The sequence below is a fragment of the Amblyomma maculatum genome, chromosome 9, assembly GCF_055883805.1.
Source record: "Amblyomma maculatum isolate TAMU_Amacu chromosome 9, ASM5588380v1, whole genome shotgun sequence".
NCBI classification, from domain to species: domain Eukaryota; kingdom Metazoa; phylum Arthropoda; class Arachnida; order Ixodida; family Ixodidae; genus Amblyomma; species Amblyomma maculatum.
The window spans coordinates 98,457,217-98,601,395 of NC_139352.1; the positions used below are offsets into that span (position 1 = coordinate 98,457,217).

Below are 144,179 nucleotides of genomic sequence, written 5' to 3' on the forward strand. Positions count from 1 at the left end.
AATCCCCTATGCTTTCATTTGCGTGAGTGGCTGTTCGCTCCTTTCTTATGTATATCAAGCTAACCATCAATTTTTTTTTGCATTTGTTTGCTGATTAGGATTCTGAAGCCTTGTTCTAAAGCAGACACTTTCCTGTGGCAACTTTTTGCTTTCCCCCCGGTGCTTCTGGTGCTCACTAGATTAGTTGCTACGCCTTTCATGCGTTTCTTTCCTGCATTTTGTGTAAAGTACAAGGAACGACGGAGCGAAACTTTCCAGGGCATATGCAATAAATAAAATCCTATTTTGCGCAAAAAATATATGTCATGATTCTTCATGACAACCTAATCTGTCAGAAATGTAGAAGAGGAACAGCCTCGGAAAGCGCAAAGATTGGGAGGAAATATTTCGGTCATCTACTTAGGGCTGGTACCGAGCTGCCTACAGTCGCAGGGAAAGTTTGCGGATCTCCAGCGCGTGGCAAAGCAACGATGGATCGATGGATGGATGGAACATAGGAGCGCCCTCTTTGAAACGGGGTGGTAGCAGTTTCTACCATGCTCATTTTTCTCCCACCATCTTAATTATTGCTTTAGCTTGGTTACCTATACCATCATTCGATTTATTGAATTTTTGTTTCTACATTACTAACATTAGGTCGCTTTTCTGCTTTTAAGCCACCAATCTTCCAGTCGTTTTTTGCTAGCTTCCAGCGACGGTTTATTCACCCGGCCACTGGTATGTCTAAACCCGAGCTTCAGGAAGAGTGACTGCGCCTGCATCGACTTCCGGATGGATACCATTACATTCGAGTATAACATGGCCAATTGTTTCACTGGAATTACCACACACAGCACATGCGTCATCTTCATTGTTAAATTTCTTTTTGTTTGCTGCGTGTTCTAATGCACCCTGATCTAGCTTCAAAGAGTAGGGCACTGCCTCTCGAGTTATCAAAGAAATCTTCCTTCCTGATCTGCATTTTCAACTTACGGTATAATTCCACACTCTGTTTCTTTTCCATCGAATTTATCCAATTTATACCTTCTGTGTTTTTCGCCTGTTGCCTAATGCTCTTTATTTCTTCAGCCTTGTGACCAGCAGCATCCTTACTGGTTAGTTTCCTGGTTCTTTTCCTCCATTGTGAGTCAACGCTTTTTAGGCATAGGCATTTAAATACTTCAGCTGCCTATCTGTTCCTGTCCAACTTCCTCAGGCGTTCTTCATAATATTGTACTCTGAGCTTCTCGTACTTCAAAAGATGCCCAGCCCATATCTCCCTGTGCTGCCTCATATGCGGATTTGCCGTGGGCACCTAGTGCTAATTGTCCGACGGCTCTCTGATTTATTTCTAATGTGGACTGTACCTCTGATTTTAGGCACAAAACCACATTTCCGAAAGTAAGCCCGGACACCATACTTCCTTTCCGAATATCTCTTAAAACCTCACACTTCTTGTATCCCCACAATGCCCTATGCTTCATTATCCTGGAATTTCATCGCCCTTTGGCCTTAAATGATTGCTCATGCTTTCCAATGTATGCCAATCCTTCGTTTACCCATACCCCCAGATATTTATATTCTGCTACTCTGGGTATCGCATGGCCTTGTATTTTAAGACCCTGATCAGTTGAGCCTTTGAAAATCATCAGACCCGACTTAACTGCGTTAAAGCTGAAGCCTAGAGCATCCCCTTCGTCTCCGCAATATTTAACTAGAGTTTGCAATTCTTCCTGACTCTCAGCTAGCAGCACAATATCGTCTGCATACATCAAACCGGGAAGGCGCTGCTCTACCGCCTTTCAACCTAATCCATATGACAGGTTAAAACCTAGATTACTTCCTTGTATCCTCCGTTCCAGGTTTATCTTATAAAGCATGAACAGCAGCGGTGATAGATGACAACCTTGTCTTAATCCTTTGCATACCTTGGCAGCTTCTGTTCTTCTTATCTCTTCCCATGCAATTTATACTTTGTTATCCCGGTACATTTCCTGTAGGAACTCTGTTATCTCATAACCGATACCTTCTTCTTTTAATATGTTCCACAGGAGTTCCCTATTTACGTTGTCGTTCATGTCCAGGAAGGCCAAATACAAAGGTCTGTTTTCTACTCTAGATATTTCGATGTATTGGGTAAGCACGAACAGGCTATCATCTATGCGCCTACCATTTCTAAAGCTGTTCGAAAGTTCTCCGAGTATCTTGTTACTTTCTACTCATGCTTGCATCTTTAATTTCACCACCTACATGGCCAACCTGTACATCACAGATGTTATGGTGATCGGCCTGTTCGATTTTATGTGCATTCTTTCTCATTTCCCTTTATTACTTCTTGCACCAAGTTCAGCAATCCGCATGATCGGAATGTCACATATTCCTGTAGATGTTCTTTTATGATTATTTTTTTTCTGCATTTTTCAAGTTTAGATTGGTGATTTCTAAGCTGCTTTGTATTCTTCTATCTTGTGCTGCTTCCTGATTTGTGGAGATTACCCTATCGTCGCTCTTAAATGACTCGGCTATACCTGATCTAATGTACTTCAATTCGTTGTCTCCCTTTTAAAAAATTATCTCGTTATCTTGAATTCGGTCCTGCTTTCTTTGATTCTTTTTATCTAGCCAGCTTATATGGTTCCAGAATTTTCTTGATCCGCCTCTAGAGGTATCGTGTATGTAAGCCATCCAGCGATCGGTGTACTGCCTTATTTTACTTTGGACGAGGGCCTGTACATCGTTTCTTTTGTCGATATGATTCCCATTTTTGGTCAATTTCCTCCTGAAATACCTGTGCTTTCTTTACCTCTCGGTGTACCCTTGAAGCGGCCCGTCGTTGTCCAATGGCTTCCCTGATTTCCTTATTCCACCAGCTCTGTGGCTTCCTCTTTCCATTCCAGTGGTTTGCGACTTTAACCTCCTCAATGCTCAGTAGTTCTACCTGTTCATAATCCCAGTCTTCCATGGGGCTTTTCTCTATTGCTTCCTCTAAGTCTGCTGCTTCTACGTCTTTTTGTCTTAGTTCCATTTCTCTTTTCATCAAGGGTCCCATCTGCAGACTAATACGTTTATGATCACTTCCCAGACTACACTCCCCTTCCTCGTCTATTTCCATCTTTGCAACCTTGCTATAAATTTCCTATGCCATTAGACAGTAGTTAATGGTCATCTGCTTGTTACGGAAATCCACCGTTATTTGTCCTTCACATTTTGTTTCTCTATTTACTATAACTAGATCGTGTCGCTCGCAGAAATCTAGCATTATCTTGCCGTTACAATCTGTGTATCCATCCAGATCGTCGATGTGGCCGTTCATGTCCCCCAGTAGAATAATATTGGCCCCGTCTCCATTCTGGCTTATATCGTCACTGAGATATTCAACAAGATCCCTGTTTTCTTGCCTGCATTGATGTCCTGTTCCTAAATAAACTACCCCTAGCCGTGTCCTATATGCCAGCAATTGTTCCTGATACCCAGATATGTTCTTTACAAGATGACTTTATTATTTGCCAATTTCTTCCCTGGTGTATTAACATACCTACCCCTCCACCCTTTTTTTTTCGTTCTCGTTCTGTTGCCCCCTTCCCAGACGTAGCCTTCTATAAACGACGGATCTTCTAGATCCCTGAGATGAGTCTCGCAAAGAGCGTACACACCTATTTTGTCATCCTTCAACCGCTGTTCTATCTCTAGCCATTTCGCTCTTTTTCTACCTCCTTGCATGTTTATGTAGCTGATCCTAGTGTTAAATATATTTTGTGTACTTTTCTTTCTCGACCTCCTCCTCGCCATTTTTTTGGTGCTCAGCCTCCGTCATTACGCTTTCTTCTGCTTCACTTCTAACTACCCCTGTGCACGGAACCCTCACGGACCCCCTAAAAAAGCTGCAGCCCTGCCTGCCAGTCGCCAGCCGATCTCTGCTCCCACGCTTCTGTTAAAATGAACGCCATCTCGCTGAAAAGCCCTGCCAAAACCTGCTTTATGCACTTCCCTGTTTATCTCAACTACCTCAACCACTTCGAAACGCCTCTCCAGGCTTAACTTTCTTATGTCCTGATTAACTGTCACCACGCCCTTTTACAGCTATCCGTTCAACCCTAGCACCTCCTATACTGTGCATACAACGTCTGCGCTTGCTGTGTTATCTCTCTGATATCGTCAACTCCATTAGTGAACTTTCCACCACTCCTGCAGCGTCACCATTTAAGACATCTTTAGTTTAGCCCCGCGGCTACTATCAACATAAAGCGCTCTGCGAAATTTTTCAGCAGGCTATTTTTACTCTCTTTCAGCAGGGCCCTCATTGTCATCCCTGCGAAGGTTCCGACTAACACTCGCTTATCACCCTTTACACGTTCCGTAATATCTCGCTTGCACCAGCTCATGTTAGAATCCCCGGCGATAAGCACCTGGGCATTATCTCTCCCTCTCCCAACTGTTGGCTCCTGCTTTCGGTTATCTCTGTTCTTTTCTCTAGGATTTTCATTCTTCCTTACGTCTTCATTTTTTGCCGACTTCATAGTAGCTGCTTCTAAAAAACTCTCTCGGTTCGGATCCGCCTGAACTATTTTGCTTATGCCTTCCATGCCAGTGCTGGTTCCAGCCACGTGGCCCGCACTGGAATGTCCGTGCTCGTTGTTTCCAAGGGCAAAGTTGACTATTCTTTTTTTCCATTTGAGGAAGCTGTCCTAGCAAATTCTGAATTTCTGCCCTCAATAAACGTACTTCATTTTCTAAATTATCCACACGAGGCACTAAACCGCCCTTTTCTCGTTCAAGTCTATCTAGGCGCGCACTGAGCACGCAACACCGACACAAAAAGCCACTGCCTTCCGCTTCATCTACAGAGTCAAAACGCGTTTCCTTGAGATTAACCTGCGCCTCACACTGAGTACACTTTACCTTCTTTTGATTGTACCTCTTAAACATGCATCAACTGAACTATTTCTACTACGAATTCTCAGAACATACCAACTGCAAAAGGAAGACACAAATGTGACTAGCAAACACGCGTTACAATAAATTCTGCGAATGACAATAGCCTAGAAAAAGAAATATTCATCTAATCAAAATAATTAAAAGAAATAATGCCGAGAAAACCTAGCTGCTGGCACGAAAGACCAGGCCGCTAACACAAAGAGCTAAAATTTATTTTTTAGGCTGCACCTAACCTAACTAGCTAAAGTTAATAAAAGAAAGAACTCGTCTATTTGACGCTTTCAGGAGCTCCCGCTGACGCCAGTCCGTCCGTTTCCGGTAGCCACGTGCAATCGGAGGAGCGATGGAACACGCGTCCGCACCACACGGCTGTCAACTGTAAAACTGCATTTCTGCGCATCTGCCGCAATTCGCCCGATGGAGAAGCTCAGGGAAAGTTCGTCTGAAGCACGAATTGCACTCGCCTGTCCTATACGTATTCGCTATCAAGCATGTCTCGTCGCTTGTTTTCCAGTGACGCGCTTATCAGACTTACGGAAGCCGCTGAGGTTCTGTACGACATTCCCCGCCAGTCTACGCAGGCAGGCGCATTGGAGTTCACCGGCGCTTTTTGCACCGCGCCCTATCAAAGATTGTGACATAGCGATTCAAAGGCAGCAATGAGCGTCGCAAACCGATCCTACCAAAGCAAGCGACGAGGCATGCTCGATAGCGGAGGAAGGACAGGCGTGCGCAAAATGTGCTTCAGACGCAATTTTCATTAGCCTCGTCATCGGGAGCAATCGCAGGCTGATGGAGCAGCAGTACCCTTTTCCGTCGCTCCGCCACGCGCTGGAGGTCCCGCGAAATATTGCTGCTGACAGTACCTTAGAATATAAGGGGCGCCGAGTGCCGTCAGTGGCACTCAGACAGAAAATAACAGCGATATTAAAAAATTTCATATGTTCTAATTTTACCACGTTCGCATAACGCTTTAAAGCAATAGCGCACGACAGCATCAATAATGGCTCACACTTGAGTAATGTGGCTCCAGCCATATATAAGCAATTCCTGCTGTTCGTGTGAATGTCTAATTATATTGGCGGAAGGTTTACGTGCACCCGAAGCCCGAAAATAGCCATATAGTGGCACACCCTGTGGCCTTAAAGCGCCCATTACCGCTTTACGTTTGTCCTACTTTCCTCGCTAATTTGTCAATTCTAAGTAGCCTAGGTACACTATCAGAGCTCATGTTCGGTCTCTTATACCACTATTTGTTCTAAACCTTTTCTTTCCTCATTCCTAATTCCAGTATAACCCATGTCACAGGAGCCAAAATCGCTGTCTTGATGTGTGATCGAATGCTGCGGGCGACTTTTAGTGTACCTGGTTCTCAGATGTCTTTACATGCCGGCCACTTCTGTCCTACTCCAAAGCGGTCCACAATCAAGAGCAAGACACCGAGGCAGTGCAACTGCCTCATATTTACACAGAAAGACCTTGATTCAAAGCTCTAATGCGGTATCCATAAAAATCACCCTTGTGTATTCAAGCGCATCACTTGGTTTCTCAATCACAACAGTCTCACCTGGCCATAGGCAGCCTTAGATGCACATTTATATTGAGTACATAATGACACATCCGCGCAAGACTAGGTCTCGGTTTATTGTGTCTCAGCTGATCCAATTGTTAACCAGCAAACTAGGGTCAAATAGGACACTCTAGAGGCAGGCGTGAAACATGGAAAAGAGGCAGTGGGCGTCTCCAAGAATATACTGTGTCTGAAAAAGTGAGTTCAATCGTTCGAATCCGATGTGCGCTTTCAACGCTGGTCATGTTCTTCGCCATGACAACGGATAGTAACGTGGCAACACTGGAGAGTAAACACACTGGGAGAAGCGTTGTTCGGGTCCCTTCTTCATCCTGGAGAAAGATGCAAGTCCACCAGATGGCGATGAGTCCTTTAGTCTCCTCTAAATAACGATCAGGTCTTATGATTCCATGTATCACGATCACACTCAGCTCATCTCCGTAGAAACGAAGAAGAGCTTGCGGTCCCGCTCATCGTCGGACTTCTCGTCTAGACACGATGCAACGGTGGCAATGGGCTCGTCAGGCGGCCGTCGCGGTTTTCTGCTCCACCTCTTGCGGGCGCATGCGCAGTAGACGCCGACGAGTACTGCCAGTGTTGCAGCCAGGCAGCAAGCTACCAAGACAATGCTCACGGTCAATGTCCAGCTTCCACGCTGCGTGGTCTGTGTTAACTCTGCAAACAATAGAAAGCAGTGAGAGAATAATTTATTTTGTGGCAGCTCAATAAATTCCTTGAAGAATGGTGTTCATGATTGGTCTAGAACTTGGACAGAAAATTAGCAACATAGCTAAAAATCAGCAGCTAAAGTGTCTGGAATATCAGGAGCAAAAGCTATAAGTCTCTGTTTGGTAACAAAACGAGACATTGCAAGGTTCGTTGGAGATAGATATTAGTCATGATTTGCAGAGACCAGTAAAGAAATCACCGATGCTTTCTTGAGAATGTGATCAAAGAAAAAAAATAACAATCGTATGGTGTATACACACAGAATTAGAAATGTTGAGCGGGGAATGCTTCAAGAGAAAATTCACATAAAGGAGCTGAGAAGAGACTCCCATCACGAGGACCCAAAATCCCAGTCACTACTAGACCACCCTTCCTTCATCAGGCGCATATGTTATGTAGCACTTTCGTTCCCTAGCTTTCCTTGCATTCCCCATGTCGAGGTCAGATTGTGCTCGTGCTGAATTCATGTCACAAGGCAGCTGCGGCACGATGTAGGCGACGCGATTTAATACAAGAAAGCAATTAACAGCTACATGTTCACCTTTCTTTGCCTGTCCGTGCGCCCATACCGCTAAGAAGTTACTGTGTCTCCTGGACCACGTAGGCTTATTCAGGAACAGTACAAAAGCATTAGAATTGAAGCTAAATTTCTCAAGAAGCCTCCTATAACCGAAAGAAACTCAGCTTTATAAGATAGGGTGGTACATATGAATTGAGCCCGAGCCTTCGAAATAGGGAATTAGTTTGGTTTGGTTTGGTTTTTGGGGTTTAACGTCCCAGGGGGACTAAGGCTATGAGAGACGACGAAATGGACGACTCCGGAAATTTCGACCACCTCAGGTTCTTTAACGTACACTGACATCGCACAGCACACGGGCAGCTTTTTTCTCAAGGGAATTTGTGTGTGTGTGTTCGTTCGTGCGTGCGTGCGCGTGCGTGTGTGTGTGTGTGTGTGTGTGTGTGTGTGTGTGTGTGTGTGTGTGCCTGCGTGCGTGCGCGCGCGCTTGGTGGGGAGAGGGGTTGGAATTGAACACAGGCCTGCGAATCGCAAGACGAGGATGCAATGTGAAGGTACCCATTACAATAACGTCTTTTCTATTTATGCAAAACGGCAATAAAGGTTGCAACACCATACATATATTTATCATTTTATGAGTGCTCAATAAGACGATAGTTGAAAAAGAAAACGTTATAAACAGTGCCGGGGCCGGCCACCGCGTCAATCGACTGTTTCTCCCCGCGGCGTCAATCTCCTCTCCCTTCGCCTCACCACCGCGGGCATCAGCTTCACGATGGGAGGGGCATCATTGAGAGAGAGATAGGGCAGAGACAATTAGCAGCGAGCCTCAAACGTCCTCACTGCCACGGACTTTAACAAGATGTATATTGTATAGTGAGAGACCGGAAAGCGTGGCGTAACATGGTCCATAGGGTCACGAAGAGTCGGACACGACTGAACGACTGAACTGAACTGATATTGGTTTTATATTTTATTTTATTCTACCCTATCATTCCTCCCTCTCGCTCACCTCTTTGATTTCCGCTTCCTTTCTCTTCTAATACCTTTATTCCCCCCCCCCCCCCCCCCCGTTTTGGTGCTCCAGGAGTTGAGATAGCTGATACCGGGGTGGCAAAAAATCTCTTTAATTATTTCCGTTATTATTTTACCAATTAGCACTACTACTTCTACTTCAAAAAAATTGAAACCTGAACCTCGCAGGAAACTGAGCGTACTCGTCCACGCACACACGTGCATTCAGCAGTCCCGATTGTTTTCTTGGTGGGTGTTTTTGCGTGTCCGGTTGGCTCGCTGTGTGCGTAATATGCCTGTAAGTGTGAGTCCTGGTTGATTGCATCCGCCGGACTATACCACACCTTGAACACAAGAGTAAACCAAATACAAAACAAATGCTTCCACACAGACACCAATAAAAGGAAAGAATTTTTACGTTACGTTTCTTTTTTCTTTATGCTGTGAACCGCTGTTACTGCCTGGCTAGTTACGAGTGGCGTGATGAAAGAGCGCGAAAAGGTTTCTTTGGTGACAGCAGTGTTCGTGCTTTTCCTTGCGCATATGCATGAGATAGGAAAATATAACAAGAAAACATTTCCTCATGTGGGCCCATCTAGGTTTAGGACGAATTGAACCATCATTATTGCTTTTTTATTGTGTGCGTTTTGCACAGCACGACATGACACTGCATTAATAATAAAAACAAAGAAGCAGGCACGGCGCAATCCCCAAACTGGAACCTAGTCATTTATTTCACCTATCCAGGCATTTACTTGGGCTTTTATTTCACAACCAACCTTTAAAACATCTAGCTTCCAAAAATCAAAACTCGCGCAGCCCACACAGACCCTATTCTTGCATGTTAGTATACTGAATTGCAAAGCCGCTTTCTGGATTGCGACAAGCTATTCCATATTTTTGTCTAAAATTTTGAGCAAGCCAACAGTGTATCAGTAGTGTCCTGCCATTCTGGAGCGCGCCAAATACAGGTACGCTGTCTGCATTATCTCGACATAAGTATTTAAAACAACGTATGTATACTTAATTTTCTCAACACAATTTCAAATTATATCCATTCCCAAAAAGGCGAAAGGAAGTGTCATGGTCTGTTGGTTCCGGCCGCTTTAAAGCGCACCCCAATGTGAAAGCCTTCTTGTAAAAAAAACTTATTAACCGGAAATGTTCCGACACATAACTTTAAAAAGCTCATTCCTCTTAGCTGCTCCTTTTTAAGCAGCCTTGTGCGCCTCGCCACCGGCGCGGGCCCTGCTCATGTTTTTGGCCCTGCTATGGCTTTTGGCATATCCTATTTCGAGCATGCTGTTGGGCATTCATTAAGTGAAGCTTTCGCGAATGCGCTTCGCGTTCGGTACTGGCCCCTTCCCGGGTTTTTTTTTTTTCATGCTTGGTCATAGCCATGTTTTCAGATGACTGGAAGAGAAAGAAACCTCACATTCTTTTTATTTGTTACGAAGTTAAAGCAAATGACAACACAAAAGTCAGAGCTGGTATTGTGCGAAAAAGTTATGCTCTTTATTGCCTATTGCGAAACGCGGAACGTGATGTAGCAAGCTTATATTGTATTAGTAATCTTCATGAGGTAACATAGAGCAAAAATGAAAACACTCACCGCGTCGTCCCTTCAGGGTATTTGCCGGCCCGACGGTTCGGACATGTGTGCGGTAGGTCGCATTTGGAGGCATTCGAACCTCGACCAAGTAGTCGGTGGAAGGGCGAAGCCTAGTGACAAACATGGGACCCCTGTTGAGGCTCCAGAAGCTTCTTTCGGAGCGGTTGCCTCTTCCTGTGTCGAACACTTCTACCCGTAGCCGCTGCTCCTGCCATGACGCTCTCGTCCTTGTGTCGTTGACTGACGATGACCAGCAGGTCAGAGAGAACGACGTGTCCGTGTTGTTGCTCACACTGCATGCCAGCCCGGGGAAGTCATATTCTGCGAGAAAACCATGACGAATTCTTGTTTGTTTTTTTGCTACAGCCTAGCAAAATGCCAGTGCCTTAGCGTTCTAGGACGCCATCTTCGGTTGTCCATAGTTTACCTATAGCGCGCGAGTCAAATTTTTAAACAAGCCCATTGAAACCTTTGAAGCCCTTTGTAGTACGGAAATCTTCTGGAGGCGAACATCTAGAACACATTAACTTGTCGAAGAATCAGCTTAATGTATAACGATACTGACATAATCATGTTATAAAATTTAATGTTATGGCTCTCAGCTGTTTAAATGCTGTATTAATTTGCAGCTGACGTATATAATCTTATTCGTTTTGTTAGTGTTCAAATACGTATTGAGGCTCTTCAAGTCCCTCAACACTACAACTCACATTATGTCCAGCACTGTTTATAATGTATGAATTCGTCTTTATTCTAGTAAGAATTAAGAGATGTAACTAGGGTTTCATTGAAGGCTTCAAATATAGAAATAATAAGAGGCTAATAAAGACATGTCTTTTTTTTTCAAAAACAGAAATATGTTTCTCAATTAGCTGTACTTTTTTTTTTTCAATCCGTGTTCGGTCTTCTTTTTGCTCATGCAAAGAAGATGACGGCCTCACGGTCGAGCCGCATGGCCATCGCCTAGATCCCGCGTCTGGCTGGTCTAGCTGACGAAGAGAGCTGGCATAAATGACGGCCGAGTCCTCTTCTATGGCTTGGTGATTGGCGTCTTCAGCTTTCGCAGGAGGCGGTAACGTGCGGCTGCGGAGTTCCAGGCCGAGAGGATCGATCGTACTCGGCACCGGGACCAAGTGTAAGCGGGAGGGAGAGCGGTTACTTATATAAGCTCGGGAAGTCAAGTAGACACAACAGCAGTCCGAGATCGGCGAGACGAGCCAGACGCGGGGACTAGGCGATTGCCACATGGCTCGAACGTAAGCCCACCTTCTTCTTTACACTAAAATATTATCATCGTCTCGCAGGAGTGAAAGAGAAGCAACTTTACTGAAACACCAGGAAAGAAATCCTCCTCCTCCGTCACGCCTAGCCATCTCCAGGGATCAATTGGGACAAATCCACAGCAAGAGTTTGACGAATGTTGTCCTGCTGGACGTTAGAGTCTGACCTGACGCGGGAAACCTTCCAGGATTCTAGAGTGCGCGAGCTCTCGTACTGAAATTTAACAGAGTATAGTGTGGGGTCAGTTGATTAGACAGTTCAGCGAGAAACGTAGCGTTCCTGTCTTAACGCTATGTTTTTCGCTGAAGTGTCGTACCGAGTCGGATATATCCACACCATGTAGACGAAGGTTGCTGCCTGGACGAAACATGTGCACTTTGGCCTGAAGACTTAGGATGCCATCTGCTGTAGAGCACTGGATTGGAAAAAAACCGCATCAGTAATTTCCTCCACATAATCTCCTCTTTGTTATTTAGCATTCTGTGCGGTGGCGGACAGAAAGTACAGAGTATTTTCTATCTCCCAGCAAACTTTGCCTTTATTGTTTTTTTCAGGAAGACATCAACACTGAAAAACCAACTGTGCAGCTTCTATTGTTTGAAGTGCGGTTAATTTAGTTTTCTTTGGGATAAAGCTTTAAAAAAAAATTTGCCTATTACTGCTGACTCTCGTTTGACGGGACTTCAAGGAACTGTTAAAAAATGTCTCGGTCATCAGGAGTTTCGTTTACGGAAAGAATAGGTTCAGCATTGCGCGAGCCGCTTCCCCGCCGCGACAGGCGGCCGAGGAAGTGCCAGTCTTTACAAAACACATGCGAAATCTGGGTATTAAGAAGAATGGAACACACTCGGCAAAAGTATTGTTATAGAAACGTAAACGGTCATGATTTTTTTTTTTCAAAGTACGAGCGGAATTTAGGAACGGTCAGTAGAACACTTATTCCTTCTGCCTAAAAAATACAGAGGGAACTGAGATTTCAAGGCTACTGAAGAAAGACTTTATTTTAGCTTGTTCTAGTTCTCTCGGCCATTTTTATTTATTTGCGTGATCCATAGACAACAGCCTGCGGGGAAACAATTCGGACCATTCTGCTCTCTGAAACAAACTGTTCAGCACATAGATGTCCGATTCTGTCGGAGCAGATGATACCACAAGATCAGACTAACTGGTCTCGTTCGCTGATCCTAAGCAGATTCACGACGAAATGCGCCCACAACACAATACAAAGCTACCGAAGTTCATAGCGCAAAATCGTAACAGGAACGCAATACAATCGGGCGACACAAAAGCGCTCGTTGTGTGGTCCTCTTATATTGTGTTCCCGTTACGTTTTTTTTTTCTTTATGCTGTGAACATAGGATGGCTTAGAAGGGTAGTTTTGTAGGCCACTTGGTGATCCATGCTTCAAGACATGCTTGTCTTCGGTGCCGAAGCATTCTTGAAACATAGGCGGAATCACCAATGAGCCCAATCTTCTCTTCTCACGGAACAAAGCCTCCGAAAATTCAGCCCATCTGAACACAACAGCAAGCACACAGCTGCTGCAAGCAAAATGCGATCAGGGTTTAGTGCCCAGAGAGTGTGATAAATCCAGAAACCACCGGAGGTGAAAATCGAGGAGGGGTTAGCGATTCGTACCGCGATGTCACATCGCTTGCCCAAGTATATGCGGTGCCGAGATCATACGCTGTGCCGTTTTCGCGGTGGTCAAAAAATACGACTTTCGATTAACAAATTTTTTTTTACATTATCTTAATACAAAAGAAAACAATTACAAGGCATTTCTTCTGTTTAAGTGGTAGCTCCACTTAACCGATTTCAATTTATCAAACTTTTTACTGCATATACTTTTGCTTTTTTTACATTGGGTTAGTGTAACATAGCGTAGAACTTATTCAAGGCGTAATATAACAAGGAATGTGATAGGAGCTTTTCTGTTCAGAGAATGCGATTTGCATTTTAATTGGCTAGCCACTCGCGACATAATAGCAACCGGTGTAACGGTTGCAGTTTCTGCTCATGATTTCGTGTGTGCACGTGCATGTACTACGTCTATATACACCTGTTAGTGCGCGCGCTTGTGTGTGTGTGTGTGTGTGTGTGTGTGTTTATTAGTGTGTGTGCGTGTGCGTGCGTGTGTGTGTGTGTGTGTGTGTGTGTGTGTGTGTGTGTGTGTGTGTGTGTGTGTGTGTGTGTGTGTGTGTGTGTGTGTGTGTGTGTGTGTGTGTGTGTGTGTGTGTGTGTGTGTGTGTGTGTGTGTGTGTGTGTGTGTGTGTGTGTGTGTGTGTGTGTGTGTGTGTGTGTGTGTGTGTGTGTGTGTGTGTGTGTGTGTGTGTGTGTGTGTGTGTGTTTATTAGTGTATGTTGAATATTCCGGATGCCGGCTCCGCGGTCTTCACGGCACGACATCTGGGCCATACCACTGACTCCGGGGGATGGACGTACACGGACGGGAATCGTCCATTCTTCCTCGCAGGGTACGGCTGTGTGCGCGTGTGTTGTGTTGTGTGCTCGGTGGGTGGCGCGAGAGGGAGATGCTCGTGCGCGTGTTCCCTTGAAGAGACACTCAGCGTTTACGGGGGAGTGCGGTTGTGCATTGAGACGCTCTCCGAACAGTGTCTATAGTGAGTGCAGTTTGGATGTTGTTGTTTAAAAGTTTCTCCCTAACGTATTTGAATATCGAATATATTTTTGGTGCCGAAACCCGGGATATTTCGCGAAAAACAACGGCAACTTGAAACCAGCGTTCCAACTGCAACGGACGACAGCGATGGAGCGTCTCCAAACGAAGAGAGAAGTTACGCGAGCCGAACTGAACCGACTCAACGAGGAGCTTGAGCGACTAACAACGACGGATGACTTCGGCCCCCAGCAACGAGACCTCCTCGCGGAAATATCAGATGAGTTGGACATTGTTTCGAGAGATTTAAAACAGTTAGATGCCTTGATTGAGCCGCATGTTTGTGACGAAGGCCTCGCGGAAGAATACAAAGGCGTTCGTCAGTGTCAAGCTCTCATGACACGAATGCGGACAAAGCTTCGGCGTTGCAGTGAAACAAATTCTAACGGTGCAACAAGCACACTGAATGCAGAAGAAACTGCGTCCAGATTACCTGCTGCCCATTCGGGACAACTGAGGTTGCCTAAGCTGGAGCTTCAGAAATTCAGCGGCAACATGCTTGACTGGCAACTGTTCTGGCAACAATTCCGGCAAGCAGACCACGAGAATAACGGCTTGACCACCATAGAAAAGTTCTTGTACCTGCGGACAGCGTTGACAGGAAAGGCGGCGGCCGCTTTGACCGGCGTTCAAGCGACGAAGAATTACGACTACGCTGTAAAGACACTCAAAGAGCGCTTCGGGCGTCAGGACGTGCTCGCGCAAGAACACCTTACGCAGCTGTTAAACCTTCCCCAGGTTAGAGCTCTCAGTGACGTGAACACGCTGCGACGCCTCCACGATCATGTTCAGCGAAACATCGCCGGACTTGAAACTTTAGGTGTCAAATCGGACAGCTATGGTGCGATGCTGTGCGCAGCTTTGTTTCGGGTATTGCCGGCCGAATGGGCTGTTGAGTACCATAAGGCCCACAGTGCAGACAAGGACGTGCTCGACAGTTCGAGTCTCCAAGCCATTCTGCAATCAGTTCGCCTGGAAGTGGAGAACAGTGAAAAGGCGCACGGAGAAAGCACGAACGCTCCTCAGCAAACGCGACCTGAACGCGCCAGTGAACGGCGTCCCAACAGCGTCTACGGCAAAGGCTCAGCGGCCAGCCTCCAGGTGGGTGCCAAATTGAGCAAGGAAAGATGCCCTTTCTGCGCTTCAGAGAGGCATGAGGTTGCAGATTGCAATGCTCCGATATCAGTTGATGAGAAGAAAAGAAAACTGCGAAAGGAAGGAAGGTGCTACCGATGCGCGAAGAAGGGGCACATGACGAAAGGGTGTAAGAATTGGACACTACCTTGCGCGAAGTGTGGCCGACGACACATCACCTCGCTTTGTGATCCACCGGCACCGAACGCTGAGGGCGAGACCGCTATTGGGTTGCACTCAACAGCGTCTCTTAGCAACAGCAATAAAAACGCCGTGCTGCTGCAGACGGCGCAGGTGTGGGTCAATGGACCGAAAAGAAAACGCCTCGCTCGCTGTCTGTTTGACGGAGGCAGTCGACGATCGTTTATAACAGAGAGCTCTCGCGAATACTAGATCTTGAGGTGACCGGTGAAGAGGAAGTGACCATTTACCCTTTCGGCGGCTCGACCAACGTTATAAAGAAAAAACGACGCCGAGTGAAGCTCCGGCTACGAAGCCAGTACGACCGCAAGGAGCACAGCATCGAAGCCCTCGAAATTGAAGAAGTCTGCTCCGACGAACTGCTGCTTCCAGAAAACGCTGTTGAGATGAGTTAGGTGGCTGATTTGAAATTATCGGATGTCACCATCTCACCAACTCGCCTCTTCAAACAAGGCATCGAAATTTTAATAGGCGCTGATTATTATTGGACTATTGTGCACGCAGAGGTAAGGAGAGTGCAAGGGGCATTGGTTGCGCTCAAGACTGACTTCGGCTGGACCTTGCAAGGACCAATAGCGCTGTCCGCTTCAAGTGTGTCGTGTTCCGCCGTTGCCGTTCTGCGCACCAGCGTCTGTGACATGGACGCCAACCTGTCAGACGAACTTCGAGCGTTCTGGGAGCTGGAGAGCCTCGGTATCTCATCCAGCAGCTGCCTACTTGGAAGCGAGGAGCAGCAGGTGAGAGAAGACTTTACTCGTTCTCTGACTTTGACCGATGGGCGATACGAAGCGAGCCTCCCGTGGAAGGCACTTGACCAAAGGCTAGACAGCAACGAAGTTGTAGCAAGAGAACGCCTGGCCAGGTTGATGCGGCGTCTTAGACCCAACAAGAGCAGGCTAATGGTCTATGATGCAGCCATCCGTGACTACCTAGATAAAGGTTTTGCTGAAAAGGTTCCAGCCGACGAAATCGACAGCACCTTGTCTCGAGTGTATTATATGCCTCATTGTGCTGTTTTCCGTTCCGAGAGCTCTACCACCAAAGTTCGCATAGTGTTCGATGCATCTTCGAAAGCACAAGGCTGCTTGTCACTCAACGATGCCCTCAGCACCGGCCCGAACCTAAACCCCGACCTTCTGCGGCTTATTCTGAATTTTAGATGCCACAAAATTGCATTGACCGCCGACATTGAGAAGGCCTTTCTTCAGATTGGCATCAAAAGTGAGGACCGCGACGCACTGCGATTCCTCTGGTATTCATCTGCGTCATCTGAGGGCTCATCAGAGGGTGATATAGAGGTCTGGCGCATGACAAGAGTGCATTTTGGCGCCACAAGTAGTCCCTTTATATTGGCTGCCACCATACGACATCATCTGGCTAACGTCTGTGAGGACCTCTCTCACTCCGCACAAATCTTAGGTAGCTGCCTGTACGTCGATGATTTCACAACTGGAGTCAGCAACGCGGAAGAGGCGACGAAACTTTATGAGGAGGCAAAGCAAATAATGAGCTCAGCAGGAATGAAACTGCGAAAGTGGAGTTCTAACAACGAACTCCTACAACAACGGTTCGATGCTGACGGCATTGGAAATGACTGCGCTGACACTGCGACGACGACTACAGCCATAGCAAGAGTGTTGGGGCTTGAGTGGGACAGAGGAAACGATGAGTTGAAGTATTCCCTGAAAACGGCGCTGGAGCTTCTTACTGTCAACAGGAACACTAAACGCTTCGTGCTCCAAGCCTCAGCGAGAATCTTCGATCCACTCGGTCTCCTGAGCCCAGTGACGATAACAGCGAAAATGCTGTTTCAAGAGCTTTGGGTACTTGGTTTAGACTGGGATGAGTCACTACCGCAAAGTGTGAGTGATAAATGGGGAAACTGGATCGATTCAATGCATCACCTTAGTGATATTTCCATCCGTCGTCGGTATGATAACCAACCAAACAGCAAAACCGAACTACACATATTCACGGACTCAAGCCCCCAAGCCTATGGAGCAGTTGCATACCTGAGATGGGAGAGCTACAAGAAAACAAAGGTTTCCATTGTCATGGCCAAAACTCGTGTGGCACCGCTCAAGACACTATCCCTACCACGACTAGAGCTTCTCGGTGCCTTGATAGGCGCTCGAATGGTAACATACCTCAAGGAATCATTAGCACTGAATATCGACAAGGTCACACTGTGGACAGATTCAATGATTGCTCTATATTGGGTGAAGGGATCAGCTGTTCAGTGGAAACCTTTTGTAGCCAACAGAGTCGAAGAGATCCAAGAGAAAACAAACCCAAGCGACTGGAGACACTGCCCAGGGATCAGCAACCCAGCAGACATCCTAACTCGGGGAATTTCTGCAGACGCGCTCAAGAGGTGTGAAAAATGGTGGAAAGGGCCCAAATGGCTTGAAGGGTCCCCAACAACCTGGCCTAACCCGCCGGCTGATATTTCGACCGAGAGAGCCGACGAAGAAAGGAAGAGTAAAAAACTAGCGGTCAGCCATGTTTCAGTACAAGCACCTCTGCCGGTGATGGAAATTAAGCGTTTCAGCAATCTGAATCGCCTACAACGAGTCACAGCTTGGGTGCGGCGCTTTGTTCACAACTGTGATCGAAAAAAAGATCGACTTGAGGGCCCGCTCAGCGCACTCGAAATCCAACAGGCGCAGAAATGTTTGCTCCAGGAGGTTCAGCGAGAAGCTTTTGGCGACATAAACAGCATATTATATGAAGACGGTCACTTTCAAGGACCCTTAGAACTTAGAGGTTTAAACGTGTTTCTGGATGACACCGGACTGTTGCGACTGAAAGGGCGTCTACAGCACTCAAACCTGAGCTATGAGACTGCTCATCCAGTCGTTCTGCCTGCGTCTCACCCTTTCGTCAAACTCTTGATCCGGAGCACTCACAAACGACTGCTACAAGCGGGATGCCTGGACACACTGACCCAGCTGCGCGAAAGGTTTTGGATCATACGAGGCCTTCAGATCGTGAAGAAAGTTTTGGGCCGTTGTGTGGTATGCAGAAAAATTAACAGCAAGAGTGCCACAGAGCCCGTAGCGCCACTGCCAAGCGACAGGGTGTCAGAATCAGTTCCCTTTTCAGTTACAGGTCTCGACTTTGCGGGGCCCGTTTTGACGAAGACAGAAGGTAAGATAAAAAAGTCTTATATCTTGCTCCTGACCTGCGCAGTGACCAGAGCAATACACCTAGAGATTGTGAGCGACCTCTCAACGAATAGCTTCCTCTTGGCGTTTCGCCGCTTCATAGCGCGACGCGGTATATCTGCGGCACGGTGTACTCTGACAATGCAAATACCTTTTATCGGGCTACAGTGGAACTGAAGAAGCTATGGAATGTGTCACGCAATTCAGATATTCAAGACTATTTGTCTCATCAAGGGATTGAATGGAAATTCATCGTGGAAAAGGCAGCTTGATGGGGAGGCTTTTGGGAGCGGATGGTGCGATCCGCAAAGACCACACTAAAGAAAGTGCTTGGATGCAGCTACGTGAACTTTGAAGAGCTCTGCACCATTCTGGCGGATATAGAAGCCATGATTAACTCGCGACCCCTAACCGCGGTTCTCTCTGATGCAGGAGAACCAGAGCCAGTGACGCCGGCACACTTTCTAGTTGGTAGGCGCCTGACCGCCTTACCAACCTGCAGTGGAGGGCATCCCACAGCTGCCAACACTAGCGAGCTCACTCGTCGTTGGAAATACCGACAGCGCCTCACTGAAAATCTGTGGAAACGATGGAGAGCCGAATACCTGTGTTTACTGAGGTCCTACCATCATTCCATACCTACAGCCTCAAGTAACCTACAAGTTAATGACCTGGTGCTGCTTCATGACAATTTTAACCCTAGACAGACTTGGAAAACTGGTCTCATTACGGAGGTGTTTCCTGGGCGAGATGGAAGAACGCGTTCCTGCATGATCCGTTTGCCGGGTGGCACTACAGTAAGACGCCCAATTCAACTTTTGTACCCGTTGGAAGCCAGAAATTAATGAGCTAGCGCTCATTCGGCGAGGAGGATGTTGAATATTCGGGATGCCGGCTCCGCGGTCTTCACGGCACGACATCTGGGCCATACCACTGACTCCGGGGGATGGACGTACACGGACGGGAATCGCCCATTCTTCCTCGCAGGGTACGGCTGTGTGCGCGTGTGTTGTGTTGTGTGCTCGGTGGGTGGCGCGAGAGAGAGAGATGCTCGTGCGCGTGTTCCCTTGAAGAGACACTCAGCGTTTACGGGGGAGTGCGGTTGTGCATTGAGACGCTCTCCGAACAGTGTCCGTAGTGAGTGCAGTTTGGAGAATTAAAATTCATGTTGTTGTTGTTTAAAAGTTTCTCCCTAACGCATTTGAATATCGAATAGTGTATGTGAGTGTGTGAGTGTGCGCATGTATGTGTGTGTATGTGTGTGCGTGCGTGTGTGTGTGTGTGTGTGTGTGTGTGTGCGTGTGTGCGTGTGTGTGTGTGTGTGTGAGGCTCCACCATTCGGAAAATTCCTTGGTCAAGTGCACTGCCGGGCATTCAACATTAAAAATGCATCTCCTGCTTCCTAGTTTCCGTCCAGAGCCGACCCCTCACCCTCGAGCCAACATATGCTCAAGGCGAAATCAAATTAGTAGAAGCAATGCAAAAGGCGATCATTAAAAAAGCTTTCGACAGTCTCATGCAACATGCATAACAAAGCAGCCTTACTAATGTGAGCGAACGTGAACCGACAGCGTTTTCTCTGTGTCCCCACGGCGTTCGCAGCCCAGCATGACAGGATAGCGTTGAAGAAAGAAGCATTGACGATGATCTCCATGCGGTTGGAGTCGGTGACGAGGGGTCCCACAGCTTGTATCGCACGGAACGCTTGGTTTCTGTCGTTTGGTATTGTGATGTTCTGCGTATCGTTCCGTAGTAGCCAAAAGTAGCTTAGGCCTTCCATGGGGTCCGCTCTGACGTTGCAGGTTACATTGACTGCTGCATTTTTGTCTACTCGTATTGTCTTCTCCTCAGGCCTCTCGCACTGGGGCGAATCTGCGCGTTCAAAAAAAAGTTTCTTCTAACATATTAATAACAAATTTGCTCCACTCAGCTAAATTGTCAATTTTTCGAAGTTTAAATCAGTCCTTAGAGGAAATACGGTGGCAGCCTTCATTCACATTTGCATAGGACCTGTTCACTTCATCACAACGAATACCTAAGTACAAAGTATTTACATCAAAAGCTAAGAAAAGGGGCTGTATACTCGTATATTACTCTAAACACAAAATCTGTAAAGATCCAGTTTCGCACAACAAAACAACGAAGGAATCGTACAAGGACAATGTGAGACAACTGCGCATGATATTACGTACGACCATTGTCCTACTACTTACATCTAACGCGGAGGTAGAGTGGTAGGCTTTCGGCTGTTGTGCCATCTGTGCTCGTTGCGATGCACGTGTAGTTTCCACGGTGCCTGGCAGCGACCCGGCGGATTACCAGGTAGCGCGAGGTCACCACGATGCCTTCTGCTGGTTTGACGTCGAGCTCACGCCCGTCGTAGCTCCAGCTGACGTCCGTTACCCCGGACGTCGCGATGCCTGAGCACTCCATGTAAACATCGACGCCTTCGGTTATGTGGTTGGCGTTCAAGCCAGTGCCAAGCTCGATTCTCACTTCCGCCTTATCTGCGCATCACAGAACGGCATGAGAAATACACTTACAGAAGTCTCCGAACTTATATTATGCCATTAACGCATACATATGATCAAATTTAATAAGGCAAACAACACACCTAAAGATTCTAGTAGATTTTCTTTTCTCTTCAGGATTCCATCTCAGCGGTTTGTGGCTTTTAAGTAGAAATGACTTCTTTCTGTATACGGCCGCATTTCTTCCCATCACCCAGAAGCCCAGCTGTCTAGATACGGTTTTTTTCTCTTTGTTGAAAGCCCAAACCCTCAGGATGCAGTTTCTGCTTGTATGTAAAATAGCGTCATTCACGCATGGTGTAGTGTCTGCTTGACATGTACAGTTCCCACTTTTTGTTTTTTTTTTACTCCTTCCCTCACGGCAGCGCTAAGCTATCGATTAAAACAATCCATTAAAGTCGTTGCTGTTTTCATAACTCCCTTCATTTGCTTTGCCTTTTTTTTTTCATCCCAGCTGGGCATTTAAAAACGCAGTAGTAAAAGGCGGAGCGCTTACCTGGCTTTTCTACTGCTAAGTAGCGGCTGACCACGCCCCTGCCTTGTGGCAGGTAGCCATTGACAGCACGACACTCAAGCTCCTTTCCAGCATGATCCGAAGCCGGGAGAAGAAGCGCGCTGGTGGTGACGTTGCCTTCAGTGTGCGTGTGGCAAAGGTTATCGTCCAATGGCCGCCCGTCTAACAACCATGTGACATTGGCAGGAGGCCGACTTCCGATGACCTCACATTCGAAACCTCGGGGAGTAGAGAAGCCATTGGTCCATGTAGCACTAGAATCCACGATGCCTGCAGAGGAAGCTGCCGAAGAATCATGTAATGCCAGTGCTGATACGAGTGTCGAAGCCGTGGCGTGAGCGGTAGCTCCATTCGCAGAAACAGGGAGCATCACCCAGCCAGAAGTGTCGTTGTTGTCACGAGGCCAGCTTTTGAGTGTTACATCCTCAGGCGCCACTGAGAAGCACGGGTCACAACAACAAAAAAAAAAGGTTTACGTGTTAACGCTTTCCAGATTTGGTTCGATGAAAGAATCGTGAACGTTTTATGATTTTCGTCTTCTACTTTCTCGTAGTGGTAGAATTATAGAAAAACAGTGTGCCCGTTATCTAATCTAGCATCTCGGCAAGTGGCCTTCTTATCTATTGTGCAACATGCGAAACTATGCCCATCTCTTTCGTAGAATTTGAAATAGCGCAATCTGTTTGCCGCTTGTAGCAAACACCACGTAACTAACGGAGATATCTTAGAAAACCCCAGTGGTGGTGGTAAACTTTTATTATCCAACAGAGCATATATAGCAGAACCCATTAAATTTTTTCTACAGATTTCGCACAGAGTGCACATTCTTCAGCTTTCTGTTAAATTGTGTTGCAGTTTCACTTGTTCGCCTTACGTATATTCTTTTGAGTAGAGCGCTGTCTTTGGAGTTATCAAAGATCCAGTCCAAATATTCGAGATATGTATTTTACATTTTCTATATCATTATAGCTTCTGCATTTTCTCCTCTTAATTAGGCCAGTGGCTACACTCTGCTTTTTTTACTTGTCTCTCAAAGCCCTGTATTTTTCTACCTTGGTTGCATGCATAACTAATGCGAGTTCAAAGCCACATGGCAAATGATTGCATGCCTGCATATTGGAGTCCTGCGGCCATAGTTCCTGCCCTTGAGCGTTACTGGTAAAATGTTCAGGCGAAGAAACCACGCTCTGATGCCATATTATAATGAGAGGCAGGTTTTGAAATTTTCAAGCAACTGTATTGAAGGACATGCATTTGTTGGCTCTATTTAGGAAGACTATGCCAAAAATTTTAAATGCATTGGACGCTGGCCTTTTTTCCGTGAGTGGCGCTCGATCTGCGTTTTGGATGAGAGCGGCAGGCCGCGGACGACGGTTGCACGTACTTACGAAACATGTCAAGGAGCACCGAGCTCTCCACAGGACGCGAGGCATCACTGGAAGCTACGCAGCTGATGTTGGAAAGGAAATGTTCTCTGCGAAGAGGGCCGATCTCTAGGATGCTTTCTAAGCCACCGCCAGACGTCTCCACGATGGCTGTGGACAGGCTAAGCCATTCGCCGTTCCATCGCCACGCCAGCGTCAACTTGTGATCTGCTGTTGAAGAAAACGTGAAGATATTCAGTTTATTTACGTTTCCAGGAAACTAGAGATAAAGGATAAAGCAATTCATTTTCTTTCTGCAAGACAAGTTACAGAACCGTGTGACACGGCCAGAGCCGAATACATTTCAGATTGTTATTATTCAATACTCTGACAGGGTGCTTACAAAGCCTGTGTGAGAAAGTACTTGTCGAAACAGAGTAGTTCTAAATCGTAGCATAATAGGCGACATTAGTTATCTTTTATATCTGATGCGGTAACAAAGGAGTTGTACAGCTAAATATTGCGTCCGGTTGAAAGCATAGTGCACAATAAAATAAATTTTGAAATACTCTATAAGCAAAAATACTGTATACTTGACAAAAAATGAACAGCATAGACCAAATTTAATAAAAAAGGACGTTTTGGCTTCCACATGACAGCCTTATTCTCAATATACTATGCATGAAGGAGTTTAGGGAGTAAGTGCCAAAAATAAATTCTATAATATATGTACGAATCATTTTACGCCTCTTTTAGCGCATAGAGTGTCTCATATAAACATTCCCCTGAATTTGTTTTAGGAGTACTACCCACTCAGAAAAAGCTGCATTCATCCTTCTAATTTCTCAACCTTGATAAGAGGCATCGTAAGGAAACACATATTTTAACTTTAATCACAGAAAGTAAACCATGGAAGCAGAGATGTAGTACTGATATCGTACTGGACGGAGAATTCTTCCTACGTCGCAATGCAGCGGCCCTATTAACTGCTTCCATTCGATGAGCACAACGTTTAGTTTTCTGTTCGAAAAAACTGACAACGGGTTGAACGGTGGGGTGGTTATAAATCTAAAGTGAGTGAGCGAAATCTAAAACGGCTTGAATTAGTCAGGTCCAAGTACAATGGGCCCCGAAATGCTGTAGGCAGCAAGTGACTGTCGTACCCGAGCGATACAACTTTCATCAACAAGCAAGGTTTCCATGGAGACTAATCGAGAAAACCTATTCTGCTTACATGTAGGTAGCATGCACTTCAACATCAAAGTGTCGCCCTCAGCATAGGGTCCGGCCGTTCGGTTTAATACAGTGTCCTTGTTGTCCATGATCAGGGGGGGGTGGCAATGGAACTGCAAAAAAGGATGAAAAACACGGAATGTTTTCCCCCATAGTAAAAAAAGCAATATTTGTATTATATCTCACCTCCGTGGATACACCATCTGCCAGGCTCACCTTGACATAACTCGTGTTCCACACTACGCAACACCAGCTTTCAAAAATTGGTCTGCACATGGAATGGCATAAAATTTATGGTCAGGAATGCACTACCATTTCATTTGAAAGATGGAAAGGCGATTTCTACAAATTATGCCGAAAGACCAGCGGCGGTGTGAATGCCGCAATAGACGTTGCAGAGAAATCTGTCATTGTTTTCAGCTTCCTTGCACCGTTCATTTCTGATTAGTTAACATTGGTTCTGCCCTCTGATAGGTATTATTGCAAATGATTGAATATTTCTCTTGCATTTGCTGAATCAGCCTGCGTGTGCGAAACTTTAAAGGAAATAATAAGCATGTTTTCTAGCAGGTACAGCTCAACAGTGTTGTCGACGATCAATTGAACTCATGCTTCGGCGTCTGCGGTGACAATATGGTCCGCCTCAAGCTTGAATCAACTGTGCATTGTTTTAGCTCCCATATTAACAATTATTATAATGCTTTCATGATGGATTAGTAGCTTAGGGCTCAGAAAAAAGTTTTTTTTTCTGGTTTTTACCCGAGGCACGAATTCAAGAAAAACTCACACAGTATGTACCCTTAAAAATATGAAAATTTGCTCTAATGTTTAACATTGTCAGATTTCAGTTTATAAATATTAATTAGCATTTACAAAAATAAAGAAATCGTGTCCCGAATGGGTGCCAACGAAACGTTACCGTGCTAAATAATACAGCGGAATCAGCTCTGGCATGGAATCAATCTTCGATATGTAAGCGAATGCTGTTGTGAAAGCTAGGAGTGGCTGCTTTGTAGTGCTTGTAATTCTGAGCACATGTATATGCACATAACCTAAATGATAAAAATAAAGTAATAAACAATAAATAAGCGCATGGATTAGTGTAGGTGTATACGCCAGAGCTTGCATAGTCAGAATGGTCACGATTGCTCTAAAAAGACGAAGAGCCTTATCGTCAGCGTCCAGCAACTAGAAAATGGATTTTTATGAGTTCTAGAAGTGAATCAATAGAATTTAATATAACGCATGGCTTTCCTTTTGGCAATACAATGCTCACTCACCCATCGCAAACTGCTTGTTTAACATCTAGAAGAAAACAAAAACTGTTTTCAACGAAAATTAGTTCCGGTGGACTATACAGCGGGTGCGGACATTGGTCCGGAAATTACGGTAGATTGAACTGCACACGATTGAAGTAAAACTTAACTGGAGAAGAATAAATTATAAATAAAAATTATAAGAGTCGGATAAGAAAACGCGCTGGGGATAAGGAGACATGGAAACAAAGCCAAGATGTTCGCTCGCACTTGTAGGAATCGCGTTTGCTGCAATTTGTGGCTCTGCTCATCAAACTCAAGACTTTAGAGTTTAAGTAAAAACTAAACCTAGCTTCTTTGCTCTATTCGAGCCAATACGTGCTTTTCGTGTGTACGCAGCCGAACTCTGATATCTTCTCACATGCGGTAATGAAGGCCGCAACCTCACAGAACCATGAAAAGGGAAATGTATTCCTTTTTATAACGGTGTAAAAGTAGAGCAACATATGCATGAGCTGCACACAGCAAGGATGAAAGGCTGTTTGCTGCTTCAAATCTTCTGTGCATGTAGTTAATCTAAATAATTGATATTTTTCAGAATTTTATAATACTTCCGAAAAGAAAAACACTTTTTTCCTCGCGTTTTTCCGATCTTCAAAATTTCCGGATATTTTACGTCACTAAAATCTGTAGGCATCTGAAGTTGTATCGATAGGAGTTTGATGCAGCCTTTAGGAGACTGGATGCAGGGCTGTTGAGGACATTAGAAAGAAAATGTTGGTATGTGGTTTGTGGGTGAACGCCTGTGCGCGGCTGCTGCATTTCACAGCTTAGAGGCTGCTCGGAAGGTTGTGGGTTCACAATCCAGCGTCAGGCATTCTTTCACATCATGTAATTTTTATTTCCACTTCTGCCATGCAAATTACGAAACATTATTTGAACCGTAGCCGGGGCTAGTATTGGGTTCGAAAACATTCATATAGGCAAAGACAGTTTTTGTTTGAAATGAAAGTGATGCCGGTGAAAGGCCAAAACACGTTCCGCAAAGATGAAATGCATTACATGAAATGCATTAAAGGCGAAGTATCACAGTCTGTACGTCACTGATCACTCAACAAAATAGTATAACAAGCAACACTGTCCAACAGATCCCAAAACAAAACCAGCATCACATTTATCAAACCAGTTTCATAAAATAAGTATTGTCATAAGTGTTTCGCAAGTTCCATTGAAATGTTTTATCTGTTTTGCGGCAAACTATTCCAAACCTTGGTAGCTGCAAATTGTACCAGCCGTTCATTGCAAATGTTATAACTGCGCCGAATAAAAGGTTTCATACGTGAAGCGTGGTCAACTTCAGTGCCACGGTAACGACAGTCCGGAGGAGGGTAAACAGGGGAGACGCGATAGTTGACCGGGGAGGTTTTTGCAAGAACTGTGCAAGGACCAATGTAATGGTGTTGTAACTTGTCACAGAGGCCAGGAGTGCGTATTGGGGTCCAAAGTAACACCTCGTCGCCGGGACGGAACGAAACTTGGCGATGGGTTGCATTATAGCGGCACTGGCGGTCTTCCTGGCTAGCTTCCGTGTTGACGCGAGCAAGCCGGTGAGATTTGGCCACTCGGGAAAGGAACTGGTCAGGAAGAGAGGATGAGGAACTGGCATGTGTAGAAAGGAAAGAGGCGTCAAGAAAGGTAGCGGGAGTACGGCCGTAAACGAGGAAAAACGGGGTGTAACCCCGTTTTTCCTCGTTTACCCTGTGGTCCGTTGTACAGCCGTATCGTAGACGAACGTAACAAAAGGAAGTATTACGTCCCAGTTTCAGTGGTCCTGATCGACGTACATAGATAACATGTCAGAAAGCGTGCGGTGGAACCGCTCAGTCAACCCATTGGTCTGCGGGTGATAGCTGGAGGTCAATTTGTGATGTGTGGTTGAGGCCTCAATAACTTCGGCTACAATATTCGACAGAAATGTCCGACCACGATCGCTGAGAAGCACTTGAGGGGCCCCATGGCGCAGTGCGAGCGATTCCAAAAAGGAGGTCGCGACCTCATGTGCTGAGCCATTAGGCAGGGCAACGGTCTCAGCGTAGCGTGTTAGGTGGTCGACGGGGGTGACGATCCAGCGATTACCTCGTGCGGACAATGGAAGTGGCCCGTATAAGTCTATGCCAACAACGGCAAAAGGAGTAGCAGGGCAAGGTAGCGGCTGTAGTAGGCCAGCAGGAGGAGAAGTGGGCAGTTTGCGGCGCTGACATGGCAGACAAGAGGCGACGTATTTTGCCACACTTGAGGCTAGGCCTGGCCAGAAGAAACGGGTTTTCACGCGGTGGTAAGTTTTATGAAAGCCTAGGTGACCGGCTGTAGCATCATCGTGGAAAGCCGCCAGGATACGGGTGCGAAGCGCTCTCGGAATAACGGGGACCCAACGGGTGCCTTCAGAGCAATAAATATAACGGGAGAGCACGCCGTTGTCAAGTTTGAACTTTTGGAGTTGCCTGCGCATCCTAGCGGTAGGAGGGTGAGAAGCACCGGTGAGAAGGTTGATTAGGGAAAGACAGTAGGGATCTGCTCGCTGGTGTGAAATAATGGCGTAGCGATCTGGAGCAGCGGTAGGAGTAGCACAGGTGATGTTTGGAGCTCTTGACGAAATTGGGACGTCGAGGGTGCACGCAGGAAGGCGTGAAGAAGCACTAGGTGGTGATTCTGGGAGCGGGTAGCGGGAAAGAGCATCGGCATCTCTATGCCTGCGACCCTATTTGAATATTACATCGAAGTGGTATTCCTGTAAACGCAGAATCCAACGGCCCAGGCGTCCAGTCAAATTTTTGAGGGTTGATAACCAGCACAGAGCGTGGTGATCGGTAACGATCATGAAATGGCGACCGTAGAGGTAGGGGCGGAATTTCTGAACTACCCGAACGACGGCGAGACACTCTTGCTCAGTGATGGTGCAGGTGCGTTCCGCTGTTAGAGTTCGACTGGCAACGCAATTACTTTTTCCCGAGAAGCGGTGTCACGTTGCAGAAGTACGGCGCCGATACCGAGGCTGCTGGCATCGGTGTGGAGAATGGTGGCCGCAGTGTCGTCGAAGTCGGGGATAATCAGGGAATGAACGGTGGTTAGAGCCGGAAAAGCGAGGAGGGTAGTCTGCTTCAAATGAGTCGTAGCCGCGGCGTTCATTCTGGAGCCTGTGACGACAGAAGCGGGAAATATGGCCTCGGTACCTGCAGTAATAACAAACAGGGCGGGCTGGGTGCCAGTTGGGGTAGTATGTCGGCGCTGCGGCAGGTGGTGCCAATGCAGCGACATGAGCAGTGGTAGGCGCCGGTGGCGTAGGCGCTCCAACTGCAGGCGGCAAGGACGTGACCTGGGCGTACGTTGGCACCTGACAGATGGTAGGAGCGACCAATGTTGGGGGGCATAGGTCATTGAGGCCAGCTCTTCTTTGGCAATGCTACGCAGGCCGGCACTTGAAGGATGTGGCTCAGATGCAGGGCGGCACAAATTACCTTGAGCCGAGAGCTCTTCACGAATTAATCAGCGAATAAGCGTACGGAGGTCAGCGTCGGCAGTGAAACCAAATGAAGTGGGATCAGGCTGCAGGCGTATTGACTGTAGTTCGTCAAGCCGTTGACAAGTCGATATTGTGGTAGGGTTCTGCACGGCCAGGGCGTTATAGGCGAGTGGCCCGATACCTTTAAGGTCGTGCCGAATCCGCTCGGCCTCTGGCATGGTGCCATTTATGCGCCGACAAAGTGCAAGAACATCTTCTATATAAGAGGTATAGGTCTCATTGGACCGCTGAAGTCGGGCTTCTAGCTTCTTCTTGGCGGATTCCGTGCGAACAGTAGGAGCGCAGAAAATCTGGCGTAACGTTTGTTTAAAGGTAGCTCAGTCCGGAATCGTCGATTCATGATTTAGGAACCACGTTTTGGCCACATCCGTCAAATAAAAGGACACAATAATTAGTTCAAGAGAATCGTCCCACCGGTTAAAAGCACTGACCCGGTCGTAGCTGTCGAGCCAGTCATCAGCGTCGTCGCCGCGGAGACCGGCGAACATCTGCGGGTCGCGCTGACGGCTACTGACAGTCAAAGTGGCAAGGGGAGCTGGAGTCGAGTTGGTAGAAGCCGGAATAGCGGAGTGGCCCTCTTGAGTCATGACGATAGTGGTCGGGGTCAAACGGTGGCCAGAACGAAGCTCTAGGTGGATGCAGGTGACGAAGCAGCGGGGAAATCAAGGCGCACCTCCACCACGTGTAAGGTAACGCGAATGTCGGATTTGGGGGATCAGGCTTCATTGCAGACCTGAAGCGTTGGTCGCACACTGCAGCCAAACACACTCTGCGATGACGATGGGTATCTACAAGAGGGAGCAGGATGAAGATGAAGCAGCACTTCAGCCGTGTGGAAGATGAAGCGCCACACAGTGCTCACAATATATATATATTGTTCCCACCATCGGCACGTTATTTTTTCTTCTACTTTGCGCTTAATTATCCCTCCCCTAAACAGATTACATTAATAATTTCTGTGATTATCAAAGTAAACATTAAAAAAAAATACATAAAGTGCCATCCCCAACGTTTTCCTTGGCCTCGCCGACTGTTGGCTTCTTTCATTCATGTATTATAACGAGCACCCTCATTTCCCCTTAATTGATCTGCTTGTAGCTTACAGGGGTCTCGGTTCTGGCAGTCTTGAAGCCATAGGTAGCGTAAGAGGGTTCTAGAACAGCTTTCGCCCTCGCTCTTGATCACGTTCTACGTGACGCTGGCAGTAACAAAAAGGACGTTCCACGTCCGCCGCTGAGGATGAGGGTGGCGCTGGTGAACACTCTCAAGGTTCGTATACAGATAAACATAAATACCCAAGCAAGTAGCAGGGGGGACAGCGGCCGATGTAGCTCAGTTGGAAGAGCACCGGACGCGATATTCGGAGGTCGTGGGTTCGGTTCCTACCATCGGCACGTTGTTTTTTCTTCTACTTTGTGTTTAATTATCTTTCCCCTCAACAGATTACATTAATAATTTCTGTGATTATCCAAGTAAACATTAAAAAAAATACATAAAGTGCCATCCCCAACGCTTTCCTTGGCCTCGCCGACTGTTGGCTTCTTTCATTCATGTATTATAACTTGCACCCTCATTTCCCCTTAATTGATCTGCTTGTAGCTTACGCGGGTCTCGGTTCTGGCAGTCTTGAAGCCATAGGTAGCGTAAGAGGGTTCTAGCACAGCTTTCGCCCTCGCTCTTGATCACGTTCTACGTGACGCTGGGGGTAACAAAAAGGACGTTCCACGTCCGCCGCTGAGGATGAGGGTGGCGCTGGTGAACACTCTCAAGGTTCGTATACAGATAAACATAAATACCCAAGCAAGTAGCAGGGGGGACAGCGGCCGATGTAGCTCAGTTGGAAGAGCACCGGACGCGATACTCGGAGGTCGTGGGTTCGGTTCCCACCATCGGCACGTTGTTTTTTCTTCTACTTTGTGTTTAATTATCTTTCCCCTAAACAGATTACATTAATAATTTCTGTGATTATCCAAGAAAACATTAAAAAAAAATACATAAAGTGCCATCCCCAACGCTTTCCTTGGCCTCGCCGACTGTTGGCTTCTTTCATTCATGTATTATAACGAGCACCCTCATTTCCCCTTAATTGATCTGCTTGTAGCTTACGGGGGTCTCGGTTCTGGCAGTCTTGAAGCCATAGGTAGCGTGAGAGGGTTCTAGCACAGCTTTCGCCCTCGCTCTTGATCACGTTCTACGTGACGCTGGCGGTAACAAGAAGGACGTTCCACGTCCGCCGCTGAGGATGAGGGTGGCGCTGGTGAACACTCTCAAGGTTCGTATACAGATAAACATAAATACCCAAGCAAGTAGCAGGGGGGACAGCGGCCGATGTAGCTCAATTGGAAGAGCACCGGACGCGATATTCGGAGGCCGTGGGTTCGGTTCCCACCATCGGCACGTTGTTTTTTCTTCTACTTTGTGTTTAATTATCTTTCCCCTAAACAGATTACATTAATAATTTCTGTGATTATCCAAGTAAACATTAAAAAAAAAATACATAAAGTGCCATCCCCAACGCTTTCCTTGGGCTCGCCGACTGTTGGCTTCTTTCATTCATGTATTATAACTTGCACCCTCATTTCCCCTTAATTGATCTGCTTGTAGCTTACGGGGGTCTCGGTTCTGGCAGTCTTGAAGCCATAGGTAGCGTGAGAGGGTTCTAGCACAGCTTTCGCCCTCGCTCTTGATCACGTTCTACGTGACGCTGGCGGTAACAAAAAGGACGTTCCACGTCCGCCGCTGAGGATGAGGGTGGCGCTGGTGAACACTCTCAAGGTTCGTATACAGATAAACATAAATACCCAAGCAAGTAGCAGGGGGGACAGCGGCCGATGTAGCTCAATTGGAAGAGCACCGGACGCGATATTCGGAGGTCGTGGGTTCGGTTCCCACCATCGGCACGTTGTTTTTTCTTCTTTAACAGGAGCTGTTGGCGGGCTAGTTGGAGAATGTCAACTGTAGTCATGGTGAAATGCGCAACAAAAACACGACACAAAAGTAAGAGGAACACGTATCACGGGACGTGTTCCGTGATACGTCCCGTGATACGTGTTCCTCTTACTTTTGTGTCGTGTTTGTTGCGCATTTCACCATGACTACAGTAGTTTTTTCTTCTACTTTGTGTTTAATTATCTTTCCCCTAAACAGATTACATTAATAATTTCTGTGATTATCCAAGTAAACATTAAAAAAAATACATAAAGTGCCATCCCCAACGCTTTCCTTGGCCTCGCCGACTGTTGGCTTCTTTCATTCATGTATTATAACTTGCACCCTCATTTCCCCGTAATTGATCTGCTTGTAGCTTACGGGGGTCTCGGTTCTGGCAGTCTTGAAGCCATAGGTAGCGTAAGAGGGTTCTAGCACAGCTTTCGCCCTCGCTCTTGATCACGTTCTACGTGACGCTGGCGGTAACAAAAAGGACGTTCCACGTCCGCCGCTGAGGATGAGGGTGGCGCTGGTGAACACTCTCAAGGTTCGTATACAGATAAACATAAATACCCAAGCAAGTAGCAGGGGGGACAGCGGCCGATGTAGCTCAGTTGGAAGAGCACCGGACGCGATATTCGGAGGTCGTGGGTTCGGTTCCCACCATCGGCACGTTGTTTTTTCTTCTACTTTGTGTTTAATTATCTTTCCCCTAAACAGATTACATTAATAATTTCTGTGATTATCCAAGTAAACATTAAAAAAATACATAAAGTGCCATCCCCAACGCTTTCCTTGGCCTCGCCGACTGTTGGCTTCTTTCATTCATGTATTATAACTTGCACCCTCATTTCCCCTTAATTGATCTGCTTGTAGCTTACGGGGGTCTCGGTTCTGGCAGTCTTGAAGCCATAGGTAGCGTAAGAGGGTTCTAGCACAGCTTTCGCCCTCGCTCTTGATCACGTTCTACGTGACGCTGGCGGTAACAAAATGGACGTTCCACGTCCGCCGCTGAGGATGAGGGTGGCGCTGGTGAACATTCTCAAGGTTCGTATACAGATAAACATAAATACCCAAGCAAGTAGCAGGAGGGACAGCGGCCGATGTAGCTCAGTTGGAAGAGCACCGGACGCGATATTCGGAAGTCGTGGGTTCGGTTCCCACCATCGGCACGTTGTTTTTTCTTCTACTTTGTGTTTAATTATCTTTCCCCTAAACAGATTACATTAATAATTTCTGTGATTATCCAAGTAAACATTAAAAAAAAATACATAAAGTGCCATCCCCAACGCTTTCCTTGGCCTCGCCGACTGTTGGCTTCTTTCATTCATGTATTATAACGAGCACCCTCATTTCCCCTTAATTGATCTGCTTGTAGCTTACGGGGGTCTCGGTTCTGGCTGTCTTGAAGCCATAGGTAGCGTAAGAGGGTTCTAGCACAGCTTTCGCCCTCGCTCTTGATCACGTTCTACGTGACGCTGGCGGTAACAAAAAGGACGTTCCACGTCCGCCGCTGAGGATGAGGGAGGCGCTGGTGAACACTCTCAAGGTTCGTATACAGATAAACATAAATACCCAAGCAAGTAGCAGGGGGGACAGCGGCCGATGTAGCTCAGTTGGAAGAGCACCGGACGCGATATTCGGAGGTCGTGGGTTCGGTTCCCACCATCGGCAGGTTGTTTTTTCTTCTTCTTTGTGTTTAATTATCTTTCCCCTAAACAGATTACATTAATAATTTCTGTGATTATCCAAGTAAACATTAAAAAAAAATACATAAAGTGCCATCCCCAACGCTTTCCTTGGCCTCGCCGACTGTTGGCTTCTTTCATTCATGTATTATAACGAGCACCCTCATTTCCCCTTAATTGATCTGCTTGTAGCTTACGGGGGTCTCGGTTCTGGCAGTCTTGAAGCCATAGGTAGCGTAAGAGGGTTCTAGCACAGCTTTCGCCCTCGCTCTTGATCACGTTCTACGTGACGCTGGCGGTAACAAAAAGGACGTTCCACGTCCGCCGCTGAGGATGAGGGTGGCGCTGGTGAACACTCTCAAGGTTCGTATACAGATAAACATAAATACCCAAGCAAGTAGCAGGGGGGACAGCGGCCGATGTAGCTCAGTTGGAAGAGCACCGGACGCGATATTCGGAGGTCGTGGGTTCGGTTCCCACTATCGGCACGTTGTTTTTTCTTCTACTTTGTGTTTAATTATCTTTCCCCTAAACAGATTACATTAATAATTTCTGTGATTATCCAAGTAAACATTAAAAAAAATACATAAAGTGCCATCCCCAACGCTTTCCTTGGCATCGCCGACTGTTGGCTTCTTTCATTCATCTATTATAACGAGCACCCTCATTTCCCCTTAATTGATCTGCTTGTAGCTTACGGGGGTCTCGGTTCTGGCAGTCTTGAAGCCATAAGTAGCGTAAGAGGGTTCTAGCACAGCTTTCGCCCTCGCTCTTGATCACGTTCTACGTGACGCTGGCGGTAACAAAAAGGACGTTCCACGTCCGCCGCTGAGGATGAGGGTGGCGCTGGTGAACACTCTCAAGGTTCGTATACAAATAAACATAAATACCCAAGCAAGTAGCAGGGGGGACAGCGGCCGATGTAGCTCAGTTGGAAGAGCACCGGACGCGATATTCGGAGGTCGTGGATTCGGTTCCCACCATCGGCACGTTGTTTTTTCTTCTACTTTGTGTTTAATTATCTTTCCCCTAAACAGATTACATTATAATTTCTGTGATTATCCAAGTAAACATTAAAAAAAATACATAAAGTGCCATCCCCAACGCTTTCCTTGGCCTCGCCGATTGTTGGCTTCTTTCATTCATGTATTATAACTTGCACCCTCATTTCCCCTTAATTGATCTGCTTGTAGCTTACGGGGGTCTCGGTTCTGGCAGTCTTGAAGCCATAGGTAGCGTAAGAGGGTTCTAGCACAGCTTTCGCCCTCGCTCTTGATCACGTTCTACGTGACGCTGGCGGTAACAAAATGGACGTTCCACGTCCGCCGCTGAGGATGAGGGTGGCGCTGGTGAACACTCTCAAGGTTCGTATACAGATAAACATAAATACCCAAGCAAGTAGCAGGAGGGACAGCGGCCGATGTAGCTCAGTTGGAAGAGCACCGGACGCGTATTCGGAAGTCGTGGGTTCGGTTCCCACCATCGGCACGTTGTTTTTTCTTCTACTTTGTGTTTAATTATCTTTCCCCTAAACAGATTACATTAATAATTTCTGTGATTATCCAAGTAAACATTAAAAAAAAATACATAAAGTGCCATCCCCAATGCTTTCCTTGGCCTCGCCGATTGTTGGCTTCTTTCATTCATGTATTATAACGAGCACCCTCATTTCCCCTTAATTGATCTGCTTGTAGCTTACGGGGGTCTCGGTTCTGGCAGTCTTGAAGCCATAGGTAGCGTAAGAGGGTTCTAGCACAGCTTTCGCCCTCGCTCTTGATCACGTTCTACGTGACGCTGGCGGTAACAAAAAGAACGTTCCACGTCCGCCGCTGAGGATGAGGGTGGCGCTGGTGAACACTCTCAAGGTTCGTATACAGATAAACATAAATACCCAAGCAAGTAGCAGGAGAGACAGCGGCCGATGTAGCTCAGTTGGAAGAGCACCGGACGCGATATTCGGAGGTCGTGGGTTCGGTTCCCACCATTGGCACGTTGTTTTTTCTTCTACTTTGTGTTTAATTATCTTTCCCCTAAACAGATTACATTAATAATTTCTTTGATTATCCAAGTAAACATTAAAAAAAATACATAAAGTGCCATCCCCAACGCTTTCCTTGGCCTCGCCGACTGTTGGCTTCTTTCATTCATGTATTATAACGAGCACCCTCATTTCCCCTTAATTAATCTGCTTGTAGCTTACGGGGGTCTCGGTTCTGGCAGTCTTGAAGCCATAGGTAGCGTAAGAGGGTTCTAGCACAGCTTTCGCCCTCGCTCTTGATCACGTTCTACGTGACGCTGGCGGTAACAAAATGGACGTTCCACGTCCGCCGCTGAGGATGAGGGTGGCGCTGGTGAACACTCTCAAGGTTCGTATACAGATAAACATAAATACCCAAGCAAGTAGCAGGAGGGACAGCGGCCGATGTAGCTCAGTTGGAAGAGCACCGGATGCGATATTCGGAAGTCGTGGGTTCGGTTCCCACCATCGGCACGTTGTTTTTTCTTCTACTTTGTGTTTAATTATCTTTCCCCTAAACAGATTACATTATAATTTCTGTGATTATCCAAGTAAACATTAAAAAAAAATACATAAAGTGCCATCCCCAATGCTTTCCTTGGCCTCGCCGATTGTTGGCTTCTTTCATTCATGTATTATAACTTGCACCCTCATTTCCCCTTAATTGATCTGCTTGTAGCTTACGGGGGTCTCGGTTCTGGCAGTCTTGAAGCCATAGGTAGCGTAAGAGGGTTCTAGCACAGCTTTCGCCCTCGCTCTTGATCACGTTCTACGTGACGCTGGCGGTAACAAAATGGACGTTCCACGTCCGCCGCTGAGGATGAGGGTGGCGCTGGTGAACACTCTCAAGGTTCGTATACAGATAAACATAAATACCCAAGCAAGTAGCAGGAGGGACAGCGGCCGATGTAGCTCAGTTGGAAGAGCACCGGACGCGATATTCGGAAGTCGTGGGTTCGGTTCCCACCATCGGCACGTTGTTTTTTCTTCTACTTTGTGTTTAATTATCTTTCCCCTAAACAGATTACATTAATAATTTCTGTGATTATCCAAGTAAACATTAAAAAAAAATACATAAAGTGCCATCCCCAACGCTTTCCTTGGCCTCGCCGATTGTTGGCTTCTTTCATTCATGTATTATAACGAGCACCCTCATTTCCCCTTAATTGATCTGCTTGTAGCTTACGGGGGTCTCGGTTCTGGCAGTCTTGAAGCCATAGGTAGCGTAAGAGGGTTCTAGCACAGCTTTCGCCCTCGCTCTTGATCACGTTCTACGTGACGCTGGCGGTAACAAAAAGAACGTTCCACGTCCGCCGCTGAGGATGAGGGTGGCGCTGGTGAACACTCTCAAGGTTCGTATACAGATAAACATAAATACCCAAGCAAGTAGCAGGAGAGACAGCGGCCGATGTAGCTCAGTTGGAAGAGCACCGGACGCGATATTCGGAGGTCGTGGGTTCGGTTCCCACCATTGGCACGTTGTTTTTTCTTCTACTTTGTGTTTAATTATCTTTCCCCTAAACAGATTACATTAATAATTTCTTTGATTATCCAAGTAAACATTAAAAAAAATACATAAAGTGCCATCCCCAACGCTTTCCTTGGCCTCGCCGACTGTTGGCTTCTTTCATTCATGTATTATAACGAGCACCCTCATTTCCCCTTAATTAATCTGCTTGTAGCTTACGGGGGTCTCGGTTCTGGCAGTCTTGAAGCCATAGGTAGCGTAAGAGGGTTCTAGCACAGCTTTCGCCCTCGCTCTTGATCACGTTCTACGTGACGCTGGCGGTAACAAAATGGACGTTCCACGTCCGCCGCTGAGGATGAGGGTGGCGCTGGTGAACACTCTCAAGGTTCGTATACAGATAAACATAAATACCCAAGCAAGTAGCAGGAGGGACAGCGGCCGATGTAGCTCAGTTGGAAGAGCACCGGATGCGATATTCGGAAGTCGTGGGTTCGGTTCCCACCATCGGCACGTTGTTTTTTCTTCTACTTTGTGTTTAATTATCTTTCCCCTAAACAGATTACATTAATAATTTCTGTGATTATCCAAGTAAACATTAAAAAAAAATACATAAAGTGCCATCCCCAACGCTTTCCTTGGCCTCGCCGACTGTTGGCTTCTTTCATTCATGTATTATAACGAGCACCCTCATTTCCCCTTAATTGATCTGCTTGTAGCTTACGGGGGTCTCGGTTCTGGCTGTCTTGAAGCCATAGGTAGCGTAAGAGGGTTCTAGCACAGCTTTCGCCCTCGCTCTTGATCACGTTCTACGTGACGCTGGCGGTAACAAAAAGGACGTTCCACGTCCGCCGCTGAGGATGAGGGTGGCGCTGGTGAACACTCTCAAGGTTCGTATACAGATAAACATAAATACCCAAGCAAGTAGCAGGAGGGACAGCGGCCGATGTAGCTCAGTTGGAAGAGCACCGGACGCGATATTCGGAAGTCGTGGGTTCGGTTCCCACCATCGGCACGTTGTTTTTTCTTCTACTTTGTGTTTAATTATCTTTCCCCTAAACAGATTACATTAATAATTTCTGTGATTATCCAAGTAAACATTAAAAAAAAAATACATAAAGTGCCATCCCCAACGCTTTCCTTGGCCTCGCCGATTGTTGGCTTCTTTCATTCATGTATTATAACGAGCACCCTCATTTCCCCTTAATTGATCTGCTTGTAGCTTACGGGGGTCTCGGTTCTGGCAGTCTTGAAGCCATAGGTAGCGTAAGAGGGTTCTAGCACAGCTTTCGCCCTCGCTCTTGATCACGTTCTACGTGACGCTGGCGGTAACAAAAAGAACGTTCCACGTCCGCCGCTGAGGATGAGGGTGGCGCTGGTGAACACTCTCAAGGTTCGTATACAGATAAACATAAATACCCAAGCAAGTAGCAGGAGAGACAGCGGCCGATGTAGCTCAGTTGGAAGAGCACCGGACGCGATATTCGGAGGTCGTGGGTTCGGTTCCCACCATTGGCACGTTGTTTTTTCTTCTACTTTGTGTTTAATTATCTTTCCCCTAAACAGATTACATTAATAATTTCTTTGATTATCCAAGTAAACATTAAAAAAAATACATAAAGTGCCATCCCCAACGCTTTCCTTGGCCTCGCCGACTGTTGGCTTCTTTCATTCATGTCTTATAACGAGCACCCTCATTTCCCCTTAATTGATCTGCTTGTAGCTTACGGGGGTCTCGGTTCTGGCAGTCTTGAAGCCATAGGTAGCGTAAGAGGGTTCTAGCACAGCTTTCGCCCTCGCTCTTGATCACGTTCTACGTGACGCTGGCGGTAACAAAATGGACGTTCCACGTCCGCCGCTGAGGATGAGGGTGGCGCTGGTGAACACTCTCAAGGTTCGTATACAGATAAACATAAATACCCAAGCAAGTAGCAGGAGGGACAGCGGCCGATGTAGCTCAGTTGGAAGAGCACCGGACGTGATATTCGGAAGTCGTGGGTTCGGTTCCCACCATCGGCACGTTGTTTTTTCTTCTACTTTGTGTTTAATTATCTTTCCCCTAAACAGATTACATTAATAATTTCTGTGATTATCCAAGTAAACATTAAAAAAAAATACATAAAGTGCCATCCCCAACGCTTTCCTTGGCCTCGCCGACTGTTGGCTTCTTTCATTCATGTATTATAACGAGCACCCTCATTTCCCCTTAATTGATCTGCTTGTAGCTTACGGGGGTCTCGGTTCTGGCTGTCTTGAAGCCATAGGTAGCGTAAGAGGGTTCTAGCACAGCTTTCGCCCTCGCTCTTGATCACGTTCTACGTGACGCTGGCGGTAACAAAAAGGACGTTCCACGTCCGCCGCTGAGGATGAGGGTGGCGCTGGTGAACACTCTCAAGGTTCGTATACAGATAAACATAAATACCCAAGCAAGTAGCAGGGGGGACAGCGGCCGATGTAGCTCAGTTGGAAGAGCACCGGACGCGATATTCGGAGGTCGTGGGTTCGGTTCCCACCATCGGCACGTTGTTTTTTCTTCTACTTTGTGTTTAATTATCTTTCCCCTAAACAGATTACATTAATAATTTCTGTGATTATCCAAGTAAACATTAAAAAAAAATACATAAAGTGCCATCCCCAACGCTTTCCTTGGCCTCGCCGACTGTTGGCTTCTTTCATTCATGTATTATAACGAGCACCCTCATTTCCCCTTAATTGATCTGCTTGTAGCTTACGGGGGTCTCGGTTCTGGCAGTCTTGAAGCCATAGGTAGCGTAAGAGGGTTCTAGCACAGCTTTCGCCCTCGCTCTTGATCACGTTCTACGTGACGCTGGCGGTAACAAAAAGGACGTTCCACGTCCGCCGCTGAGGATGAGGGTGGCGCTGGTGAACACTCTCAAGGTTCGTATACAGATAAACATAAATACCCAAGCAAGTAGCAGGGGGGACAGCGGCCGATGTAGCTCAGTTGGAAGAGCACCGGACGCGATATTCGGAGGTCGTGGGTTCGGTTCCCACTATCGGCACGTTGTTTTTTCTTCTACTTTGTGTTTAATTATCTTTCCCCTAAACAGATTACATTAATAATTTCTGTGATTATCCAAGTAAACATTAAAAAAAATACATAAAGTGCCATCCCCAACGCTTTCCTTGGCATCGCCGACTGTTGGCTTCTTTCATTCATCTATTATAACGAGCACCCTCATTTCCCCTTAATTGATCTGCTTGTAGCTTACGGGGGTCTCGGTTCTGGCAGTCTTGAAGCCATAGGTAGCGTAAGAGGGTTCTAGCACAGCTTTCGCCCTCGCTCTTGATCACGTTCTACGGGACGCTGGCGGTAACAAAAAGGACGTTCCACGTCCGCCGCTGAGGATGAGGGTGGCGCTGGTGAACACTCTCAAGGTTCGTATACAAATAAACATAAATACCCAAGCAAGTAGCAGGGGGGACAGCGGCCGATGTAGCTCAGTTGGAAGAGCACCGGACGCGATATTCGGAGGTCGTGGATTCGGTTCCCACCATCGGCACGTTGTTTTTTCTTCTACTTTGTGTTTAATTATCTTTCCCCTAAACAGATTACATTATAATTTCTGTTATCCAAGTAAACATTAAAAAAAATACATAAAGTGCCATCCCCAACGCTTTCCTTGGCCTCGCCGATTGTTGGCTTCTTTCATTCATGTATTATAACGAGCACCCTCATTTCCCCTTAATTGATCTGCTTGTAGCTTACGGGGGTCTCGGTTCTGGCAGTCTTGAAGCCATAGGTAGCGTAAGAGGGTTCTAGCACAGCTTTCGCCCTCGCTCTTGATCACGTTCTACGTGACGCTGGCGGTAACAAAAAGAACGTTCCACGTCCGCCGCTGAGGATGAGGGTGGCGCTGGTGAACACTCTCAAGGTTCGTATACAGATAAACATAAATACCCAAGCAAGTAGCAGGAGAGACAGCGGCCGATGTAGCTCAGTTGGAAGAGCACCGGACGCGATATTCGGAGGTCGTGGGTTCGGTTCCCACCATTGGCACGTTGTTTTTTCTTCTACTTTGTGTTTAATTATCTTTCCCCTAAACAGATTACATTAATAATTTCTTTGATTATCCAAGTAAACATTAAAAAAAATACATAAAGTGCCATCCCCAACGCTTTCCTTGGCCTCGCCGACTGTTGGCTTCTTTCATTCATGTATTATAACGAGCACCCTCATTTCCCCTTAATTGATCTGCTTGTAGCTTACGGGGGTCTCGGTTCTGGCAGTCTTGAAGCCATAGGTAGCGTAAGAGGGTTCTAGCACAGCTTTCGCCATCGCTCTTCATCACGTTCTACGTGACGCTGGCGGTAACAAAAACGACGTTCCACGTCCGCCGCTGAGGATGAGGGTGGCGCTGGTGAACACTCTCAAGGTTCGTATACAGATAAACATAAATACCCAAGCAAGTAGCAGGGGGGACAGCGGCCGATGTAGCTCAGTTGGAAGAGCACCGGACGCGATATTCGGAAGTCGTGGGTTCGGTTCCCACCATCGGCACGTTGTTTTTTCTTCTACTTTGTGTTTAATTATCTTTCCCCTAAACAGATTACATTAATAATTTCTGTGATTATCCAAGTAAACATTAAAAAAATACATAAAGTGCCATCCCCAACGCTTTCATGGCCTCGCCGACTGTTGGCTTCTTTCAGTCATGTATTATAACGAGCACCCTCATTTCCCCTTAATTGATCTGCTCGTAGCTTGCGGGGGTCTCGGTTCTGGCAGTCTTGAAGCCATAGGTAGCGTAAGAGGGTTCTAGCACAGCTTTCGCCCTCGCTCTTGATCACGTTCTACGTGACGCTGGCGGTAACAAAAAGGACGTTCCACGTCCGCCGCTGAGGATGAGGGTGGCGCTGGTGAACACTCTCAAGGTTCGTATACAGATAAACATAAATACCCAAGCAAGTAGCAGGGGGGACAGCGGCCGATGTAGCTCAGTTGGAAGAGCACCGGACGCGATATTCGGAGGTCGTGGGTTCGGTTCCCACCATCGGCACGTTGTTTTTTCTTCTACTTTGTGTTTAATTATCTTTCCCCTAAACAGATTACATTAATAATTTCTGTGATTATCCAATTAAACATTAAAAAAATACATAAAATGCCATCCCCAACGCTTTCCTTAGCCTCGCCGACTGTTGGCTTCTTTCATTCATGTATTATAACGAGCACCCTCATTTCCCCTTAATTGATCTGCTTGTAGCTTACGGGGGTCTCGGTTCTGGCAGTCTTGAAGCCATAGGTAGCGTAAGAGGGTTCTAGCACAGCTTTCGCCCTCGCTCTTGATCACGTGCTACGTGACGCTGGCGGTAACAAAAAGGACGTTCCACGTCCGCCGCTGAGGATGAGGGTGGCGCTGGTGAACACTCTCAAGGTTCGTATACAGATAAACATAAATACCCAAGCAAGTAGCAGGGGGGACAGCGGCCGATGTAGCTCAGTTGGAAGAGCACCGGACGCGATATTCGGAGGTCGTGGGTTCGGTTCCCACCATTGGCACGTTGTTTTTTCTTCTACTTTGTGTTTAATTATCTTTCCCCTAAACAGATTACATTAATAATTTCTTTGATTATCCAAGTAAACATTAAAAAAATACATAAAGTGCCATCCCCAACGCTTTCCTTGGCCTCGCCGACTGTTGGCTTCTTTCATTCATGTATTATAACGAGCACCCTCATTTCCCCTTAATTGATCTGCTTGTAGCTTACGGGGGTCTCGGTTCTGGCAGTCTTGAAGCCATAGGTAGCGTAAGAGGGTTCTAGCACAGCTTTCGCCCTCGCTCTTGATCACGTTCTACGTGACGCTGGCGGTAACAAAATGGACGTTCCACGTCCGCCGCTGAGGATGAGGGTGGCGCTGGTGAACACTCTCAAGGTTCGTATACAGATAAACATAAATACCCAAGCAAGTAGCAGGAGGGACAGCGGCCGATGTAGCTCAGTTGGAAGAGCACCGGACGCGATATTCGGAAGTCGTGGGTTCGGTTCCCACCATCGGCACGTTGTTTTTTCTTCTACTTTGTGTTTAATTATCTTTCCCCTAAACAGATTACATTAATAATTTCTGTGATTATCCAAGTAAACATAAAAAAAAATACATAAAGTGCCATCCCCAACGCTTTCCTTGGCCTCGCCGACTGTTGGCTTCTTTCATTCATGTATTATAACGAGCACCCTCATTTCCCCTTAATTGATCTGCTTGTAGCTTACGGGGGTCTCGGTTCTGGCTGTCTTGAAGCCATAGGTAGCGTAAGAGGGTTCTAGCACAGCTTTCGCCCTCGCTCTTGATCACGTTCTACGTGATGCTGGCGGTAACAAAAAGGACGTTCCACGTCCGCCGCTGAGGATGAGGGTGGCGCTGGTGAACACTCTCAAGGTTCGTGTACAGATAAACATAAGTACCCAAGCAAGTAGCAGGGGGGACAGCGGCCGATGTAGCTCAGTTGGAAGAGCACCGGACGCGATATTCGGAGGTCGTGGGTTCGGTTCCCACCATCGGCACGTTGTTTTTTCTTCTACTTTGTGTTTAATTATCTTTCCCCTAAACAGATTACATTAATAATTTCTGTGATTATCCAAGTAAACATTAAAAAAAAAATACATAAAGTGCCATCCCCAACGCTTTCCTTGGCCTCGCCGACTGTTGGCTTCTTTCATTCATGTATTATAACGAGCACCCTCATTTCCCCTTAATTGATCTGCTTGTAGCTTACGGGGGTCTCGGTTCTGGCAGTCTTGAAGCCATAGGTAGCGTAAGAGGGTTCTAGCACAGCTTTCGCCCTCGCTCTTGATCACGTTCTACGTGACGCTGGCGGTAACAAAAAGGACGTTCCACGTCCGCCGCTGAGGATGAGGGTGGCGCTGGTGAACACTCTCAAGGTTCGTATACAGATAAACATAAATACCCAAGCAAGTAGCAGGGGGGACAGCGGCCGATGTAGCTCAGTTGGAAGAGCACCGGACGCGATATTCGGAGGTCGTGGGTTCGGTTCCCACTATCGGCACGTTGTTTTTTCTTCTACTTTGTGTTTAATTATCTTTCCCCTAAACAGATTACATTAATAATTTCTGTGATTATCCAAGTAAACATTAAAAAAAATACATAAAGTGCCATCCCCAACGCTTTCCTTGGCATCGCCGACTGTTGGCTTCTTTCATTCATCTATTATAACGAGCACCCTCATTTCCCCTTAATTGATCTGCTTGTAGCTTACGGGGGTCTCGGTTCTGGCAGTCTTGAAGCCATAGGTAGCGTAAGAGGGTTCTAGCAAGGCTTTCGCCCTCGCTCTTGATCACGTTCTATGGGACGCTGGCGGTAACAAAAAGGACGTTCCACGTCCGCCGCTGAGGATGAGGGTGGCGCTGGTGAACACTCTCAAGGTTCGTATACAAATAAACATAAATACCCAAGCAAGTAGCAGGGGGGACAGCGGCCGATGTAGCTCAGTTGGAAGAGCACCGGACGCGATATTCGGAGGTCGTGGATTCGGTTCCCACCATCGGCAGGTTGTTTTTTCTTCTACTTTGTGTTTAATTATCTTTCCCCTAAACAGATTACATTATAATTTCTGTTATCCAAGTAAACATTAAAAAAAAATACATAAAGTGCCATCCCCAACGCTTTCCTTGGCCTCGCCGATTGTTGGCTTCTTTCATTCATGTATTATAACGAGCACCCTCATTTCCCCTTAATTGATCTGCTTGTAGCTTACGGGGGTCTCGGTTCTGGCAGTCTTGAAGCCATAGGTAGCGTAAGAGGGTTCTAGCACAGCTTTCGCCCTCGCTCTTGATCACGTTCTACGTGACGCTGGCGGTAACAAAAAGAACGTTCCACGTCCGCCGCTGAGGATGAGGGTGGCGCTGGTGAACACTCTCAAGGTTCGTATACAGATAAACATAAATACCCAAGCAAGTAGCAGGAGAGACAGCGGCCGATGTAGCTCAGTTGGAAGAGCACCGGACGCGATATTCGGAGGTCGTGGGTTCGGTTCCCACCATTGGCACGTTGTTTTTTCTTCTACTTTGTGTTTAATTATCTTTCCCCTAAACAGATTACATTAATAATTTCTTTGATTATCCAAGTAAACATTAAAAAAAATACATAAAGTGCCATCCCCAACGCTTTCCTTGGCCTCGCCGACTGTTGGCTTCTTTCATTCATGTATTATAACGAGCACCCTCATTTCCCCTTAATTGATCTGCTTGTAGCTTACGGGGGTCTCGGTTCTGGCAGTCTTGAAGCCATAGGTAGCGTAAGAGGGTTCTAGCACAGCTTTCGCCATCGCTCTTGATCACGTTCTACGTGACGCTGGCGGTAACAAAAACGACGTTCCACGTCCGCCGCTGAGGATGAGGGTGGCGCTGGTGAACACTCTCAAGGTTCGTATACAGATAAACATAAATACCCAAGCAAGTAGCAGGGGGGACAGCGGCCGATGTAGCTCAGTTGGAAGAGCACCGGACGCGATATTCGGAAGTCGTGGGTTCGGTTCCCACCATCGGCACGTTGTTTTTTCTTCTACTTTGTGTTTAATTATCTTTCCCCTAAACAGATTACATTAATAATTTCTGTGATTATCCAAGTAAACATTAAAAAAAATACATAAAGTGCCATCCCCAACGCTTTCATGGCCTCGCCGACTATTGGCTTCTTTCAGTCATGTATTATAACGAGCACCCTCATTTCCCCTTAATTGATCTGCTCGTAGCTTGCGGGGGTCTCGGTTCTGGCAGTCTTGAAGCCATAGGTAGCGTAAGAGGGTTCTAGCACAGCTTTCGCCCTCGCTCTTGATCACGTTCTACGTGACGCTGGCGGTAACAAAAAGGACGTTCCACGTCCGCCGCTGAGGATGAGGGTGGCGCTGGTGAACACTCTCAAGGTTCGTATACAGATAAACATAAATACCCAAGCAAGTAGCAGGGGGGACAGCGGCCGATGTAGCTCAGTTGGAAGAGCACCGGACGCGATATTCGGAGGTCGTGGGTTCGGTTCCCACCATCGGCACGTTGTTTTTTCTTCTACTTTGTGTTTAATTATCTTTCCCCTAAACAGATTACATTAATAATTTCTGTGATTATCCAATTAAACATTAAAAAAATACATAAAATGCCATCCCCAACGCTTTCCTTAGCCTCGCCGACTGTTGGCTTCTTTCATTCATGTATTATAACGAGCACCCTCATTTCCCCTTAATTGATCTGCTTGTAGCTTACGGGGGTCTCGGTTCTGGCAGTCTTGAAGCCATAGGTAGCGTAAGAGGGTTCTAGCACAGCTTTCGCCCTCGCTCTTGATCACGTGCTACGTGACGCTGGCGGTAACAAAAAGGACGTTCCACGTCCGCCGCTGAGGATGAGGGTGGCGCTGGTGAACACTCTCAAGGTTCGTATACAGATAAACATAAATACCCAAGCAAGTAGCAGGGGGGACAGCGGCCGATGTAGCTCAGTTGGAAGAGCACCGGACGCGATATTCGGAGGTCGTGGGTTCGGTTCCCACCATCGGCACGTTGTTTTTTTTTCTTCTACTTTGTGTTTAATTATCTTTCCCCTAAACAGATTACATTAATAATTTCTGTGATTATCCAAGTAAACATTATAAAAAATACACATAAAGTGCAATCCCCAACGCTTTCCTTGGCATCGCCGACTGTTGGCTTCTTTCATTCATCTATTATAACGAGCACCCTCATTTCCCCTTAATTGATCTGCTTGTAGCTTACGGGGGTCTCGGTTCTGGCAGTCTTGAAGCCATAGGTAGCGTAAGAGGGTTCTAGCACAGCTTTCGCCCTCGCTCTTGATCACGTTCTACGTGACGCTGGCGGTAACAAAAAGGACGTTCCACGTCCGCCGCTGAGGATGAGGGTGGCGCTGGTGAACACTCTCAAGGTTCGTATACAAATAAACATAAATACCCAAGCAAGTAGCAGGGGGGACAGCGGCCGATGTAGCTCAGTTGGAAGAGCACCGGACGCGATATTCGGAGGTCGTGGATTCGGTTCCCACCATCGGCACGTTGTTTTTTCTTCTACTTTGTGTTTAATTATATTTCCCCTAAACAGATTACATTATAATTTCTGTTATCCAAGTAAACATTAAAAAAAAATACATAAAGTGCCATCCCCAACGCTTTCCTTGGCCTCGCCGATTGTTGGCTTCTTTCATTCATGTATTATAACGAGCACCCTCATTTCCCCTTAATTGATCTGCTTGTAGCTTACGGGGGTCTCGGTTCTGGCAGTCTTGAAGCCATAGGTAGCGTAAGAGGGTTCTAGCACAGCTTTCGCCCTCGCTCTTGATCACGTTCTACGTGACGCTGGCGGTAACAAAAAGAACGTTCCACGTCCGCCGCTGAGGATGAGGGTGGCGCTGGTGAACACTCTCAAGGTTCGTATACAGATAAACATAAATACCCAAGCAAGTAGCAGGAGAGACAGCGGCCGATGTAGCTCAGTTGGAAGAGCACCGGACGCGATATTCGGAGGTCGTGGGTTCGGTTCCCACCATTGGCACGTTGTTTTTTCTTCTACTTTGTGTTTAATTATCTTTCCCCTAAACAGATTACATTAATAATTTCTTTGATTATCCAAGTAAACATTAAAAAAAATACATAAAGTGCCATCCCCAACGCTTTCCTTGGCCTCGCCGACTGTTGGCTTCTTTCATTCATGTATTATAACGAGCACCCTCATTTCCCCTTAATTGATCTGCTTGTAGCTTACGGGGGTCTCGGTTCTGGCAGTCTTGAAGCCATAGGTAGCGTAAGAGGGTTCTAGCACAGCTTTCGCCATCGCTCTTGATCACGTTCTACGTGACGCTGGCGGTAACAAAAACGACGTTCCACGTCCGCCGCTGAGGATGAGGGTGGCGCTGGTGAACACTCTCAAGGTTCGTATACAGATAAACATAAATACCCAAGCAAGTAGCAGGGGGGACAGCGGCCGATGTAGCTCAGTTGGAAGAGCACCGGACGCGATATTCGGAAGTCGTGGGTTCGGTTCCCACCATCGGCACGTTGTTTTTTCTTCTACTTTGTGTTTAATTATCTTTCCCCTAAACAGATTACATTAATAATTTCTGTGATTATCCAAGTAAACATTAAAAAAAATACATAAAGTGCCATCCCCAACGCTTTCATGGCCTCGCCGACTGTTGGCTTCTTTCAGTCATGTATTATAACGAGCACCCTCATTTCCCCTTAATTGATCTGCTTGTAGCTTGCGGGGGTCTCGGTTCTGGCAGTCTTGAAGCCATAGGTAGCGTAAGAGGGTTCTAGCACAGCTTTCGCCCTCGCTCTTGATCACGTTCTACGTGACGCTGGCGGTAACAAAAAGGACGTTCCACGTCCGCCGCTGAGGATGAGGGTGGCGCTGGTGAACACTCTCAAGGTTCGTATACAGATAAACATAAATACCCAAGCAAGTAGCAGGGGGGACAGCGGCCGATGTAGCTCAGTTGGAAGAGCACCGGACGCGATATTCGGAGGTCGTGGGTTCGGTTCCCACCATCGGCACGTTGTTTTTTCTTCTACTTTGTGTTTAATTATCTTTCCCCTAAACAGATTACATTAATAATTTCTGTGATTATCCAAGTAAACATTAAAAAAATACATAAAATGCCATCCCCAACGCTTTCCTTAGCCTCGCCGACTGTTGGCTTCTTTCATTCATGTATTATAACGAGCACCCTCATTTCCCCTTAATTGATCTGCTTGTAGCTTACGGGGGTCTCGGTTCTGGCAGTCTTGAAGCCATAGGTAGCGTAAGAGGGTTCTAGCACAGCTTTCGCCCTCGCTCTTGATCACGTGCTACGTGACGCTGGCGGTAACAAAAAGGACGTTCCACGTCCGCCGCTGAGGATGAGGGTGGCGCTGGTGAACACTCTCAAGGTTCGTATACAGATAAACATAAATACCCAAGCAAGTAGCAGGGGGGACAGCGGCCGATGTAGCTCAGTTGGAAGAGCACCGGACGCGATATTCGGAGGTCGTGGGTTCGGTTCCCACCATCGGCACGTTGTTTTTTTTTCTTCTACTTTGTGTTTAATTATCTTTCCCCTAAACAGATTACATTAATAATTTCTGTGATTATCCAAGTAAACATTATAAAAAATATACATAAAGTGCAATCCCCAACGCTTTCCTTGGCCTCGCCGACTGTTGGCTTCTTTCATTCATATATATATATATATATATATATATATATATATATATATATATATATATATATATCGATTCTCTATACTGATAATAGCTGAACGGCGCTTTGCTGATTTCTGCTCTATAAGGGGTGTTTTATATATATATGTATTTTTTCGGGCAAGAAGAATAGAGAGAAGGGCGTCCAAGCTAGAATCCCCACAATACCTATTTACGAGATACCTGGTGAGCGGCAGTATTCTTTCAGTGGCGCCACAATAAATTGATCTTGAAAATACTAAAACAAGAAGAGCAGCGAGTTCAATCCTCTATCACTCCTCTTGATCCCCTGCAGCCAATCATTGCTGAGAGCTCTTGCCACTATCGATAATGTAAAGTCGGGAAAATTTTTCAACTTTCTTGGTAGAAGCTTATACGTAGCTCCCGTGACTGAGTGAATAAAAACTATAAACTGAAAGAGCTAAGTGGAGGCTGTGGCTGATGTCCAGACCACACAGGTCTCGGACCGCACAGATAACATTCAACGGCCTTGACGTGCTTCGTCCGCCGCTGGCCTTAACTGAAGAAAGTGCTCTTCTTTACCCATTTTGCTGCGTTATTTCAAGTAGCTTAGCCCACAAAATATGCTTGCCTTTGTATGGTAGGCAATATTTAACGATGACTGAACGGCGAAACGATAAAAAAAAAGAGCTTTGAGTCGCTACTTAATGCTCCTTACAGGACACCGTTCCAAGTTTAATTTGTACGGACGAAATAATTGTTACATTTATGTGGCACACCGAAAACCTTTTCAAAAAGTTTCCGCGTGGCTATTGGCCGGCTTGTAGACCTATTGGGGATGTTTTTACAATAACGAAGACTGATGGGTGAGTTGGTACAACATTCTAGGAAAACGCAGAGCACCAGCACGAACATAGCGCTGTGTCGTACATCCCTTTTTTCTCTGTGTTCGTGCTGGTGTGCTGTTTTTCCCTTCAAGTATCACTCAGAAGTCCTATAAGCCAAGTGAATCATTACACAAGACTTCTTTTAAAGGTCACTGCGAAAATGAACTCGCAACGGCAGGGATGCAAATAAGTTTCCATACCACAAAGCATTCGTGTTGGGTGACGCAATTTCAGTTTACGTTTTTTGTTTGAAGTTTGCTACTTCTAATTTTCTTTAAGACTGGATATAGACAGTTAGAATCTATCCAATAAACTTGTGTTCGCCAGTTGAACGCTGCATTCAAATCTCCGCTTCTGAAAATACAATCGTTATTTTGACATTAACATCAGTAATGAATAAAGTTGTGCCACATGTATCTTAAATTTTACACATCTTGTCTAGCTGCATATTGTAACAAAGCCTATAACCTTCACTATTGTTGAAGCCAGTTTTGGGATCAAAATGCTAAATTTTGACTGGTATGCACGACGGCAACCGTCAGGGAACCCTGTGACACTGCATTTTACTACAACCAAATAGTAGACTTCAAACGATGAAAAAAAAAAAATAATGCTTTATTTTTGTCCGAAACCTGCACTCATCACTCCATCTAAAAAACCTCTTAGCTAGCCTTAACCTCAATTCGATTACATCGTCCACCAGTATTCATCATCAGAAGCCTTCAAGACCAGTGCGCGTAGCAAAACGTCTCTGGAAAAATCATATTTAAACCATCTGTGACGTTCTCATTGTGCAAAAGCGATAAGTTTGAAGTGAAATGAACAACAGTGATGATAAAGCAGATTGTCTTTATCACATGCATTAGCGTGCCATCACACCCGCATCATTAGCATGCCGATGGATGTTTTTTTTTTTTTCTCCTCTAACAGTGATGCCGATAATCATAACGAATTAAAATAAAATGCATTTCCCCAGTACTAATCGAATCAACCGAAGGATTGGGCTGTAAGGACCCTTATATTGTACCCTGCCTTTCAATTCCTATTATTCCTTATATGCCGCTAACTTGGATGTTGTGCTACAAAAAAAATATATATTTTTTCATTTTCTTGTTACAACTTTCATAGCCATCGCTAGTAAAGTGTCTATCAAGGAAAATTAGCGGTCAGTGGGGAAAACGTTTTAGCCTGCTTATATGCAATTAATCAACTTTCTTCTGCAAATAGTTTTTCTCTGCACCTACTGACTTAAGGCTAGACCTAGTTCGTTACCATGCAGCGGGGAGATAGAAAGCACGGCCATTATGATGGTTGTTCACCCAGCTTTACTACAGTGAGTAAATCTCTACCAACGCATGCAAATTTACCCAGCCACATGTGAGAGATTTCTAAACACAAAAAATATTCTTGCATTCTGTCTCTGCTTTCCAGAGATAATAATTCTACATAAAAGTGTTTTTGTGTTTACATCCAAGTGAATGTGGCTTCATACGTTATAAATTCCCATGCATGACCTTATACAAAAAAAGGTCGTCGATGACTCGGGCAACGATCGTCCCAAAATCAACAACGGAGCATCAATATCCATTGCGCAAATAAACGGCGATTGTCAACGCTGTCTTCATTATTCATGGAATCTTGAGTGTAACTTGGAAATATTGCCAGCCTGCATATTAGCCCGCAACCAACATAGACAAAATTATTCAACCGAATCGCGTCATTTTACAAAGCAAGAAATACCATCTCGAAAGCATCCTGTACATAAGTTAGCTTCTAACAAACAGTCAGCCTGAGTTCTGACTGACTGGTGAGCATCGTTTTAGTGACAGTTATTGGGGGAAACGTTCTACCCGTGACGAAGGACGAGGTCAAGAAGGCACTAGAAACTATGAAAAGGGGGAAATCAGCTGGAGAGGATCAGATAACTACAGATTTGCTAAAGGACGGGGGGATATCGTGCTAGAAAAACTGGCCACCCTGTATACGCAGTGCCTGATGTCATCGACGGTACCGGAAGCATGGAAGAATGCAAACATTATCCTCATTCACAAGAAAGGGGACTCTAAGGACCTTAAAAATTACAGACCAATCAGCTTACTGTCTGTTACGTATAAGGTATTTACTAAGGTAATCGCTAACAGAATCAGAACAACCTTAGACTGCAATCAAGCAAAGGATCAAGCAGGATTTCGGAAACGGTACTCTACTATCGATCATATCCATACCATCAATCAGGTGATAGAAAAATGCTCGGAATATAACCAGCCCCTATACATAGCATTCATTGATTACGAAAAAGCATTTGACTCAGTTGAAACCTCGGCGGTGATGCAGGCATTGCGAAATCAGGGGGCAGACGAGCCGTACGTGAAAGTGCTGGAAGATATATATAGTGGCTGCACAGCAACCATAGTTCTGCATAAAGAAAGCCACAAAATTCCCATAAAGAAAGGTGTTAGGCAAGGAGACACAATCTCCCCAGTACTATTCACAGCTTGTTTAGAGGAAGTACTCAGAGACTTGGAATGGGAGCAGTTAGGGATAAGGGTAGATGGAGAATACCTCAGTAATCTGCGATTTGCTGATGACATTACCTTGCTAAGCAACTCGGGAGATGAACTGCAAATAATGATTGATGATCTAGACAGGAAAAGTAGAAAGGTAGGCTTGAAAATCAATATGCAGAAGACTAAGGTAATGTTGAACAGCCTTGGGAAGGAACAGGAGTTTACATTAGGTAGCGAAATACTGGAAGTAGTAGGCGAATATATCTACTTAGGACAGGTAGTAACCGCAGATCCGGACCATGAAAAGGAAATAACAAGAAGAATAAGATTGGGATGGAGCGCATTTGGCAATCACTCGCAGATTATGACTAGCAGCTTACCGGTATCACTCAAGAGGAAAGTATACAACAGTTGCATCTTGCCTGTACTCACCTATGGGGCTGAAACGTGGAGGCTAACCAAGAGAGTTCTACTTAAGTTGAGGACAGCCCAGAGGGCTATGGAACGAAAAATGGTAGGGGTAACATTAAGAGATAGAAAGCGTGCAGAGTGGGTCAGAGAAATAACTCAAGTTAACGACATTCTAGTGGAAATTAAGAAGAATAAATGGACATGGGCAGGACATGTAGTGCGAAGGGAGGATAACCGATGGTCGCTGAGGGTAACAAACTGGATTCCAAGGGAAGGAAAGCGTAGCAGGGGGCGGCAGAAAGTTAGGTGGGCGGATGAGATTAAGAAGTTCGCAGGGGTCAAGTGGATGCAGCTAGCACAGAACCGGGTTAAGTGGAGAAATATGGGAGAGGCCTTCGCCCTGCAGTGGGTATAATCAGGCTGATGATGATGATGATGATGATGATGATGATTGGGGGAAAAACACCTCACCAGGCTACCTCAACAGGTGCAGGACTTTCTGCTGCGGTTATCGCCACTGAAATTACGAGTGACAAAGCCTCCAGCAACTTCGTCTTTGATGGCCACAGAGCAATCTTTTATTGCTCGTAAGCTTCTCTTTTCGGTAGGTCTCGTGAACAGTTAGACGAGAAACCAGATTTGCTAATCGAGCTACCATAAAGAAAACTCTCAATATTGTCTAAACACGGCAGCCAGGTACACAGCAGTGCCGCAGTCGACCAGCGCAGGAGGAGGCCACGATATCTGTCACTCATGTTGGAGATTATCTTTGATTTCTAAGTTAAATAATAGATGCAATCGGTATCGTCTTCGTCAAGTCACGCTTGACTCCAGCGCCTAAAATTATATGTAGCAATGTGCCTGCTTGGAATTGAGACTGCAGCGTCATTTGATCATGATTTCGTGATTTCAAACACGATTACGTTTTAATAACCGCGTTCAAAATACTCACACATGGTGTCCAATACTGAATGACGAGGAAGTCCATAAGGTAGGCTAGGAAAACATTACTGTGTTATTCGATCTCGGAAGCTATGGCCCGCTAGTAGCTTTCACATTTGATGCATTAAATATACAACCATAACAGTGCATTTACCTATACCAAAATGTAGTTATACGATTACTACGACCTCAAAATTGATAAGCCATCTTCATCTTGCGCACACCTAGTGGAGATCAGCATAACGTCCTATAAAGTATCGCGCTACCACCGCTAGTTGTTCAGAGATTAGCACGGTTATTTCATTTGTATAAAATTTGCGCAATTTTTTCATACTCCAATGCGTTTCTAAAACAACGCTAGTGCAGAATTTGTCCCCGGAGATATGCTATATGTATACGATTTGGTTGTAAGAAACTCCTGCTCATGCACACCTAGCTGTTTTATCAATGTAACTAGCAGCATCGGTTATGAATAACTAACGACGCAAGTGTGCAGACGTGAACACAAGAAGTGCCAGATCAGCGAGTTCACTTGCTCAACGCTCACTAGGGGAGTTGGCGACGCCCATCTGTATCAACCTTCTGTGCATCTGTAGATGAGCAATATTCTTGGTCAGTAGCTCTATCCTCTTTGCGTTACCGACCAGCCGTAATCATAAAAAATATTTCCTTTAGTCTACAAAGCAGCACTGTGGGCAGTAAAGAATTTTATTCTGGCATTTTAGAGCACCACGGGTAAACCAGGCGTACGATTTATATCATTTCCTTCATTTCGCCATTCGGCGTGCAACGAAAAAGATGCAAGAAACCGAATGTAATTTAATGAAACGGAAGCTGTAGTGACCGGCCGGCGACAAGGTGACCCTTGCAGTATTGTGCATTGAGAGAGAGGGAAAGGCATAGTTCGGGCCCGAAAAGAGGGTGATGACGTCATGTACAGCGAATAGCTTAATGTTGTCCAGGTTATACAGGAAACTATGAACAAACTGGGTGGCACGCATCTAGCGTTGTCAAAGTGCAGCACCTGCACCAAATCTATTCCACTTGCAGCATCTGTGACACACACTGGCTCGCACACACACACATGTCCCCCATATGGTTGATGAAAAGACCTCTGCACACTCTCATCTTCGGGCTAATGTGTACGCACGTGTGTGGTCCGCACTTTAGGCGCGCAAAGCAGAATATGTGCAAGTTAAAAGGGTACCCGCACATATCTCAGAGCAATCGTCACTCGTTTCTTGTATCTTTTTTCCCTATAAATAAGTGGTTGCAGATCACGATCGCTTAATGTCACCTTAGTTCTGTGCGACAAACACAAATCAAGTCACTGTAGGCTGCACTGAAACACATACAGCCTTATTACCGTGTGGCCAGCTTTGCGCTCGAGGTCAGGGCTTGTGCGCTGGAGCTTAAAACGCCATTTATGAGCGCAAGGAGGACACGTGAAGCCGGACGCTCTAACAACTAGGCGCTTTTCTCTATCCTGACTGCTCGGTGACATTGAGTATTATCTCTCCAGTTTCCAGCTGTCAAGTGAGGTGTGCGTATATGTTCTTCCTTCAGGGCGCGGATGCAACACAAGGCATTTTAGAGAACGGGGAAAATTGACAATGTTTACGGAGAACCAGCTTTTTTGTTTCTGGGATTTTTTGTTGACACTAGACCTTTGCAATACCGTACTGGTATTATTTTTTATCAACAGCAGTTTTTTTATATCTTTGGGGAATTAGAATTATATTATGCGCGTCAGAATGCTAGTTGTGCTTAGAAACAATTGTGTTATTGCCACAATTTATTGTACACTAACAGTGGAGCCCTCTGCAGCAGTCGCTTTTAATATCCTTCCATTTCAGTATATTCAGCTTACATTTTTACTGGTTCTTAACGCTTTAGGTAGCAAATACTTATTTTCAAATACCTCCAGCGCTTCCTTCTAACAGCTCACATTCGTGTTAATTTCAAGTAATTGTTTCGACTGATCATCAATTATATTTTTCATACTTGTCATCTGACAATTTCAACAGTTTCTAACGATTTTGAAGCCTCCAAGCATTTAAAAAATTCAATATCCAATGATTACCTCTAAAGGTGAACATTCGTAGCATCTGACGTCAATAGTTATTGGCCACTGTGATCGGCAGTCAAATGATCATCTATAATTATTTCATAGTCTATTGTGCGCCCCTTGGCACATTAAAGAAAGCATGGAATACAACACATATAATTAACATAAATGCGTAAAATGAATAATGAAATCACCATATGCATAAAATGAAACTAATTATGCAGTTCCTAAGAAAACGCACATATAGTGAGTCCCGATCACAAAGGACAGCTTGCTGGCAATTTACCGATGTCCTCAGCCTAAGAAAATAACGAGGCCGAAGCCTCACTTTTTTTCTTGCTGGGAGTGTTAAATGTCAGCATTACACAATAAGATGCAAATTATTATAACCAAATGGGGCTCAATGCTCTGTATGCAAATGTCCAGACCAGAGCATGCCATTATGAACGAATACAACGGGAGTTTTAAACTCGTAGCATTCTGGTTTCAATATCAGAGCATATTGTTGAGGCCAATATGCTAGAGTACTGGTTAATAAATTGTCACGTTATATTACTCAGTTTTGGGACAATCAACAGAGCTTTTGCGCTGATTATGTCCACACACTGCGCTAATGTCAGATTGCAATGTAGCGAGACCTTTTTTTGCTACTGCTATAAATCCTGCTCTCTACAGTAGTGCAAAAGTGTATAAATGAATGCTCCTCAGAGAATTCTTCCATTGCACAAATACAGCATGCTTCTTGTTATGAGCAGGAAAAAAACACGCACATCAAAAAATACCATATGATCTGCCTGTGACACAGAAATATTTATGTTACAGGCTTAATTACGCATAACAGTACGACGCATATAATTTTGTGTTGCATACTCCGCTTTCATTTTCTACCGTACTTCTTGCTTCCTTATACTTCAAGCTGTGATCTCCACTGAGCACGTGACAGTTTGCTGAAAGTCATGCATAATGAGTTACAAAAAAAACTTGAGACTCCCAAACTTCGTCTCAAGTGTAGCGCCTTTACCATCACCTATTTATTCCGTATTTCTTTTTTTATAATTTTTTTGTGAAAAAGTAAATTGCTTTTAAGAAAGGAAAGGTGCAGTATGTCACACTTCTCGGCGAGCATCTGAGCTGTGCAGGGAGGGAAGTTAGGAAGGCGAGAGTTGAAGAGGAAATAGAGGAAGAGGCGCCGTAATGAAGGTTTCCGGAATAATTTGGACCAGCTAGTGATCTTCAACGCACACTGACATCGCAAAGCACTCGGACGCCTTTGCGTTTAGCATCTATGTAAACGGGGCCGCCGTGATGGGGTTCGAATTCGGGTCCACCAGATCAGCAGCCTAGCTTTTTAACCACTGAGCCATCGCGGTGGATATTTTTTGACTAAGCGGCTTTTTAGTGAAAGGTAAGCGCGATCTCTGCCTCACTTTTTGTTGGACACCTACACTTGCAATGAAAACGATAGATTCAGAAGATCTTATGTCTTTGATTCGAATCCCTGTCGCAAACTAGCTCAGATGTTGACCAACTGATGGGTGCTCGAGGAGGAGAAAAATGGCATGGAACCACCCTGAACACTGAACAAATAGCTGTTGGTCAACAATTTAGGCATCAAATTCAATTTGTCTTTTTTGCTTCAGGGTAATTTGCGCTTTATAACACGGCAACACCGACGCAGGCCTTTCTGCGACACGGGGTCCTTTCGCAACCGGGTAAAAACTACGGCTCAGGCGTAATTACACCAGGTCCACTTACGTGATAAAAAAAAGCACTTTTTTCTGCACAGTGCGCTGTTTTTCCGATTTCGCCTGTATATCTCGCCTAGTACAGAAGCTTGTTTGGTTGTATTTCCTATATGCGATTCAAGCTGCGTCATTTGCGAATTCTAGCTAGCCAGGTTAAGCAGTCCACTCATTACATACATGTTTTGATCGCAATATAATTATATACATTACACAACATGGCAATACTTGTTGCACAGAATAGAAGAAAAAAAGAATTTGAAATGCCCTTCTCGTGCGTTGAGGCCAGTGTTGTACAGTTTACAGAAAAAAAACGTAATCTATAACAATAACAATTACTCCTTCTGAAATATAACTGGTTACCGTGGTACATTACAGCCCCAGAACATTAAGTGAAGTCTATGGAACAGTAATAAATTACTATTGGATTATCTTTCTTCGAATTTCGTTCCCATAATACAAACTTGCTGTAAATGCAATCAGCGTCTGCGGCCTGCTTGACATTTTTAAACCTAATTTTACAAACATAATTTTCGTTACATTTTACGAGCCATTTAGAGGCTGCCTAACTCCTCCGTAGAACTGTCCATAAATCAAAAAAGATATATAGACTGCCATTCAAGCCGAATGATAAGCTCATCTTGACTGGCAATTTTATTTATCAAAAACAGAATGGACACAGTTTTCGTATTCTACTTACATCATTGTTACAAATATGATTTATATATTCACTCCTTTTGATATGTTCAAGCTAGTTAAAGAATTTAATGAATTTCAAAATGATTCACGTTGATTACCTGACTTATTTATTTGAAATGATCTTGTCAAAAAAAACGTCGAGTACAATGTAACGACCGGTATTTATGATTACAAAACTTTTGTACTGTTTATCATATATGCAAATTTTGATCGCCGAAGCATTCTCAGTTTATTTCCTCAATTTACACAATATAAAGCATGTGTGTATGCGCTTGGTATTCATTCTGACCAAATTGAATATTTGAATAGCAATGCGCACGATTTATGACCATTTCGCAAAGGTTTTTCTCCAAGCGCATTTAATGATTTGTTCATAAATTTCCAATAAATTTTCAGAATGTAAGCCGAAGGCCACAGGAGTGACATAACGCTCAGAATCATAATAAAAAAGAGCAAAAAAAAAAAAGGATTAAGAGTATAGGAAAGAGTTTCCTTCGAATCGCTGATGAAAAATCATAAAAAGAACTCCCGTATGGCCATGACGAGGAAATATAGTTTTGCACTCAGCTACCCTTCTTCATTAAAATATCCTCTGTGGATATTTTACACAATTACAGCAACACAATTACAGATGCATTTAAAGTAAATATCATGTGTGTGAGTGATGATGCTATGGGGTTTCAACGATTATTGAAAATCGGTATTTATGCGGGATAACGGCTCTTTTTTTCATCGTACAGAAATTTTTCCTCAATTCGGGACGTTGTGATTTTCGAGGCAGGTGCTCACAATTTATTTTTCAAGGCAGACGTCAAAAACATTCCGTACCAGATTGCATTCGCAGTGCCTTTATGAAGCATTATGCAAAGTGATGTTCTAAGTATTAATACACCTTTTGTAGCAAAATATTGAACAAAGGCTCCCTATTGGATGCTTGAATTAAACGACTTCGTAAAACTGGAGCCAAAATATCAATTCTGAATTACAGTCGGATATTATTACCTTCAGAGCATCCAAAGCTTTAGAACACATTATTGATAATCATGCAGCAGGTTTTATCGAACAAAACCAGTTTCTAACTGATGCCCAGTACTACTTTAGCTAAAGCTTTTGCATCGGCACTCAAAACCACACGATTTTACGTAGGCAATCAATGAAGGAAAGCAGACCGAAGATATTGTTATGTGTTATGTGTGTTATGGGAAGGTATTGTTCATACTCCAAGGAGATACATTATACCGCCGCAATAAGCGACCTGATGGCGCTGAGCTCTTGCTCGTCGTTTCGAAACATCTGCGCTACACCATCCTGTAACAATTTCATGATGCTCCCACCGCTGGACATCTTGACGTACCCCGCACGTATGACAGCGTGCGTCGACGTTTTTACTGACCGGGCCTCTATCGCTCAGTTCTACATTATGTGGCCGCATGTGAGCTGTGGCAGCATCAAGAAAAACCATCCGTGTTGCCATCAGGACACCTACAGCCAATATCCATTCCGACTGACCCGTTTTTGCGTGTTGGTGTTGATTTTCTTGGACCTTTTCCGGTCTCTGCGTCGGGTAACAAATGGATCGTAGTAGCGACCGACTATGCTACGCGTTACGTCATTACCTGCGCGATTCCAACCAGCTGCGCTACAGACGTCGCTGATTTCCTCCTCCACGACGTGATATACAACACGGTGCCCCTCGTGAACTACTCACGGATCGTGGTCGCTGCTTCCTCTCCAGAGTGGTTGACGAGCTACTTCGTGTGTGCACCGTCTGCTACAAATTTACCACCGCCTATCATCCTCAGACCAACGGCCTGACAGAAACGCCTCGAGCGTACGCTCACAGATATGTTATCAATTTATGTCTCCGGTGACCATCGAGATTGGGACATTAATCTACGCTTTGTAACATTTACCTATAACTCTTCTCGTCATGATACCGCTGACTATACTCTCCCTTTTATCTGCTCTATGGCCGACACCCATTACTCCCCTTTGATACATGGCTACCTACTACTGATGCCGCCACTAGTACTTACGCGCGTGATGCCACCTCCCGCGCTAAAGATGCTCGCCCCATTATTCGCTACAGGCTCTTAGCCTCCCAAGGCTCCCAGCAATCCCGTTATAACAGTCGCCATCGCGATGTGCACTACGCCCTAGGCTCTCTCGTTCTGCTCTGGCTCCCATCACGCCGGGTGGGCTTGTGCGAAAAACTTCTACCACGCTACACAGGGCCCCTACCGTATCTTGCGCCGAGTCACCGACGTCACATACGAAATCGAACCTTTGATCACGAAGTCTTCTGCATCACAAGCTTTCGACATTGTGCATGTGTTAATATACTGCATTATTACCGTTTCTTGGGCTAGTTGGTTCATATTTGTACTGTGAAAACCGCGCCGAAATAAACACACCACAAGAAAGAAGACGGGACAAAGGCGCTACTCACAACTGAATTTATTGAAAACCACGAGTGATCTTATATAGGCGAAGTTTCCAAAGATGCGTGCTAAAAAAGATCTTTTGCCTTATGATGCTATGCATTCGAAAATTGTGAAAAGAGCAATAGCTTCACATTGCTTAGAGTCTTCGCTCAGGAAATCGTGCCCGCATCAGTTGCAAACCAGCTTCCATAATCAGATGAGCCGGCTTTCGGCGGCTGGGTTCCCCTGCTCTGTGTTGGTTGCAGTTTGCGAAGCCCTCCTTCAAAAGATCAAGAGCGGTACGCGAAGATGTACTGGAGAGGATAGACGGAGGACGCAGAATCCGCTTGTTGTGCCTTACATGCACATAACCTCGCACAACCTGAGGAAAGTGGCCAACAGGCATGGCGTGAGCGTCGCTTTTTCGGCTCCTAACAAGTTGGGAAAGTTGTGCCCCCGAATTTGCAACCCAAGAAAAGGGGGTTGCCAGATAAAGCACGACTCTCCGCTTACAAAGTGTTCTGTTGGAGTGGTTTATGCTATTCCCTTGACTGTGGAAAGTTGTACGTAGGCCAAACTGGCCGATGCATCAACGAGCGTTTGGGGGAACATGCACGAAATTTGTCAGATTTAAAAGACAAGTACGCACATTTGGTTGCGCACGTAATCAACTGCAACGGATGCGGCGCCAGGTTGAATGAGACCAAGATTCTTGGAAAGAGTAAGGATAAAACGGCACGTGTTAGTTTGGAGGCTTTCTACATTAAGAAGTTTGACAGCAGGTGTATCAGCATCCCTTCATTATGTCTTCTGGCCTCCGAAATTAGGTTTTTAGATTCCGTTATACATTAACCGAGTTTTCCTTGAGTTCTCGATGGTCGATTGATGATTTCCCCTATCTTTCTCCCCATCCTTCTTTCCCTTCGGAAACTTCGCCTATATAAGATCACTCGTGGTTTTCAATAAATTCAGTTGTGAGTAGCGCCTTTGTCCTGTCTTCTTTCTTGTGGTGTGTTTATTTTGGCGAGGTTTTCACAGTACATTGTGCATGTGACACGACTCAAGCCGTATTATTCACGCCCTGCTTCGTTAACCTAGAACGCACCGGGACTGTGCTTCTGCGGCGGGGGTAATGTTATCTAGTGTACCAGGCTGGCATTCAGTAAGTTAGGAAAGAAGTGTCTGGGTGTGTGGACAAAGACGACGCTCAGTGTTGAGTTGTGCGGCTAAGCGGTGCCCAGCGATTTCAGAGTGGCGTAACCCATCGGTGCGTGATTTCCACTCGTAACAATATATTTACGGACTTCAAACAAGCTTTTTATAAAGTTTCACAAAATAAACTTCTCTACAAATTAGGTAATGAACTAAAAATGCAAATTAATTGCATAGATTGTAACCTTTTATAAAGAGCAGTTTTAAGTTTAGGGTAATAAATAATTCTTCTCTTCAATATCCTGTATATTCTGCCATTCCTCACGGATCTATTCTTGGGCCGCCTCTCTTCTTGATTTCGATTTATGATATTGCCGACGAAATACCAGTTTCTACTGGTATTTCGGTGGTTGTGTTGTATAACAAACATTAGCACTACAGAGGGTCAAGTCTGGTTTAAAATACAATTTTACGAAAGTAATGACATAATGTGATCGTTGGCAAGTGTTATGATAAAAGAGTGTTCATGCTTGTTCATGTCTATACCTTTGTAAAACAAGCATCTCATGTTTAACCATGCTAGTAGCAATACATTGCCTTTGAAGTGTATAGCTACAACTACATTGGCCTTTAGATCTCTGATATCCACTCTTGGACATAGCGCGCTGTCGATGTCACAGCTAATGCTTTACGCAAACTATTTTTCCTTCTACCAGCTCTGAAGTCCAGGCCGTCAGTGTATAGTCATGAAAAAACGTGGTATACTGCACTCAGTCTGTGACGGAGCTCGAGAGAACGAAATCAAAATGCCAGCTAGCAACAGCGACAGGGACAGCGAGAGCCGCACATCTATGTGTATAAAATGGGGCACCGCCACGATTGTTTCGATCCCCGATAGCTGTTGATAGATGCAATTGCAGCGCATTTTTTCATAGCTCCGCCCCTGGCTGAGTGTTGTATACCAGTTTAGCTCACGACTGTACGTTCACTTTTATATAACACCATTATTCGCCTCATATCAAATTATGCCGTCATTAAGTGGGATCCTTTCATTAAATCTAACATTGCTAAGACCGAGTTCAAATGAAAGCAGTTTGGTTTACCTACAACTGCTATAGGCACACATCTCTGCTCTTGCTAAACAAAATGGTTTGCTTCCAATCTCTGATAAACACCACATCTGTCGTATAAAATTTATTTTTTTAATTAGGCAAAGATAAAAAAATATTGACACATCCAATTATATATTGTTCTCCTCTATGTATAACACAAGACAGAGGCACGATTTTGCAGTATCGTTTTTAGGCGCCTTAATTAATAAAACATAAGTACTCTTTTCTCCTCAAATGACTGCAGGCTGGAATAATCTTACTAATGATGCAGCAACAAAAACATAACTAAACATGCTTATAAACCAATCTAATTTCCGTACATATTGTGGGCCGCTACATTCTTTTATTTTGTTTGTACTTTCGTAATTGTGTTCGCCCAATTTAAGATATCCTTTTTGTTTCTTCCAGCATTCACGTACTTCTATATCGCGTTCCCAGCCTTTTAAGGTATTATAGAATGATCGCAGTATCAGTAAACAGAGTACGAGCACCTAGCGCATCCGTTCGTAGTTAACTACTTCGATGCTAGTTTCAATCACCTCTTCGAAGGACCACAATTGTTTGTTGGCGCTGTGACAAAACCGTTGACAACCTGAAAAAAAGTCGTCAGTAGGAGTTTTCATAGCAACATCAGGAGCGAATTCTAGTATGGAATTATAGAGCATATTAATGTGTAAATCATATGATAATTTGAGAAAAGACGAAGAAAGAAAATCACGTTTGGAGAAAGAAGAAGAGAAAAACGTGGAGGTTGGCTCGAGGAGCGCGAGGCACGAGCAGGGGAGAACAGGCGAGCAGCGGAGCCGATCGGCTGTCCAAGGAGCTCGGAGCGGTGCGTCTTCTGCCAGGCCTGACCCGGGGATCCAGACCTGGGGCCTGCCGGCCGTAACCTGTTCTGTTCTCCTGTCGTCCACGAAACTCGGAACGGTGGTCGGGCCCGGGAGTGCCACAGCGCCAGCTCTTCACTGGCACGAGCACTCGGCGCCGTGCTGAGCCCAGGCACGTCGGGGAGGCCTGACGCATCGGCCGTGGAAAGGCAACCCGAGGCCTCTTGCCTCTACTGGGCCCCGTCCGGTGGCCTAGCCTTCCGCTGGGCTTACTGAGGCCTTATTGCACCGACCGTGCAAGACTCTGACCACCCGGAGCATCTGCACCGGCTTCTCCACCCAACGAACTGGTGACTGTAGATAACTTAGTGTTTAGTCTTTGACCTACTTGCTTGTCCTACTCTCGTCCCGTCCATATGTGTACATAAATTATTCGTTGTTAGCTTGGTCAGCCTGGTCGTCTATTTAGATTGCTGTCTCTGAATAAGCCACAGAATAAGGTGGCCAGAAGATTTAAAGAAAAGAACCTCACAATTAAATATCGTTCAGTTCTTCGGCCAAAAGCTGATGGACAACACGACGCATGGTAGACCTGCAGACGTCATCTATCGACGGTGCGCATGGTCAGGCAGCTGTGCGCACCGTCGTGGGGCTGACCAATTTGATTCAGTGTACATTGTCAAGGACGTTTCGCCCCTGTTGCTTTTTTTTTGGGGAAGAAGCAATTGATTACCAGTAATGATTTACGAAAGAAACGTGATTGAATTATCAGAAACATTACTGCTTAAAGAAGTAATCAAATAAATCACAAAGTTATCCAGAAATATAATTATGTACAAGTAATCAATTACGTTGAACACTGGTTAAGGCGCACCGACATCTTGTCTTATTGCCGGCTTACTCCTTGTTCCCTTCTTTACGACCTTCCCGGGAAAAGATAAAAGGAAAAGCAGAAGTCGAGAAATCCAGCAGCTTACAGAGTGTTCGTGGGCTTTAACTACCAGTAAAACGCAAAACAACCAGGCCTTCGAACAAGCTAAAACACAAAATTGGGACAAAAAGCGAGTGGGCACAAAAGAAGCTGGGACATGGTAGGCAGGCTCATAATGCGGTGTCGTTGAGGAAAGAAGCCCCTTATCGCAGCTTCTGGTATCCGTGGTAAGGGGACCAAGAAGGTGGCAGGGCGGCAAACAACCGGTACGTGGAACCAGGAAGAACAAGCACCAAAGGAGGAGAGTAAGACAGTGCCGCGCTGCATGATAATGAAAGGCAAGCTTTGCATATCAATCAGTCGACAAGAGTCTTAAGCCAAGGCTTCTAGCTGGGACATGCACAAGGCTCGCGTGACGGCGATAAGTAGACATGGTCTAAACTTTTGAGCCGTTTCCTGTCGAGGCGGGGTTTAAGTACACGGCCACCAAACATACCTCAGCTTGCTTTCAGCGGCAGAAATGCGCATCTCCTAATGAGCTTCATATAATTACTCAAAGCGTGTTTAAAAACAATAATTGATTGAAAACTGTACTGCCACCGTTAAACGATAAAAAACTCCTGAGTGGTCTTGTTTTCGCCAAGAGCATACCAGTATAGTAGTGTAGAAAGTCCATAAGCAAAAAATATAAGGAATATGGTAAACGACTCAATAATCAATATTTTTTGGAGCTTTTTATTGGAGCTGATTCCAACTAGAGAACGAGGCAAAGAGACTCGATGCTGTCAGCTTTGTCATATACTCTGGATATCTTCAGGTAAAAGACGATGCAGACTACGATGGAAGGTTGGACAGTCACATTGTACCAAAGAAGAAGCAAAATATAGGGGCACAGAAAATACACACCGCCACGAATTTCGCGAAAATGGTTACTTTTCAAAGCTTTGCTCGGGCTTCCGCCTTTTGTGTGCGCATTGTACCTTAGCCCTCTAGCTCTAATAAATAAGGGTTTTTACTAGGAGCTGTTAAATAAAAATGTTTGTCGCAATGATCAAATCTAAGCACTCACGAAGAGCTTTACAACAAAAACACACATCTGACTGACCTAATTTCGTTTCTTATGTACCGTTTGGAGCTTTCCACTGCTAGTGTTGAAAGTAGGAGTCCGATATTTCAGTTTTCTCTTCGCTGCCCCAGTAAACGTGGTCAATACATGTGGGATGCATCCCGCTTTTTCTGTAAAAAACAGAACGCAGGATCTATTGTCGCAGCTCGTAGAGGAGTTCTGCAACCAACTAGGGGACATTATCGAACGAGGACGCTGGTGACAAAATCACTGCCCACTAAATGCAGATAACAGGTTTGAAACGCACGTGCAGTCTGCATCCTCCAGGCAGAACTCTTTCTATGTTCTCTACATTAAGCCTGTATCCTTGCCTCTGGAGTTCTCTTCCATTGAGTACTGTTTGTCCGCTTATGTAAAGCCCATCTCGGAATTTTGTTATATTAGAGTGTCTGAAATTCTAACTTGTGATTCGACTAGAGCTGCTGTGATTTCGTCCAAACAAGCACGAGGGTCTAAGCGTTTTTGTCCAGTCAGTCAAGTGGTCACTTCAACGATGCTCAACTCGTCGCAAAGCATGCAGACGAAGCCCGTCTGCTCAGCGAAGCCAACGGGCCCACCCTTTTTCACCGTGAGTTCATTTCGACCAAAGAGGAAGAATGTGGGTGTGGTATACACCTCGACGCCGCAGTATGATGAGACATTTTTAAAACGTTATTGGGAGCGCTACTGAGAACGCAAGATACTCGATAACCATGTAAGGCGTCTGACTGGATTCCAAGGCAAGGCAAGATGAGAAAGGCTGTAGAAGTCTAATTGGGGGATTAAACTAGGAACGTTGAGTAAGTAAGGTAACATTACCTCGCACAAGATGGCATTACTTGGGGAAGTATGGAAGAGGGCTTTTGTTTCTGCCTGGTGTAGTCACTCTAACGATCATGAATTATTTATATACGTAATTTGCAGGGCCTTCAGTGACCCTTTCATAAATATTAATGATCCTTTTCTCGTCTCATTGCATTACGCCTGTAATTAGATACTCCAGATACAGACGCTCCACTGCAGGTTATCAGAGGCATATAACGTCCCTTTGCGAATGGAGATAACAAGGTTACGAAAGTCTGAGAACTGCGTGCCTTTACTGCGCAAAGTGGTGAATAACGGAAAAAACGAGCGCGCCGTGAGCCACCTCGCCATAGCGTCTGTGCGAGGGAGTGTGTCCATATCTGAGGAGTACGAGCTAAGGCGTCCACTGCGTTTCCAGCTAGAGAGTTTTCTTTGCAGGCTAAACAAGGGCATTTGGTGTCTTGGGTCCGTATTCCGAGTTTGCGTCGTTATCCAAAGTGTCGCTATGTCCCCGACCTCGAGTCACCTGTTGGTGGAAACGCCGAAACCGGAAGTGGTAGTGACATCCGGTTCCAGAGGTTAGACCAATGATATGGCTAGAAGTTGGGAAGATATGGAGACTCTTTGGCTACCACTTACCGCTTTTCGCGCAATAGCCTCACACTTCTTCGTCCAGAAAGGCGCTATTTTTACATAAACACGGGACATGTAATCTTCGATGTTACGCCCCTCAATGTGAATAAAATTTGCTTTGATGTCACAAGTCAAGAGGCGGTTTTCGGTGTCCTATTTTTCCCCACAAGTGATAGGAACTGACGAGCAATAAATAAATTGATTGATAAAATATAGTTACGCGAAATCAGGGACCGAATTTTGAGTATTCTGTATAGTGAAGTAAGAAAAATGATGGGTTAAGCGATGATGAATGGAAACAGTGAGGTTCAGAAAGCACTGGATAACAAAATGGAAACAAAAAGCGAACCTCCAAATATGGACCAAGAATTTTTTGTTAAAAGGTTTAACGAAAGGTTTTCTAGCCGAGAGATTTGTGTAGTATTCCGCATTCGCCAAATCATTACCGTTTATCAACACATTCTGGTAGTATTATGCGTGTAATGGCACAAAATGGGGCTTCCTCCGAGCACTGCTGATCTTGAAACAAGAGCATCAAGTGAATGATTCAAGCACAACTGCAAGGAAAACGCATTGGAGCGCAAGCACATGTGACTGAAGAATACGAAAGCCAGTAGTGAATGCAACTCTCGATGAAATTTTCTGCCGTTGGGAAGACCATAAATCCTCTGGCAAATTACCAAGCTAAATATGTTAGTTTTTCCTCAATTTTCACGTATTTTCTGCTCCTTTGTTCGGTGCCTTCTTATATCTATCTAGGCAGACAGTCTACCATCATCCTAGCCATCTATTTATAACATACTTGGCCATATAAATATTCCCCGAGTATTTTTGATTGATCCTTTCTTTGGCTCAAGCGCAAAAGTAAGTTAGGATGCCCTGTTGCCTTCCTTAAATGGATGTCTTACGTTCACCTCTGATTGTGGCATATACTTACCCTGTGTGCATTGACAGCCCTCTGCGTTGTCGCTGCTGCCACCATCGTCGCCTCGGCAACTATGTCTTCGTACGCCGCCGAACGTCTTTCCACTCAGCCACGAAAACAACTGGACCTTGTCTACGCCGACGTCGAACCTTCTGAGTGCTATGTCTGGCCATCCTTCGCATTATCCACAGAACAGCAACAGGGTAGCAGGTGCAAAATCTACGCGTGCTGAATTTGGGATTGTTATTTTGTTTCTTCTGCCACCCGCAGACGGCACCTCGACTGAGCTGTCACTCGAGTAAGGGCCTGCCACACGAACATGACACGACACCTATTCGATATGTCAAAACCGTGTCTTCGCGACGTCTGCGCTTATGTCACATTACGTCATTGCGAACCGTGTCCAACCATTGCGAGTCGCCAACCGTCCGCGTCGGTGACGCGATCGCTCGCGAGACTGCTGTCGGCCAACGGTCCCCGACTGCTACGTAATACAAGCGAGACAATCTGTGAACCCTGCCGCCGGATCGTCAATTCATTGTTCTCACTCTCCTTGTTTGACCAATAATATTTACTTTTTAATAACAATATTTTATTGTTTCGGTCATGCTAGATTGTACTTTAAATATGCTACCTTTATGTTATCCGTTGTATTTGATGCAGGACTTTTTTTAAATTACCATGAACTGGGATGTCTTTTCTTTTTCTCAAGCAAGTGCTTTACCAGCCGTGACTATGGGCCGGGCTGAATACTGCCCAGCACGGCAATGCAGTGGTTGTTGGGACACAAAGGGCAGGGATAGAAAACTAAAAGCAGTCCCTGTCAAATAACGATTGGTTGAGACAATAAAGGTAAGGAAATTTTCGAGGACGCCTAAGCTTTGCCTTACGAGTAGACGTTATAATGTGCGCACTCACTGCCTCACCTTTATTGCTCGCATCTCGGCCTCCCGCATTCGCTTTATCCATCTAGCTGGCTTACATCGAGCAGTCGTCTCTGCTTTCTCTGCATGCGTCCTAAAACGTCACTGTGGTCGTCGAGCACTACTATCACGAGAACGAGATCTGAAACGATGCACCCACGCCAATCCCCGCATCTGGTACAGTGTAACACGACGTTCCCGCACTAGTACCAGGTATAGGTCACCACACGCGTTAAATTTAGCAATACACATGACTTTATATTTACACTGCATTGGTTTTCTTTCACGAATTACCAATCACTGCTAACTTAGCCATAACACTATCCGCCATCTCCAATCGATCAACCAACACTACATATATTATATAGACTTTATACAAGGCGCCTCTCATTTTTCTTGCACCTCTTTCATTTCGACGTTGACGTAGGCGCACAGTTTGATAATGACGCACTAAAACACGATGTGCTACCTACCTTGACAAACATATATCTGGAATGCAGTTCCGCTGGCTGCCGTATCACATCAAGGCGCCCCCCACATGTTTGCGCAATACAGCATTTGACTAATCTTTGAAAGCGTCGTCTGAAACCGCGGTATGGTGATGGTTTTTGGGCGTAACGAATACAGTACGCTTGGAGTAATAAAGACTTCCTTCTTTATGCAGGCTTGAACAAACGAAATTTAGTTTCACAGCCTCCGGCGCTAACTACTACACCACAAAATGAAGCGTAATGAGCAGTTTGAGATATGCAGATATTGCTTTGATATTACGCTTTGGGCTGAAGCGGGCTGCGATTGGGCGCTTAATGATATCCTTTAAGCATCTAACAATGTCGTCCATGAATATGTTACCAAACTCTAAGTCTCCTGGTCGCCCGCCAAATCAGAATACATAGTTACATACCAGGTCAGAATACTAGGACCCCGCCCACCATGACGGGCCTGAACTCAGGTGATCTAACCTCCCACGCCCCCTGCAGGTGAATGATAACCAAAGAGGCGAGGTACCAACGATTCAGGTGCTGCGTGTTTTTTTTTCCTTAACAACCTCTACATTGGAAACACTGCATAAGCTGAAGGTCGCCATTCAACAAACCACACGTCTCATACACGGCAAGTCAAACCACTACGCTGGCATGAAGGAATTTATCATATTCTGGCTCGTCCAAGCTTTTGTTTTCAGCCGCATCAACTGCATGGTCACCTATATAAAACTATGCGCCCCTGATCGAGACAAGCTCGGTCGCCTAGTCCGAGGGGCATTCAAACTTTCAAGAGGACACCCGCAACGCACCTCTACGGAGACGCTCCTAGCGCTAGGCCTCCACAACATATTAGTGCAGAAAAGATCGTCGCTCATTTCTATTCACAAAATGCACGGCTTTCTCACACATATGCTTTTACTACTACCCTTCATCTGGCTCGAGACAATATTTGTAGTTGGTGTCATGCCATATTGCCGTGAATCGTTCAAATCTTTGTTTGTTCTTTTTCGACAGCCGCTGGCATGCGTGATTGTAGCGTAGAAATCAAGGCTGTATTCTTTGTTTGTTCATGTTCAGTGTCACGACACACAGCCTTATCATTTTCTTTGTCACGCAAGATGCGGCGAGATATATCTTGAAGATTCCAGCCACTCGCCTGTGTTTCTGCAATGCTCCAAGTTATGCTAGTCACCGTTAGCGGCTTTATCTAGACGTTTTTTCGCTGCCTTTAAATTAAGCGTTGATGGGTGCGACGGGAATTCGCTGATCGCACGCTTGCTGCTATCGCGCCACCAATTACTTACTTATATTGCGGGCACAAGTCAGCACAATAAAAAGCTTATTCTGTAATTTGAAAAGCTCTTCAACCATCGCCAACGGCCTTGTCACCACTACGTGACAATTTTAATCTCTCCAATTTTGACAGTACTGACAACTTCTCATAGTGCTCTTGAATAATGCATATAAGATAGCATATTGTGTTCGTAATAATTTCTTTCATCCTTCCCAAAATAGTGACTTGAAAGGCGACATGAAGCAAATTTAAATTATTGATTTCAGATCACATTCCAGTTTTTATTATTGTGGCAACAATTCTGGAAAAAGGCCGTTTATTTATTTATTTTTATGTATTTAATTGTTTATTTACTTAGTCATTAATTTATTTATTCAGATACTCTAAGGACTCGCTGGGGCATTAAATATTGATGAGTGCCAAAAACAAGCCAGTGCACAAGATTTCGTAAAAAGAAAAAGCTAGTGTTGATGAAGTCACACTCAGTAACGACCCGTCAACAGGCCGCATAGCACAATCTCCTATACGTACAACGCACTGGCAGTCACACGCATACAAAATAAAGAATACAAAGGTGGCGAGTGAGTCAGCGGAGCTGCCCAACTTCTTCACAGCAGTTGTGAGGATTCCAGGTAAGTCAGTAATGCTTACTTAAAGATTAATATGTTATCGTGGCAATTTTCGGCGGTAATTCATTCGATTCTTTTACTAATAAGATTGAGGGCGAATATTTCTATTTTCTGTCCGGATAAAAATGGAAATAACGTTATGGTCATGACCGACACGGTGTGATATATAGAGTAATGGAAAAATTTACTACTGGGCGAATGATGTAGATAAACGGGTGTAGAAGAGGATAAGAATATAAGTCGAGATTGTCTATTTTGGACGCTTTGAAGAATATTTGTTAGGTTGATTTGGTATGGGTGCCAAATGACTGATGCATATTCTGAATAACTACGTGCAAAAAAAAACAAACAAAAAAACTCTCGGCTTCAAACTGTTGTCCCTAAAGGCGAAAAACAAGCGTTGCTTCAGAAAACCAATTTTCTTTTGTGCTTTTAAGGTAACTTGTTCTATGTGGTCACTCCATTTTAAAGTAAAATTGAATTACACGATGATGTCGTTTTTAGTATACTATTATATATCATGTAAATACAGGGTGGAGATTTTGAAGCTTTAAAAAATTTCATATGTTTAGTCTTTTCAGTGTTCGTTTTTGCCACTTTCAGCACAATTCCTTAGATTGTCAAGGTTATATTGCAAAGTAATCATGTCGTTAGGGCTGCTAATATCTCTGTAGATTATATAATCCACACCAAAAAGGCAAACTGTTGAAGTAATATTCGAAGTCATATTATAAAAATATATTAAGAATGAATACAACCGGATTTATTAGTGAACCTTGAAGGACGCCAAAGTTGAAAGCGGTAAGGCTGGCAATATCGCCGTTCATTTACCCGCCTAAAGACGATTGGCCAAAAAAAATTTATACCATCTTGTTTTATTATCTAGCTCCAGGTTACGGATCTTCCTTAGTAATCGTTTATGAGGTGCATGCTCAAGGGGCCTTGTGAAATCGACAATGACACCATCCACATAATGGATCAGGTGCAGTGAAGTGTAATGTTACTAATCCGTAAAGTTGTTTGGCATGAAAAAATGTGACGGACATTGTGCAGATTGTTTCTTATCAAACTATTTTGACTCACGTGGGCCATAATGTGAATGCGGAGGATGTTATCATCCAGTTTACAACCAATTGAATTAGGCAAACTAGACCGGTAGATGCTGAAAAGCGTAATGCCACCAGGTTGAGGCACTGGTAGAATTTAAGCTATTTTCCGTCATCCGGCACACATCCAGAATAAATTGAGTGCTGAAATATTAGAGAAACTATAACAGCTGATAGTTCATTTGCTAGCCTTAAAAATTTGGCGCTCGCGCCATCGGGTGCTGGCCTAGCCTTGAACGGCAAAGTGTCTATTGTATTTTACGCCGTGTGCGGTGGTGTTATTGGTCGTATATAAAACGCGATGCTTAGCTTGTGGTTGTCGTGGTGTTGGTAAACATTTATTATCCATTTTATGCAAAGCGGTTTTAGGTACAAGCCTTATTGGCCCAGGTCCTCGCAAATCTAGGTGGAGTGCCTATTTCGGAGCCCAAATGGCGTCTAAAGCCACTCGCGCCCTGGCGCATATAGGCCTGTTGGGACTGTAGGTCATGTCATCTGAGCAACTCCGCCTCCCAGGCATCCCTAGTAGGGTGATAATAGATTGGGAAGAGTGGGCAGTGGAAGGGCAGGCCCAGACCACGTGAAAAACGTCCGAGAAGGTCGCTTCAAACAGCTTGGGGAGCGTTAGCAAAGTATTGGCTGCACATTCTGTGAATACGTCGTTGTAGAACCTGTTAAAGTGATCGGCGCACTTTTCTGGTGGTAGTAAGTGTCCAGCTGCCCCTAACCTAGCTGGTATTGCCTGAGTCATTAAGAGTTTACTACATCACAAAAGTCTTAGGATCTGTGATCGGCGCACTTTTCTGGTGGTAGTTAGTGTCCAGCTGCACCTAACCTGGCTGGTATTGCCTGAGTCATTAAGAGTTTACTACATCACAAAAGTCTTAGGATCTGTGATCGGCGCACTTTTCTGGTGGTAGTTAGTGTCCAGCTGCACCTAACCTGGCTGGTATTGCCTGAGTAATTAAGAGTTTACTACATCACAAAAGTCTTAGGATCTGTGATCGGCGCACTTTTCTGGTGGTAGTTAGTGTCCAGCTGCACCTAACCTGGCTGGTATTGCCTGAGTCATTAAGAGTTTACTACATCACAAAAGTCTTAGGATCTGTGATCGGCGCACTTTTCTGGTGGTAGTTAGTGTCCAGCTGCACCTAACCTTGCTGGTATTGCCTGAGTCATTAAGAGTTTACTACATCACAAAAGTCTTAGGATCTGTGACCGGCGCACTTTTCTGGTGGTAGTTAGTGTCCAGCTGCACCTAACCTGGCTGGTATTGTCTGAGTCATTAAGAGTTTACTACATCACAAAAGTCTTAGGATCTGTGATCGGCGCACTTTTCTGGTGGTAGTTAGTGTCCAGCTGCACCTAACCTGGCTGGTATTGTCTGAGTCATTAAGAGTTTACTACATCACAAAAGTCTTAGGATCTGTGATCGGCGCACTTTTCTGGTGGTAGTTAGTGTCCAGCTGCACCTAACCTGGCTGGTATTGCCTGAGTCATTAAGAGTTTACTACATCACAAAAGTCTTAGGATCTGTGACCGGCGCACTTTTCTGGTGGTAGTTAGTGTCCAGCTGCACCTAACCTTGCTGGTATTGCCTGAGTCATTAAGAGTTTACTACATCACAAAAGTCTTAGGATCTGTGACCGGCGCACTTTTCTGGTGGTAGTTAGTGTCCAGCTGCACCTAACCTGGCTGGTATTGCCTGAGTCATTAAGAGTTTACTACATCACAAAAGTCTTAGGATCTGTGATCGGCGCACTTTTCTGGTGGTAGTTAGTGTCCAGCTGCACCTAACCTTGCTGGTATTGCCTGAGTCATTAAGAGTTTACTACATCACAAAAGTCTTAGGATCTGTGACCGGCGCACTTTTCTGGTGGTAGTTAGTGTCCAGCTGCACCTAACCTGGCTGGTATTGTCTGAGTCATTAAGAGTTTACTACATCACAAAAGTCTTAGGATCTGTGATCGGCGCACTTTTCTGGTGGTAGTTAGTGTCCAGCTGCACCTAACCTGGCTGGTATTGTCTGAGTCATTAAGAGTTTACTACATCACAAAAGTCTTAGGATCTGTGATCGGCGCACTTTTCTGGTGGTAGTTAGTGTCCAGCTGCACCTAACCTGGCTGGTATTGCCTGAGTCATTAAGAGTTTACTACATCACAAAAGTCTTAGGATCTGTGACCGGCGCACTTTTCTGGTGGTAGTTAGTGTCCAGCTGCACCTAACCTTGCTGGTATTGCCTGAGTCATTAAGAGTTTACTACATCACAAAAGTCTTAGGATCTGTGACCGGCGCACTTTTCTGGTGGTAGTTAGTGTCCAGCTGCACCTAACCTGGCTGGTATTGCCTGAGTCATTAAGAGTTTACTACATCACAAAAGTCTTAGGATCTGTGATCGGCGCACTTTTCTGGTGGTAGTTAGTGTCCAGCTGCACCTAACCTTGCTGGTATTGCCTGAGTCATTAAGAGTTTACTACATCACAAAAGTCTTAGGATCTGTGACCGGCGCACTTTTCTGGTGGTAGTTAGTGTCCAGCTGCACCTAACCTGGCTGGTATTGCCTGAGTCATTAAGAGTTTACTACATCACAAAAGTCTTAGGATCTGTGATCGGCGCACTTTTCTGGTGGTAGTTAGTGTCCAGCTGCACCTAACCTGGCTGGTATTGTCTGAGTCATTAAGAGTTTACTACATCACAAAAGTCTTAGGATCTGTGATCGGCGCACTTTTCTGGTGGTAGTTAGTGTCCAGCTGCACCTAACCTGGCTGGTATTGTCTGAGTCATTAAGAGTTTACTACATCACAAAAGTCTTAGGATCTGTGATCGGCGCACTTTTCTGGTGGTAGTTAGTGTCCAGCTGCACCTAACCTGGCTGGTATTGTCTGAGTCATTAAGAGTTTACTACATCACAAAAGTCTTAGGATCTGTGATCGGCGCACTTTTCTGGTGGTAGTTAGTGTCCAGCTGCACCTAACCTGGCTGGTATTGCCTGAGTCATTAAGAGTTTACTACATCACAAAAGTCTTAGGATCTGTGATCGGCGCACTTTTCTGGTGGTAGTTAGTGTCCAGCTGCACCTAACCTTGCTGGTATTGCCTGAGTCATTAAGAGTTTACTACATCACAAAAGTCTTAGGATCTGTGACCGGCGCACTTTTCTGGTGGTAGTTAGTGTCCAGCTGCACCTAACCTGGCTGGTATTGCCTGAGTAATTAAGAGTTTACTACATCACAAAAGTCTTAGGATCTGTGATCGGCGCACTTTTCTGGTGGTAGTTAGTGTCCAGCTGCACCTAACCTGGCTGGTATTGTCTGAGTCATTAAGAGTTTACTACATCACAAAAGTCTTAGGATCTGTGATCGGCGCACTTTTCTGGTGGTAGTTAGTGTCCAGCTGCACCTAACCTGGCTGGTATTGCCTGAGTCATTAAGAGTTTACTACATCACAAAAGTCTTAGGATCTGTGATCGGCGCACTTTTCTGGTGGTAGTTAGTGTCCAGCTGCACCTAACCTGGCTGGTATTGCCTGAGTCATTAAGAGTTTACTACATCACAAAAGTCTTAGGATCTGTGATCGGCGCACTTTTCTGGTGGTAGTTAGTGTCCAGCTGCACCTAACCTGGCTGGTATTGCCTGAGTAATTAAGAGTTTACTACATCACAAAAGTCTTAGGATCTGTGATCGGCGCACTTTTCTGGTGGTAGTTAGTGTCCAGCTGCACCTAACCTGGCTGGTATTGCCTGAGTAATTAAGAGTTTACTACATCACAAAAGTCTTAGGATCTGTGATCGGCGCACTTTTCTGGTGGTAGTTAGTGTCCAGCTGCACCTAACCTGGCTGGTATTGCCTGAGTAATTAACAGTTTACTACATCACAAAAGTCTTAGGATCTGTGATCGGCGCACTTTTCTGGTGGTAGTTAGTGTCCAGCTGCACCTAACCTGGCTGGTATTGCCTGAGTCATTAGGAGTTTACTACATCACAAAAGTCTTAGGATCTGTGATCGGCGCACTTTTCTGGTGGTAGTTAGTGTCCAGCTGCACCTAACCTGGCTGGTATTGCCTGAGTAATTAAGAGTTTACTACATCACAAAACTTCTTAGGATCTGTTTTAAGGATATTGCATAGAGTGCAATTAAAATAGTTCTTTTACGCTTTATTGAATATTTTTCCGACATGCTTGGAGATCTTGTATTGTTGCCAATCTTCAGGGGCAATTGACCGACTTGGTTTTCTATATGCTCCTCTAATATCACTACGGTAACTTTGACACAATGTTTTTGTACGTTTAGGCACACATGAATCTTCTATACTCTTCATCTGGTAAGAAGAACACTTTTCGTTAGCCGCCACATTTCAGCCCCATAGGTGAGTGCAGGTAAGATGAAAGTTCTTGTATACTTTCCTCTTGAGCGATACCGGTAGCTGATAATCATAATCTGCGAATACTTACAAAATGCGCTGCATCCCAATCTTATTCGCCTAGTTATTTCCCTGTCATAGTCTGGGCCTGCGTTTATTACCTGTCCTAAGTAAACATATTCGTCTACTACTTCTAGTGCTTCGCTAGCAATTGCGAACTGATGTTCCTTCCCGAGGCTGTTGAACATCACGTTAGACTTCCGCATAGCGATTTTTAAGCCTATCTTCCTGCTATTCCTGTCTGTCTTCAATCATTGTTTGCAGTTATGCCTATGTGTTACTTAGCAAGACAATGTCATCAGTGAATCGCATATTACTGAGGTATTCTTCATTGACTCTTTTTCCTAACAGTTCTCATTCCAAGTCTCAAAATACATCCTCTGTCAAGCTGTGAATAGTACTGAGACGATTGTGTCTCCTTGCCTAACCCTTTTTTGTAGAGAATTTCGTTACTTTATTCATGCAGAACTATGCTTGCTGTGCAGCCACTGTATATATTTTCCAGTACTTTCACATACGGCTCGTCTACACCCTGATTTCGCAATATGACTGTCGATGTTTCTACTGAGTCAAATACTTTTTCGTAATCTATGAATGTTATGTAAAAGGGCTCGTTATATTCCGAGCATTTGTTTCTATCACCTGGTTGATGATATGGAGATGATCGATAGTAGAGTACCGTTTCCTAAAACCTGCTTGATCCTTTGCTTGACTGCAGTCTAAGGTTGTCCGGATTCTGTTGGCGATTACCTTAGCAAACACCTTATATTTAACAGATAGTAAGCTGATTGGCCTGTTAGTCGTTAGCGTCTTTTTTGTAATGAATTAAGATGTTAGCATTATTCGATGACTCCGGTAACATCGATGACACCAGGCTTGCGGATACAGGGTGTCCAGTTTTTCGAGCCCGATATCTCCCTACCCTCCCCGTATTTTAACAAATGTGTATTTTCCTGATCCTCCCCAGCTGCTTTCCCCCTTTTCATAATTTTTAAAGCTTTCTTAACAGCGTCCTTTGTCACTGGTGAGACATCTGACTACTTTTTATTACTGACTATCGCATTATTGCACTGACCACTTCGGCTACTATATATTTCAGTATAAAACTGCTCGGCTACTTTGGCTATTCTGTCCATATTCGAAGTGACACTACCCGCCTTGTTCCTTAGCTCATACATCTGATTTTGCATATGCCCAATTTTCTCTTCACCACTTTAAGGCTGCCCTCGTTCTTTAGAGCATGCTCAATTTTCCCCACGTTATACTTCCTTATGCCGACCACTTTGCGCTTAAATACATTTGATACCTCTGCTGGTTATATACTGTATGTTGGGTTGGAAGGTTTCAGGGTTTGGCGTTTCTTAATCAAGTCTTTCGTCGCCTCAGATAGTTTGCCGGCATCCTCTGTAACTATCCTACCGCCTACTTCTACCGCGCAGTCTCCGAAATCATTGTTCGTTGCTTCTCCGCTAAGGCCATCATCCTCGGTTAGATCTGAAGATCCTGACTTTTTCTGCCCTCCACCTCACTGCTAATTCGTTGAAGGGATTCTTTTTTCTGATTTGTTCTATTCCTTCTTCAAATCTAAACTAGTTTGAAACCTTAACATCCTATGTCACTGCATCGCACCTTTCCGATTACCTCTACATCTTGTATTGTGCCAGTCATAGACCACAGTATGAAGTCAATTTCATTATTAGTCTCCCCGTTAGAGCTTTTCCACGTCCACCTCCGGTTCTTCTGTTTTCTGAGGAAGGTATTTATTATTCTTATGTTATTGCGTACAGCAAATTCAACTAGAAGTGTTACTATATCATGTGCTGTACTCTATAATTAGATATTTACAATCGCCGCATATAATTTGCAGACAGCGCGGTAATTTCATCAAGGTTCGCTCACTTGCGTCACTGAAAAGTCTAGAGAAATCAGAGTGGCCATCTGGTGGTTGGTAGCAAGCCGGAATAACACAATAAACGTGCGAAAAGTGAACAGAGATCCAAATTATCTCCAGCGGCGATTAAATAGCTATGAGCAATGGTTGGCACTGCTTCGTGACCCTAAATAGCACCCCTCCTCCCCTATACGGGATCATGTCTTCCAAATGACGAAGGAAACATCAGCTCACTGCTGACAATGCCATCAGAAGTCCAGGCTTCTACGCCAAGAAAGATATGTGTAGAACACGCGACTATTATTTTTAAAATTTTAAGCTTAGAAAAGACGCTACTTAAGTTTGTCAATAGCAGAGAAATCGGACTGGGTGTGGCAGTTTTCTGACATGACTCTACAGGCTGTTATTCAGTGGTTGCCTCTCGATTTTGTAATGGAGAGGTACCGGCTGCACAATCGGGGGGCTTTGTTCTTGCACATGTAGGGTAGATTTTGTTATCCATACGGATAACACAGTAATGCTCAATCATAACGATAAATGCCACCCTTCATGTGTAGTTTTCTTTTGTAACGCATACTAAACCGCGAATTTCCACTGCGATGCGCCTTGGCGGAATCACGCAGCTTTTTTCTTTTATATAGCACTTTACGAGAGAAATCCTTATCAAGCCAAACGTTTGGCACTGTGGCGTCCTTTAACTTCGACTCATTGCTTAAAACTTTGGTTTTTGACTGAAAGCTAAAATATTTAACTACATTCGGCTGCTGGCCATCCGCATGGCGCTGCCCTGTGCGGTGGGCTTTTTCAATATCGCCGACTTACGTAATATGAGTATCTCAAAACTCGTTAACAATGCGCTCGGATTACGCATATCCTTCTTGTTTGACCTCAGGAACAACATTGATGATCAAATCATTTCTTCGCACGTGGTTGTTCGTGTCTTCTACTGCACCCATTAAATCTTGTTTCCTTTGTAAATGTTCACTATATATTCCTGAACAGTGTCGCTCATCTGGTCAAAGCCGTATTCGAGCCCCGATACACCATTCAGACATTGCTTAATAGGCGGCTATCGCGTATTTATGCTATTGATTTGCTGATTAATTTCTTTTATTGTCGTAAAGATTCCAGCATGGCACTGTTTTAGTAGCGTTAATGCATCGTCAATCTTTAGGCCTGGGTTTGCCTCCATGCCGCCCGCAAAGAGTAAGAGTACGAAATCAGGGACAGCATATGCGCAAAAGTTCAAGGCGAGATATTATGTAGAAGGCCACAAATGACGCGCAACGGTCATTACGGGAGCAAAGAAGTGTTGGTCAAAAAAAAAAGAATCCAATTACAGCACGAGGTACGTGCCCATGAGCTAGAACTAGAGGCCCACATTATGAAAATCAGGTTGCTCCATAACCCAGCCAAGCTTTAAAAATGGGGTGCATTAGGCCGTGTTTACTGGGGCCAGATCCTAATGGCTAGGCTGCACCATTGTGTACTTTTTGAGAACGATGAGAGAGATTTATGGTTGCAGACGTCACAAGTGGAAGTGTAGGTCGGGAGAAATTGCCAACGCCGTTTTGCGTGCACTAAGTTTCTCAACTGTTGCCAAGCATGAAAATATACCGCAAATGTGCTGGCATTCGTATTTAATAAGAATACAAATATACGACAGCGGTAGTGGATTTGCGGGTATATAAATGTACAGCTCATCTGAGTGGTGGCAGGGAGAATTTGCCGTTCGCAGATGTATTATGCGGCTTCTGCAAATTGTTTGCAGCGTGGCATCTCCTGTGCCCCAGCCACACTGCCCGTGGTTTCATATTTTTGGTGTTGCATTTTTTCTCATCGCCATCAACGTTTTCTTGACAGAAGTCCCTAGGGCAGACTTCTCACACATTATGTTTATTTGCTCTACACTTTAGCCACCCTCAGGATGATCCCTCACAGACAACGAATGTTGGGAGATCGCGGCTTCCAGCTCGACCCAGTCGCCTAAAAGCGACTGGGGTTCTTGTTCCTTCAGGTCGCCGAGAGCCATACACTCCCAGCCACCTCCCGTGATCAGAAGTTCATCCTTTAAATGGCCTCATGAAAATAACATTTTTCACCATCACAACTAGACCCAGAGTACGAAGCTCAGATGGTGGTGCTGTGTAGGACCCGCGGCTAAAGATTCCGAGCTTCCTCCGTGCACTCGAGTTTATGGAGTTTCAATGGCCGAGACTTTTCAATTTCCTGTCGAGGCACGTTTTCACTACTGGTAATTACATGTCGGCCCTGCTGGCTTTCGGAACGGTATACCTACATGAAACAGAGACGTCATAAACAGCCGTGTATGAAAGGCAACAGTGAAAGTTGTTCCACATTTTACCTTAGCTTGGCAAGGTAGTGCCATATAGGCACGCCTAAACCGCAGGATATACCAGCTGTTTCAAGAACACTCGCCATAAATTGAAAAACTTTCTCAAGCGAAAAGGCAACTTTGGCGATACTTAGTTTGAATTTTATGGGGTTTAACTTCCCAATGCAACCCGGGCTATGAGAGACGTCCTAGTGGAGGGCTCCGGAAATTTCGACCAACTGGGGTTTCTTTAACGCGCACTGACATCATACAGCGAATGGATGCCTTGCTTTCCGCCTCCAACGGAAAGCGGCCACTATAGCTGGGATTCGATCCCGCTATCTTGGAACAGTAGTCGAGAGCCCTAACCAGTGCGCCAGCACGTCATTTTTTATTTATTGTATAAATTTGAATAATTACACTAGTAAATAATCATGGCTACCTTGCTTTTTGGCGGTCAGCCTTGTATAATGGACTTTCATTACTGCAAGTTGCTCCATCAGACTCAAAACGTCATGCGCAGCGATCAGCAGCTTTATTACTTCTTTTAATTTATACACGTGTTCAGCAGAATAATCACATGCCGATCATGCATCCATGTCACAGTGTCTTACAGCCATCCTACTCATCCATATGCTGTGAAGCCCCAGTAGCATGATTTTATCTTACTGGACATCTTTTACAATGGTCTGGTAACGGATTTCACATGGTGTTAATGGCAATTCTTTTTTTACTGTACTTTGCAAAACATTCCAGTAGAACACCGCATCCCAACAATCCAAGAAACAGTTCTCTAATGTTTTTGGTTTCCTACATAGCAGACAGTCTGAGCCGCAAGATACAAAAAGGCTGTTTTCATCTAGCCATGCTTTGAATGGCAGGATTCCTGTGTGCAAATTAAAAATAGAAGTTTTGAAATCAGGCGCAACAGCCATATTTTTCATTCGCCTGAGCACGTCATTTCCAGACCCTTCACAGTATAATGTTCAGTACAATGGTGCTGGGAACCATTGTGCAATAAGATCCTTGTACAGACATTTAGGCGTTACATTCGCTAAGTACTCAAGCAACTATAGCACACGCAAGAACTTAAAAGACCAGGCCACTCGTCGCAGGAAGTAAGACGCAGGGTACCGCCGAGCAGCACACCACACGAAGAGATAATGAACTCTGAAATTGTACTCATGATTTGTATAAATGTTCGCAGGAATGCGTTATTTTGTTTACGCACGAAGAGAAACCTTAAAAACCGCTGCTGCACATATAGATCATATAGATACATTAGAGACAATATTCTGTCCTTTACTCGAAAGAAGAAATTATCTATGTTATTCGTTCACATTTGGACGACCAAATAAAGACCTCAAAAACGCGTTGGTGCCGTTGAATTTTCGCTACCACCTATTACATTACTTGAAGTAACTACATTATTCTTGCCACCACGAAGTTGTTGCATACCGTTGCACACCATTGCATACGCGCAAATAGAGATATTACATCCCATCTTGCCTTTTGTCCTTTCCCGCAATGTTTTCTCGCTTTTTCATTCCCTGTAAATGGTATTCGCCCCATATTTCTCCAACGGGAGTCCCAAATACACTCCGGCCATTGTAGCACAGGTCATACCAAAGAAAGATTCTGGTGCGACGTCCCATAGCGTATGCCATACTTCGAGACACTTGTTGAAATTAACAGCGTTACCATTCTGCTTACAATACCTGACCGTTACTATAAAAAATTCTGCAACGCTTTTATGGTTTTAGTAAGAAATCGCCACATCAACGGCGTATGCCAATATGATGACTTCACACGCTCCCAACTTACAATCATGAGTTTATTCACTACCAATTATCCCTCTACAATAAGGTTTCATATTAATAGCGAAAAGGAGAAGTGAAAGTGGACACAACGGCCGAACGGATGCCCTTACATCGTTCTTTGAGATAACATTTTGTTTATCATAAGGCATGTAGAATAGCATGCATAAGCCATTTTAACACAACCAACCGATAACCAACATGTTCAAACGAACAGTACATGATCACCAAAGTATTACGGAGCACGTGAGCGATGGCCGAAATGGAAAAAAAACGCTATGGCAGCACGCTTTATCAGAAGATGCAGAGCGTAAAGCGAGGGAGCGTCAGCACATGCGGCTGTCCCATCTCGATAAATTGATGCTCGTGTTATCGACGCGACGAGCGAAGCCACTCAGCTACCATTGCTGCTCACCGGGGGGACGTTCAAAAAATTCGGCATCAGCAGCGTGCGTAATATGCTTCGTCAGGAATTGTATGCTTTTTATATTCATTACAGCCGAAGTTTTGCTTGTCAAGAAAAAAGCTGCGATATCGAGAAAAAGACGAAAATGAGGCTAGACGCACACAAATGCCGAATAACATCTTTACTCCGTGAAGAAATTCAATCGAATTCTTTCATGTTGATATCTTGTACGCCACTTGGTCACGTGCTGCTTTCTTTTGACGATTAGGTTGCGGCAGAAATCACTTGTATACGCCCTGAATTTTATCATGAAGTAAAGTTGTCAGTCTGCGTTCGTGTGCGTCTTACCTCTCTTCGTCCTTGTCTCGATTGCTCAGGTTTTTCTTGCATAGAATTATTAAAAAATTGCCACGAAAAGTTCTACCATTGCTCTTCACTTGACAGAGAGTTTCTGCCTGACGAGTATAAACGCCCGTGCACCGCTTTGAAGGTAATAAGCTCTCACGTAACGTAGTGTACAATTCAAAATGGTAGTTAACCTTTGAAGGGCACAAAAGCAAGAATAATTTGTGGCTTACATATATTGAATAACTACTGCGAGAAAACTGGCCAAATGAAGAACAGTTTAATTTTTCTATTTTTACTTGCGTGTCTTAGTGTGTTTTAAAAGATCACACAAATAAACAATTCTTCATTATATTTACAATCGTACTGAAGCCTCCACCATCCAGAAAACAGGTCCGCGAGAAATGGTCTCGCCAGACGAGTAACAAATCTACAGTTTTTATACAAAACACCGGTTTATTCAGGGTCAGCAAAAAGACACTTCCGAAAAATACATTACAAGACACTAGAGTGAATCATAAATTCGAGGCCGGTGGCAGCGCTATGCTAAGGTTACAAAAAGAAGGGGGACTATGCTTTTACACGGCGGAGCAAGGCAAACCAAACTAGGGCGCGAATGGGGGGATGCGGCACGGCAAAATCGCTCATAGCGGCACCAGAGACATTGCTTCGCGCGTGGCAACAACTCACGCAAACAGTATAACCCTTCTCCGGAGGCATCGCTTCCGTCTACATCCTGATCGGGCTTCTCTCCGTTGTCCGTGTTCACCCAGGATGCATCGGGCCGCTTGCTGAAAGCATGACCGCGTCCCAGCCGAAATGTCTCGGAATCCCCCTTCTTTGGCTTTCCGCTGTCCTTATTAAGGCTCCCTTTCAAGCCAAGCACATTTCACTCTAAAGCTAAGCACTCTACACATGCGCAGTCGCGCTACCTCCATCCATACCAAGAAGGAGTGGAAGGAGCGCGCGTAGTTCAAGAGGCCATGAGGCCATGGCCATGAGGGGCGCGGGAGCCCGACAGTACGAGACGAAGCACTCCTCTGTCAATCCCATGTTGAGAAAAACGTCGGTTCATTAGTAAAGATTACCTGTCGTCCGCCGTCCACACAAAGCTGCTGGTAAGCTCATATGAATAGTGGACGCTCCATGTTTTGTCTTGCGTCAAATGACTGATTGTTATGCGCTCAACAAATTTTTATTCTATTCTGCTTTGTAAGAAAGCAATATCGCTTTCAGAGCCCAGCTCGAGTGGCCACCGTGCGCGTGTTGCATGGCAGGGATGCTTCGATCAGTTAATAACTTGTTCATACTGTCTCCTTGGTAATCCATGAGAAGAAACCTAGACACCTTTTACAAGATACGCACAAAACGCGCTTATATATCAACATACGATGTGGAAATTCGCATTCGAAAAAAAAATGCAGCCACCAGCCCCACTAGACGTTAGGCACGAAAGGGTTCTTCTATGGGCATCGGGTGTGCCGCAACGCGACATTTCCCGCAAGACTAGGAGGTCGATGCCTGCAGGGAACAGGAATGAGGGCCGCCGCCTTAGCGATGCTCGACGTCCAGGCCGCGAGCAGCGCACTTCGGCCGAGGCTGATCAAGTGATCGTCGCTGCAGTCCATGCGGATCATTCTCACAGTGGAAAAAAAAATCACGATGTCTTCGGCCTCGCCTACATCAGTCTCACATCACCAATCGGAACCGTCTCTAAGAAGCCGGATTAAGTGAATACGTGGCGGCGGAGAAGCCGTATTTGACAGCATGAAATAAGGCGCAGCGCAGCGTCTAGCACTCGCTCACATCCACGAGCAGTGAACTGAGGACGATTAGCGACAAGTCATTTTTGCAAATGAATCAACTTCCTCCTCAAGATGGGAACAGCAGCGCGGCTTATTTGGCGTCCATATAACAGCAGATATGCACGAATAAGAGTGATTTGTGTGAATGGCACTGCGTTCTAAAGCATAGTAGGCCATGGGAAAGAAAAAATAGTGAATGAAACTTTTTCTTGGCTAGATTTCTCGCATCAGTTATTTAATTGTGCAAGCCGAAAAGCGTTTTTATTTTTCTTTGTGCCCTCACAATTTTTAATTTGAGTGAAATGAGTTTTTTATTATATATTATGCAGGATGTGAACACCACACGGTCTTTCGCACATCATGTACCTGCCCGACATCATGACGGAAGTACTCAGCTGTGGTATGAGGTGCTGTCAGTGCAGAAGGCATCGGCCCTCTGATTAGACTGCCATAAAAGTTCAACAGAGGTAGTTACTGCGATGTCCTCGACCACTAACATATCCCGTTCGCGTTGGACAGGCCATTTAAATCTGTCAATAAACACAGTTCGCACAAAAAGCACCTATTTTGTTTTTTGTTTTTCAATTGTCTCCACCTGTCGCCCTTTTAATTTTGCATGTTTGCGAAATATAGCCGATCGCTGAAGAAGAAATCAAAGACAACCTCGTTTTCTGTGAAAATGTTTTCACCTTTTTTTTTTCCTTCAGTGTAAGAGACCCAGTTTGTGCCGAATGAAGTTATTGTCAGCTCATTTGCTGTACCGTTCACCCCTTACATGTATAATAGAGACAACGCAGCAACACCTGCATTTTATTCAATTTCTCATGCTCTCCCTTGAGAAAACAAACATTTTGGCAACACTCGCCAAAGCGGTGGACTATCGTCATACCTTGCGCACAAACTGGCCGCCGAGCGATGAGTGAACCACTGTGGTCACACGGGCTGAAACTGGAGCCATTACTGACGAAGCTAGCAGCGAACGCTGCAAAAAGCCAACTTTTCCAGAAGGCACGAACAAACAACACTCTTTCATAAAGTATTGAAAGCGACCATGGCGAGCAGTGATAATGCCAGCATAACGTTATCAAGATGGTTCAGCCTGATGTGCCGACGTATACCCACGGTGCCTGCCGCGTATGTGCTGATAGAGCGCGCTCGCGCGCAGTTTCCAGTTCGGCTACTGCTTGCGTGTTCTGTATTACTCTTGGTGTACCTCTCAGTATATCACGACTCACGAGACACTCTATCGAATGCTTTTTCCAAATCAGTTTGTGCCACGGCCACTTAACTTCGCACATCGCAGACCTCGACTACACTGCGCGCTACATGAATATTACTGGATATGCTCCACACGTTTGGAGAGGTCCTACAATTTCGTTTACAATCGACGTTGTTAACGTGATCAGTCTATAGCTTCTAAAGTTTTTAGATTGTCTGGCTAATCCGACTTGGGGACCAAAATTGTATACCCGGTGCAAAGTGAAGGTGGCACACAACCTACATCAAAACGCTCTTTAAAAAGCTCATAAAGCATGACAGCAAAGTCAATTTTGAGGCTCCTAACAAAGACCGTATTCAAACCGTCTGGTGACGGTGTATCCCAGGCGTTCCAATAATAAATGGCTTCTTTATATCTTCGACACTTATTTCTTTCTGTAGTTGTTGGATTACTTCGTTTTCTAATGTTGGCATAGGAGGCAAAACGTTTTGGACAAACCCTACTTCACTTGGTGCTTTGCTCAACAACAGCTCTCTCAATTCTATTCTGATCAATGATCAATGCGCTTTGGCCCTCAGATGACCAAATTGGTCATCTGATGAGGAGAGGAGTCGCTGGAGAAAGATTTGATGTTGGGAAAGGTTGAGGGTCGCCGGAGAAGGGGTAGGCAGCGAACGCGATGGTTAGATGGCATCCTCGAGGCCCTGCAGATGAAGTTATGTGATGTTAGGAAGATAGTGAGAGACCGGAAAGCGTGGCGTGACATGGTCAATAGGGTCACGAAGAGTCGGACACGACTGAACGACTGAACTGAACGACTGAACTGAACTGAACTCGATAACAGACATGTCGTTCGAGCACGCATATCGGTTTTAATCAGATAGCGCGTGTTTGTGTGTGTGTGTGTGTGTGTGTGTGTGTGTGTGTGTGTGTGTGTGTGTGTGTGTGTGTGTGTGTGTGTGTGTGTGTGTGTGTGTGTGTGTGTGTGTGTGTGTGTGTGTGTGTGTGTGTGTGTGTGTGTGCGCGCGTGTGCGTGTGTGTGTGTGTGTGTGTGTTTTGCCACCAAGCAATTTTTCCGCACGTATTCTTATCGCGATTTGTATTTATAAGCATCCAACGCTTCTAGCCAAATTTTTATGCTATTTATATCATGCACGAACATGCCTGGCGGTTTGTTCGTAATCAGTGTCATCTCGAATAGCTGAGAATGGAATGTGTTTGAAGTTTACGCAGCATGGTGGTTTGCGCTCTGTCAAGGTCAGGATGGGGAAGCGGGAAGCGTCGTCTCGTCTCTCTATGTAGGTTAGTGGTTTCGGAAAAAATCAAGGGGGGTTCGGCGAAGGCCTCTGGATCCGCAGAGCAGCCCACCCGGTTTGTTACACTTCGGGCTAGTCGGTCGACCCCCTCATCCCCAGAGTTCGCCGCGGGGGCGGGTACTCAGACTAAGTGTATTTTGTGATCGGGAGTGCGGCAGCGGAGTATTCGCGCGGCGCTTGGGCAGAGAAGGTCTTTCGAATAATTTTGAATCGCACGTTTAGAGTCACTATGTACTGTGTGCGTACGCGGGTCAGCGATGGGAAACGCGATCGCAGTTTCCTCCGCCGCGGTGGGAGAGGGAGCGCTAACCGTGACAGCAGTAACAAGTGTGGAGTGTAGCTTGGCTACGCATGCGACAAAGAGATTGTCACTTTGTCTCGCTACTGATTACGGACGGGGACTACGACCCTATTTGCCCCAATTGCGATTGTGCAATAACGCCACATTGGCTTACACTTTTTGGGGATGTAGGGGAAGACCACCCGCTCGTACCTTACTGCCAGCTACTTCCGAAGAGAGCTGGGACCAACTTCTTACATGCTCAGACAAGACGACGCAGCTGGCGCTGGTCTCGTGGGCGCAGAGCGTAGCCCCCTCCCCCCTCCACCCCCCTTGGGGCCACGCTAGGCCGACATGCCTTAATGATCACACTCTTTTGGCAATAAACTTTGTTCCTCTTTCTCTGTCTCTGGCAGTTTGTTCTTCTTCACACGCTAAATTTGCTAATTGCTGCACATTCAGTAGTAATAATATAAGCACTCTACTTCATTCAAGAAACGACACTAACTATTCAAAAAAATCGCGCATTCCATTTATACGACTGGTGCATCACCCTCACCGCAAGTGTTTCGTATGGGAAGTCACACACAATGAACCAGTCTCTCGCACATGTTATTACTTGTTTCTCTACTATGTCTGTACTTTTCCTCAGCAAAAGACATCAGCCGCCCGAAATGCCGACCGCCTGGCTTACTCAAAGATTGAAACGTGACCCTAAGGTAAAACAGTATGTTATATAATAGCACTCTTGTTTGGCATAGCTGGTACATTTATTTCTATTCAAAAACATATTACGGCGCGACAGATAAGAACAAAGCTGGCCCACAGTCAAAATGACTAGCGCCTAGTCCTGTCGTTTGTGTGCCTTCTTTGTCTTCGTTCATCGCAGCGTAATATTGTTTGAATGAGTTTGCTCCTCATTCTAAACCTTTGTTTCTTATATAGCCGCGATATCTGAATTTAGCTCACACAACTCTCAGTTCAGCTGCATTTCCTTACGTCGATCGAAGCAAGCTCTCGGACAATCAGAGTGTCAATTTTAGCGCTTTTTTAAAATAAGCTATATGAAAAAAACAGCAAGGCAAACAGTGAATACAGGCTCGCTGCTTCGGTTTCTCGTTGCGAGTGAGCGACGAGGACTGGGACAAGGGAAACTTTCCTTTGTTTGCGCCCTCCACTCTCCACTGATTTTCTAGCCGACTCAGTTCACGTTGCGCACCTGGCCCCTCTGTGTAGTCCCGAGGTCGCTTAATGGAAGCGACTGTCGCATTCATTGAGGCCTAAGCGGCGCCGTCCTCTGAAGTGCCCTTCCTCGATGGCTGTTCCGGTGACTCAGCAGCAGCCACATCCTTGCCAGTTGTTTCCGCAGAAGGGTCCCCCGCTTGCGACTTCTCGCCGTCGGCTGTGTGCCCCGGCTGCTGTACGGCGGGACCCTTGCCGACTACTGAAGAGGGCGGGGCTCCGGCGCTCTCCAGTTCCTCCTGGTTCATGAGCAGCTCGCTCCCGCCGTCTTACGCAGCACCCGTGGTCGCACGAGTATACGTTCGGACGCATCCTGCTCGAGCATGTCCGAAGGTGCGACACATGCTGCATCTGGCGTGAGGCAGTCGCGCCGAATGTGGCTGGTACTTTTGAACCGCAATCACATTGGTAGACGTCCAGGCATCACCACTAACACAAGCCATCCGTAAGACATGAACATTTGGGGGAAGTCAGATATCAAGAGCTCCTCCTCGAGAACAATTCGTACCAGCCGTGCTGTTGATTCAGCATCTTCGAAACCTGGGCTTTCCAATGGTCATGAGTGCGATATTTCCCTTCGCCAGTCTTCAAAAGCCCTTTCTACTGATTCCCTTGAAACGTAGAAAGGCACCCAGTGCACCACTATGACCAAGCCACGTTTCTTCGGATCATTTACAGCACAGCAGCGTCTCTTAGTCTGCAGATCTCCTTCTTTTAGTAGTTCGTTCGCTTTCGCAGTTATCAGTTTCAGCATCCAGACATAGTAAATTTGGAAAGGACCAATGCCCACCCCTTACGGTATACCATCGACAATTTCCAAAGGCTGAAAACATCCTGTGTGCGATAAGTGCGTCCGGCAATATCGCAGTGTAGAAAAACCATTGTCGTCATCGCTTCTCCCGAAGGAATAAAGGTATACCAAGCGGTAGCCTAGCGGTGGGTGTCGCAAACCACAACCTCGAAGCACGCTCAGAGCTTGCAACCACACGATCGTCTCCCACGGAAGCCGGAAGTGGAATGCACTGCACCGCCACGGTGTTTGATTGACGGCACTGTTGTCGTGTAAATTCGAAATGAGGTAACCATGGCAGTTACCCAGCTGTAGTTAAAATTATAAGAAATAACTTTGTAACCTCTACATATATGTGACCAGTTGCACTTAAACGTTTGCACCTGCGCGGTGACCTGTAGTTTTCAAAACTTCGAAACGCGATATATCATTTCGCTCTGCCCTTCACGAAATTTTGTAATTTCTTGCGGAATTATAAATCTAGGCACTTGCGCAGGGTGCTGTGTTCCGCGATGTCCATGTATCACGACGCAATGCGACGCATGGGTCACCTGACGTTGTTTCTCTAGCCCGCGGTGCGGTATTGTACACTGTTCGCAGAGAATTGACTGAGGATATTTTGCATATATAAACTTACATCCCTCGCCAACGTATTTGAAGCATATTCTTTGTATCTGAGTTATGTTCCCAGTAGAGCAGACGCTTCGATGGCTCCCTGTGTAGCTGGCTTCGCAACGGCCTTATTAGCAGTGAAACATTTCACTTCCGCTTGTTTCCCGCAACTAGATTAGGAAATAGCGTAAATGAGGCTTCGAAAGTCATCAAAAAAGTTTCTCAAATCTCTAAAACAACAACCCGTTACTGTATCCGGGCTGTAGAAAAAAAAAGCCCATATGGTAGATAGGCCGCCGTTTAATGCAACGTCCCAGTAAAATGTTGTCTTTTTAATTGTTTGAACATTTGTCGGACCCCCAATGCTTTTTCCTATAAAGGGGCCACACGAAAAACAGAAGCACGGGTAGTAAGACTTATCCAGTGGCTCCATTTGCACATCCAGCCAAAGCGTGACCGGGAGGGTGCCATGACACGCCTGCAGGAATAATTGAGTGTAACCTAAATGGTCACCCACCCTTGAGAGTCGAGAGATACACAGCAGATTTGTTTACTCGAAATATTTTGGTGATGTTTTTGCTGTGCTGCGCTTTTTATGGGGCTAAATGTTGCAGAATATCAATAATAATTGTTTCGAAGGAATGCAAAGGTGCAATATCTGTCACAATTGTCCTGTGGACACCTGCCCGTGCCGCAGAGGAAGGGAGGAAAAGTCCGTAATCAATTTCTGGGATAGGTTGCATGGCAGTTGTTTTGCGCACATTTGTCTACAGACAGGCTATTCTGACATTAGCCTTACACTCAAAATCAAAATAAACTCACACAATGTACCTAAAAGTTATTTCAAGAGTCGCATCTCTAGTTCAACCTCACTAGGCTATAAAACAAATCACTCACCTGCCACAAACAGTTCAGCGTGAGCCTCGGTGACGATCACGACAGAAGTGACATTGTCACCATCGTCGCGGTAAGTGACGTTGCAGATGTAACTTCCGGTGTCGCTTAGCTCCAGCCGATTGAGCAACAGCGCTGGTGGGTCACTGAGTAGCGAGAAGAAGGCCCTGGTCGACCACTGCGGCTGTTTCCAGTGGGTACCGTCCACTATTCCGGCGCTTCCAGCCAGCACCGGATTTGGAGACGTAGTTGGTGCTTCGAGAGCATACACCTTTTTCGCCTGACGTTGAACTTTAGATTTCTGAGACGAGCGTGGGCTGTGTTCGTTGTGATCAGTAGCTGCGAAATGGTACCAGATGACCGAGAGAGCCCGCCGCGACGCCACGTCGACTGGACAGGACAGAGACGTCTGGTCGCCTTCCAAGACTTCGAGTAGCTGCAGCGTAACAGAGTATGTGTCTGCGAAGTGAAAGAACAAGTAAATAAATACCACTAAGGATCCGTATTACTTAAAGTTGATTTTAGTACTTAATTTAAGAAAGCAAATTGCAAGGATGCACATTTGAACGTTCTTTTTATTATAGAACACTGCTCTCGGTGCTATGCCGGGATGTCAATAACCGGTAAATGTTTCTTTTAAGGACTACTCATTGTTTTTTTTTTTACTTCCTCTGAATTGCCCATTTGGGTTAATGAATCATGGTTACTTGGGCCGATAAAATAAATATTCTGTAATGCTCCTGTTATCATTGCGCCAGCAGTGACTCTAGACGAAGAAGCCCAAGTGCGTCAAGGAGTGAACTCGATTTGAGATGTCCGATTTTCAGCTTTGTGATTTTAGCCTTTTGATCCAGACTATGCCATTTAGCGGTTCTGTCGTGGGTTATACAATGGACCTTCGCTTTAAATATGTCTTTCTGCTATAGAGCAATATGTTTCGTACAGACTGGTGCTTTATCTGTGCAGAAACTCAAATTGATTTCGGAGGCGGTAATGATTTGATTAGACTCTGAAGTTAAATTTGTTTGGTCTAGGAGATGTTTCTGTTTCCTCCTGTTTTTTACCCCTGTTCTTAACACTATCTGAGAAAAAATCAAGAAGCATTTTACTTCACCACATTCTACTGTAAAGTCTGGACTCATTAGAGAAGCGGGTGGAGCGCAGACGCAATGAGGCTAAGACCCCGCACCTCCTTCATGCGATCCGCGCCCAGAAACCAATCGCTGACTACTGCTGTAAGTAACGAAACAAACGTGCTATAGCAAAAATCACGCTATATATGTGCTGAAATGGCATGCTACAAACATCTAGTGCTAGGCAGCGCCACGAAATAGAAAGAGGCTCGTTCATAATTAAACTGCGCGAAAAAAAAACACGGACAGAGACAGAAAACGCGCACACACGCTCTGTGTGTGTAAGTGTTTTCTGTCTCTGTCCGTACTTTTTTTCGAGCAGTTTAATCATGAACGACAAGCACCAATTAGCCCGCCAAAAAAACCATTCTAGAAAGAGGCGTTATATCAATTTTCTTTTTAGACCACTATTTATTCAGTGAGGCATTGCAATACGCATCACTATCTCTTTGTAGGAGTCATCGATATGGTTCATTGTGTTTCGCGTGTCCGCTGCTGATCGAAAGATCACAGAAACGATCCCTGCTGCAGCGGCTGCATCTCGATGTAAGAAAAATGTTGAAAATTAAGGGTCTCCTAACATAAAAGCTTGGTGGAGAAAGCCTAGTAGTGGTAGTAGTCATTAGCAGTCATTTTAGTCATTACTAAAAATTTAGTCATATTTAATCCAATGTAGTCGTATTCGTAAGATATATTGGTCGTTATAAGTCACTAGTAGTAATTTTAGTCATTACAACTCATTACTAAGCTTTTGTCGTAATTTCAAATGAATTGTTCTTACATGTCGTCGCTAGACATATCGGTCAGTACGTAATTAATAGTAATTTTGGTCATTGCTATGTCTTACTAGTCATTTTAGTCATATGTAAGCAATTGTAGTAGTTGCAAGTCGTCATTCGAAATATTGGTCATTACAAGTCAATAGTTGCAATTACATGTCATAAGTAGTCAATATTAATCATACAACCAGAACTAATCTCAATCATAATGTTCATTAATCCCTAACAATCACTATCAATCATTTTTCCTCCTTTAATCTGTCTTCATACGGCGGACATTTCCTCCGGCGGCCACTTTCTGCCGACGCGCCATGAGTCTGAAAGGCTTTCCTCATAAAATATCGGTGCGTTGTGTGAATTTGGCGCATGTTAAGTCAATAAGGTTGATGATTGGGCAAGTTGGTAAGGGTTCATATTTAACCAGCCAAAGGACGAGGCAGGGGGAAGAAGAGGACATGACAAGGCTGGACTAGCAACTGAATGTTTATTGAACGGAAGAAAACAACAAAGACTCCTTCCGAAAAGCACGCGCACAACCCGACCGGTGAAATGGCAGAAAATTGAGAAGATTAAGAAGAAAATTCAAAGTCAATTCAAATTCAAGGCCTAACTAACGACTTTTCTAATAGAGCGAATTCCTTACCCGTCTCTTTGTACGCCTTATTTCAGTAATACGGGTGTAGTTTACAGCAATGGTAAACAATTCTTTCGAGAGTTGGTTGAAGCATATTACATTGCTAATGCTGAGGACAAGTGTGTGGCTAAGGCATCGGTTAGCCTTTATTGTAAGGAATTCGCTCTATTAGAAAAGTTGTTAGTTAGGCCATGACTTTGAATTGGCTTTGAATTTTCTTCTTCATCTTCTCAATTTCCTGTCATTTCCCGGTTGGGTTGTGCGCTTGCTTTTCGGAAGGAGTCTTCGCTGTTTTCTTCCGTTCAATAAACATTCCGTTGCTAGTCCAGCTTTGTCCTGTCCTCTTCTTCCCCGTGTCTCGTCCTTTGGCTGGTTAAATATGAGGCATGTTAACTCTCCACGCAATTGAATCATCTGAAACCTTCCATGCGGCGTCTCTCACATAACTCATGTGCGATTAGTGCGTGCTAATCACCGCAATTCATATTTCAGCAATTATCCCCCCCTCTCCCCCCCTCCAGAACCTTCGTGATTATATGCAAGGGGTACATAATAACTATACCCTTCCCGAAATAAAGAGTAGCGTGCCGATTACAAAGGATTTTTGCGGTGTTCGGCATACGCGTATTCCTAGGAGTGTTTTGTCATTCTGAATCTCAGGACAAGCGTCCTCAGCTCAACGATACTCATTACTCCGCGCCCGCAAACTTTCTTGTGCAACAAAAGAAACAGGAAGAGACGATATAAATTGAAAGAAAGGAAATATATTTCATCACTTGTAATCAGAAGTCGCGGAGGATATTTGCAGGACACATTACTGATGTACGCCGAGGAAAAGAGCAGAAAATCGTGGTGAATTAGTTCCCTAGTCAAGGAACACAATGAGAGACCCTTGGGAGTAATACGGGCGTCGCAAGCTCCGGGAACGGAGCTTAGATTTCCTCGCTCTCTTTCCTCTGATCTGCTTTGATTGCGGATAATGACCTCGCTCGATGAAGGGAACGCATTGTGGTTGCAATAATTGATTCCGCAGGCCGGGCAACCGGCGCCTCTCCCGTCTTCGCTCAATGCAGCGTAAGATGAGAAGAAGAAAGCAGCGAATACGGTTTTCAATACCTTCTCCTTTTATTGTTACCTGGTATGGTTTGCGGGGTTTAAGGTCCCAAAAGAAACTCAGGCTTTGAGATACGCCGTAGGGGAGGGCTCCGGTAATTTCAAACACTTGGGAATCTTTAACGTGCACTGACATCGCACAGTAGATGGCCGCCTTGTTTTTCGCCTCCATCTAAAAGCGTTTTTATTATTTTTTAACGTGGTTGTCAGTACCCGTCAATAATATTGCTAAATAAAGACACAAGGAAACGCATGAATCAATTGATGAAAACAGCAGTGTTGTACAACGGTGGAAGAAACGAACAAATTCACGAAAGGCTGAATGAATGGGTCGAAGGAATGAAAGGTATAAGGCTTGCAGAGGAAATGACAGCTAATTATTGGTCAGAAAGTAGAAAGTGTTTTTCGTTTTGTACAGGTATCCTTATGCAAAAACGTAAGCCAGTTCGAATCAATCGCGTGTTGAAAAGCTTAAGTGCTCCGTGCTTTCTTGAACTGCTCCGTCCAGTGGAGAAACTGAGACAGGGCAGGTAGACGCAGATCACAGTTTTCTGTGCATTCAGTGCGACAGTGCCAGGGAGAAGGTTTTTTTAGAAACAAAATACGTCTCCTGTGCTGCAGTTGTTCAGTCTCAGAGATTCGAATTGGAATGACCAACATTAAACGAGAGTGAACTTCTCTGTGAGCGAAATCTGCAGCGGTGTTTGCAACCAATGCAGTATTTCGCTATGTATTCACGTAATATATAAAAAGGTTGTTTGTTGTGCTTACAAATGACGCACGGAGGAGGGAGTATAAAACTGCATATGTTCTAGCCACCACCAATAATGAGTTCCGCTACCTGAATCTGACAGCGTGCAAGGTGAGATATGGGGTTTACTTTTCTTGGATATTGCAGAAAAGTACCAGAAGACCGTGCGTTAATGCTTGAAAATAAATTCCTAATCGAAAACGCATTTAAGAAAAATGAAAAGCTGCACAAATATCAAATACTACAAATAGAATAACTCAGGGTTGGAGGCCATAAGCAAGAATGTACTTCATTGTCGTTTTCGAGACAAAATGACTCCTTTTATTGCCTAAATATTGTCCTTTTCCCTCGTTTCATCCTATTCTTCTGTGCAGGGTGAAACGTTCTTCCTTCCAAAACAGGTGAATATGTTCGCAAAATCCTTCTTTTTGAGATCCTAAAAGAAGCCTCCAAAGCTCCCAGCCTCACAGGAAGGGCCAGGCATTGTTGTTGATGCGTTGCATGAAGCAGCAGTCGTCGTAAGACTACGACGTGAGCAAGTGTAAAGGGTAAGCGATGAAGCTAACTGAAATCTCGGCCGTAACATATAATTGAAAGTGCAAGACATAAACACAACAAGCGGCAGTGTAACGTTCACACTAATTGGGAAAATCACCAGCGAGCTTCCCAGAAAAAGAAAAGCCTTCAACCATGATCACTGATAAAAGTTTACGAAAAACAAATGCACCAAATATTGCCAATTCTGAACATATCTTGTGGCGTCTCAGGCTTTCAAAGTTGCGTCTTTTAAATTTAACTGTCTTCGAAATGCTGAATAGTGAGTATTCCAAATGCATATTACAAAGGCCCTCCTCAATTAACTAAAACAGGAAACTAATTGAAAACAATAATAGAGATTTGTGCAGTATAAACGCACCAGCATTACTTGTTTACAGCATGCTACGGCATTTCCTTATCTGTATTGCGAAGACATGAGAGTGATATGTTTGGACATACTGATTGTGCCGTGAGAATTCTCTTTCAGGAAACCTCCGAGCCGTCAATGGCCAGCTGTCACCTTCTCAAAACCACCTCCATGGTTTTTGGAGCTGCAATGCTTCGAATGTTCGACACTGCATCCGACGCTGCCAGAGAATTCTTTCAGAGATGAAGACACGAAAGCGCACGCGTAAAAAAAATAAAAGGAAATCAAATAAGTGTTCGCCCTTCTTTTTATAATTCAGTTGCCACCAAAAACAGTGCTAGGACAACAACACCCAAATTCCGAAGGAAATGGTAGTAAAAAAAGGTGTAGGATGTCGGCGGTGTAAAATTGATTCATTTCGTGAATAGTGCTGCGTACACATTCCTTCTACCAAGACTGGCATTATTAAAATGCCTGTCATAATGAATACTTCTCTTTCCTTGAACTCACCATAGCGTGCATTTCTCATCCACTAGGTTCCAGTGGTTCTACTTCTGAAAATAGATGGTCGAAACGCTGAACGAACATCAACTCAGTTTTGTAAGTTATCTTTTTTTATTGCAAAAGTTTCTCCCTGGGTCAGATTTTTGTTTGGAAAAGTTTTACTTTTGGCATAAAATAGTTCGATAGAGCCTTGACAGAGCCTATTTTTGCAAAATGAAAGCATCACATATCAATTGATTTTAAACAGAATATTGCCCCAGATATGCGCAAAGGAATCCTCAAAACATTTTATTTTAGTTTCTCCTTCGACACGCGCTCCATCGTTTAAAAGCTCACAAGTCAAGTTGAGCCTTCGGTGCACCTGACAGGCATACCGCCTGAAGGAAATAGTTTACCGCCAAGGCTTTAGAAAGAAATTTACTCTTTGGTATGTAACGAACATTCTTCCATGAGTATTGCTTCTTGGTAAGCGACGAAGTAGGAAGTGCGGTGTCCGCCTGGGAAAACCATCACACTTGTGTGCCACTTTTTGTAAACTCGCGATTTACTGCATTGTTAAATCTTTCTACCAGAGTGGACAAAGAAGGCAGTCCCGCATTTTTTATTCTCTGTCAGTCCGCTGGTAACATAGAGGTGAACTTTATTTTGGCGTCCAATATAGGTTACAGTTATCAACGTACTAATTTCATAAAACGTATATATTTCGTCTAGGCCCTAGTCTGGTTGACAAATTAAAAATATAACCAAAAAAATAGCGTGAAGTGCACAGAAGCAAACTAAGATTCGTTAAGGTTCAACATTTTGTATATGTTTTTAAATGGCGTTAAAAACCTTGAGACGTGAACTCTGATCTACTTTGAACGCAGTGAAATTGTACCACCAAAAACCATTACACCAAGCACCCAGTGAGGTATACAAATATAATATCAACTTTCAACCGCCGATTACAGTGGTTGATTTTTACTTTAGCAATTCAAGTAATGCATGCTGGATAATTTTCAGCATTTTTCGCGCAAGTGTTTTTAATTACAGTAATTTTCTTTCATTCAACGGTATTTTGCGCTCGCGTCTGCTTAGGAACAAAACATTCGGAACGTTCCTAAAATTCTCTATCTGCAATAAGAGATTAATTAAGTGAAATAAACTCGAACAGCACGGCTTGGGGTGCAGTATCGCAATTTCGCAGGATGGCGGCTGCAAACATGAGTAGATAATAATAATAGACAGCCCATTGGAGCAGAATGCAACAAAATAGCACCACATTTTTACCACAATGCCTTAACTGAAATCAATGGCAAAAATTCACTAGTGGTGTACGAGTAGTGATGGTGAGCGAGAGCGAGAAATTAGTTTTAGTTTACGAATTTCCAATACCAACCAACTACCACGGATAATAAGAGAGCGTATTTTGCTCTCACCAATATTGGTATTTTCTCTAGCTTATAAAGTGCGCTAGTATGGACAGAGCCATCTCTCTAACAGCATTCATATTCTACCTATTTATTTTTTCCCAGAAATGTTCATCGAAGCCAATCACTAAATGCTCTCTATTCACGTTGCTTTTAAAGCCATTACTAGCCACCTCAATGCTCTGACCGAAACAAGAAATAAAATAACGAAAACAAAGCCCACTTCCCGCAAATAAATAAAGCATGAATGCTGCAAACGCATGTGGGTTTAAATATCTTGTACGAATTTTTTACACATGTTCTCTATTCAGATAGGGAAAAACAGGTTGCGGTTTGTACAGCTTATGGTGCTCTTTAACCAACTAGTTCATTACTGCCACAGCGCAGTAATGTATAACACAGGGCCTTTTCACGTGTCAAGCGCGTGTAGCTACCAGTAGCACAGGTATTCAGGTCCCTTAACCGCCGTTTATCACTGGGAACTTGGTCCACTAACCATACTAATTAACGGTGAAACACGTAAACGCAGAGAGTAAAAATTCAATGGCATTAAAGAATATATACGCAAAGCCTCTGTCCCCTAATGAGTGGCTGCCAAGCTCTCAGCCTGGAAAGAGTTTAAACAAGCAGTGCATTACTTATGCCTTATTATTCAGAATCGACATTTAATACACGCTCATAATATATAACCGCTGCTTGGTCGTCCAGTTGCTACTAGACTGGCCTCTACACCGTTCCCATTATTAAAAAAAACGCTGACACTTACCGCGATGCACTTTAAGTGTCGTGTCTCTCCCTATGCAACTCAATTTTCCGCAGACTGTCCTTATTCTTCTTTCTATATTTACGCGCTTTTTATTGGGATTAGCTGCGAACAAAGATAGTCACATTGAAGAAGATGACCACGATGACTCATGCATTCCAGGGGAATAAAATACATAGACAGTTAATTGCGCCCCGAGAGAAAATACAAAAAACATTACCAAAATGACCTTTCGAAATTATGCAACGTTGCGTCTTTCCTCTTAATATTATTGTAAACCAATTTCCTATATTTATTATTTAAGTAGTCATAAATGTTTTTAGTTTCAGCAAGCACTAGGAGCACATTTTTCGTAAAGGGACAGTCAACAGTTTTTGACGGTTATAAGAATGTTGACATATTATTGTACATCTCACTGAATACGGCAGCTACGATGGTCAAAATTGCTGTTTGTGCGGTATTTTTATCCTTAAAATTGGTCAGTAATGTCAGGTCTGAGGGGTTGGCAGCGCCGCGCTCTATTTTTTCGTTGCGTCTAACAGCGAAGAACCCATGGGCGTCCGAGTATACTCTGTTCATGAATCTATGCCCGCGTCATATACAAAGAGTTACTTTTTGATAGCAATTTTGGCGGTATTTCTTTCTTCCTAACTTTCTTTCTTTCAATTTTGCTCTTTCTTTCTCGTTCTCTCTTGCTTTCTTTCACTAAACCAAAGCTACTCCTAACATTTAAAGCGGTTCAGTGATTTTTTTAAACCCCTTCACTATCAAAAATACCACCAGACCTACGCTGCTGCTGTACTTTCAACAGAGATGTCTTGGGTAGCGCTGCTATCGGCAAAAAGAGTGGCCGTTACATGTGGTAGAATTGCCGGCTTTAATTTGCTACTTGGTTTGAAGTTACCTTAGTCCTCTCGAGCGGCGCCGCAACAAGGTACGCGCAACTTCATTAATTTCAATCTCAATGCCTCGAATGCAGGTGGTCTAGGTGGTTTGGTGGTCGTGCTGTTAATAGAGTTGAATAGTGTCACTATATTGGCTGTATATCACGTCCCGATGCCGGTACTTACAAGTGTCGTATATCGTTGTAAAAATTAATAAAAGAAATTAAGCACATCGTGTGTAAAACGAGCTTTTTGTCTGTTTTTTTTTTCTGTTTTGCTTCCCAGAGTCACATCTAGGCATCCGCTATTTTCAGAATCAGAATTTATTGATTCAATGCAACGAATGAATACAAATATTGGTAAGTACAGGAGGAGGTTCCAAAGCCAATTGCTGCACATGCAGGGGACCTCCGCAGAAGAGCAGAAGTTTTGGCCGACTTAAAAAAAAAAAAAAAAAAAAAACGTTCTATCAGCAGCTTATTACTTCAATACGCAGGCAACATAAGGAAGCGCCATGACTTCGGAAGTGCTCGCGCTTAATAGCAAAAGGGAAGTCCAACTTCGTAGCCCTTACGATGCTCCTGCCTCCAACTGTCAATGACAGCTTGTCACTAAGGGGCACAACTTTTAATATCGCAGCCAAAAACAGTGTGCCTGTTCTTGTCCTCTTTGATTCAACGGAATAAGAAAGAATTGAAAAGACATTATTTTCTTCGTTTAGTTTGTGCTGACTCGTCCGCGATATACCTCAGCTTTGAGTCTTGAAAACTACATAGCGAGAGCGGTAGCACAACTTCTACAAAATCTCCTCCAAAAATTTTAGCGTTTTCTACTGCTAGCCAGATATTAGAGACAAAGCTGAAATTATTACCAGTTGTCATTAATTTTACTGCTTCCATCAAAATGAGTTATCTATGAAGAAAATAAAACTCTAAAGGAACCACGAAAAAGAAAGAGTGACGGCCGATTAAGCGTTTTTAGGTAAATTAAATTAAGTGCGATTGCTTGCATGAATTATTTGTATCTCACACACACATAGGCCTACAGTCGTAATCTATCATATTATAATAAAGACTCCCCGACGTAGATATGAAGCCCCGGGTTTAAACAAGTCACACGAAAATGCCTGCACACTTTAGAAGTATAACGTGCCTGAAGAAGGGGGAGGGGGGGTCCAATATCTCGGGGTGGTTTGGCTCTCATTTCAAACGTCCTACCCAGTTTCGCAGTTATAGCCAATTCGGACGCAATACAAGATTTCGTGACGTCACATCACGCAAACCGCCGGCAAATCAGTGTCCTTCGTAGTAACTGGTAACTATTACCTGCTAAAGGCATGATCGAGTCGAGGGGCGGACTGTACGAGCAGAAAGCAATGAAAAGCTGGAGTTGGAAGTCTTGTTTTAGAGCACAAAAAATTTTGTTCGGAAGTAAAAAGCGAAAAAAAGAAAGAACCGATTAGTAAAAAAATGAAAATATAAATACGGAAAAAAGTAAAATAAAAAGTCAAATCAAAGTAATATGTTATTTCGAAGTGCGTAGCGGTGTAGGTCTTAGAGGAGACTCAGTAATTCATAAATAGACGTTGAAGCGATTTGCAAGATAAGTTTACCAAAACGCTTCGGGCTTTTGTCATCACAAGAAGGTAAACTCAAAACACTTCCATCTTTAGTAAGATTGATTCAATGCCACTGCCTTGCAATGAAAATTTGCAAAACTGTTTTAGGTTGATGGGCTGGTAGACACGTCAACACCGGTTTTGTCACTCACTCTTGATTTGACAAGGAAGAGGCAATGATATTTTACTCGGATCAGACCGATCCACTCGTCGTACTGAAATACGTATTTCATTCGTGAATAAGGCTATCAGAAACAATGACGGCCAGAATGGCATTGAGTGGTCTTATAGCCTAGCCTCGGAGACTCCGGATTGCAAACCTACATATATATCGCCGTTGTGTGACTGCAGAAGGTGCAAAGAAAGGGGGGGGGGGGGGGGGGGGGGGAGCGTTGTTCGGATTGTTGTTTCTCTAGAAAAATCTCCCTATGGTGTCCATGGTATCATTAGCTGCTGGCTACGTCTGTTTGCATTTCATAGCCAGTCCCTAATTTATTTTGCTCACTAGCCTAACAAGAGACTCAAATATGTGTCATTTTTTTTTTGTGCCGTAGGTTGCGTAAAATGAAAGTGAAACTCACGGTAACGCATCCCATCCACCTCTGCTGCCATGAAGGAGGGTGGCGCTAGTAAAAAGTCTCAAAGGTAGGTTACACACAAAATATATACCTCAGAAAGCGGAATTTCAACCTCTGCCACCGTATATCGCCCGGTAAGAGCGCTGCGCACAAAATTTGGAGATCGTAGGTTCGAATCTCGCCAGCAGCGCGTGGTTTCTTTTCTTTTTTATTGTACTTTGTTACCAATTATCTCCAAGACTAAGTCATCACTGCACATTTATCTTCTAACAAACATCTCTCGCGCACTATTTCTTAACATTGGCTTCGTGCTCTCTTCGTGTAGTACATCCGTACAGAGCAAACAAATAACGGGAATTTAAGTATAGCCCCTTCTTTTGTCCTGAAGTAAGGGATGAAAAATGTTTATTTATTTTAACAGTACAGTTAGACATGGTATGTATAATAAATAACTAATATGTAATAGGATGAAGGAGGCTTAGCAGGTCAAAGCTTTATTTTTCGGAAAATATTAATATTCAGCCAAGGTTAACGACTCCTCACCCCCGTGCAAAATGTGTGCTGACTTAGATCTGGAACAAAGTTTCTGCAAATTATCAAAAACAAGAGAGAAGAGACGTGTTTTTGGGACAGATAACTTTCTTTATTTTGTCTCAGGCAATAGAGAGACGTGTAAGTATTACGTATATCTTAGCCAACTTTTACAAAATCAATTCTTACCTTGAACAGTCAGTTTGTAATTCAGAAGACGGTAAAACTAAGGTAAACAATAAATTTCTACATAAATGTGATTGTTTTACGGTTTACGAGTGTTAACGTCACCAACAAATTCAGGGAACGAGGCGGCCGTAGAGGAAAGCTTCGGATAATATACAGCTTTAGCATAACTGGTCGGGCTAGTTTCATAATTCGATGCAATGAAAACGTGCGCCAAAGAGACAAGGACGAAGAAAAGGCTTGACGCACACAAACGCACTTCGAGTATGGAAATTGCACAGTACTCAGGAGGTTGCGTTTCTCTTTCACTGAAACCCGACTGCCGCGGCAGGGATTAGACTCAGGTATCCAAGCTATCTTGGAGAGCACCGTAACGGATTCGCCACCTCGGCGGCTTTTTTGCTTTCTAAAACTCTGGTTCCGGAACGCGCTTTGTCAACTTATGTTTTGTGCACGCTGTGCCGAAACATTCCTTAGTCCCAACACCAAAAAAAAATAAGTAGAGGAATCTCAATGCGATCGCTGCTTTCCACACACTTTCTTGGTACGTAAGATTTCAGTTTAAAGAAAACAATTAAACCACTGCTGATGAAATATTGTAAATAACTGATGTGCATCCAAAATACAGCAAATGTTTTTAACGAGACATGTCACTTTGTTACCTTTATGTTGGCCATCCTCGTCGCCAGTATTCCCAGCTGTCTTGGATAGCAGCAACAACTCAAGAACCATCAAGTATCGCAGAAAAACTGGCTTTAACAGTCGACCTTGTAACTTCATCTGTTCTTTTAAAGCAGTTCTTCTCTTGCGTAAATCAAAGAGCGATGCAAAGCAATGTTCCCAAGCAGAATCCACTCAAAACAGTCGAGGATTAAACAAGGCGGCAGCGCTTGCGCGTCATGCACAAAAAAAAATGGAAGTTGAAAATTCGCGTCAAGTTCACTCGCAGGCTCGATGCTGACCCGAGCGGCCAGAGCGCCAGAAAGGGAAATGAGGAAGCGAGCGCGCAACAAGACGCTCTGCTGAAAGCGGATATTGGAATGACCGATCGGGGAAAAGAGGGCTGGGACTGTGCCGCCCCAGCGCCCTCTCTGGAGAATGCGGAGAACACAACTCGAGACGGCTAATCGCTCACGCGCCGCGTATCGTGGTAGCCAATAGAGGGCAGCGGGCAGCCACTAGTCACAAGTCTTAGGGACGAGAGTAATAACGCTGCTAAGCGATGTGGAGTCCGCTGCGAGTAGAGAAGATAAATAAAACGAATATGCATCGCACGTGTGTTGAATTACCGTGATACATCAGCGAGAAAGTTTCGGGGCTAGGGTCAGTCGATAAATGTTTCTCTCTCTTCCGTGTGTAGAACCAGACAGTCCTGCTCTATCTTCTGCGCTCCACTGGCACTACCGGACAGCAGCCGCAGGCAACCACTTTCACCTTGATAGCGGTGTCAGTGTTTGAGATAATTCTATCGCGAAGAAGTTAACTGGTCACGTTTGGAGAGATTTGTTGTACGCCCAGAACTCTTAAGATATGAACGTGCGAGGGCAGTATTGTTCATCCCAGTGGGTTTGTATCCACAAACAAGGAGTACTAAACATCTAGAAGCAAATTCAGCAGAGCAAGCGCTTGGTAAACAGCAGGTGATGATGATGATCTCTGTGCTCCTCGTTATTCGATTGAGTTGATATTTTCACTGTTGTGGTACCTTGTCAAAATCTTTTGCCGCAGAAAATATGCATTTCAATTTAAGGCAAAAGGGGTACAACGTTTTCTTGGTTTCCTTGCATGTAAGCCAAAGCTCATGAGCAGAACGAGGAGCTGTAAATGATGGGCTTCCGTGCACGATTCTCAACGGAATCACAATGTGCTTATTCCCATGAGTTCTCATTACTTAGTCCCAAATCCGGACTGCCATCTAAATGGGAAATATCTCTTTTCCTACAAAGGCAGTATGTGAGTTACAAAAACAAACAGGTAGAACATTTGAGCTCCGTCTTTTAGGGTATGGCACAACTGCAATGGCATTAAATGAACGATGACCCTGCAGGTCATCGTTCCCTAACATTCCCTTCGTTGTTCGCGTAATCGTTCTTTTAATTTGTGTATCTATTACCTCACAAATATTCACCAGCACACAGTCGTGAGATAAAAAAATTTATTGATGACCACTAAACGTAGATGTAATTCCTTGATTTAACCAATTCGTAAGGACGTTTCTACATCGTTTATATGCAGCGTATCTAATTACAGGGATACAAGAGCCCAGGCAATCTAAATTGCAATCACACGCTCTAATCACTAGGGTGAATTCACAGTTGCCAACGAAGCCAGCTCGGACATCTCTACATATACTTCCATGACGATACAACGCCCGACGACCCCTTACTTGATGGCTGTATCACCTGCCAGCTACTATATGCGAGATGTTGCTCAACGTGGACAGCGAATTGTTTTGCAGAGCGGGGCCTTTAACACATTCGTGTTAATAAGCCCTCTTCTGTCTCTAGGCTAACAGAGCCAAACTTGCTTCCTTGGGAATCACCATAACTAGCGAAGTTAAGGAGCAATGTGGGCAGACTTATATGGGCTAGCTACGTATGCATCAAATAGGATATATCGAGGTGTTTGTGGGCAGCCTTTTTAAGTCCTTCGTCGGCTCCAATAGCGGAATACACACTGATCCTACTGGCGCGTAGGAGTTCTACACACCGATCCCTTTGGTGCCTGCTCTTCTTTGCCCACTTAGAGCTATGTCGGTAAGTTTACAATGCAGGAAGAGGGTTGTTATGCAGTTTTAGTTTAGTTCAGTTTTTGGGCGTATAATGTCACAAAGTGACTCAAGTAGTGAGAGACGCCGTAGGGGAGCACTCCAAAAATTTCGACCACCTGCGGTTCTTTAACGTGCAGACATCGCTCAGCACACGGGCGCCTTGCTTTTCGCCTCCATCGAAACGCAGCCGCCGAGGCCGGGATTCGATCCCGCGTCCTTGGGCACAGTATTCAAGCGCCCTAACCACTGCTCAACCCTGACAGGGATGTTATGCAGTTTTCTTGGAACCATTTATTGAACTGGTCTTTATGCTTTTACACGACACTAAGAAGCAAACAAAACGAATAGATGAAGAAAGAATTGCAAGGTTATTCTTTCCTTAATAGAATGCCTCAAGTCACTTTTTCAGAAGAATCAAGTCATGAAACAGGCTTTCGATTTTATTTCCGCGATTTGCTCTACCCAATACGATATCTATTATCAAAAATGTCGCGCTAACATTTATTGCAAAAAAAAACAACAAACAACGATCGCCCTATAACACACACACACATACACACACACAAAAAAAACCACTACTGCAAACGCATTTCGCCTTTTCTTGTTTTTCAGGTTCGCAAGCTGAGGGTCCACCAGATCTCGAGTGGAGATGAAAATTGTAAACAAGGAAGTATGGTGATAGGATAGCAGATACGACATACGAGAAAACGCTCGACAAGTTACTACAGAGTGATATTTTCAGCGTATCACTACTGTGCCCTGGATCAGGTGGTGCTGACGACTTTACAACATGCTTGGTATAGACCACGTCTTAAAATGATCGCTCGCTTCAAGTAGACTGTTTAGTAAGGCTATGGCTGAAAGGATTAATTTCTTGAGATCTATTGAGGAAGGACTAAGCTGCGATATGCTCCTTTTCAGTGAGTTCTAAAGAACGTTCACGAGAGCTGATGGAAAGCAAGCAGAAAACACCGTCCCCAGTTCAATGCCGCAATACATTTTGCCTTTGACCAGGCAAAAGTCAAAGTGAACGAGTGTCTCAATGTTCGGACAAAAAAACAAAAACAAAAAAACGTACGAGTGGAAAGATGGTGCGTCCCGTTAGCTCAAGCTCTTTCATCCCTATGCACCCTATTTAGAGTTCAACGTGAATGACCCCGGCGACCTCATCAGTCCCAAACGAGGTCCGATGCTCTCGAGCCGATTTGTTCCCGCTTGAAAAGAGGTCAGGTTCATACGCTTACGAGTATGCCAAGCTATAATGAACTGTATTCATCGAAAGGACCCCTGAAGACTCCTTGGCTAAAGAAGTCCCTGCTATTCACACAGCTCATGAGTGGGAAGAAAATGAGGCTGCCACACGTTACAGCAAATGATGATGAGGTTTATGAGAGAGATGCGCAGCGTTCGAGTGAGTCGAAAAGCCTTGCGAGAGGGCCTAGAGAACATCAGACGTATAGTATCGTTTGGTAATGTTTGATCAGATGTAGGAGCTCTCGAAGACTCCTAACCGGAAAATAGCCGTCTCGCACCCATTCTGACTCAGTTTTATAAGGTACTAGACTTTTATCGACGCTTTCTTCATGTGGTTTATATAATCAAATTCTGCTTTTACTGCACAGGGGTGAACATCGTCATTTTTGGCTCATAAAATAATTGAGCATGCATGCAGTGTGATCCTGAATATAAAATTTCAGAAGATGCCTATTTTTACTTCGGATAATTCATACCTGCGTTTTTGAGGATGAAAAGAGGGTAGGTCAAGCGAATATTAAACTGCCGCGAATTTTATGGAGCAAACCCAAAACTTCTGCTCAGGGTAACGTATTAGGCCAATGTTGTTGATTAAACTAACTTAGTTCTGGCACGTCGTAAAATTGTGCCTTGAAAATCAATGCGTCGAAATATTCTTTCGATAGCTTTTAGTTGTCTGCTGCTTGCAGTCAAAAACACATCTTGCTGCGTTTTTATCGCTGTCTTAACTTTGCATGAAGTGCCGATAAAATGTTACACAAAAATATTTCTCTACTGCGCGAAAGCTGAGAATACTGCCTAATATAGAGTAGTACACAGTAGAATATAAGAGTCCACCTTTTAAGACTGCGAGTAAATGCATTTACCCTGCTAAAGCTTCTCATGAGCTCGATTGAAAGACATTTTGAGATTTATTGTATAAAAAACAACGAATATTTGCTCCAAAGGCCGCACTTTATTCCCACATAGTAAATTCAATATTACTGGTTGTTAGTATTACCGATGATCTCAAAATGGAACGAGTTATTTTAGTTCGAAGGCGCTACTTGTCTGACAGCTCGATAAAAACCAGCGCGAGTCTTTGTGTTGCTTCGGAGAGAGAAGCCATGCACGCTCGATAGTACGTCACACACCCAACTCTCTATTCAACTCTGAAGCCACACGACTGCTAATCCATCCACCACGCTATCATCTCCCTCACTTCCATCCTCCAGTAATAGCCACCTACTTGCCACCCACCCGACTCGCATTCGGAGTGTACAATCCACACAAAATCACCTTCCTATTTTATTCTCTGTTTTCCGAAGACACTATACTTAACACTAGACCATATAAGACACTATACCATATAACCCTGCCCTATTTTAGTGGGCAACCCAGACAGTGTATGGGCCAATTAAGTGATTTGCAATATGGATCCCAGTCGCTTGGATGTTTTCTAGAGGGAATAGTGAGCAGTCAGACTCGATATATTGAATAACTAAGTGCGTTTGGCGCAGAATACGCAGGGCAGCAAACAGAAGTTGACATGAGGAACCTTTGTCTCTTTTGAAGTTCTTGCTGTTCTTTTTGAAGTGCGAATAATTTGTACAGTTCTCAATAAGCTTCTATACTGAACCATCAATCTAGTTCTGCCCTTCCGTATTTTCAGAAGAGCGATGAGGGTCCTGTGCTGTTTGGGCCAGTATTTCATATCTTTTCATGCTGTTGTTATTTTCCATATACAACAACACTCAACAGAATAAATACATAGGTGATGAAACGGCTTGGTAAATTCATTAAGCATCACTTCTCTAATCACGTTTATAGAATACAAAAAAATGTAATGTTGTTATGGCCCCAACCTAGCGCCCTACTTTTTGCAATGAGAGCTCACTGAAATGTAGGCACACAGGGCTAAATTTTAGCACAAAAATAATACAGTGGGTACATAACATAAATAAGCTATCGTTACCTGGATATCGCGATCTTGCTATCTTGATAGGGGGCGCATCAACTAGATCGCTTGTGCGAGTAGAGCAGTGAAATGGAAAAAAAAAAACGCGCGCGATGGCGTGTCGCTGAGGTAAAGGAAGAACCGTACTACAAGCAAAATCTTAATGTGAAACCGCCAATGCAATGCGTAGCCGCTCCTGTCTACATTGCGCTCTGTTTGTGGCATAGGAAACTTTGAACGTATGCCTCAGGTTCAGCTCTTCTCACCACTCTTGCTTTAAAGGACTTATTTCTTGAGGTAAATCCAGGAACGGCTCAAGTACCATAATACCCTTTCCAACTTGTGGTGTGCAACGTTCAAAAGGTTTGGGAATTAAGGTGAAAGAACCCAGCAAGTTGGTCTGCCGTCGGCATTCATCTCTGACAGGTGGAACTTTGTAGTCAAAGTCGAGTGTCTGAGATTTTTTATGCAAAAGGTACGTGTGATGAAACTTCGGGGCCAATTAGCTCATACAGTGGCATTCGCGTGCCGACTAATTGGAGACCTCTACTCTTTTGCGTGACTGTGGTTACCTAATCGTTCCCAAAACACGGTGGAAGGTCCCAAGCCAATTTGTTTCCAGTACCAAAGAAGAGGTATCAGTTGCAGACGCATGCCAGGTCAACCAACCATGATGAACTGTATTTTAGAAAAGGGCTGCTAAGCATGCATTCGCTAAAGAAGATCCTACAACTCAGAGTGCGCTCAAGTGTTAAGGTAATAAGGGTGCTGCATACTGCTGCAACTAATGTTGCGATGTGTGGGAGAGCGGCGCTGCACTGGAGCATTAGAAAAGCTTTGCGGAAAAGTGGGTAGCGAAGGAAGAGCGAAGAGACGAGGCAGGCACCGTCGCTTGTTAAACTTAATTCAATTCTGAGAACTTCGAGTTGCATCTCGTTAGCTAGTTAGCAGCCCTGTGTTACTAATTCTGATGCATTTTCTGAGCTGCAACATCCTTTCTATTGCGATTTTATTGATGCAGACCGCTGAATCATACAACTCGCCTAGCTGCAGAGGGTTGTAGAACATGTATTTTGATTTGTGCAAAGATTTCTTTAGAATGCAATACTGTCAGTGAAGAACAGGCTTCAGAAGAGACGTATCTTTACTTCGCGCCATGTATTATCTTGTTGAAGCTGAAGGAGCGTGCTTGAGGTGAGCAACAAAGACATAAGAACATATAATCAGAAAGTTTGGTCAGGCGAACTTTCCAACATGAGGCTAATGATAAATTCAAGATTTCACACATCGTATCGTTGTACACAATAATCATTCAATACGACAATCTGCCCGTGGGACACAATTAGGCTTCTCCTAATGTAGCAGCCCGCTAAGCTCTTGTGACAGGCTTAGCTACTTGGTGCGAGTCCAGAGCACATTACAACGCAAGATTTTGCTCCTCATCGCGACCTGGCTCCGGTACGAACAATACACTAGTAAAGAAAGGAATGCAAGAATTTTTTTCCGCAAATTTAATGCTTTATTCCGTTAAACATAGCCCCTCAGCGCAAGGAAAAAATACTTAGCAAGTGCTAACTTCATAGCAATGAATATTTGTCAGTATAAAAGGATACACTTTGTTTCCAGAGCAGAATAATTGGAGAACTGCTTTCCGCACACCGTGAACTTACCAGCAGCATTTTGTTTACTTACTGAAAATTCACATGTCAAATTAGAATGTCGCTTTTCTCTTCAACGTAAGCATATCTGTACTTTTTGTAAGGAAGTTTTCTCTTTTTTTTTGCGTAGATTAAATTTTGACATCAACGAGGCATGGGGTCCAGGAAGCCACCAGTGAAAATCTAGTTTACGTTTCTTCAGTGTGACAATCGGTGGTCTAATTTCTCACAATAATTACTTAAACGGACAGTACATCAATGCATTGACATAGATAAACTAATTACAACCAGAGCCTCGCATGCAACAGTTTCTTGCCAAAAAGGTTGGCATTATTCCGACGAACCAAACCGAACGGACCAAAAGCAAACTGTTATTTAGTTATAGGATGTTTCGACATTTTTTTAATCTACTCAAAATATGCTATCATACTTTTTACCACCTTATGATCAGAATAATAATTTCAAATAATCCACACTTCCCTAGCGCAGTCAAAAGGAATTTCCAAGAAAGGCTGCTTTTATGCGTATTTTTACCCAAAATTCAGACCTAGATAACTATTTTTCTCCTACATGACGCCATTCATAGAGCGCTCTTGAAGCTTGCATCAAACGACTACAGTAAAACATGTAACACGAACAAAAATGAAAGTTTAAGGACTAAAACTTTATCTGTTATTCACTTTAATGATATCCAGCTTCGACAAATGACAATCTCCGACGCCTTCTTGATATTAGTCACTCTGCCCAAGCTGCAGGAGAGCGTTTAACATTATTTTACATCATGCACGTGACTTAAAGGTGAGACTGGAAAGGTGGCAAAAAATGTACGCTCGAATCACAGAATTCGTTTATAATGTGCAATAAATTATGCCTGTTACCACGAATATGACATATGCGTTAACAATATAGCCAAGTTGGAGTACAAGTTTGCTCCAAAATATTTGACTGATTCTGTTCAAAGCATCTGCAGGAGTTTTATCTGCGGCGTAAGCTACAATTAGTGCAGTTCGTTTCACCTGATAACACGAACCGAATTTGAGCTCCAGCAGAAAAAATTGTCGTTTAGTGGCTGTGATTCGTCTTCCGTTTTTTTGTTCTTTTTTTCATTGCAGCTTTTACCATATACAACAGATTAAAATTTGCCAACTTTATTGCGTAAACTCTGCTCATACAGAAACTGTATTTCTCATAGCTGTCCGCTATTAATGTGGAGTGCCTCATGCTCTGTTCCAGTCGATGCTAAAAGCTCGAGATATTTTTTTTTTCAGCACCTCCTTCTTTCCGGAAAATGGACGACTGATGATGTTTACCCAAGATTTCTTGACAAAATCGATATCCATGATGCCCGCCTTAAAAGAGCATGCTACCGGACTAATGGATCTGAAATACCAAATTCAGCTTCCTGTGAAATATGATGAATTATTCTAAAAGAATCGAAGCCGATGTCCTGCTCGTTTTATGAATAAATACTCAAGTTAATAAAAAGCGGTACTTACAGGGCCATTCACTTTCACCTATAACATGTTCGCATTGCGTGCGACGCATGCGCATATGCAAGCAAAGCAATATAAGCACAGAGACACCCGAAGTTGCTGCTCTGACGGAATGACGCTTTGAAAGCAGCAATCATGCTATAGTTAAAAGTGGACGGCCCTGTACCTAAAAGACGACAAAAATCCCTCACTGTCCAAGGGCGAAAGAACCTTATCGTTGTTATCAATGAAAAAACATATTGCATAAATATCTATGGTGATAATTTGCTTGGACCGGCACTGAGTTTATGTACCTTGCAGAAAAGAAAAAGTTGCCAGGCGGATTGGTTTATTCTTTAATAACTTGTTTTCCGTTGTTGTCAAGAGCACCTAGGAAATGCATTGAAGCCGTAATAATTTTGGTGCTTCTAGGGTCTCTGGAAGTCATTAAAAACGGCGACGTATAGCACTAACGTTGATAGACTGCCAACAAAGATCCGTATAACTCGTGCTAGGGTCTTACCAGTTGTGATGTATGGATGCGAGAGTTGGACTGTGAAGAAGGCTGACCGCCGAAGAATTGACGCGTTTGAATTGGGGAACTCTCAAGGGAGTCCAAGGACCAAGCAGTCCAAGGAACTCTTGAGAGTTCCTTGGACTGCCAGAAGATCAAATCAGTCGATATTGTCGACCATAAACCCTGACGGCTCATTGGAAGGTCCAATTATAAAGTTAAAGCTCAGCTACTTTGGTCATCTGATGAGGAGAGAGGAGTCCCTGGAGAAAAATTTATGTTGGGAAGATTGAGGCTCACCGGAGAAGGGTAGGCAGCGAACGCGATGGTTAGACGGCATCCTCGAGGCACTGCAGATGAAGTTATGTGATGTTAGGAAGATAGTGAAAGACCGGAAAGCGTGGCGTGACAGGGTTCATAGGGTCACGAAGAGTCGAACACGACTTAACGACTGAACTGAACTGAACTGATATATAACTTACCAGGCCACCTACTTGACATTTATTTTTCCTCGAAGGTTATGTACTTCCCATTTCTGCTGGGAGATTAATGGAAGCAGAAGCATAGACGATAGGAAAGTTTATTCCATAAGCTGGACGAAGGAGTTTGAATCGCAGCAAGATTTTTGAACTTTTAAAGTTCCTGATGCTTACTGTACGTACTCTAAAAAGATCGCCTTTGAAGACCTCTACAATAAACAGTATTGCAAGGAAGCTCAACCTTCTTTACAAAATTTGAAAAAGTATAAAATGTATTTAAAAGTCCAGCACCACACCCTTGGAATTGAAAGTGTGACTATGAATCCAAAATTTCTTGTTCTTCAAAAAATATTAATGCATAAAGATAAGTGTATCGGATTCGTTCATACTGACGCACAAAAAAATAAACACGTTTTTAATAAAGATAAGGTGAGCGCATATGTATAATTCTGGTTTGGCTTCCTTTATACGCGTACCTCCTAGTCGGCATGTGTTTTACTCTGTGTCTGTGCGGAGTCTTCCACGCTACTCCGCAATATGAATCTCAAATATATATTCCCGTATTATCATATATAGTCCTGTAACAATATGCACCTCCTCTCTACTATAAACATGTGTAACAGCTTTCTTAAGAAGACAGAATGCCTTTGTTTATTTCATATTTTGTTTTCTCAAGATACCTAAGCCTCTTCCCAGTAATTCTGGACGTGGCAGTATTATTAAAAAGTGTGACTCATCATATTCCGGATACTAGTTTAGGCAAAACCTACAACGGTGCATTTGTGTTGCCCTCTAATATAGATTATCTGATATTTGTGGCATTTATGTTTGCATACGGTGTATGCTGTTACTAAAACAACTAAGCTATTTTATTGACGCATTTCGGGGTATTTCAACTCCGCACGCAAAGCAACGAAGGCCAAACATTTCAAGAGCGATTGGTAAACATATATTTCTTTCCATATAATATACATGCAAACACAGAAAACTTGAAGAGTTCGCAAAAGGAAAACGTCCTGGGGTCCACAATAAAGAGTCACCTGAAGAAGCATTCTGGTCGGAGATTGAATCTCGAATGAAATGCCTGCCAATATTTGCATCCAAATATCTTCCAAGCCTCCCTGATACAGGCTCCAAGACCTCCCTGCATAAATATAACAAATGGGGGCAAAGAAATTACACCGCTTACCTTGCGTTTTCCAGGTGGCCTGATGGCCTTGACTTCCGATTCTTCCGTCCCAAATGTGTAGCTTTATTTGTGTTTGGTATTTTCTGAACAGATTCAAGCTCCTTCTGTGGCTTCGAAAACAATCTCTGTTATTCAATGCTTTTATCAGGCGAAGAATATCCTATTTTCACGAGACATCCCCCAATAGAACTTCGTGCCTGCGTGTTCGGGCAGATTAGTTTATTTCATGCGTTATTATTTATACAAATGCCTGCATTTACCGGCAGATGCACTACAACAAGGAATGTGACGCAAAATGTTTACTGGCTTTACGTTTCGGAAGAAAATATGTTGGGGAGATTATGCAATTTATTTGTTCCCGGCAAGCTGTAATAACACTGCAAGTTGTTCATGACTTAGAGTTGTTTTCGCGCAAAAAAAGGACGACAATAATCGGGCAAGGAGGATAGAAGTAGCGGCATGTCCTCTCTTTCTTGCCTATTTCAGTGTCGTCCTTTTTGAGCGAAAGGAGCTGCATCTGTAGCAATGACTGCGATTGGCAAATCGAACAGCGTAGGGCAAAAACTGAAAATCTGTCAACGTTACTGGCACCTTTTGCATCCCCTACTTCCACATATCATGTTCAATGAAAACAATGAGATGCCTTCTGATGGGTTTTACGGTTCCCAAACTAACGCAGTACCTAGCGCAGTACGTACTCAAACACCTCTACTGTTTATTCACTTTTAAGAACTTTGTTATATTCCGAGCATTTTTCTATCACCTGGTTGATGGTATGGATATGATCGATAGTAGAGTAGTGTTTCCGGAAACCTGCTTGATCCTTCTTCATTGCAGACTAAGGTTGTCCTGATTCTAATAATGATTGCCTTAGTAAATACCTCATATGTAGCAGGCAATAGGCTAATTGGTCTGTAATTTTTAGGTTCTTAGTGTGCCCTTTCGTAATGAATGAGGATAATGTTTGCGTTCTTCCACTGTTCCGGTACCGTTTGACACCAGGCACTGCGTATACAAGGTGGCCAGATTTTCTACCACGATATCCCCCCCCCCCCCCGTCCTTCAACAAATCCATAGTGGTCTGATCCTCTCCAGCTGCTTTCCCCCTTTTCATAGTTTATATTGCTTCATCAACCTTGTCCTTCGTCACTGATGGAATGTCTGATTGTTTTTCCCTACCGCCAATCTCATTACGGTCTTGACTACTTTGGCTACTGTAGAGATCTGTATAAACCTACTCGGCTACTTTGACTCACCTATGGGGCTGAAACGTGGAGGTTAACCAAGAGGGTTTTACTTAAGTCGAGGACAACGCACAGGGCTATGGAACGAAAAATGGTAGAGGTAACATTAAGAGATAGGAAGCGTGCAGAGTGGGTCAGAGAAATAACTGTAGTTACTGAAATTCTATACAGATCTCTGCAGCAGCCAAAGTAGTCAGGACCGTAATGAGATTGGCGATAGGGAAAAACAGTCAGACGTTCCACCAGTGACGAAGGACGAGGACAAGAAAGCACCAGAAACTATTAAAAGAGGGAAATCAGCTGGAGAGGATCAGATAACTACAGATTTGCTGAAGGACGGGGGGCATATCGTGCTAGAAAAACTGGTCACCCTGTATACGCAGTGCCTGGTGTCATCGACGGTACCGGAACCATGGAAGAACGCAAACATCCTCATTCACAAGAAAGGGGACTCTAAGGACCTTAAAAATTACAGACCAATCAGCTTACTGTCTGTTACGTATAAGGTATTTACTAAGGTAATTGCTAATAGAATCAGGACAACCTTAGACTGCAATCAAGCAAAGGAACAAGCAAGTTTTCGGAAACGGTACTCTACTATCGATAATATCCATGCTATCAACCAGGTGATAGAAAAATGCTCGGAATATAACCAGCCCTTATACATAGTATTCATTGATTGCGAAAAAGCATTTGACTCAGTTGAAACATCGGCGGTGATGCAGGCATTGCGAAATCAGGGGGTAGACGAGCCGTACGTGAAAGTGCTGGAAGATATATATAGTGGCTGCACAGCAACCATAGTTCTGCATAAAAAAGTAACAAAATTCCCATAAAGAAAGGTGTTAGGCAAGGAGACACAATCTCCCCAGTACTATTCACAGCTTGCTTAGAGGAAGTATTCAGAGACTTGGAATGGGAGCAGTTAGGGATAAGGGTAGATGGAGAATACTTCGGTAATCTGCGATTTGCTGATGACATTGCCTTGCTAAGCAACTCGGGGGATGAACTGCAAATAATTATTGATGACCTAGACAGAAAAAGTAAAAAGGTAGGCTTGAGAATCAATATGCAGAAGACTAAGGTGCTGTTCAACAGCCTCGGGAAAAAACAGCAGTTTACATTAGGTAGCGAAGCACTGCAAGTAGTAGGCGAATATGTCTACATAGGACAGTTAGTAACCGCAGATCCGGACCATGCAAAAGAAATAACAAGAAGAATAAGATTGGGATGGAGCGCATTTAACATGCACTCGCAGATTATGACTAGAAGCTTACCGGTATCGCTCAAGAGGAAAGCATACAACATTTGCATATTGCCTGTACTCACCTGTGGGGCTGAAACGTGGAGGCTAATAAAGAGAGTTCTACTTAAGTTGAGGACAACCCAGAGGGCTATTAAACGAAAAATGGTAGGGGTGACATTAAGAGATAGGAAGCGTGCACAGTGAGTCAGAGAAATAACTCAAGGTACCGACATTCTAGTGGAAATTAGGAAGAAATGAACATGAGCAGGACATGTAGTGCGAAGAGAGGATAACTGATGGTCGCTGAGAGTAATAGACTGCATTCAAAGAGAAGGAAAGCGTAGCAGGCGGCGGCAGAAAGTTACGTGAGAGGATGAGATTAAGAAGTTCGCAAGGTTCAAGTGGATGCAACTAGCACAGAACCGGGTTAAGTGGAGAGATTGGGAGAGGCCTTCGACCTGCAGTGGGTATAGTCAAGCTGATGATGATGATGATGATGACTGAAATTCTAGTGGAAATCAAGAAGAAGAAATGGGCATGGGCAGCACATGTAGTGCGCAGAGAGGATAACCGATGGTCGCTTAGGGTAACAAACTGGATTCCAAGGGAAGGAAAGTGTAGCAGGGGGCGGCAGAAAGTTATCTGGGCTGATGAGGTTAAGAAGTTCGCAGGGGTCAGGTGGATGCAGCTAGCACAGAACCGGGTTATTTGGAGATATATGGGAGAGGCCTTCGCCCTCCAGTAAGTATAGTCAGGCTGATGAGGATGATGATGATGAAATATGACATGACTGTTTTTCTGGCATTTGAAATAATCTCTCGAAACATTTTTAGGTATGTATCTATGTATCTATCTATCTATCTAGGTATGTATCTATGTAAGTATCTATCTAAGTATGTATCTATGTAAGTATCTATCTATCTAGGTATGTATCTATGTAAGTATCTATCTAGGTATGTATGTATCTATCTATCTAGGTATGTATGTATCTATGTATGTATCTATCTATCTAGGTATGTATGTATCTATGTATGTATCTATCTATCTAGGTATGTATGTATCTATCTATGGATCTATGTATGGATCTATCTATCTATGGATCTATGTATGGATCTATCTATCTATCTATCTATCTATCTATCTATCTATCTATCTATCTATCTATCTATCTATCTATCTATCTATCTATCTATCTATCTATCTATCTATCTATCTATCTATCTATCTATCTATCTATCTATCTATCTATCTATCTATCTATCTATCTATCTATCTATCTATCTATCTATCTATCTATCTATCTATCTATCTATCTATCTATCTATCTATCTATCTATCTATCTATCTATCTATCTATCTATCTATCTATCTATCTATCTATCTATCTATCTATCTATCTATCTATCTATGCCCCGCCGGGGTGGCGCAGTGGTTACGGCGCTCGACTACTGTTCCCAAGGACGCGGGATCGAATCCCGGCCTCGGCGGCCGCTTTTCGATGGAGGCGAAAAGCAAGGCGCCCGTGTGCTGTGCGATGTCAGTGCACGTTAAAGAACCCCAGGTGGTCGAAATTTCCGGAGTCCTCCACTACGGCGTCTCTCATAGCCTGAGTTGCTTTGGGACGTTAAACCCCATCTATCTATCTATCTATCTATCTATCTATCTATCTATCTATCTATCTATCTATCTATCTATCTATCTATCTATCTATCTATCTATCTATCTATCTATCTATCTATCTATCTATCTATCTATCTATCTATCTATCTATCTATCTATCTATCTATCTATCTATCTATCTATCTATCTATCTATCTATCTATCTATCTATCTATCTATCTATCTATCTATCTATCTATCTATCTATCTATCTATCTATCTATCTATCTATCTATCTATCTATCTATCTATCTATCTATCTATCTATCTATCTATCTATCTATCTATCTATCTATCTATCTATCTATCTATCTATCTATCTATCTATCTATCTATCTATCTATCTATCTATCTATCTATCTATCTATCTATCTATCTATCTATCTATCTATCTATCTATCTATCTATCTATCTATCTATCTATCTATCTATCTATCTATCTATCTATCTATCTATCTATCTATCTATCTATCTATCTAGGCATGCATGTATTGTGGAAGAAGGCCACGTCGAGACGCCAAAGTCGTGACTGCAAGGCAAGGTACGCCGTGTCAGCGTTTTAATCTGATGGTAGGCGCGAGCTGTAGCCGGCGCTGCGGGACGATGACGATGGTATGTACAAAAGAAAGAAGATGATTATGGTATGTACAAATGAAAGAAGATCCGTGGAAGGCTCACACAATCTTCCCGGGGGGTCGGAAGCGGCCAGCCTGGCCGCCCCTAACCAACCGATGCACCGCGGCGTACAAACGGCTTTAAGCGAGAGACATGAACAATTTCAGTTCCACGGTGGCGTCGATCGGCTGGGGGGTCAACAGGTGTGACTTGGTAGTTCACGGGGGAAGTTTGGTTGACCACCTTGTAGTTACCAAGATAGCGACGCTGAAATTTATCACTAAGGCCAGGGGCGCGCAGTGGTATGTAAAGCAGGACTCCGTCACCGGGACGAAAAGAGACCGCACGATGCGTAGAATCGTAGCGACTCTTGCGGTCTTCCTGGCACGCTTCTGTGTTGAGGCGGGCAAGATGACGGCATCTAGCCACACGGGATAAGAACTGGGCTGGTACTGATGAGGAGCAGTCACGCGTAGAGAAGAATGAAGTGTCGAGCATTGTAGTGGGAGGACGGCCAAAAACGAGGAAAAACGGAGAGTAACCGGTAGTCCGCTGTATTGCTGTATTACAGGCGAATGTGATGAATTGTAGAACAGTGTCCCAATTTCGGTGATCCGGTGTGATGTACATGGATATCATATCGGATAGAGTGCGATGAAATCGCTCAGTCAGACCGTTAGTCTAGGGATGGTAGCTTGAGGTTGTCTTATGAAGAGTGGATGACGCATAAGAACTTCGGCAACGACTGTCGATAAGAAGGCCGTCCCGCGGTCACTGAAGAGCCCCCGAGGAGCGCCATGACGCAGGACAATTGAGTGCAAAAAAAAAATTAGCTACCTCTTCGGCGGAACCAGTCGGTACAGGGGCTGTCTCAGCGTAGCGTGTAAGGTGGTCGACAGCTGTTATAATTCAATGGTTACCCCCCATCGAAAAGAAGTAGGGGACCATATAAGTCGATGCCGACTACGTCGAATGACTTGGCGGGACATGGAAGAGGCTGTAGGAGGCCATCGGGCGAAGACGTCGGCCGCTTGCGACGTTGGCACAGATTGCAAGAAGCGACGTATTTAGCTACGGTAGAAGATAGGCCAGGCCAAAAGAATCGTCTTTTCACACGGTCATATGTTTTGTCAAAACCAAGGTGACCGGCAGTAGCGTCATCGTGGAAAGCCGCCAGTATACGTGGGCGAAGCACACGCAGCACGACTGGGAGCCAACGAGTTCCATCAGGGCAATACACGTAGCGGCGTAGTATATGCCATCTTCGAGCTTGAAATTGCGAAGCTGTCGGCGAAGCCTAGCATTCGGCGGGTTCGAAGCACCGAGAAGGCAGTCGATGATGGGCCGGCAGTACGCATCAGCTAATTGCTGCAAGCGGAGTGCGTGTTTGTGCTCAGAATCGTCAAAAGAAACTGTTGTGATATGCGCCGGGGAAAGAGACGGTCGGCTGTGGTCAGAGGTGGAAACGCGTTGCGAAGAAAAACAGCAGGCTGATTCCGTAAGTGGGCAGCGAGAAAGAGCGTCGGCGTCTTGGTGTTGGTGAGCCGATTTATAAACGACGTCGAAATTGTATTCTTGCAGGCGTAGAATCCAACGGCCAAGTCGGCCTGTCAAATTTTTCAGTGAAGACAACCAGCAAAGGGCATGGTGATCGGTCACAACTGTGAAGTGCCGACCATAGAGGTATGGGCGAAACTTTTGAACAGCCCAGACGACGGCAAGACATTCCTGCTCGGTAATGGTGTCGTTTTTCTCAGCTGGAGTCAAGGTCCGATTGGCGAAGGCAATGACTTTCTCACGCAAAGTTGCATCGCGCTGAGGAAGGACAGCGCCAAGACCGTGACCACTGGCATCAGTGTGCAGGATGGTAGGAGCGCTGTCGCTGAAGTGGCCAAGAAAGGGACCTGATGTGAGGGCGTGCTTTAGGTCGGTAAAAGCAGTGTTGCACTGTTCAGTCCACACGTAAGAGCTGCGCGCTTTAAGTATTTCATGAAGTGGCGGAGCGATAGTTGCAAAATGCCTTATGAAACGCCGGAAATATTTCGCCAGGCCGAGGAAACTGCGCAAATCTGCAGTCCGTTGCGGACGAGGAAAGTTCAAAACCGCGCTGATATTATCAGGGTCTGGACGAATGCTGTCACGGCTAACCAGATGTCCCAATATTTTAATTTCCTTCTGTGCAAAGTGGCACTTCTTGGTGTTGAGCTGAAGGCCCGCTGAAGAAAGACACATCAGGACTTCATTAAGGCGCGTGAGATGGTCGTTAAAAGTTGCCGAAAAGATAACAATGTCGTCCAAGTAACATAAACAGGTTCTTCATTTTAGGCCACGAAGTACCGTATCAATCATTCTTTCAAATGTCGCTGGTGCGTTACACAGGCCAAATGGCATAGCATTAAACTCGTAAAGTCCATCGGGCGTTGCGAAAGCGGTTTTTTCTTTGTCGCCCTCATGCATTGGTATTTGCCAATAACCTCAGCGGAGATCCAAGGTTGAGAAATATTCGGCGCCTTGGAGAGAGTCAAGGGCGTCATCTATTCGTGGTATCGGGTAGACATCTTTACGGGTAATTTTGTTGAGTGCGCGATAATCAACACAAAATCGTACCGATCCATCCTTTTTTTTTTTTAACTAATACTACTGGGGAGGACCATGGGCTTGTTGATGGACGAATAATATCGCGACGGAGCATGTCATTCACATTTTCTTCGATTACTTTTCGTTCCGAGAGAGAAACCCGATAAGGTCGTCGGCGTACGATCGAGTTACCTTCAGTAATGATGTGGTGGTGTGCAACACTAGTCCGTCCCAGTGGTGGGGAAGTGGCATCAAAAATGCCTTGATGGGCTTGAAGCAATTCCAGCAATTCTTTGCGTTGGTGTGGCATGAGGTCCGGACTGATTGTCTTCGACAGCGTGGGAAGAGAGACGTGCGATGAATCACGTTGCTGAGGTAGCGGGGCGGTGAGCACCATCATGGACTTAGGGTGAGCATCCACTATGCATGGTAGGGAAGTTCCTTTAGTCAGCACGAGGGACTCACGGGATTTGTTCGTGGCAGCTACTATCGCTGAGCCGCTGCGGAATCGTACAAGACTTGATGGGAAGGCGATTCCACGTGCAAGATGACGATGACATGGTGCGATGAGTACATCCCCGTCAGTGATGTGTTTCGAAACAACGGTAACAAGTTTTTCGCACTGTGGAGGCAATACAGTGTCAACTGCGGCAATGAGGGAATGACGTCCTTCAGATATGACAGATGAAAAATCACTGTCTGTCATATGAATGACACGGTTGCCACAAGAAATTAACGCTGAAGCGGTCGAAAAAAAATCACATCCAAAAATCATCTGATGCACACACGGTGAATGCACAGCCAACTGCACATGGTGGCGGATGCCGTCTATAACAATTCGAACTGTACACTTTGCTGAAGGATGTAGAGGGACATCATTTGCTCTACAAAGTTCAGGTCCATCATATGGTGTCGTTACTTTCTGCAAACGGTGGCACGAATCAGCGCGAATAACAGAAATTGCAGCCCATGTGTCAATCAAAGCTTCGACCGGTAATCCTTCAGCTAAAACGGAAATCATATTGTGCGGGCGATGAGGAGGACTTTTGGTAAGTTCTCAGAGTGCAGTTTCACCGCTCGTTCTGAATGCGTCGACGACAGAAGTGGGATATATGTCCTCGTATTCCACAGTAGTAGCACACTGGACGAGAGGGGCGCCAAGGTGCGTAATAGGGTGGCGTAGGCTGAGCCGTCGTCACGGCGTTGATGTGGTTGTAGGGCGATGTCAGTTGGGGCGGGGGAACATAAGGAGGGGGTGATGCTGCGACTTGCGCGTAAGTCGATGCTGGGCGGGGTGCAGGAGGTTCAGAGGCTATAGGTCGGGTGATTGTTGCCAGCTCATCTTTAATGATGTTGTGGAGACCGGCGTCATTAGAAGGTACAGAAGAGTGATCGCACCCGTGTCGACAGACAGACTTGAGGGCTTGGAGCTCCTCCCGAATGATGGCTCGAATCAGTGTCCGCAGGTCCAGGTCAGCAGAGGTCGGGCCAGTAGCAATGCCGGGCTGCAATCGGGAGGACTGCAGCTGGTCGATGCGTTGGCAGGTCGCAATAATGGCGTCAACAGTAGAAGGATTCTGGGCAATCAGGGTGTTATAAGCCACAGAATTAATCCCTTTCAAGATGTGGTGTACGCGTTCAGGTTCCGGCATGGTGGGACTAATACGCCGGCAAAGTGCAAGTATGGCCTCTATGTAAAACGCGTACGACTCATCGGGACCTTGGAGGCGAGAGGCAAGCTTGTTCTTCGCGACCTCAGTCCGAACTGCTGGGTCCGCGAAATATATGCGGAACTGCTGCTTGAATGCGGTCCAGTAAGTGGTGTGGGGTTCACGGTTGTAGTTACTGCAGCGTTCATAGGTGTCCAGTCAGTCATCGACGTCTTCATCGCGACGACCAGCGAACAGCGGCGGGTCGCGTTGTCGTGTGGGCACAGTTGGATGGGGTGGTGCAGCCGAGGTAGAGGGTCCTGCCGATTCGTGGGTACTCTCGGTAGACATAACGATAGTGGCAGGCGGTAAACAGCGACCCGAACGTAGCTCCAGCGAGAGGCAGGGCACAAAACAGCAAGGGGATGAAGTCTCACCTCCACCACTTGTGGAAGAAGGCCAGGTCGAGACGCCAAAGTCGTGACGGCAAGGCAAGGTACGCCGTGTTAGCGTTTTAATCTGATGGTGAGCCCAGGCGCGAGCTGGAGCCGGCGCCACGGGACGATGACGATGGTATGTACAAAAGAAGATCCGTGGAAGGCTCACAGTATGTATGTATGTATGTATGTATGTATGTATGTATGTATGTATGTATGTATGTATGTATGTATGTATGTATGTATGTATGTATGTATGTATGTATGTATGCATGCATGCATGTATGTATGTATGTATGTATGTATGTATGCATGTATGTATGTGTGTATGTATGTATGTATGTATGTATGTATGTATGTATGTATGTATGTATGTATGTATGTATGTATGTATGTATGTATGTATGTTGGTTGGTTGGTTGGTTGGTTTGTGGGGTTTAACGTCCCAAAGCAACTCAGGCTATGAGAGACGCCGTAGTGGAGGACTCCGGAAATTTCGACCACCTGGGGTTCTTTAACGTGCACTGACTCCGGAAATTTCGACCACCTGGGGTTCTTTAACGTGCACTGACATCGCACAGCACACGGGCGCTTTGCTTTTCGCCTCGTATGTATGTATGTATGTATGTATGTATGTATGTATGTATGTATGTATGTATGTATGTATGTATGTATGTATGTATGTATGTATGTATGTATGTATGTATGTATATATGTATATATGTATGTATGTATGTATGTATGTATGTATGTATGTATGTATGTATGTATGTATGTATGTATGTATGTATGTATGTATGTATGTATGTATGTATGTATGTATGTATGTATGTATGTATGTATGTATGTATGTATGTATGTATGTATGTATGTATGTATGTATGTATGTATGTGTGCGTGCGTGCGCGTGGATGCGCGTGTCTGAGCGTACGCCAGTGCGTTCGCTCTCGTCAGTAGTGCATTATGCTATCATCTTTGATTTAAGTTTTCCTGTTTTTGAGTACATGTTTACCTAAGAAAAAGCTAGCTCTTCAGTATGTTGTGTCTTTTTACTCTCTCCCGATCCTTCAGCATAAATAACACATTAGTCACAAAAATGCTTAGTATCTCGCTTTTGCGAACGAAATTATTGGCGGACGATTCGCTAGATAAAGCATGGAAACGCTAGGTTCTGTCACATTATGAACGCGGAACGATAATGCGAAGCTACGTAATAAAATAAAGCGCCGTTCAAAAAGCAAACAAAATTACAACCACCTCCCTCGTTCAAGACAAACGCTCGAAGCGAAAGCGTCAGATAATGGGAAGTGATCTTAGGGCACGGATGCATTCATAAAAAGTCATTGATTTTCTTTAGGGCAGTGACATTTATGCGATAGGGTACGCATGCAAAAGGGGTCGGTATAATCCTGCCCAAGGAAGGAACGATGATGCAGACGTCGTCGCTCCTGCACTGCGTTTCGCTACGTAATGGCTGCATTAATGAGCACTAGCACTTCGTCCTCCACCGTTTTATTAATATAGGAGCTTTATGCCAGATGGCATTCATGCAGAGAAGGGCAGGAAGAGCCTAGAAGATTGTGGCACTTGCGTGAGAACAACTGCAAGATCTTTTAGCCGCCGCAGTGGCAGAAACATGCTCGTTCATCTACGGTCTGTTCTTGGTGCCTCGTGGCGTGAACGTAAAAGAAACTATAGTTTATTAATAGCGCACCGATGTTCCACTCCACACTAAGAGAGTCAGCATCGGAGAAGCTGAAATTGGCGTAAAAAAAATCTGAAAAATAATTTCTGAGTATTATATATCAATTCTTTAGAAAGGTAGAAGGGACAGTCATGGAACGCAGATGTGAACTTGTAGGTGTTCCGTGGCGAAGTTTCGCCGTCTAGAGATGGGTGTGCACGAATTTGGAGTCGAAACTCCGGTAGAGCAATAAGTCTCCGTTCCGACTATCCTGCCATACGGCGACCAAACAGTCTTATTTGTCAGCTCCGTAATCTGTATATACCTGTTACCGAAACGTTCCCCATTACCCCTTGCACCCGGACAGTGAATCGATACATACTAAGCAGAAATCATTTTCACATTTATACTCCGATTCCAAACCACTGCACCACCGCGGCGAATCGTTATCATGGTGTAGACAACCTACCATACTTTCAGAAGTGCGTTGGAACTAGCTGCTCTTTGAGCTATAATTGAACTCATCAGCCAAGAACACCTACAGAAATAGCCAGTTTTTACTTGTCCTATAGCAACCCTTGAAGACCCATGTGCCATAACACGTCGCATTTTGCATGAAGAGCGTGTTTCAGAAATTCCGCAATTTTTTCCATGACAGAATAGCCCAATACCTTGATACTACTTTCGAAGGCATGCAATAAAACAGAGGTTTTACAAAAAATCACCCAGCTGATAAACTTCATGTGATTATTCGCACATCAAGAGTTGACGTGGCAGGCAGGCTGAGCAGGCTGATAAATGACTAAAACTCGGACAGGTTGAAAAGAGACAAACACACATTGCGCTAAACTTAAGTGATACGCACACAACAACAGTTAGAGAGGAAAAAAGACGGAAATCTTGTTTACCTTTGTCAAGACTGCAAGTGCGAACCGTGCTTCCAAAGGACGGAAGTAATAGGCCGAAACCAAGATCAAATGGGAAGAGAAATTATTCAGGCTGTATAAACATAGTAGATGGTAAAGAAACATGCATAGACAGCACTTCCCTAATACTACAAGCGAAGGAAAGGACTCTTTTTGGAAGGGAGACGATGACGTATTAGGACATGTGATGGAACTCGTTGTCGACTTTTTATCAGCCACTGTGTATAAAAAGATATGCTTCATGAATAAAAGCTCAGTTGTCAGCTCAGCGCAGTGTGTCTTTTTCTATCTGTCTGTGCTCTAGCGCTGTTTTAAAATAATGTTAAACCAACTCGCCCAACAAGCAGCTGCGATAAAAGAACTTACATTTGTTCCGGGAAGCACGCGTTAGGTTTTGGAGCACCACTAAAGTAAATTGAACGCTCGAATGCGTCATTGCCTTCCGCCTACCGGACAGCGATGCCACGTAACACTGCTTGGCTGTCTAAGCCTCTATTTTATTTTTAGAAAGCAATATACGACCCGCATTAGGATGTCTGACAGCCATGCTTGTGACTCATGTAGAGGTAAGGGTACAATTGTTTGTCCATCTATTACCTGAGTTCCCCATTTACCAACGAAACATACTCGTCTAATTATTTCGTTGGCCGCCTCGATCTGCAGCTCCTGACGGAAAAAAATATCATCGAACTATGAACTCAGCACTCGATGGCCCCGAAGATCTACAAAGACCTATTTCGCCACCCAATGCCTAATTATTAAGAGATTAATGGTGACTAAGCACCCTACTTTTCAACTCCTCTATTTGTACCCTCATATTCATATTCCCCTGTACAGGGTAACCAAGCACAGTGCTCTTCTGGTTAATTTGTGAGTTTTCTAGCTTCGCATTTGACTCTCTGCTTGTAACGATGAATTAAGGTGAGATTTGATGCCGGTGCTATATGAGTGTGTAATTTTTTTTTGGCAGTAGTTTCATGGAAGAAAACTAAGACCAGAAGTGATCGCAGGATTTGCACGATATGTGCATGATTTCTTTGCTCCAGATTTATTTTTTTTTTGATGTGGCTGTTATAAATATGAAAATGCAGAGTCATCTGCGAGTCATTTTGCTATCACTTATACGTCATTTTCAACGCAAGCCACCGTATGCCGCTGCATGGAGAAGGGATTATGCTCTCGAAACGCAACGGACGACAAGAGCATTACAACCTATTTATTCACATATCATAAAGGCCTCAAAGGACGTTACATAAAAGGGTGGGCGGGAGAGGGGAGGGGGTAAGAATACAATATATGAATAAAACAATGACGAATACAGATAATGAAACAGGCAATGCGACAGACGTTGAAATTTCAAAAAAGACCAGTTTGAGAACAAATTCACCGTGGCTGTTAGTCTTAGCAATGTGTTCCGGAAGTTTTTCATTCATAAATAGCAACAAAGAGTGATGAATGGCGAAGTAAGTTAGTGCGAGCAAATATGGGCTGCACGCTGGACTTTGAACTCCTGGTCGAAGCGTGGAAAGATTCAATGAGCAGGTTTGATATGAGTAGGAGGGAACGATGATGGTACATGATAATATAAAAAGAAACATGACAAAAGAGAAAACGGTCTTTGTTTTTTTAAAGGACATAGATTGATAGATTTTGTAATTTAAGTAACAGTAGGTGTTTGCTCAAACATTTCTACTGATGAACCAGGCAGCTTTATTTTGCAGTGTTTCTAATTTATTGATTTAATACATCTGATGAGAATTCCAGATTAGCGAAGCATATATTATATTATGGAACGAACTGGAGTTTTGTATGCTAGAAGTCTTGTAGATGCGTTAGACTGATGTAGATTGCATTTAATGAAACTGGGTGGCCCAAATACCTTGACAATGACTGTGTCAAAGTGATATTTCTATGTTAGGTTGCATGATATGTGGGGCCCTAAAGTGTTTATGAATGTTGACCGCTTCAAACATTAAGCTGTTCATTGAGTATTTTTAGGCTATTACATTTGAACTAGTGGTAAGACTAATAAATTTTGTCCTGGCAGCGTTAATTTGCAGCTTCCAACGTTCGCACTACTCAGCTATTTCATGAACTTCTCATTGTAAAGAAACTGTTTCCGTTGGCTCATTTATTGCCCTGAAGATAGGGCAATCATCTGCAAATAATCCAATTGTGTAGGAAAAGCCATTGCTATATATATATATATATATATATATATATATATATATATATATATATATATAAGAAATTGATAGATCCAAGCACTGTACCTTGCGCCACCCGAGACTTTACGTGAGTCAGAGAGGAACTCACACCATTTACGGTAACAGGCTGATAACGGCCAATTAGGAAATGTGCAGTCCACTGCACAACATTGCTATTGATACTAAGGCTGGTAATTTTAATAATAAACGTTTACGCGGGACTTTATTGAATGTTTTTGAAAAATCAATAAATATGCAATCAGTTGGTAATGAAGCATGCATTGCTAAATTAAGGTTAGTTATTAGGTAAAATTATTGTGTTTAACAGGATCGGCTGGTGTGTGAACCATGCTGGTGTAACACAAAGTAGTTATACTATGTTAAGCACTTCATTACTGCTGATGTGATATGTTGCAAGAACTTGCAAGATATGCTTGTGAGTGAAATTGGTCGGAACTTTGTGCTTGCTCTTGATATTTTGTGGCAGCCTTGGTTTAGGTAGCAATCTTTAAACCAGGTTCAATCGTATTGCACTTCACAGCGCTGCCTGCTTCCACCGTTGCTCTTTCCCACAGCTGTTTTAAGAAGATCCGAAAGCGTAAAAATGTGTCTTAGTGCATATCCGAACAATACGATTCACATGTTTGGAGTGAATGATAAATAATGTTTACCTGATAACCACCTGGAAACCACTTCAATACAGTTTTTAGCTGCTTAAGTAGCAACTTCCTGTCATTGTTCACGTGTGCATAAGCAGCTTTTATTTGTGAGTTTTAAAGCCTGCTTCAAGTACATTTTGAAGCATCGCGCAGATCCTAACCTCCGGTTTTATATCTCTTAAATGGTCTTTTATGCACACCACTGACGAAAACAGATTTGCTTAAAAAAAAAAAACAAATTAACGCCATTACGAACCCAGCGGGTCGGCGTCAAATATTTGAGTTGGCAGACGAAATATGTATACCTCTAGAACAACATGCACCAGAAGACAAATATAAAAACATTAATAATTAAGAACATTGTATTCCCTCCAGAAGTATACTTCAGTCGGGGTGTACACACTGCCACACAAGATTCTCGCACACAAGTCATTTCAATTGCTTTCTCAGCCTAGTTTCAACGACACATCACCAGAGGATGCGAAAATCTCACCGGCGAAAAGACGAGACCAGCACATGGCTCCTTTCACAGTCAGTAGATGGCGGCACTGCCACGTTAACTCTACGCGATGCGCTCTCATGCGTTGCGAGTACCACGGCTGGGAGGTGCTCTGTCCTGTCCATTTATTGATTCAGTGATTTCTGCAGGTAGGCAAACAAACGAGTGTTTACTGAAAAAGTTTTCTGCTAACTCGAGATCATGTTTTTATAGAGAGAAATAATGTATCCGGTATACTTTTCGTGATTAAGTTTAGCGTCATTAAATGAGAAATTCAGTGGTAAAATAAATGAGCTCTCGAGCGAGCTAGAAAGCGAGCGCTCAAGTGGCGCCTCATTCCCTCAACATTGGGAACGTATGCTGACGATGCACTCGTACCTTGATGCAGGAAGGTAAAGCGTGGCGAGGAGTTTGTGCGACAGGTGCTACACTGTGAAGCCCCGTTTTGGTACTCCCATGGTTGATTGTAATCATTGGTTTGTTTCTGCTAATAAATTTATCTCATTATTTTCACTCTACTCGCACAAAATACACTTAAAAGTAAAGCTCTACAAAACTTGACATGAAAAAGGATGCTTTAGCACTGCATCTTTATACATGCGTATACTTTGACTGACGTAAATGATAATAAGGTATGCTTGAGATAGTTTCGCATCGTTTCGTATGCTGTACGCATGGTTCTGTGTTACTCTGTTCTACTACTCGCAGCATGTACTGCGTGAGTCGTTTCCTGTGCCCGCTATGGTTGAAAGTTTATTTTGTGCCAGCTTTATTCAATCGCGCGCAGCCAACTCGATTAGTGGAGCCGTCGGCAATTAAGAATCACATTCCTTGCATTCAAGCGGACACACAAAATTCGCAGAGAAACCAACGCTTGTGCTAGATAGAATAAGTGGGTCGTGTAAAAGCGGGCCTACATTCGCTCGAAAGCTAAAGAACACACGAAACACAACCTTCCATCTTCATGTAACTTCCCACAAGTTATTTTGCCCAGTAAGGGCAGTAAGCACGCAGCGCTCTGCCGCTCGATCCTCGCTAAGTGCGCAGTCTCAAGCAGCGATTTCAGCATAGCAAAACAAGGTGGCGAAATGGATTAGGCAGTTTGTTTCATTGAGAGTACTGTTTATTTTTTTCGTTTTAAATGGGTATATAAATTTGCAGAAAAGAGTAATAATTTGAATGTGTGTTGAAATGCTTCATAGTGTTTTAAACTGACCAAGCGCCGAAACTGGCATTGCCGTTTCTTCGCTATAGACCCCAATTCACACGCGGAAACAGTTGGCAAACTCTGTCCGGCGGAAGAGTGTTCGCGTAGAGTTGGCGACCCTGTTACACCGCTTCAACACGATCTGTCCGCAAACACTTCTCAGTCGCCCGGCTACACGAAATAGAAAATTCTGCGCGAACAGTTGGCGAGCTCCCTGGCACGCCGAAAAAACAACTTCGGTAACTCTCCTCCGATGCCTCTCTAGGGTAGCCGCTCGTGTGCTGCATTTCGTGGGCGACTCCTGAGCACTGAAGAGGAGGGGAATTACGACGGATTCAGCACAGCGTCTGTCAATTAACTGCACCTTGCCTGACAGTTTCAAGACGCCGTACCCCGGCATACAACAAAGTGATGAACAGAAACCGTTTTTTTTTTCAAATACTGTTGCAAGCACGGATGGCATTAAAAACTATCAATCACCGCTAAGTGCCTGCTTTGTTGATATATTGTCGTCCGGATTTTCACTCGGCCGGCGAACAAGCAACACTGTTGACGAACGTTGCCCTAGTTTATCATACCGAGGCAGCACCCCGGAAACTTGTGATGTTTCTCAGCTGTTTGTGCAGTGTTACAAGCTGTTGGGAAAGGAGGAATGAAGTTGGGAACCCGAGTAGAGAATGGACGAAGTGATACAGTCTTCCCTATAAACGCACCGCTCTAGGAGCCAGGATAGGCACAACTTCATCTTACTGTCCATCGGGTACGTCCAATACAAAAGACTCGGCACCGGCTGGGAACGTCAGGATCGTGGGAAACTAGATTTGCGACTGGTATTGAAAATAAAAACATGAGGTGCTTGTTTCGCTAGAGACTGGTTATGATACGTGCCTGCATAAAATCCAGCAGCTATTTCACAAACCCTGCTGAGGCTGGTATTCACCGGGACAGGGGACCAGCGATGAGTAATTTTTGTTTTCTTCCCACTGGTGAGCTGGCCGGTAGCTACACCTCTCTCCCCCTAAACCGCGTTTCTTATCTTTTGCTTGCAATAATGCACTAAATTATATTGTATACAGGCCTCAGTCCTCTGCTTATAAATTCGATTTCGATTTCTTTCAAGTTCATGGATATAGACGACTTCCCATTTTGACACATCAATTTCGTATGTATCCTTTACCGTACTACTTCTTTCACTGCCCGACCCCCCACCCCGACAGCCGGCGTCAGTTTGTTTTCGATGGAGGCGAAACGGAGGGGCGTCCTTGAGCTGTGCGATGCCAGTGTACGTTAAGGAACATCGGGTGGTCAAAATTTCTGAATCCTGCCCTACGGCGTCTATCATAGCGTGAGTTGCGATGAGACATTAAACCCTACAAACCAAACCAAACCAAACCTTTTTCTACGGAAATAGAAGTGCGCCTTGTGCAGTTGTAGAGTACTTAACCCTTATCCCTTCCCTTTCTCTCGGTCTTCCTCTTGCATTGTAAGCAGACCATGGCCGATCGATATGTCGACCCAGACGAAAAGAAAACAATGACGCGTTGTCTACCATCTTCCACTGCAGGCACACTTTCTATTTTAGTGCTCATGGGCGGAAACAGATCTATTCAACGATTGCAACGAGAGCCGATATGACAGCCTGGAGGCAATTTATTAGACATCATTTTAATTGATTAGCGCTAGGGTAACCGTACCAAGCAACAATATAGTGCATTTCGAGGACATCGCGAAACCCAGGCGTAGTGGTGCTCATTGATGTATTTTCATTGCCTCGTATTATTCGCTATGCCGTGCAGGTAAACTTCTCTCAAACCGTTTCTCGATATGTCTCGAGGAGAGGGGGAATGAAACGGGTTCCTGATCGTTTTGTTTCATGCGGTCTACTTTACGAGCCATTTCTATCTGATATCCTAGTAGCTGTGTATTCTTGTTGTTCACTTATAGCTAGCAACCGTAATCGTAGGTGGCTACGAACCTTTTCGTGTATGCACATTCTAAGCATATCTTTTGGGGACACCATTAAACATGGTTAAGGTTACAGATTATGCCTTTTTTTTTTTAGTGCGGATAAAATGAAGCCTGCAAGGTATGCCCCTCTATAAGTCTTTCAATCGCAACCGTCTTAGCGTATGCGCTATGCCGATGTGGATGAAGCGTAGCGAACCACGCACGGTAATTGCAAGCTTACTATTCGTGCTCGTTTCCTTACGCATGCCAGGTATATAAGTGAGGCATCTCTGCAACGTTAATTGAAAGAAAGTATTGCGATTGTTTGGAGCTCAAAACAAATATTCTATTCTTATGTGGCTATTTTAGAAATAGGCTCGCTATAAACACTCCCTGCTTGCTTGTAATGGCATGCGTCTTTTAGAGCAGCTGTTAGAGAAGTGCGGCTGTATCCTTTGGCGACGAAAGACTTCTTTAATATACCCCGTTTCTTGACATAGACATGGTTCTGCGTTTGGACTAACTGTAAAAAAATCGAGCGTTGATGAATACGGCGAAATCGAAAGAATCAGCGAGGGCTTACAGGAATTCATGACATGGTTATTCTATACATCCCAAATATAAATCGTAATTAGCGGATGTCTTGTTTATTGTGAATGCTACAAAAATCACGACGGATGTCCACATGATTTAATATTATTTCGTTTACAATTCCAGTGCCATAACAAGTCTGCCTGACAGACAGCTTCGTGACTGTGAATGTTGATTGCGCAGCTAATTTTCGTGCAGAACATTACAACGTACCATTTTACGCTCTCCAAAAAATTTCAGAGAAGCGCGAGAACCATGCTTTCAGGATAACTTTTCACATGTTTGAGTGCTTATTGGCGCGGTATAGTTATACGGTTTCCACGCCACACTTTGGTAGCTATTTTCTGGCTAACTGCATAGGTGTAGGAGCTTCGAACAATAGCAGGTAGGAAAAGGCGTGTACTCAAAGTGATAACCAACTTGCAGAGGTGTGGAGCTAGGACATCTATTCGTCGAATCATGCAACTAAGTTAACTGTTTTCCTCCGCACTGCGTCGTTCGCTCGCGTCGCATGCACGGATGCATGCAAACTGTACAATTAGGCTCTGTCTACGTGCTGAACTCTGAAAGACCATTCGGAAGCTTTAGGTGAGCGTCTTTACTTGACGTTACGTTGTTTTCATGCTAGCAAATTTAGCTTAGCACACGTAGACAAACCCGCCGTGGCATGTTGAGCCTATTGGTGCCACCTGGTGCTTTGGGGCCAAACCATTTTTACGACAACGACACTTTCTCTCTTCGGTTTTGGAGAGGCAGAATAATCACCCGAAATAAAAATTAAGAGGAAATTGCAATCATGATTATGGCTGCAGGTAACATGAGGCCAAATGAAAGCCGAATTCACTATTCGTGACGAATTAACGCCGCGAAAAACCAATAACAACGCTGCGTACACTTCGACACGAGACTTTTTGCTTCGCGGCGCGCCGCTATGGCGACAGAGAGATTTTAGCGTACGCAAGATGCGGGAATGCCTAACTCGGTAAATAGTGTTTGTAAAGCGGGAGCACAATAACGCTCAATTTGAAGCAGCGTTTCGTCAGGTCTCTCATCGCACCTTATTCTGGCACAACATTCCGCCCCGTCACACCATCGCTTGTGCGCTCATAGCGGCTTTTGTATGGCTGCACGCAACTTTATACCTGGGGTACAGAGGCTGCGAATGACGATGTTTTCATTCATTAGGGCCTTTGCTCTTACTTAATCACGTGAAAAATACCGCTTTCCATCTCACTGGCCGCATATAAATAAAGTTTCATAAGTCATATTTTACCAAGAGAGCAAGGGAGGGCTCACGCAATTAAACGTGCCCATCAGGCAGTTTCCACACAAAGCACTTAATTGGCAGATAGTTATTCAAACCAGCTCAAGCGACTAGCGAAGTCTTTTAGTGCCATAATTACTAGCCCCCCCCCCCCCCCTTCTTGTTTGCTAACTATTGCATTGCTGAGCACTCGAATGGGTCTCAACAGAGTTGAGCTGCTTCCTTGTAGTATAGAGCTGACTTGCGCCGAAAGATGCTTTGCGAGTGACCGTCACTGTATTTTATAAACTGACTTTTTCTTTGTTTTTTATTTTGATCGGTTTCCAGGTAAGTGAAAGACTGGTTTTTGAGCAATGGTCTATGGATAAAACGGCAAAATATGCATCACTTAAATTGATTTTTGGCTTAGATGTTTAACGTAAATGAATGTTTTCGTCTTACTTCGGAGCGAATGTGGGCGTAAAGGTTTGGAATTCATTTATAAGCAGCTATCAGTTTCAGAGTTTTTTTTTTTTTTAATAATCGGAACAGGGCTTTAGTGAGCTAAGCAGTGTGGCTAACTCGCAAGCAGTGCTGAGGCGAAACGATATCAAAATTAGCCTAAATGCCAGTTGGCTGTGGGCACACACCGGGGTCGACACGAAGTTGAATGTAGGAACTGTCGTGTTGAGGGATATGAAAACATTGAGTTTAATGTTTAAACGATATTGATTTGGAGATAATGAAGAAATTTTATTTTGTAAATAATGAAGAAATTTTTAAGTTGAGCAACCTATTTATCATGGTATTTTATGACATAATATTTTGAACATTCCAACGTTTCAAAAAGAGCGCTCTTGTGGCATATGCATTCGACGCATCTACACCTTAAGCTTAAAATCTAAGTTGCAGAAAGACGACCGTATGTGGGCACTTAACATTTTTTTGCATGGTTTTTAAGGCTGCGTCGTCACAGCGTTATCCAAGTGACACCACATTGCCTTGAAATATCTAGAACATCAAGGAACGCGTTTTTAATAACAGCAATACTAGCTACATTCGGCTTGTACAAAAGCCCAATCACTGGGCACATGCACGATTCCACAGGCGCAGTAGATGACGTATCAGGAGATAAAATCTTTCAAAAATTAAAATATAGTTAAGAAAAATAACAGAATAGCCGCAAATTTTGAAGTTCAGTTAGGTTCGGAAAGTATGTAAGGACCCATAGTTTATTCAGCGACTACGTTAAGTACCTCCGGCTGTACAAAGAAACTTACCAAGATACTTTGTTGGGCGAGTTGTTAAACATCCATTGTGAATATAAACAGCGCAAACAGAAAGCCACAGGGCAAGCGCTGACTCACAACTCAGCCTAGGCCTTTACTCCAAGGCCCAGATAAAAACAAATATGGGTTCACAACCCCTGGGTTCACCTGCTACACAAAACTTCACTCAAAAAAGGAATATCTTTGCTTGAAAGAGCAAAAGAAGTCTTGCTGGCGCACTTAATGAGTCAGCGCTTGCCCTGTGGCCTCGTTTTATCCTGTCCTGTGTCTTCCTGTTCGCACTGTTTATATTAACAATGGATGTTCAAAGAAACGATCCACACTGTTTTGGAAAAAAATCTCCTTTTTATCCTTGTACACTGGCCCTTATTACTTGACAAAAAGAGTCTCACAAAGTTTTCTATAGTTCGATTTGGTATCGTTTGTGGCTCATTTTCGCTAGTTCGGTCGTAAAGCCATCGCCGTCACCGTCGCAGTTGCTGTCACAGTACCCAATTTGAGAAAAACGGTGTAGGAGAAAATGCGTAGTTTTTCGTCAACATTTTGACTCAAATGTCCCCTGTGCAGTGTGCGGAGTGGTGTCATAGTATTTTCCTTTTCCTTTAGCATCAATCTGAACTCTAGACAAGTTGGAGACTAATTTGTGATAAAGATTCCAACTGAAAACCGAGTACATATGCACCTTGACCAATATAGATATTAACTGAGAAGTTCCCCAAAATCAAAATTTAACAAGAAAATTAAAAGTATCCGCGAAATGAAATAGAAGTGTAAAACATGCTGTGAGAAAGACTGTACCTTCTTTTCCCCAAATTGTCACGTCTCGACAGAACGCCAAGGAGGGTCGAAATATAAGACGGTTAGATTAGTGGCCTAGAACGAGTCTTGCGCTCAAGCTTCCTCCTTCTTCTTTCAGCTCGCGCTTGTGTGTTCCCATCGAACTGCAGCTCCTCGTAACCGAAGTGGCACTTCTCGGGTTTTAGTGTGAGGCCCGCAGATCGTATGGCCTGAAAAACAGCTAGCAAACGGAATAGATGCTCTTCAAATGTAGCCGAAAACACGATCACGTCGTCAAGATACACCAAGCATGTTTGCCACTTAAGTCCCGAAAGCACAGTGTCCATCAGTCTCTGAAATGTTGCTGGCGCCGAGCATAAACCGAACGGAAGGACTTTAAACTCGTACAATCCGTCGGGAGTGATGAATGCTGTCTTCTCCCGATCCCTCTCATCCACTTCGATTTGCCAATATCCACTTTTCAAGTCCATCGACGAGAAGTAACGTGCATTTCGTAGGCAATCCAAGGAGTCGTCGATGCGAGGGAGAGGGTACACGTCTTTTTTGGTCACTTGGTTGAGCTTGCGATAGTCTATGCAAAATCGTAAGCTGCCGTCTTTCTTTTTAACAAGTACCACGGGGGAAGCCCAGGGACTCTGTGACGGCTGGATAACGTCGTCTCTAAGCATTTCGGCCACCTGGCGCTGAATGGCTTCACGTTCTTTCGGAGCCACACGGTAAGGATTTTGTCGAATCGGGCGAATCGAGTCATCCGTGATAATCCGATGTTTTGTCAAAGGCGTTTGGCCGATCCGCGATTCTGAAGCAAAACAGTCTCGAAATTGATGTATGAGATCCAAAAGGCGGTCCCGCTCTGAAGAAGACAAATTTGGGCTCATATCAACGATGGTTACGGGTGTCTTGCACACTGATCCTCTCTGTTGCAGTAAGCAGCAGTGCTGCGCATTTGGGAGGCTGTCGAAAAAGGCCACAGTTGTGCCTTTCGGAATTTGCTGACGCTCGTCGCTGAAGTTTGTCAGCATCAGTTCGGTATGCCCATTGGTCAAGTTGACCAGACCTCGAGCTATAGAAACACCTCGGCTGAGTACCAGGCTAACTGCCCGTTCGGCGACGCCATCGCCTGTATGCGCCACGTCGCATTTCACTTCAACAAGAGAGCATGATCGCGGAGGTAATGTCACCGTCTCATTGGCGACGCGTAAGGGCAATAGTAGTACTTGCGCATAACCAAGGTCTTCATGGTTATTGGTGAAGGCAACGATGCTGTCACGGATGCTGATTACAGCCCCATGAAGACGCAGAAAGTCCATGCCCAAGATGAGGTCTTTGCAGCAGCCAGGGAGAATAACGAAGCTGCCAACAAACACCGCGTTTCCTATTCCTATCCGGGCAGTGCATTTCCCTGTTGGTGGCAGTAGCTGACCCCCAGCACTTCTTATTACTGGCCCAGTCCATTCAGTTTTTACTTTGCGCAGCGTGTCGGCCAGTTTCTGGCTAATAATTGAAAAATCTGCCCCGGTATCCACCAGAGCATGTACCGCCAGCCCATCAATGGAAACGGCGAGGTCAGCGCTAACAAAGTTATCTGGGTTGATCGTCCCTTTCGGCATTTGCGGCGGAAGCGCGGCAAGGTCGGCGCTGTCAGCTTCGTCGTCATGGCTGATCACCTGGTACGGCATTTTCGGCGGTAGTGCGGAAATGTCAATGTTAGCGGCGGCGTCAGAAGCACGGGTTGTCGGCAATTGCGGCGGTGGTGAGGGTTTCGACACTTTCAGACTGGTTGCAACCTCCCCTCGCGAGGTTGCAGCTCTTAGTTTCTCCGGTGAGGGCTAGGGGACCGCCGTCCGCTAACGTCAGTAGTGTTGCGACGCGTCGGCGAATAACGCTGTGGCGATGGTGAGGAGCGGCGGCGGAAGCCCGGGGATTCAGTTTCCCTGCTGACCGGAGGGTCGTCGTCGATTTGGGCAGAATCTGTGTCGAAGCTGCGGCGAGCAGAAGCAAGCGGGAAGGACTGCCCCTCTTCGCGGTGGCGGCAGTACCGATACACATGGCCAGGTTGTCCGCAGTAGAAACAAAGTGGTCGGCTGTCACAACTGCGCCACCTGTCAGTTCGGCGCAGTTGAGAGCGCCTGGGAGGCGCCCACTGAGGCCCCTGGAAGAACCGAATCTCCTGACGGTTCGGTGAGCTCGGTGGGGCGTGGTCTGGAGGTGGGCGACGAAGGACCGCAGCATAGCTCTCGGGCTGCGGCTCGAGGTAAGGTGCAGGAATGTTGGGCGTGCAGCTGATCGGTTTTGGAGCGTGGTATGGTTCGGAAAGGGTTGCGCGTTGTCGACTGGATGAGACTCGTTGCATGGTGTAGACGGTGATAGGGCGTACCGAATTTCATTCCTCACTGTTTCCATGAGGGCCCCTGACGACTGAGCCTTCGTAGTCGTAATTCGCTGCAGCTCCTCAAGGACAATGCCTCTAATGATGTCTAAAAGAGGGGTCATATCTGTTGCAGTCAGCGCCGCCGCAGTCGTCGGGGTACAGTTGACCGGTCGGTTGTACTGGCGGCACCGGTCTTGGAGGGCTTGTTCGATAGCCGTAGCGTGCTTAACGAACTCACTCACGGTTTTAGGGGGGTTGCGCACCAAGCCGGCAAACACCTGTTCTTTGACGCCATGCATGAGATGCCGTAGCTTCTTTGGTTCACTCATATCAGGGTCGGCACGGCGAAAAAGGCGAGCCATATCTTCCGCAAACAAAGCCACGCTCTCATTCGGCTTCTGGACGCGCACTTCAAGCAGGCGCAGCGCCTTGTCTCGTCGATCCGTTCTCGCAAAAGTATCTACCAGCTGGCGGCGGAAGTCATTCCTTGTGGATAAGCTGGTCTCATGGTTTTCAAACCACGTTCTTCCATTATCCTGAAGGGCAAAATAAACATTGGACAGCTTCTGGTCTGCGCTCCATTGATTGATTTTGGCCACTCGCTCAAACTAGTCAAGCCAGTCCTCAACATCTTCAAACGCTTCCCCGCGAAAACATTCTGGTACCTTGGTGTTCTGAAGAGTCACCGGCGTAAGGTTGGTATATGCCATGGTTTGGGGGACCTGACGAACTTGGGCGTTTGAAGAGTCGTTCGGCAGATGGCTGTACTCCGGGGCTAGGCCTAGAAGGCGGCGGCTAGTGCGATGGACAGGAGTGTCGATGTCTGGGATCCGCTGTGGACTGCCGGAAGGAGTCTTATGCATACCCCAGCGCGCTCCACCAGTGTCACGTCTCGACAGAACGCCAAGGAGGGTCGAAATATAAGACGGTTAGATTAGTGGCCTACAACGAGTCTTGCGCTCAAGCTTCCTCCTTCTTCTTTCAGCTCGCGCTTGTGTGTTCCCATCGTCGTCGCGTGATTCCGTTCTCTCAACGGTAGGGTCCTCTGAGCAGCGTCACCTGGCGACAGATAGCGGAAATATTGCAAAAATGAATAAGACCACATTTAAAGCCTGCCGTATCCGTTGCCTCAGTGGCGCAGTGGATTAACATTGCTTACCTGAGCACGTAGCGAATAAAATGTATGTTCGAATCCTGCGTTCGTGTATTTTTTTCAAATTTTTTTTTAAATTGCAACATTAAAATTAAGCTAATAATATCTTTCTGGAGGGTGTTCCCCTTTAGGTTGCATCATCTAATGTTTTTAATTCCTAATAGTCCCAAAATCTGCCGTGAACACAGCCGCGAGACAACAGTATGATAACGCCTACACTATTTAATAATTTTCAACGTAATCATTTGCTGCCTTTAGTGTGTGTATGTTACCTTTAGGTAGCATACAGACACACCTCTCAGTAGCAATCGCGGTTTAACCCGCTCAGAGGCAACCAGTGACGAGAAAGAAGTTGCGGGACCCTACCGTTGAGAAGACGGAATTACGCATCGTCGTCATCTTTTGCGTCGTCTTCTATGCGGCAATATACATAGAAGCAGTCGCGGAATCAAACCGCGCCATTAAAGGCACTTAGTGTCCCCCCTCCCCCCCTTTTTTTTTCTAAACGAGAGCGCAAGTTCTAACGCATTTTGTCTCACACAATTTCAGCCGTGACCTTTAGCCCTATACTGTTTGGATAATTATTCATATTGCGGTCCATATCATGCTAAATTCAATCGCACCAATCAAAATATATCGTGTGAGGCTACACGCGATCACATGCAGCGTGTACAAAGCTGATCGTAATAAATAGATCAACTGGTGTATATGTACTGAGTGTGGTTTTAAATATATCTGAAATTGAGTAGTTCGTAACAATACGTCAATCGTTCAGTTTTAAGTTCTGAACTGTGGAATAGAATGTCACGGGCTTTTTCGGCGACCCCTATACGACAATCCAGAAGGAAAGGGTCAAAGGGCAGGGGCGGCACCTTCAGGCAAAAGAGCCACAAACTGGAGAGGGAGACAGGTAAAGGCGAACTCCATGCCATTTTTGTAAACAAAAAAAAAATGTAAAGGGGCATCTCGACAGCTTTATTGATCGCTTTTAACAAAGGATGGTAGTCTTGTTGTATTTCGTTCCCTGTGTTAACGCAGCGTTCAAATGCATGTTGCCTGCAGTACAAGTTTCAGCGAACGCGTCTTGCGCGAGGTACTCCTTTCGGTGGGTGTTTGTTTCCAAAATCACAAGATAATATTGTTTTAATTCTCCTCAAACAAGTTAGTTTGAAAGGAACAACATGTTTTGTTCATAACAAGACAACAGTGATATCTGTCTCGACAATTGTCAGGAGTTGACATAAACGAATAAGAAAAGGTTGCGCTAGCGCCTTTTACATTGAGAAATTGGGATCCAGACTACGGCTTGAGAAAGAGCTAAAACCAGAGCCGCTGAATGCTGATCAGCCGCCCTCTTAGTAGTTGTCAGTATGTCACTCTCATAACGTGAAATGTGCCAGACTGCTACAGCCTGAATAAAGGTGGGATATGAATTTCTATAATAATGATCATGATGTAGTGATCCCAGAAATACATGCAACCCTTACTCGTCCAGAACCCCATATTCCTAGCAAGTGAACGCAAATACCTAGCAGCTTAGAAAGAAGGAATAAAAGCACATTGTTTCTCACACAGGACCAAAGGGAAGAAAACGATTGCCTTGGGCGAATGTCTCGTCTAACATGCACTCGGCGAAAACGTTTATTGTCAGTAGAGCGAAGAATGCGGCGCAAAAATATTACTCCATTTCTACGGAGAGGTGTACAGACCCTGCAGGGTATAAAAGCCACAAGCATGCTTGCAGCTTCTCGATTGTTTCTTTGTAGAAACGTGATAAATTAATAATACTTATTATTCAAAGCATATATTTAGCAACAATGCCAAATATTGACGTTGAAAGAAAGCAGAAATTATTTTCTTTGAACTACAGATTTTTCAGGCATGCCCAGTAGAACACCTGCTGCTGTGATAAAATAGGTTCCACAGGCAGGGCGGCGTGCCAAGTGGGCAGGCGCATCCCAGGCAGCACACCAACATCGCACCAATCCCGGCCCAACGTCGACAAAAATTGGTACCAGCATTGGCGTAACACTGGCTTTTCGAGAAATTACTACATTTTTATATATTGGTCCGGCTTATATGCCAACATTGCACCTGTCTTGGCACTGCCAACATAGGCTATCAGCTGGCCGTGCCCCTAGTGTCACGTATTGGCATGCCACTAGTATTCATTGGCCCAACTGACATTGGCAATAAACCGGCCGTGCCGCTAGTGTCATATATTGGTATTTATTGGCATGCGACAAGTATTCATCGGCACACGTGGCCTGCCACTGTTAAGCCACCTTTAGCCATGCAGTTATTTCACCCTTGCCCTTACTGCTGCCATATGCTTAACTGTCACTCTGATAATTGTGGTTTTCTTATGCAGTCATTTCCCAATACCACCTTGCATGTCATCTCCCTAAGGAGCCATAAAAACCATGCAATTAAATGAGGCAAGCAAAATATTTACCGAAAACATTTTATTGAGAGCTCATATACATGTAAATGCCACAAGGACATCAGAGGGCCAAAATGCAGTGCAGGAGGCATTGGATACAGGGTTAATATGGGAGAGGCTAGTAGGTGTAAT

General features: G+C 44.6%; 2 protein-coding genes and 1 non-coding gene across 3 annotated transcripts; 1 reads left to right on the top strand and 2 right to left on the bottom strand.

Moving 5' to 3' along the window:
* Positions 1-6,556: 6,556 nt before the first annotated feature.
* Positions 6,557-22,997, bottom strand: LOC146179920 (uncharacterized). Its single transcript, XM_084580292.1, has 6 exons — positions 22,973-22,997; positions 21,846-22,298; positions 21,032-21,325; positions 20,364-20,690; positions 10,357-10,677; positions 6,557-7,159 (listed from the first exon to the last, which is right to left on the bottom strand). The coding sequence occupies exons 1-6, from the start codon at positions 22,995-22,997 to the stop codon at positions 6,912-6,914; spliced, it is 1,668 nt and encodes a 555-aa protein (XP_084436418.1). The 3' UTR covers positions 6,557-6,911.
* Positions 22,998-23,153: 156 nt separating this feature from the next.
* Positions 23,154-94,769, bottom strand: LOC146179921 (uncharacterized). The gene is made up of 5 exons (XM_084580293.1): positions 94,727-94,769; positions 92,548-93,003; positions 91,515-91,525; positions 24,462-24,561; positions 23,154-23,458 (listed from the first exon to the last, which is right to left on the bottom strand). The coding sequence occupies exons 1-5, from the start codon at positions 94,767-94,769 to the stop codon at positions 23,154-23,156; spliced, it is 915 nt and encodes a 304-aa protein (XP_084436419.1).
* Positions 39,341-39,413, top strand: TRNAS-UGA (transfer RNA serine (anticodon UGA)). Its single transcript has one exon. It is a non-coding gene; the product is annotated as a tRNA-Ser (tRNA).
* Positions 94,770-144,179: the final 49,410 nt, after the last annotated feature.

Coding starts and splice junctions, on each gene's coding strand:
- LOC146179920 (XM_084580292.1), bottom strand. CDS start 22,997: ATGGCCGCAGGACTCCAATATGCAG. Junction 21,326..21,845: donor CTTAGCAGTAGAAAAGCCAG/GTAAGCGCTCCG, acceptor TGTGATGCGCAG/ATAAGGCGGAAGTGAGAATC. Junction 20,691..21,031: donor ACTCTACCTCCGCGTTAGAT/GTAAGTAGTAGG, acceptor TTGAACGCGCAG/ATTCGCCCCAGTGCGAGAGG.
- LOC146179921 (XM_084580293.1), bottom strand. CDS start 94,769: ATGGCGCGTCGGCAGAAAGTGGCCGCCGGAGGAAATGTCCGCC. Junction 93,004..94,726: donor CGCCGGAGGAAATGTCCGCC/GTATGAAGACAG, acceptor TTCACTTCGCAG/ACACATACTCTGTTACGCTG. Junction 23,459..24,461: donor GAAGTGCATGCTACCTACAT/GTAAGCAGAATA, acceptor TTTCTTCAACAG/CAGATCACAAGTTGACGCTG.